Source organism: Amblyomma mixtum, chromosome 4 (genome assembly GCF_055824585.1).
Source record: "Amblyomma mixtum isolate Tamu chromosome 4, ASM5582458v1, whole genome shotgun sequence".
Classification (NCBI taxonomy): Eukaryota; Metazoa; Arthropoda; class Arachnida; order Ixodida; family Ixodidae; genus Amblyomma; species Amblyomma mixtum.
In genome coordinates this window covers 65,594,793-65,738,971 of record NC_143015.1, presented here as the reverse complement: position 1 = coordinate 65,738,971, position 144,179 = coordinate 65,594,793, and the positions used below count along the sequence as shown (strand labels likewise).

Genomic DNA, 144,179 nt, shown 5'->3' with positions numbered 1-144,179 from the left:
CACATATTCGGAACTGGTCACTCTCTTCGTTGCATTCATAGGTCTCTGGGAGCCCTTGGAAAAAACAGGGCAGCCATCCAAGTGTTCCAAGAGGGTGCCAAAAGGTGTCATAGTTTCACTAAGCACTGCTATACCTCTCATGCACAGCCTCTCGATGGTTTTTTAGGGTGCTCTTTTTAGCGAACCTTTTTTCGCACAAGTCACACATGAATGGCTTCGCCCTCGTGTGGGATAGCTTATGGTTTATAAGAGTTGAACTCTGTGCAAAGGCCATGGGGCACAGTTCACACTGGAATGGCCTCTCCCCTGTGTGGGTGCGGAGGTGTTGTTGCTGGGTGCTCTTGTAGGCAAAAGTACTGCCACAATACTCGCAACTGTAAGGACGCTCACCCGTGTGAGTCCGCACATGTTCTACAAGGTTGCCCATTGATGCAAAAGCACTGCCGCAGTACTCACAAAGAAATGGACGCTCACCCGTGTGGACGCGTAGGTGCTTGACTTGGTCACTTTTCCGTTTGAATGACTTGCCACAATGGCTACATCCGTGTAGCTTCTTGCCTGAGGCTTCACCAGCTGAATTTTGTCCAGGACGTGCACCGGGTTTGCTGCCTTCAGAGACCAACCCTGCATTCGAACGGTAAAGAAATTCTTAATATAATATAGGATTTAAATCGCCTGACACCGGGACTATGATATATTAGGTGTGACTGCAACGCTATACAAGAGCTGCACTTACTTGAGGAAAGTCAAATAAGAAAGCCGAACTTCTGCAAACTTTTCGTGCTTAAAATTAAGCATACAGGTCACAAAATTTCAGGCTGCAAAAAGCTAAACACTGCAAACAGAAATGAAGAAAGCTGAACCAACAAGAAAACGCTTTTACTAGTGCACGTGTATCATTTCGGGCTTCATGGTAAGGACCCTCTAGTTCACCCAGGAATAGAGCTCACAAAAAAGCGGCGAAATTCACTCATAGAATGTGACGGAGTTCACAGCTGTTCACTGCACTCGTCAAAGCCAGAGAGGTTCCATATCTATTCTACTCAGTATGCCAGAACAAATTTGCCAGAACTGCTGGTATGTAAAACTTTTTGGAAACATTTTCAGTCCAGATCACTGCAGTCCATAAAAGTCAACCGTATGCAGACTCCTGGGATTGCACTACGCTGCTACAAAGCTCTGTAATATTTGTTCGTTCACGCTCTAAGATGCCAGCGCACATATATCACTTTGTGATGCGAGGCAGCTAGAATTATCAGGAAAGAGCGTGGGCATTCAAAGCTGCATCTACGATGTTCAAGGTTATCATAGGTCCCTCCGCGTCTCATCTCAAAAGTATTCACTCCCTTTAAATTGAGGGCAGTTGAATGTGGCGATGATTTCGTTCTCCGTGGACCGCGCTGCCTGCCACTGTCGTCATCAAATCATTCACTTCTTTGTGGGAGCAAGTCAGCCGAACAATTGTCTGACTCATACAAATCTTTTGTATTTGGCCGTGCAATCAATGCAACGGTGTGGCAATACGGTCTCCAAGACTGAAACTAACCAAGTCAGTAGAATGGCATTTGGGTCCACACACAGCATGGTCTCGAGCTCAATTTGCTAGGGCTTTTATTAAGAAAGGGTTTAATTATAGTTCTAACAACGCACATTGAGCTACACCAACTCTAGAAGGACTCTAGAGAAGCTAAATTACTTAGTAAAAAAAAGACTCCATCTGAAAGACAATTCGAACTCTATTACACAACCTACGATCCCATTACATGACAGCTGAAAACATACAAAACTACTTTCAATGTTCTGAAACTGACAAACAGAATGTAAAGTTAACAACGAAATGTAACCTCCTGTCATCAGAAATTTTCACATGAAACACATCATCTCAGAGTTCAAGCATCTCAAGCATAAATGCATATATGTAGATAGTGTGAACAATGTTATGCAAAATATCAACAGAAATCAATAATTTACAACCGATCACAATGAACTAAAATTCAATGCACTTTGCATCGAGAACAAGAAAATGCACATAAAACAAGGCCTTCAGTCATTTACACTTCAAGCATTACAGCTTAGAATTTAGGAATATCTAACTGCATTGCAAGAGAAGCTACTGCTTTTGTAGAGCTGCTTACATTAGGAAGGTGTCAAAAAAACAAGGCTGACGAATGAACAAGAAATTCGGTGGCAAAGCAGCACAATAAGAATGTACAATAATTGCACATTTGCGAACACCTGAGCCAGTACATCACAAGGTTTATGGTTTGACGGGGGTTTTACATCGCAAAGCGACTCGGCCTATGAGGAACGACGTAGTGAAGGGCTGCGGAAATTTCGACCACCCGGGTTCTTTAATGTGCATGGACATAGCACAGTACACGGAGCTATAGAATTTCGCCTCCATCGACATTCGACTGCCGTGGCCGGTATCAAACCCACGTCTTTAAGGTCAGCAGCCAGGCGCCATAACCGCTGAGCCACTGCGGCGGCCTCCCTGTACAGGACAAGAAAGTTCAAGGATCATGAAACCAAATGGAATTACTATAATGCAAGCATTCTTTGCAACAAAGCTCTCCGCTTACAGTGAAAACCTTGAAAGGTTACAGGATAAAAGTTCCTCAGTTGCACTGTTGTGCCAAATTATCAGAAAATTTCTAGCAGACAAGCTGTTCTGCTCTCCAACAAGGCACACATGGAATCTTCCACAAAGTTTGTCGCTCATATCTTAGTGATCTGGCTTTGATCTCTGGGTAAGAGGACAAGGTCTGATGCACCCCACTTAACAAAGGAAGCTATCGTCTTTTGAATAAATTCTTTTTGCTTGAGTTGGACGCTTTTAAATAAAATATGTCCCTTCCTCAAGAATGTGAACAGGTAAGATTTCCATTTCTCTCAGTCACAAAGTAATGATAGAGACAATACACTTGTGGAAGGCTGCCTCTTGAAAGCTTGCCATTATATGGCGCGTCCAGTATGTACTGTAAGAATGGGAGATCAGTTTTTGGTATTAACTACTTCAGAGGCTATCTTCCATTAGTCTGTGCTCATGACCTGTGCTCCACGAGTCTCGAAACGAAAAGAAAAGGACCAGATGTTAAAGAGGTATCGGAGACAGTAGATGTCATCACTTGCCACTTCGCCACTCCCTCCTAACCCAGCTGCCTCGCCACCTCGTGAAAGCTGCTCAGGGAATTATTGCAGTCAGCTTCTAGTTTCAAAGCACATCCCCAGGCATTCATTGCTCCCCCTCTTCAAGTATTTAAAGCTGCACACCGGTCTGCTCATTGTATCCCCAAGGAAAGGAACTGAGTTGCTTCCAGAACGCTTGTTAGAAAAAAAAAATTTTTGGCTTGAGATGCTGGCATCCTTTGTTTATTAGCTAAATGCAAAAAATGCAAAAAATTCCGTTTAAATTTAGTTATCACCCCACTTCATGCACACAGAGCAGGCATTGAGATGTCTGGACACGTTATTTTACAGACTATGAACATCAAGCCACTGGGACTATGAAGGTTGGAAGTTGTTCTGAAGGACTCTTGATCTGGGAGAATGTGCTTCTTGGCTGGTTAACATTGGTCTGCAAAGTAAAAAGCAAATCAGCGTAATGAAAAATCTGCAGTGCGCAATGCAGCAGCGCTAATGTGCTTCCCACAAAGATTACAATTTGCAAGAAACGCATGACTACACACTGCAAAAGTGCAATTGGTACTGCGAACTATGATAATACTATACCACTGAAGATGATGTTTCCTGTACACTCAAACACAATGAGACTCGCAGTATCTTTTACTATATACTTAACAGCTTAATTCCGGTCATTCAGTTAGCCCTCCTGGCACAATCTAAAGGGCTCTCAGGCACTAAGCTTTGCAAGCATTTAGATCCAAGATATCCTGTTCTGAAACATACGAGCATAATGCTATTGATCTACGCAGGTGACCAGAAGTTGTTTTAGCAGACTCTTCTTCAGGCAACTTGCATTCTGTCAATACTGGCTGGGATACCTGTGAAAAAAAAAAAGAGAATAAAATAGAGTAAGAAGAAGGAAAAACCAAAAGCCACAAAATAATTGTCCACATTATGAGCATTTAATAGTTCAGTGTTTTGAGAGAACACGGACTGCTCATGTCTAACAATGTGAGCGGGGAAGGCAAAGGATCCAAGAGGAATGCAGACTTTGTGAGTCTGTCTGCTACTTTCCTTTATGCATAATCACGAGTCTTATCCTCAGCCAGAGAGCCACATCACTTTAAGAATCATTTTGTGATTACTCATCACAAAATAAATACAGACACACTTAGTAAATATACGAGGAGGTCCCAAAAGCTGCACAGGAAAACTGCTGCTAGAAGAGTGCACAAAAATGTCAAAGTACAAACCGCGGGAAAACTTAACTGTTACATAAAGTGTTAAAATACAAACAGCGGGAAGACATAACTGTTTCATGAAATGATTTTTAAAATATGAAAAATGCGAGCTAATGCAAACTATAAACGAAATACAATTTGGATATTTTTGTTAACAATTTCATGAAAGTGGTCTGTATGCTATCAATGAATAAAGCTATCAATCATGATCGAAGAAAAAGATGAAAATGATGTGCATGAATATTTGATGTTTGCTTCACACTAAGTGGTAATGATTTTCATAAAAATGTGGTTGAAAAAGAAACACTGAATTTACCATAATCACCTCTCACTAAAAAAAAGAAAAGACCAAACATGAAAAGAATACCAGTGTAGAGTGTTTTTCCATAAGAGTTATGCAGTAAAGTGAAGAGACTTGGATACCAATTCGCAAGTTCAAAAACCATGCAACATAAACAGCGAGATCATTCATCAGCCTAAACTGGTTGACAGAAGAAATTTGACAAATAAAAATATTGGAGAAAAGAAGCAAAAGTAACCAGACTTAGGCTAGCCAGCAATATCACACAGACAAGCTAGCCAGGAATCAGTGAATAGTTAGCAAGCAACCAATGCTGACCTAAGTATCACAGCACTTGTTTTCATTCAGTGCGGTTCTATGAAAAAGAAATGAGAACAAAAAATACTCAAAAATACTTTTTCTGTAAGAAATACACAATAATGTGCCTCAATTTTCAGCCGTAGAGGGTAAGAAAATTGAAATGCTCAGCTCCTTACAGATCCAGGTCAGTAATGGTAAAGCACGGCCTTTGAATTTCAACACACAACATAAGTCAAAGAAATGAGCACCACAAATGTATTATGATGGCAAACACAACAAGTCACATAAATTGAGCAAATATACATCACACTCAAAATGGAAGCTTGGCATCCACTGTATGAGCTCTAACTTCATTAGAGCAAACGTTTCGGCAAACACATCAGCAACTCTTCTCCCTCAGGAAAATCAAAGCAATTACAGAAATTATAAAGAGTTTTAGCTGAGTGGGTTTGTGCGCTCGCTCCACTCAGCGAACTAGCGGGAGCGCTACTGCGCATGCGCGAAACGCTCAGGCGGGAGCGCGTGAGCAGAGCCCGGAGCGGTGCGGCGAGGACGAGCGGACCTCGTGCAAAGCCCTCTGGGCTCGCGCTAGCCGAACCAAATGAACATATTCAACATGGCAGCCGCCAGCACTATCTGGGGCAACAGGAGCGGGTCTTGCAGGACACTTTTCGGCATAGCAAACAGGCTGCAGACGGTGTGGGATAATTTGCGAACGCAACTCAATCATGATACACGCTTGCACGCATAGAGGATGATTACACACTCTAGATATGGCCACCATACTCTAGACAACGCTGGAAATGCGTACACGCGCACGCTACAAACGCTGCGAGGGATATGGCTTGCGTGGTCTTGACTCTTGACTTGGCTCTCCCAGTGTAAGACTTTTGAATTTTTCGTAATACGAAAACTTCACTCGAAAGCACCGCTGTTGCCTAAATGCATACAACAAACGTAAACAGCTATTATTTATTTATTCACACAGAAATCACAGAGGCTTAGTTATAACTATTTTCTGCCAAGTCCAGGTACCACCACTAGGAGGCACAATGAGGTGCCATACAGGAACGAAGTGACGGCGGTGACGGGGTAGAACGCAACGTTAAAGGGTAGAACGTGAGGAGACGGGTACTAAAAGTCTACGCTTCGCTCTGGCTCTGCTGGGAACTGCGAGCGGAGCGGACAGTAGACACCTTTAGCATACTGTGTACCGTGTTATCTTTAACGGAGTACCGCGAACACGCCCACCGGCGGGGAGCGCGCGCTGATTGGCTCCGATGCCGCAGGCGAGCGCGCTGCTCCAGAGGATCTGGCGCCATCAAGGAGATTTGCACATGCGCATTGGCTGCGCGCGGGCTCCCGGTAATTCGGTGCCGGTAACCGCATAACACGGTACACGGTATGCTAAATGTGCCTATTAAATCTGGTCTGCTAAAACTCTCTAATGATCTAAGTGGCCAAAATCCCTGCAGGTTTGTAATTGCAGAGAACACCTGACAAGATTGTGTGACTTTAATCAATTACATTTAAATGCAAAAAAAAACCTGATATAAAGTGACATCGCAAAACTTCTGTTTTCAACACAAAATCAATTAAAAAGAAAATGAGGACACAGTTTTCTGCAAAATGTGCCATTCACATGCTACACAGAAACACTCATATAGGAAACATGCAATTAATGGTGCAGTCATGATTTTTGCTACTTTTTGCTTAAAACATCACACAACTCGAGATTGCAAAATAAAGCTAGCCACATTTTGAGGCTGAATGTTTTTCTTGCGCCTCGTGTACTTCCCTTGAAGAATGCTAAAGTTGGAGGGGAGACTTGAGCTCCACCTCAAAGGTGTGGCGTGATAGCGTAAATTGGTTAATGCCCATGTATTCGGAACTGGTCATGCTCTTTTTTACATTCATAAGTCTCTTGGAGTCCTCGTACTACTCCTGGTGCAGTGGTGCAGCAGTTAAGCAATGCGTCACTGCCCTGCGATGGCAGGCGCTGCCACAGCCGGAGCTTGTGCGATCCAGGTTGCTTTTCCCGAGCAACCTCTCGCAACCAATCATTGATTGGACGGCAAGCTGCCAAGGAGGGCAGTTTGCTCACTATCTGGTGGGCAGGTTGTGAAGACGCCACAAGGTCATGTGCCCAAGGCGGCCCACCTAGGATGCTTCTCTGGGGATTTTTTTGTGAATTCTGTGCACTCAGTCAACGACAAAAACATCACCGCCAGTTTTTCTGTGACATAGACTCTTTCCTGCAGTCGCATTAAAACACCACTATTGAGAGGTCACATGAGCACTTCTTGTGTTCTCATGAAAACATATATCTGCAGTGATATTATTCTCCTGGTTCACAAAAGATGTCAAGCAAATAGCAAGAATGGTGGCTTTATTCCCCACAAATCTCTTTTGAGCAAAGGCTGAGAATTAGTATCAGTAAGAAATACTCGTCATGCATGGTGACAGAATCTTCCTAACAAGAAGTTCTGCCACCTGCAAAGGAAATAATTTTATTCCCATTCATGCGAATCTACGAGCTTAGCAGCCTCCTCCTTTCTGTGAAGAACGATGTTGCTCAGAGCCAGTGTAGTCAGAGGGCATGTAAATGACATTCGCAGGCAAGAAATTTCTCAATATGGAAGCTATGAACTATAACTACTGAGGCTGTCTAGTAAAACTGTTATTAGGCTTTGTAGTCAGAATCAACCAATCAACATATCTTATTTTCAGCAAGAAAGGATGCATGGTGAAGAAAGTGGACAGGAGAAGAAGTGGCACGGCGGCAGCTTGAATGTTGCGAGTTTGGGAAAAACAGGATAGCCACCAAAATTTTCCAAAGGGGAGCCAGAAGGTGTCACACTTTTACTAAACACTGCGATTCCTTTCATGTATAGCCACTCTATGGTTTTTTAAGGTTTTCTTTTTAGCGAACCTTTTTTTGGCACAGCTCTCACTGGAATGGCCTCTCCACTGAGTGTGTGTGGAGATGTTGTCTATGGGTGCTCTTGTCAGCAAAGGTGTTGCCACAATACTCGCAATTGTAAGGACGCTCACCTGTGTGAGTCCGCAGATGTTTTGCAAAGTTGCCCTTTTTTGAAAAGGTGCTACCACAGTAGTCAGGAAACTATGGACGCTCACCCGTTTGGGTGCGCACATGTTGTAACAGGGTGTCCTTTACTACAAAGGCACTGCCACAGTGGCCACAAACGTATGGGCAATCACTCGTGTGGGTGCGGACGTGAATCACCAGCTGGCTTCTCCTCGTGAAGTTCTTGCCACAATGGTTACATTCGTGCAGCATGTTGCCTGAGGGTTCACCGGTTGAATACAGCCCAGGGTGTGCACCATCTTTGCTGCCTTCCGAGACCAAGCCTGCATTTGTACGGCAAAGAAATTCTTAATATAATGCGGGACTCAAATCGCCTAACACCAGGACCATGACATGTTCAATGTGCTTGCAATGTTATACAACAGCTGCATTTACTTGTGCAAAGTCAAATTAAAAAAGTCAAACTTCTGCAAACTTTTCGTGCTTCCAATTAAGCATACAGATGACAAATTTCAGACTGCAAGTAGCTCAAAATCATTAACAGGAATGAAAACAGTCAAAACAACAAGGCGGTGCTTTTACTAGTGCACGTGTATCATTTCAAGCTTCATGGCAAAGAGCCTTTAGCTCACCCAGGAATAGAGGCCACAGGTAACAGGTGGAATTTAGTTATAGATTGTGATGCAGTACACAGCAGTTAACTGCACTCTTTAAATCCAGAGAGGTTCCATATCTATTCTACCCACTATGCCGGAAAAAAATTCACAAAATTGCTGGTGAGTAAAACTTTTTGGAAACATTTTAAATTCAGATCACTTCAGTCCATAAAAATCAACCGTATGCAGAATCCTGGGATTGCATTACACTGCTACACAGCTCTGTAATATTTGTTTTTTCATGGTCTAAGATGCCAGCTCACATATATCACTTTGTGATGCGAGGCAGCTAGATTTATCAGGGAATAAAGAAGCCATGCAAAGCTGCATCTACGATGTTCAAGGTAATCATAGGTGCCCTCCGCGTCTCATCTCAAAAGTCTTCACTCCCTTTAAATTGAGGGCAGTCGAATGTGGCGATGATTTTGTTCTCCACAGACCGCACTGCCTGCCAATGTTGTCATTAAATCATTCAATTCTTTGATTGATTAATTTGATTTGATTTGATTTATCTTCTATTTAAATAAAACGATAGAAACTGAGGCAAAAGCTGCATAAAGCACATAGAAAGGCCCTCAGTCCCAGTACAATGGCAGCAGCAGAGGAAACACATGCACAGTTTTTTATAACACTGTTAACGGATAAATGAATCAGCTTAATAAGTTAAACAACCTGATAGGATAAACAGAAACTTGATAAATGAAACAACAGTTGATCGCGCATTTATTGGAAAATATTGGTATAAGATTTTGTGGGTGTTCCACAAACATGTATAACAAACAATGCATACATACTGAAACCTTTTGCAGAAATTGCTCAAGAGAGAAAAAAAAAATTCAACGAAATTGTGTATGTTGAGTGCAAGAGTTTATAAGCTTCTTAAAGTCGGTTAGTGAGAGATTAGTGCAAGGTAGAAATTCAGTAGCCTCGGAAGTGTATTACACAGCATGTGATGTCCATAATTAGTTATAGAGAGAGGATTATTATAGACCTTATGCAAAATTGCTGCCATCTATCGGAGAAAAGAAGAACCAGTGGAAATCCGCCATGTTGGAGGATGACAGAAGCTCGTTCCGCCTCTGCTGTCTGGATTTAGGCGTGCCCTGAGTTAGCTTCCTTACTCCTGTGCTGGCAACCACCATGCAACCAATTAAACCGATGGTATAGTGATGCTTCAAGTAAGTGGGACTGAGGCTAGTTAATTGCTTAATTGACCAAGTAGCCTAATTAACCTTTCTAGTAAGACCAGATAAATAAGTAAAACCGAGTAGGAAATTGATCGAGTTGGGAATCGAACCAGGGCCTCTGCGAGACGAGCGCTACCACTCCGCCATGCCAGCTTGATGGTTTGGAATGAACAAAGGCACATCTAGTAAATACGGTGCCTTTGTTCACTCTCATCTTCCTCCCTACAGCGAGGTTCAGGTGTCCACCAAGATATGCGAGACATACATTTCCTTTCTTCAAAAACCAATTTACGGGCAAGCAAGGCATAGAGCGACGGCATTCTGTGGACTCCCTGGCAGCGTTGAGAGACGCTGTCGTGTTCCACTCTTAGAGGTGAAGCTTAACATCTTAACCACATATCAGGGACACAAGCAGCACCACCTCGCTTAAGGCTTCCGACTCACTGGACTTTAGGTCAGCAAAGCGCCCCCCCTGAATTTTTTTGGCCGTGCTGTCAATGCAGTGGTGTGGCAATAGAATCTTCAAGATTAAAACCAACCAAGTCATTAGAATGGCATTTGGGCCCACACACAGCATAGTCTCGAGCTCGATTTGCTAGGGCTTCTATTAAGACAGGCTTTAATTATGGTTCGAACAAAGCACATTGACCTACACCAACTCTGGAAGGACTCTGGAGACGCTAAATTTCTTAGTAAAAAAAAAGACTCCATCTGAAAGACAATTCGAACTCTATTACCCAACCTACGATGCCATTACATGACAGATAAAACATAAAAAACCACTTTCAGTGTTCTGAAACTGACAAATGGAATGTAAAGTTAACAACGGCATGCAACCTCCTGTCATCAGAAATTTGCACATGAAACACATCATCAAAGAGTTCAAGCATCGTAAGCAAAAATGCATATATGTCGATAGTGTGAGAAATAAAAAGTTTACAACCAATCACAATGAACTAAATTTCAGTGCACTTTGCATCGAGAACAAGAAAATGCATATAAAACAAGGCCTTCAGTCATTTACACTTCAAGCATTACAGCTTAGAATTTAGGAATATCTAACTGCATTGCAAGAGAAGCTACTGCTTTTGTAGAGCTGCATTTGTTAGAAAGGTGTCAAAAAAAACAAGGCTGATGAATTAACGAGAAATTCAGTGGCAAAGCAGCACAGTAAGAATGTACAATCAATGCACGAGATTTGAAAACACCTGAGCCAGTACAGCACAAGGTTTATGGTTTGGGGGGTTTCACGTCACAAAGTGACTCGGGCTATGAGGAACGACGTAGTGAAGGGCTGCGGAAATTTCGACCACCTGGGGTTCCTTAACGAGCACTGACATCAACTGGTACACGGCGCTCTAGAATTTCGCCTCCATTGACATTCCACTGCTGCGGCCGGGATTGAACCTGCGTCTTTAAGTTCAGCAGTCGGGCGCCATAACCGTTGAGCCACTGCGGCAGCCTTCCTGTACAGGAGAAGAAGAAAGTTCAAGGATCATGAAACCAAATGCAATTAGCATAATGCAAGCATTCCTTCTACCAAAGCTCTCCGCTTAGCGAAAATTTGAAAGGTTACAAGATAAAGTTCCTCATTTTGCACTGTTGTGCCAAATGATCAGGAAATATCCAGCAAACAAGCTGTTCTGCTTTCCCACAAGATCCACATGGAATCTTCCACAAAGGTTGTCACTCATATCTTGGTGATCTGGCTTTGATCTTTGGGTAACAGAACAAGGTCTGATGCACCCCACTTAGCAAAGGAAGCCATCATCTCCTGAATAAATTTTTTTAACTCTAGCTAGATGCTTTTAAATAAAATGTGTTCCTTACAAACGGATGAGAACAGGTAGCAACTTCATTTCTTTCTTTCACAAAGTAAAGATAGAGGCAATACACTTGTGGAAGGTTGCCTCTTGAAAGCTTGCCGATATTTGTCGAGTCCTGTATGTACCGTTACAAGGAGAGATCAGTGTTTGGTATGAACGTGCTCAGAGGCTACCTTCCATTAGTGTGTGCTCAGCACCTGTGCTCCACGACTCTCGAAACGTAAAGGACCAGGCGGCAACGAAGCATCCGTGACAAAAGATGTCACCACTTTCCCCTTCGCCAGGCCCTCCTAACTCAGATGCCTTGCCATCTCACAAAAGCTGCCCCGGGAATCGTTGCAGTTTGCTTCTTGTTTCAAAGCACATCACCAGGCCTTCACTGCTTCCTCTCTTCAACCATTTAAAGCTGCACACCAGTCTCCCCATTGTCTCCCTAAGGGAAGGAACTGAGTTGCTTCCAGAATACTTGTTTAAAAAAAATTAAAAAATTTGTGGCTTGAGACGATTGCGTCCTTTGTTTATTACTTAAAGGCAGGCAAACAAGCCAAGAAATCCTGTTTAAATTCAGTGATCACCCCACCTCATGCACGATCAGCAGGCACTGAGATATCTGGACACGTTATTTTACAGACAATGAACATCAAGCCATTATGACTACGAAGGCTGGAAGTCGTTCTGAAGGGCTCTTGATCTGGAAGAATCTGTCTCTTGGCTTGTCAACATTTAAGACCCTTGCTCAGGCAACTTGCATTCTTTCAATACTGGCTGGGATACTTGTGAAATGAAACACACCAAAGTAGAGTAAGAAGAAGGAAAAACCAAAAGCCACTAAATAATAGTCCACATTGTGAGCATTTAATAGTGAAGTATTCTGAGAGAACACAAACTGCTCATGTCTGACAATGTGAGCGGGGAATTCAAGTGGTCCAAGAGGAATACAGACTTTGTGAGGCTGTCTGTTATTTTCCTTTATGCATAATCACGAGTCATCGTAAGCCGGTCTGCCATATCACTTTCAGAATAAGTTTATTATTATTGATCATGAAATGAACACAAACACATTTAGTGAATACAGGAGGTCCCAAAGGCTGCACATAAAAAAGCTGTTAGAAGAGTGCACAAAAATGTTAAAATAAAAACTGCGGGAAAACATAACTTCACAAAAAGACAAAACAATGCAAACTATAAACAAAATACAATTTGGATATTTTTGTTAACAATTTGAGAATACAGAAAAAAATGTCATATAAGTGGTCTGTATGCTATTATCAATGAATAAAACTATCAATCATGAATGAATAAAAGGACGAAAATAACGTTTAAGAGCATGAATATTTGATGTCTGCTTCACATTAAGTGGTAATGAATTCCATAAAAATGTGGTTGAAAATTTAACTCTGAATTTACCATAATCACCTCTCACTAACACAGTGAAAAAAAAAAACATGAAAAGAACACGGGAGGAGTGTGTTTTTCCAGCAGTGCTACGCTGTACAGCGTTACACAGCACAGTTTTAAGCAGTAGAGTGTAAAGGCTTCCACTCATATCATTTCACAATTCACAAACCACACAACAAAAACAAACGTGTTCTGAATAAATGGCCAGACCATTCCTCAGCCTGAACTGGCTGACGGAACAAATTGGACAAATAAAAATTTCGGAAAAAACAAGCAAAAGTAACCAGACCTAGTCTATTCAGCAGCATCTGACACAGCTAAGCAAACTATCAATTAATGATCAGTTAGCAAACAACCAATGCTAACTTAAGTATCATGCTTTGAAAAAGAAATGAGCAATGAACATACTGGGGCCAGAAATCCTTTTCTGTAGGAAGGGTGCAATAATGTGCTTCGATTTTGAGAAATAACGAGGTCAGAAAATTGGACAGCTAAACTCTTTACAGATCCAGGTCAGTAAAGGCAAAGCACGACCTTTGAATTTCAACACACAACATAAGTAAAAGAAATGAGCACCACAAACAACCACAATGTGCACATCATTTTCATGATGGCAAACACAAAAAGTCACATAAACTGAGCAGATATACTGCAGACTCAAAATGGAAGCTTGGCATCCACTGCATGAGTTCTCACTTCATTGGAGCAAATGTTTCTGCAAACACAAAAGCAACTCTTCTCCACCTGGAAAATCAAAGCAATCACAGGGATCTAAGTGGCCACAATCCCTGCAGGTCTGTAACCACAGAGAACACCTGACAAGATTAAATAATTTTAACCGATAACATTTAAACGCAAAAAAGCTGATATAAAGTGAAATCGCAGAACTTCTATTTTGAGCACAAAAATTAATTAAAAACAATAAGGACACAGTTTTCTGCAAAGTATGGCATTCGCATGCAACACAGAAACACTCATATAGGAAACAGTAATGCAATTAACGGTGCAGTCACGATTTTCGCTACTTTTTGCTTAAAACATCTCACAACTCGAGACTGCAAAAATAAAGCTAGCCACATCTTGAGGCTGAACATTTTCTATGCACCTCACGTCCCTACCTTGAAGACTGCTGAAAAAATTGGTTGGGAGACTTGAGCTCCACCTCAAGGGTATGACGTGATAGCATAAATGGGTTAATGCCAAACATTCAGAACTGGTCACTCTCTTCGTTGCATTCATAGGTCTCTGGGAGCCCTTGGGAAAAACAGGGCAGCCATCCAAGTGTTCCAAGAGGGTGCCAAAAGGTGTCATAGTTTCAGTAAAGACTGCTATACCTCTCATGTACAGCCTCCCAATGGTTTGCTAGGGTGCTCTTTTTAGCGAACCCTTTTTTGCACAAGTCACACTGGAATGGCTTCGCCCTCGTGTGCGATCACTTATGGCTCATGAGAGTTGAACTCTGTGCAAAGGCCATGGGGCACAGCTCGCACTGGAATGGCCTCTCCCCTGTGTGGGTGCGGAGGTGTTCTTGCTGGGTGCTCTTGTAGGCAAAAGTACTGCCACAATGCTCGCAACTGTAAGGACGCTCACCCGTGTGAGTGCGCAAATGTCTTGCAAGGTTGCCCTTTCTTGCAAAAGCACTGCCACAGTGATCACAAATGTATGGACGATCACCCGTGTGAGTGTGCAGGTGCTTTAACAGGGTGTACTTTACTGCAAAAGCACTGCCACAGTAGTCACAACTGTATGGACGATCACCCGTGTGGACGCGTAGGTGCTTGACTTGGTTTTTTTTCTGTTTGAATGACTTGCCACAATGGCTACATTCGTGCAGCTTCTTGGCTGAGGCTTCACCAGCTGAATTTTGTCCAGGACGTGCACCGGGTTTGCTGCCTTCAGAGACCAAGCCTGCATTCGAACGGCACAGAAGTTCTTAATATAATGCCGGACTGAAATCACCTAACACCATGACCATGATATATTAGATTGGTTGCAATGCTATACAACAGCTGCATTTCCTGGTGCAAAGTCAAATTGAGAAAATCAAACTTTTGCAAACTTTTCGTGTGTCAAATTAAGCTACAGATGAGCAAATTTCAGACTGCAAATAGCTCAACATTATTAACAGAAATGAAGAGAGTCAAACCGACAAGAAGACGCTTTTACTACTGCACGAGTATCATTTCCGGCTTCATGACAACAACCCTTTAGTTCATTAAGGATTAGAGGTCACAGATAACGGGTGGATTCACTCATAGAATGTCATGCAGATCACAGGTGTTAACTACACTCGTCGAACCCAAAGAGGCTCCATATCTATTCTATCGAGTACGCCAGAACAAAACTCACAGAACTGCTGGTGAGGAAAAACTTTTGAAAACATTTTCAGGCCGAATCACAGCAGTCCATAAATAAGGACCATATGTAAAATCCTGAATTTGCACTATACTACTACAAAGCTCTAAAATATTTGTTAGTTCATGCTCTAAGATGCCGGTACACGTATATCACTTCGTGATGCAAGGCAGCTAGATTTATTAGGGAAGAGAGTAGCCATGCAAAGCTGCATCTATGATGGTCAAGTATCTCTCCTCGGTCCTTTTACACTGAGCGCAGCCAAATGTGGATATGATTTTTTTCTCCCCTGACTGCACTGCCTGCAACTGTCATCAAATCGCTCAATTCCTTGTTAGCACAAGTCAGCCCAATTCTGTGCGAGTTATAGAAATCTTTCGTCTTTGGCCGTGCTGTCAATGCAGCCGTGTGGCAATACTATCTCCAAGACTGAAACTAAGTCACTAGAGTGGCATTTGGGCCCACACACAGCATGGTCTTGAGTTCAATTCGCTAGGGCTTGCATTAAGACTTGCACATTGAGCTAGACAACCTCAACAAGAAATCTGCAGAAGCAAAACTTCTTATCAAAACAAAGCACTCCATCTGAAAGACAATTTGAGCTCTATTACACCAACTAGGCTGCCACTACATCACCGCTAAAAACATACACAACCACTTTCAATGTTCAGAAACTGAAAAACAGCATGTAAAGTTAACAATGAAATGTAACCTCCTGTCATCAAAAACTTGCACATGAAACATGGCGTACCAGAGTGCAAGCATAAATGCACATAACTATACAGTGTGAACATTGGTATGCAAAATATGACAAGAGATTAATTATTTACAACCAGTCACAATGAACTGGAATTCACCGGAGTTTGAACTGAGAACAAGAAAATGCACATAAAGCATGGATTCCAGAAGAGGGCAAATACGGGCTGGTTGGTACATGTTTTACGAATTGGAAAAACAGCGCAATCAAAGACGAGACACAAGAGAAGGACAAAACACCAGCGCTGACTAACAACCAAATGGTTTATTGCTACAGGCAAGGCAGCATATATATGAAATGGCACGAGTAAAAACACAAAATAAGCATGAGAGAAAGATACCGCACAACCACACAACGTGACTAAAAAAAGGCACGTCACTGATTAAGATACGCAAGTTCCTTTGAGAGTAGATTTATGGATGGGCTGCTGATACAGGTGTTACTGAGCTTTCTGATAGGGCAAGCCTCCGAAATGAGCCTTGTGGTCTCATCTTTATAACGGGCGATGATAGTGGTCCGATTGAGGTGCGCTTCGCAATCTTCACACTCAGCACAGTGCACAGCAAGGTGATTTCTGCGAGACTGGTTCTCTATATCTTTTGCATGTTCACGCAGTCTATCGTTAATGCATCGTCCCGTCTCACCGATGTAGGAACTGCCGCAAGAGGTCGGGATCTTGTAAACGACACCATATATATGCTGCCTTGCCTGTAGCAGTAAACCATTTCGTTGTTAGTCAGCGCTGGTGTTTTGTCCTTCTCTTGTGTCTCGTCTTTGATTGCACTGTTTTTCCAATTCATAAAGCATGGCCTTCAGTCAGCAGCACTTCAATCAGTACTGGATAGAATTTAGGAATATCTAACAGCACTGCAAGGCAAGCTATAGCTCTTGCAGAGCTGCTTTAATTAGAGAGGTGTCAAAAGAGCAAGACTGACGAGATAATGAGAAATTCAGTCGCAAAGCAGCACAATGAAAATGAACAATCAATGGAAGACATTGGCAAACACCTGAGCCAGTACAGCACAAGCAGCAAGTTCAAGGATTATGCAATCATATGGAATTACTGCACTGGAAGCATTTCTTACACCACAGCTGTCAGCTTACAATAAAAAACTTGAAAGGTTACAGGATAAAAGTTCCTCAGCTTGCACTGTTGTGCCAAAGGATCGGAAAATTTTCAGTACACAAGCTGTTCTGCTCTCCGAAGAGTCACACATGGAATCTTCCACAAAGGCTGTCATTCATATTTTAGTGATCTGGCTTCGATCTTTGCCTAAGAGAAAAAGGTCTCATGCACCCCACCTAGCAAAGGAAGCCGTCGTCTCTAGCATAAATTTTTTTTCTTGAGTTGGATGCTTTTCATTAAAATGTGTTCCGTCCTCATGAATGACAACAGGTAACATCTTCATTTCTTTCAATCACAATGTAACGATAGAGATGAAACCCTTGTGCAAAACTGCCTCTTGAAGGCTTCCCATTATATAAAAAAAAAATGTACAGTAAGAATGGGAGATCAGCGTTAGGTCTGAACTGCTTAGAGGCTACCTTCCATTAGTGTGTGCTCATGACCTGTGCTCGACAACTCACGAAGCAAAAAGAAAAGGACCAGGTGGCAACGAAGTATCAGAGACAGTAGATGTCACCACTTGCCACTCCATCCTAACCCAGCTGCCTCGCCATCTCACGAAAGCTGCCCTGGGAATCGTTGCAGTTTGCTTCTTGTTTCAAAGCACATCCCACGGCCTTCACTGCTTCCCCTCTTCAACCATTTAAAGCTGCACACCAGTCTGCCGATTGTCTCCCTAAGGGAAGGAACTGAGTTGCTTCCAGAACACTTGTTTCAGTAAAAAAAATTGTGGCTTGAGACGACGGCATCCTTTGTTTATTAGTTAAAGGCAAACAAGCCAAAAATCCTGTTTACATTTTGTTGCCACCCCACTTCATGCACGAAGAGCAGGCACTGAGATGTCTGGACACGTTATTTTACAGACTATGAACATCAAGCCATTAGGACTATGAAGGCTGGAAGTCGTTCTGAAGGACTCTTGATCTGAGAGAATGTGCTTCTTGTCCGGTCAACATTGGTCTGCAAAGAAAAAAGCAAATTGCCATCACGAAAAATCTGCAGTGCCAAAAGAAGCCATGCTAATGTGCTTCCCACAAAAATGACAAGGTACAAGAAACACATGACTACATACTGTGAAGTGCAATCGGTACTGCGAACTACGATGAGGTGATGTTTCCACAGGAGGTGATGTTTCCTGTATGCGGAAACAAAATGAGAGACACAGTATCTTTTGCTATATACTTAACAGCTTAATTCTGGTGATTTGGTTAGCCCTCTTGGCACAATCTAAAGGGCTCTCAGGCACTAAGCTTTGCAAGCATTTAGATCACCAGATATGCTGTTCTGAAATATACGAGCATAATCCTATGTGTCTACGCAGGTGACCAGTAGTTGTTTTAGAAGAAGAAACACAACAAAGTAGAGTAACAAGAAGGAAAAACCAAAATCCGCAAGGTAATTGTTCACGTTATGAGCATTTAATAGCTAAGTATTTTGAGAGAACGCAGACCTCTCATGTCTGGCAATGTGAGCGGGGAAGGCAAGTGATACAAGAGGAATAAAGACTTTGCAAGGCTGTCTGTTATTTTCCTTTATGCATAATCACGAGTCTCATCCTCAGCCAGTATGCCATATCACTTTCAGAATTAGTTTATTATTACTGATCATGAAATGAACACAGACACATTTATTGAATACAGGTGGTCCCAAAGGCTGCACAGAAAAAAAGCTGTTAGAAGAGTGCACAAAAATGTTAAAATAAAAACTGCGGGAAAACATAACTTCACAAAAAGACAAAACAATGCAAACTATAAACAAAATACAATATGGATATTTTTGTTAGCAATTTGTCAATAGAGAAAAAGATTTCATGTCAGTGGTCTGTATGCTGTTATCAATGAATAAAACTATCAATCATGAATGAAAAAAAGGACGAAAACAATGTTTAAGAGCATGAATATTTGATGTCTGCTTCACATTAAGTGGTAATGAATTCCATAAAAATGTGTTTGAAAAAGTAACTCTGAATTAACCATAATTACCTCTTACTAACACAGTGAAAAGACCAAACATGAAAAGAACAACAGAGGAGTGTGTTTTTTCAGCAGTGCTATGCAGTACAGTGTTAAACAGTAGAGTTTTAAGCAGTACAGTGTAAAGGCTTCCACTGATACCAATTCGCAAGTTCACAAACCGTGCAACAAAAACAAACGTATTCTGAATAAATGGCGAGATCATTCATCAGCCTAAACTGGCCAGTAGAAAACACGAGAAATAAAAAAATATTGGAGAAAACAAGCAAAACTAACCAGACTTAGGCTGTCCAGCAACATCTGAAACAGCTAAGCCAGCTAGCAATCAATGACCAGTTAGCAAGCAACCAATGCTAACTTAAGTATCATGCTTTGAAAAAGAATTAACCAATGAAAATACAGGAACCAGAAATCCTTGTCTGCAGGAAATACACAATAATGTGCCTTGATTTTGAGCCATAGATGGTAAGAAAATTGGAGAACTCAGGTCCTTACAGATCCAGGTCAGTAATGGTAAAGTAGGCCTTTGAATTTCAACACAACATAAGTCAAAGAAAAGAGCAGAACAAACAACCTCAATGTGCACAACATTTCATAATGGCAAACACAACAAGTCACATAAACTTAGCAAATATACAGCAGACTCATAATGAAAGCTTCGCATCCACTACATGTGTTCTCACTTCATTAGAGCAAATGTTTCTGCAAACACATCAGCAACTCTTCTCTTTCCGGAAAATCAAAGCAATTACAGTAATAATTATCTGAGTGGCCACAATCACTGTAGGTTCGTAATTGCAGAGAACACCTGACAAAATTATATTATTTAAACTGGTAAGATTTAAATCCACAAAAGCTGATATAAAGTGACATCGCAGAACTCGTTTTGAACACAAAATTGATTAAAAAGAAAATGAGGATACAGTTTTCTGCAAAATATGCCATTCACATACAACACAGAAAAACTCATATAGGAAACAGTAATGCAATTAATGGTGCAGTCATGATTTTTGCTGCTTTTTGCTAAAACATTACACAACTCAAGACTGCATAATAAAGCTAGCCACAACCTGAGGCTGAACATTTTTCTTGCACCCCGCATCCCTCCCTAGAAGACTGCTAAAAAAAATTTAAAGGGAGAATTGATCTTGACCTCAATGGTACAACGTGAAAGGTTTAATGGGTTAATGCCCACACATCCAGAACCGGTCACACTCTTCTTTGCATTCATAGATCCCTGGGAGTCCTCGTACCACTCCTGGTGTGGTGCAGTGGTTCAGCAGTGCGCCACTGCCTTGCGATGGCAGGCGCAGACAAAGCTGCGGCTTGTGTGATCCAGGTTGCTCTTCCCGTGCAACCTCTCGCAACCAATCGTTAAATGGACTGCAAGCTGCCAAGGAGGGCAGTTTGCTCACTATCTGGTGGGCAGGTTGTGAAGACGCCACAAAGTCATGTGCCCTAGGTGGCCCACCTAGGCTGCTTCTCTGGGGATTGTTTCTTTTTTGTTTATTGTTCACTCAAGGTGTGACGTAAGACATGATGTTGGGCTAGTCGGTTCACAGTGATTGGCAAAAAAACACTGCGTGAAGAGACGGGGCACGCTTTGTGTGCACCCCTGTGTGCCTCTTCTTGTCCCATCGTCGTCGCGCAGTTTTTTTTTGCTAATCATTTTCTGCGACACAGACTCCTTCCCGCAGTCTCGTTAAAGCACCACTGTGGGAAGGCCACATGAGCACTTTGCATGTTCTTCTGGAAATATATATCGGCAGTGATGTTAACCTGCCGGTTCGCAAAAGATGTCAAGTAAGTGGCAAGAATGGTGGTGCTCACTTTACTCCCACAGATGTCCTTCGAGCAAAGGCTGAGAATCAGCATCAGTCAGACATACTCTTGTGTTGCTGACAGGATGTTCCTAACGAGAAGTACTGCCATCTACAAAGGCCACAATTTTATTCCCATTCATGCGAGTTTAGGAGATTAGTACCTTCCTGTGAAGGACGAGTTGCTCAGAGCCAGTGTAGTGTGAGGGCATGTAAATAGCATTCGCACACAAGAAATTTGTCAACATGGAAGCTATGAAATACAATTACTAACACAGACTGTCTAGTAAAACTTTCCATAGGCTATCTAGTTAGAATCAGTCGATCAACACATCTTTATTTTAACCAAACAAGGATGCATGGCGAAAAAAGCGAACAGGAGAAGTTGCACTGCAGAGGCTCGAATGTTGCGAGGTGGTTGGGAAAAACAGGACAGCCATCAAAGTGTTCCAAGAGGGTGCCAAAAGGTGTCATAGTTAAACACTGCTATACCTCTCATGAACAGCCTCTCGATGCTTTGTTAGGGCGCTCTTCCTAGAGAACCTTTTTTTGCACAAGTCACAATGGAATGGCTTCGCCCTCGTGTGGGATAGCACATGGCCCATGAGGTTTGAACTCTGTGCAAAGGCCATGGGGCACAGTTCGCACTGGAATGGCCTCTCCCCTGTGTGGGTGCGGAGGTGTTGTTGCTGGCTGCTCTTGTTGGCAAAGGTGCTGCCACATTGCTCGCAACTGTAAGGACGCTCACCCGTGTGAATGCGCAAATGTCTTGCAAGGTTGCCTGTCGTTGCAAAGGTGCTGCCGCAGTGGTCACAGGCAAATGGACGCTCACCAGTGTGGGTGCGTAGGTGGTAGGTAAGGCTGCTCTTTTGTGCAAACCTGCCTTTGCAGTGATCACAACTGTATGGACGATCACCCGTGTGGATGCGTAGGTGTTCGACTTGCTCACTTTTCCATTTGAAGGCCTTCCCACAGTAGCTACATTTGTGTAGCTTCTTGCCTGAGGCTTCACCAGCTGTATTTTGTCCAGGACGCGAACCAGGTTTGCTGCCTTCAGAGACCAAGCCTGCATTTGAATGGCACAGGAATTCTTAATATAATACACGACTCAAATCACCTGACAACGGGACCATGACATATTAAAAATGCTTGCAACGTTATACAACAGCTGTGCTCACTTGTGCAAAGTCAAATAAGAAAGTCGAACTTCTGCAAACTTTTCATGCTTCAAATTAGGCATACAGGTGACAAAATTTCAGGCTGCAAAAAGCTAAACTCAGCTAACAGAAATGAAGAAAGTCAAACCAACAAGAAAATGCTTTTACTAGTGCACAAGTATCGGTTCGGGATTCATGGCAAGGACCCTTTAGTTCACCCAAGAATAGATGTCACAAAAAAGCGGCGGAATTCACTCACAAAATGTGACGCAGCTGACAGCTGTTCACTGTACTCCTCAAACCCAGAGAGGTTCTATATCTATTCTACCCAGTATGCCAGAAAAAATTTAGCAGAACTACTGGTATGTAAAAATTTTTGGAAACATTTTCAGTCTAGATCACCACAGTTCATAAAAGTCAACCGTATGGAGACTCCTGGGATTGCACTACGCTGCTACAAAGCTCTGTAATATTTGTTTGTTCACGCTCTAAGATGCCGGTGCACATATATCACTTTGTGATGCGAGGCAGCTAGAATTATCAGGGAAGAGCGTAGTCATGCAGAGCTGCATCTATGATGTTCAAGGTTATCATAGGTCCCTCCGCGCTGTATCTCAAAAGTCTTCACTGCCTTTATATTGAGGGCAGCTGAATGTGGCGATGATTTCGTTCTCCGTGAACCGCACTGCTTGTCACTGTCGTAATCAAATTGTTCACTTCTTTGTGGGAGCGAGACAGCCCAACAATTGTGTGACAAAAATCTTTCATATTTGGCCATGCAGTCAATGCAGCTGTGTGGCAATACGGTCTCTAAAACTGAAACTAACCAAGTCATTAGAATGGCATTTGGCCCCACACACAGCATGGTCTCGAGCTCAATTTGCTAGGGCTTGTATTAAGACAGGCTTTAATTATAGTTCTAACAAAGTACATCGGGCTACACCAACTCTAAAAGAACTCTGCGGAAGCAAAATTCTTAGTAAAGCAAAAGACCCCATCTGAGAGACAATTCGAACTCTATTACACCACCTATGATGCCATTACCTGACAGGTGAAAATGTACAAAACCACTTTCAATGTTCTGAAACTGACAAACAGAATGTAAAGTTAACAACGAAATGTAACCTCCTGTCATCAGAAATTTGCACATGAAACACATCATCTCAGAGTTCAAGCATCTCAAGCACAAATGCATATATGTAGATAGTGTGAACAATGTTATGCAAAATATCAACAGAAATCAATAATTTACAACCGATCACAATGAACTAAAATTCAATGCACTTTGCATCGAGAACAAGAAAATGCACATAAAACAAAGCCTTCAGTCATTTACACTTCAAGCATTACAGCTTAGAATTTAGGAATATCTAACTGCATTGCAAGAGAAGCTACTGCATTTGTAGAGCTGCTTACATTAGAAAGGTGTCAAAAAAACAAGGCTGACGAATGAACAAGAAATTCGGTGGCAAAGCAGCACAATAAGAATGTACAATAATTGCACAACATTTGCGAACACCTGAGCCAGTACATCACAAGGTTTATGGTTTGACGGGGGTTTTACGTCGCAAAGCGACTCGGCCTATGAGGAACGACGTAGTGAAGGGCTGCGGAAATTTCGACCACCCGGGGTTCTTTAATGTGCATGGACATAGCACAGTACACGGAGCTCTAGAATTTCGCCTCCATCGACATTCGACTGCCGTGGCCGGTATCAAACCCACATCTTTAAGGTCAGCAGCCAGGCGCCATAACCGCTGAGCCACTGCGGCGGCCTCCCTGTACAGGACAAGAAGAAAGTTCAAGGATCATGAAACCAAATGGAATTACTATAATGCAAGCATTCTTTGCAACAAAGCTCTCCGCTTACAGTGAAAACCTTGAAAGGTTACAGGATAAAAGTTCCTCAGGAGCACTGTTGTGCCAAATTATCAGAAAATTTCTAGCAGACAAGCTGTTCTGCTCTCCAACAAGGCACACATGGAATCTTCCACAAAGTTTGTTGCTCATATCTTAGTGATCTGGCTTTGATCTCTGGGTAAGAGGACAAGGTCTGATGCACCCCACTTAACAAAGGAAGCTATCGTCTTTTGAATAAATTCTTTTTGCTTGAGTTGGACGCTTTTAAATAAAATATGTCCCTTCCTCAAGAATGTGAACAGGTAAGATTTCCATTTCTCTCAGTCACAAAGTAATGATAGAGACAATACACTTGTGGAAGGCTGCCTCTTGAAAGCTTGCCATTATATGGCGCGTCCAGTATGTACTGTAAGAATGGGAGATCAGTTTTTGGTATTAACTACTTCAGAGGCTATCTTCCATTAGTCTGTGCTCATGACCTGTGCTCCACGAGTCTCGAAACGAAAAGAAAAGGACCAGATGTTAAAGAGGTATCGGAGACAGTAGATGTCGTCACTTGCCACTTCGCCACTCCCTCCTAACCCAGCTGCCTCGCCACCTCGTGAAAGCTGCTCAGGGAATTATTGCAGTCAGCTTCTAGTTTCAAAGCACATCCCCAGGCATTCATTGCTTCCCCTCTTCAAGTATTTAAAGCTGCACACCGGTCTGCTCATTGTATCCCCAAGGAAAGGAACTGAGTTGCTTCCAGAACGCTTGTTTGAAAAAAAAAATTTTTGGCTTGAGATGCTGGCATCCTTTGTTTATTAGCTAAATGCAAAAAATGCAAAAAATTCCATTTAAATTTAGTTATCACCCCACTTCATGCACACAGAGCAGGCATTGAGATGTCTGGACACATTATTTTACAGACTATGAACATCAAGCCATTGGGACTATGAAGGTTGGAAGTTGTTCTGAAGGACTCTTGATCTGGGAGAATGTGCTTCTTGGCTGGTTAACATTGGTCTGCAAAGTAAAAAGCAAATCAGCATAATGAAAAATCTGCAGTGCGCAAAGCAGCAGCGCTAATGTGCTTCCCACAAAGATTACAATTTGCAAGAAACGCATGACTACACACTGCAAAAGTGCAATTGGTACTGCGAACTATGATAAGACTATACCACTGAAGATGATGTTTCCTGTACACTCAAACACAATGAGACTCGCAGTATCTTTTACTATATACTTAACAGCTTAATTCCGGTCATTTGGTTAGCCCTCGTGGCACAATCTAAAGGGCTCTCAGGCACTAAGCTTTGCAAGCATTTAGATCCAAGATATCCTGTTCTGAAACATACGAGCATAATGCTATTGATCTACGCAGGTGACCAGAAGTTGTTTTAGCAGACTCTTCTTCAGGCAACTTGCATTCTGTCAATACTGGCTGGGATACCTGTGAAAAAAAAAAAGAGAATAAAATAGAGTAAGAAGAAGGAAAAACCAAAAGCCACAAAATAATTGTCCACATTATGAGCATTTAATAGTTCAGTGTTTTGAGAGAACACGGACTGCTCATGTCTAACAATGTGAGCGGGGAAGGCAAAGGATCCAAGAGGAATGCAGACTTTGTGAGTCTGTCTGCTACTTTCCTTTATGCATAATCACGAGTCTTATCCTCAGCCAGAGAGCCACATCACTTTAAGAATCATTTTGTGATTACTGATCACAAAATAAATACAGACACACTTAGTAAATATACGAGGAGGTCCCAAAAGCTGCACAGGAAAACTGCTGCTAGAAGAGTGCACAAAAATGTCAAAGTACAAACCGCGGGAAAACTTAACTGTTACATAAAGTGTTAAAATACAAACAGTGGGAAGACATAACTGTTTCATGAAATGATTTTTAAAATATGAAAAATGCGAGCTAATGCAAACTATAAACGAAATACAATTTGGATATTTTTGTAAACAATTTCAAGAAAGTGGTCTGTATGCTATCAATGAATAAAGCTATCAATCATGACCGAAGAAAAAGATGAAAATGATGTGCATGAATATTTGATGTTTGCTTCACACTAAGTGGTAATGATTTTCATAAAAATGTGGTTGAAAAAGAAACACTGAATTTACTATAATCACCTCTCACTAACAAATAGAAAAGACCAAACATGAAAAGAATACCAGTGTAGAGTGTTTTTCCATAAGAGTTATGCAGTAAAGTGAAGAGACTTGGATACCAATTCGCAAGTTCAAAAACCATGCAACATAAACAGCGAGATCATTCATCAGCCTAAACTGGTTGACAGAAGAAATTTGACAAATAAAAATATTGGAGAAAAGAAGCAAAAGTAACCAGACTTAGGCTAGCCAGCAATATCACACAGACAAGCTAGCCAGGAATCAGTGAATAGTTAGCAAGCAACCAATGCTGACCTAAGTATCACAGCACTTGTTTTCATTCAGTGCGGTTCTATGAAAAAGAAATGAGAACAAAAAATACTCAAAAATACTTTTTCTGTAAGAAATACTCAATAATGTGCCTCAATTTTCAGCCGTAGAGGGTAAGAAAATTGAAATGCTCAGCTCCTTACAGATCCAGGTCAGTAATGGTAAAGCACGGCCTTTGAATTTCAACACACAACATAAGTCAAAGAAATGAGCACCACAAATGTATTATGATGGCAAACACAACAAGTCACATAAATTGAGCAAATATACATCACACTCAAAATGGAAGCTTGGCATCCACTGCATGAGCTCTAACTTCATTAGAGCAAACGTTTCGGCAAACACATCAGCAACTCTTCTCCCTCAGGAAAATCAAAGCAATTACAGAAATTATAAAGAGTTTTAGCTGAGTGGGTTTGTGCGCTCGCTCCACTCAGCGAGCTAGCGGGAGCGCTACTGCGCATGCGCGAAACGCTCAGGCAGGAGCGCGTGAGCGGAGCCCGGAGCGGTGCGGCGAGGACGAGCGGACCTCGTGCAAAGCCCTCTGGGCTCGCGCTAGCCGAACCAAATGAACATATTCAACATGGCAGCCGCCAGCACTATCTGGGGCATCAGGAGCGGGTCTTGCAGGACACTTTTCGGCATAGCAAACAGGCTGCAGACGGTGTGGGATAATTTGCGAACGCAACTCAATCATGATACACGCTTGCACGCATAGAGGATGATTACACACTCTAGATATGGCCACCATACTCTAGACAACGCTGGAAATGCGTACACGCGCACGCTACAAACGCTGCGAGGGATATGGCTTGCGTGGTCTTGACTCTTGACTTGGCTCTCCCAGTGTAAGACTTTTGAATTTTTCGTAATACGAAAACTTCACTCGAAAGCACCGCTGTTGCCTAAATGCATACAACAAACGTAAACAGCTATTATTTATTTATTCACACAGAAATCACAGAGGCTTAGTTATAACTATTTTCTGCCAAGTCCAGGTACCACCACTAGGAGGCACAATGAGGTGCCATACAGTAGAGTCACTGGAAAAAATTCCAGTGACTCTACCATACAGTAGAGTCACTAGTGACTCTACCATACAGGAACGAAGTGACGGCGGTGACGGGGTAGAACGCAACGTTAAAGGGTAGAACGTGAGGAGACGGGTACTAAAAGTCTACGCTTGCGCGACGCTTCGCTGTGGCTCTGCTGGGAACTGCGAGCGGAGCGGACAGTAGACACCTTTAGCATACTGTGTACCGTGTTATCTTTAACGGAGTACCGCGAACACGCCCACCGGCGGGGAGCGCGCGCTGATTGGCTCCGATGCCGCAGGCGAGCGCGCTGCTCCAGAGGATCTGGCGCCATCAAGGAGATTTGCACATGCGCATTGGCTGCGCGCGGGCTCCCGGTAATTCGGTGCCGGTAACCGCATAACACGGTACACGGTATGCTAAATGTGCCTATTAAATCTGGTCTGCTAAAACTCTCTAATGATCTAAGTGGCCAAAATCCCTGCAGGTTTGTAATTGCAGAGAACACCTGACAAGATTGTGTGACTTTAATCAATTACATTTAAATGCAAAAAAAAACCTGATATAAAGTGACATCGCAAACTTCTGTTTTGAACACAAAATCAATTAAAAAGAAAATGAGGACACAGTTTTCTGCAAAATGTGCCATTCACATGCTACACAGAAACACTCATATAGGAAACAGTAATGCAATTAATGGTGCAGTCATGATTTTTGCTACTTTTTGCTTAAAACATCACACAACTCGAGATTGCAAAATAAAGCTAGCCACATTTTGAGGCTGAATGTTTTTCTTGCGCCTCGTGTACTTCCCTTGAAGAATGCTAAAGTTGGAGGGGAGACTTGAGCTCCACCTCAAAGGTGTGGCGTGATAGCGTAAATTGGTTAATGCCCATGTATTCGGAACTGGTCATGCTGTTTTTTACATTCATAACTCTCTTGGAGTCCTCGTACTACTCCTGGTGCAGTGGTGCAGCAGTTAAGCAATGCGCCACTGCCCTGCGATGGCAGGCGCTGCCACAGCCGGAGCTTGTGCGATCCAGGTTGCTCTTCCCGAGAACCTCTCGCAACCAATCATTAATTCACCATCCGAACTTCACCATCCGAACTTCTCACCCAGGCTGGTCTCAGCACTATTAGTAGTCGCGCCAAGCATACACGCATCAAATATATGTATCTTCTCTTGTCTGGAGCCTTTAAGATCAACAGTGAGAGTTACATCTCCCGCTCAGCTCACCGCAGCACTAGAACACAACACTCCAAGCATTTAATCGAATTCCGGGCACACAGCAACACTTTTAAGTATTCATTTTTCCCCCAAGCTGTCCGTGAATGGAATGCCTTACCTGATGACGTGGTGAAGTGCCCGTCCCTGGAAAGTTTTATTTCAAAGCTGTCAACTGTGCCCTGACTGCAGAATGTTGTCGATTCGTTAATTTTGCCCTCCTGCAATTTGTTTTTTTTTTGTGACTTATGATCTCTGACTGTAGTTTTTTTTTTCTTTGTTCCACTGTGCCAACTAGAACTGTATAACAATAATTTAAGTGTACTTTTCTTACTGTTGTTTTCTCCCTTTGTATCATATGCCCCAATCCTGCAACAGCCTCAGCATGAGGCTAGCAGTATGTACTAAATAAATAAAAAATAAATAAAATAATTGGACTGCAAGCTGCCAAGGGGGGTAGTTTGCGCACTATCTGGTGGGCAGGTTGTGAAGACGCCACAAGGTCATGTGCCCTAGGCGGCCCGCCTAGGATGCTTCTCTGGGGATTGTTTTGTGAATTCTTTGCACTCAGTCAACGACAAGGATGTCACTGCCAGTTTTTCTGTGACACAGACTCTTCCCCACAGTCACATTAAAACACCACTATTGAGAGGTCACATGAGCACTTCCTGTGTTCTCATGAAAACATATATCTGCAGTGATATTATTCTCCCGGTTCACAAAAGATGTCAAGCAAATAGCAAGAATGGTGGCTTTATTCCCCACAAATCTCTTTTGAGCAAAGGCTGAGAATTAGTATCAGTAAGAAATACTCGTCATGTTGGTGACAGAATCTTCCTAACAAGAAGTTCTGCCACCTGCAAAGGAAATAATTATATTCCCATTCATGCGAATCTACGAGCTTAGCAGCCTCCTCCTTTCTGTGAAGAACGATGTTGCTCAGAGCCAGTGTAGTCAGAGGGCATGTAAATGACATTCGCAGACAAGAAATTTCTCAATATGGAAGCTATGAACTATAACTACTGAGGCTGTCTAATAAAACTGTTATTAGGCTTTGTAGTCAGAATCAACCAATCAACATATCTTATTTTCAGCAAAAAAGGATGCATGGTGAAGAAAGTGGACAGGAGAAGAAGTGGCACGGCGGCAGCTTGAATGTTGCGAGTTTGGGAAAAACAGGATAGCCACCAAAATTTTCCAAAAGGGAGCCAGAAGGTGTCACACTTTTACTAAACACTGCGATTCCTTTCATGTATAGCCACTCTATGGTTTTTTAAGGTTTTCTTTTTAGCGAACCTTTTTTTGGCACAGCTCTCACTGGAATGGCCTCTCCACTGAGTGTGTGTGGAGATGTTGTCTATGGGTGCTCTTGTCAGCAAAGGTGTTGCCACAATACTCGCAATTGTAAGGACGCTCACCTGTGTGAGTCCGCAGATGTTTTGCAAAGTTGCCCTTTTTTGAAAAGGTGCTACCACAGTAGTCAGGAAACTATGGACGCTCACCCGTTTGGGTGCGCACATGTTGTAACAGGGTGTCCTTTACTACAAAGGCACTGCCACAGTGGCCACAAACGTATGGGCAATCACTCGTGTGGGTGCGGACGTGAATCACCAGCTGGCTTCTCCTCGTGAAGTTCTTGCCACAATGGTTACATTCGTGCAGCATGTTGCCTGAGGGTTCACCGGTTGAATACAGCCCAGGGTGTGCACCATCTTTGCTGCCTTCCGAGACCAAGCCTGCATTTGTACGGCAAAGAAATTCTTAATATAATGCGGGACTCAAATCGCCTAACACCAGGACCATGACATATTCAATGTGCTTGCAATGTTATACAACAGCTGCATTTACTTGTGCAAAGTCAAATTAAAAAAGTCAAACTTCTGCAAACTTTTCGTGCTTCCAATTAAGCATACAGATGAGCAAATTTCAGACTGCAAGTAGCTCAAAATCATTAACAGGAATGAAAACAGTCAAAACAACAAGGCGGTGCTTTTACTAGTGCACGTGTATCATTTCAAGCTTCATGGCAAAGAGCCTTTAGCTCACCCAGGAATGGAGGCCACAGGTAACAGGTGGAATTTAGTTATAGATTGTGATGCAGTACACAGCAGTTAACTGCACTCTTTAAATCCAGAGAGGTTCCTATCTATTCTACCCACTATGCCGGAAAAAAATTCACAAAATTGCTGGTGAGTAAAACTTTTTGGAAACATTTTAAATTCAGATCACTTCAGTCCATAAAAATCAACCGTATGCAGAATCCTGGGATTGCATTACACTGCTACACAGCTCTGTAATATTTGTTTTTTCATGGTCTAAGATGCCAGCTCACATATATCACTTTGTGATGCGAGGCAGCTAGATTTATCAGGGAATAAAGAAGCCATGCAAAGCTGCATCTACGATGTTCAAGGTAATCATAGGTGCCCTCCGCGTCTCATCTCAAATGTCTTCACTCCCTTTAAATTGAGGGCAGTCGAATGTGGCGATGATTTTGTTCTCCACAGACCGCACTGCCTGCCAATGTTGTCATTAAATCGTTCAATTCTTTGATTGATTAATTTGATTTGATTTGATTTATCTTCTATTTAAATAAAACGATAGAAACTGAGGCAAAAGCTGCATAAAGCACATAGAAAGGCCCTCAGTCCCAGTACAATGGCAGCAGCAGAGGAAACACATGCACTGTTTTTTATAACACTGTTAACGGATAAATGAATCAGCTTAATAAGTTAAACAACCTGATAGGATAAACAGAAACTTGATAAATGAAACAACAGTTGATCGCGCATTTATTGGAAAATATTGGTATAAGATTTTGTGGGTGTTCCACAAACATGTATAACAAACAATGCATACATACTGAAACCTTTTGCAGAAATTGCTCAAGAGAGAAAAAAAAAATTCAACGAAATTGTGTATGTTGAGTGCAAGAGTTTATAAGTTTCTTAAAGTCGGTTAGTGAGAGATTAGTGCGAGGTAGAAATTCAGTAGCCTCGGAAGTGTATTACACAGCATGTGATGTCCATAATTAGTTAGAGAGAGAGGAATATTATAGATTTCTGGCAAGCGAGTGATGTACGCTTTAACGTTTTCATGCAGATTTGCAATTTCTCTTAGAGTTGTGCTGTTTTGCCTAGAGGCAAAATAGAATTTTCTCAACAGCGTGAATTTGTATACGAAGTGTACTTGTATTACGTTATATTGTTTAAACAAGTGATTTAAGTACTCCTTATGGGAAACGTTAGCTATGATTCGCAGAATTTTTTTTCTGCATTTGGAAGGCTTTATTTAGGTTTGCATTAGTGGTGGTTGCCCAGACAAGATGACAGTAACAAACATGTGATAGAAACAAAGAATTATATACTAATAACTTCACTGGTGTGGATAAGTTATATCTATTACTATTTAACAGGCCAGTGATATTGCCAATCTTCTGCAGCAGAAAATTGACATGTTGATCCCACTGTAGTGTGCTTTGAAAAACAACTCCGAGCACTTTTATTTGTTAACAATCCCTATTTTCATTGAGTTTAATATTAAGCTGTCATTAGCAGGAATATATGAACCCTTTGTAAAAAATAATGACTGCTTTAGTTTTTGTCCAATTTACATGTAGGACATTTTCGTTTGACCAGACGCCAAGTATATGAAGTGCTTCATTTGAAGCATTGATTAAGTTAGAGTAAGAGCGGGAGGAAATAAATATACTACTGTCGTCAGCATATGTTACAAACTTAGCATTCGGATTTGTAGATGCAATATCATTAGTGTACAGTATAAAAAGCAGGGGCCCAAGTATACTGCCCTGAGGGACGCCAGACACAATATCTTTCTGTTGTGAGGTTTCATTATTTAAAAGCACAAACTGATGCCTTTTGTCTAGGTAGGACTTAATTAATTGCAAAGGTAGGCCTTTATTGCCACAGGTTTCAAGTTTATCGAGTAGAATCAGGGTGCAAGTCAGTGTATATGTAATTGTTTTACATATACAAATCCTTCGTATTAAGGCGGAAGCCTTTAATGCCTCATCGTTGTAAGCAGAAGTTGTCAACAGAAATGTCACACTTTTCAATTTGTCGAAATGGTCGGGACGTCACACTGCGCGAATTTTCAACGGACCAATTGTACTTTGGCTAGTAACCATGCAACCAATTAAACCGATGGTATAGTGATGCTTCAAGTAAGTGGGACTGAGGCTAGTTAATTGCTTAATTGACCAAGTAGCCTAATTAACCTTTCTAGTAAGACCAGATAAATAAGTAAAACAGAGTAGGAAATTGGTCGAGTTGGGAATCGAACCAGGGCCTCTGCGAGACGAGCGCTACCACTCCGCCATGCCAGCTTGATGGTTTCGAATGAACAAAGGCACATCTAGTAAATACGGTGCCTTTGTTCACTCTCATCTTCCTCCCTACAGCGAGGTTCAGGTGTCCACCAAGATATGCGAGACATATACATTTCCTTTCTTCAAAAACCAATTTACGGGCGAGCAAGGCATAGAGCGATGGCATTCTGTGGACTCCCTGGCAGCGTTGAGAGACGCTGTCGTGTTCCACTCTTAGAGGCGAAGCTTAACATCTTAACCACATATCAGGGACACAAGCAGCACCACCTCGCTTAAGGCTTCCGACTCACTGGACTTTAGGTCAGCAAAGCGCCCCCCCTGAATTTTTTTGGCCGTGCTGTCAATGCAGTGGTGTGGCAATAGAATCTTCAAGATTAAAACCAACCAAGTCATTAGAATGGCATTTGGGCCCACACACAGCATAGTCTCGAGCTCGATTTGCTAGGGCTTCTATTAAGACAGGCTTTAATTATGGTTCGAACAAAGCACATTGACCTATACCAACTCTGGAAGGACTCTGGAGACGCTAAATTTCTTAGTAAAAAAAAAGACTCCATCTGAAAGACAATTCGAACTCTATTACCCAACCTACGATGCCATTACATGACAGATAAAACATAAAAAACCACTTTCAGTGTTCTGAAACTGACAAATGGAATGTAAAGTTAACAACGGCATGCAACCTCCTGTCATCAGAAATTTGCACATGAAACACATCATCAAAGAGTTCAAGCATCGTAAGCAAAAATGCATATATGTCGATAGTGTGAGAAATAAAAAGTTTACAACCAATCACAATGAACTAAATTTCAGTGCACTTTGCATCGAGAACAAGAAAATGCATATAAAACAAGGCCTTCAGTCATTTACACTTCAAGCATTACAGCTTAGAATTTAGGAATATCTAACTGCATTGCAAGAGAAGCTACTGCTTTTGTAGAGCTGCATTTGTTAGAAAGGTGTCAAAAAAAACAAGGCTGACGAATTAACGAGAAATTCAGTGGCAAAGCAGCACAGTAAGAATGTACAATCAATGCACGAGATTTGAAAACACCTGAGCCAGTACAGCACAAGGTTTATGGTTTGGGGGGTTTCACGTCACAAAGTGACTCGGGCTATGAGGAACGACGTAGTGAAGGGCTGCGGAAATTTCGACCACCTGGGGTTCCTTAACGAGCACTGACATCAACTGGTACACGGCGGTACACGGCGCTCCACGGCGCAGCAGTGGAATCGACATTCCACTGCTGCGGCCGGGATTGAACCTGCGTCTTTAAGTTCAGCAGTCGGGCGCCATAACCGTTGAGCCACTGCGGCGGCCTTCCTGTACAGGAGAAGAAGAAAGTTCAAGGATCATGAAACCAAATGCAATTAGCATAATGCAAGCATTCCTTCTACCAAAGCTCTCCGCTTAGCGAAAATTTGAAAGGTTACAAGATAAAGTTCCTCATTTTGCACTGTTGTGCCAAATGATCAGGAAATATCCAGCAAACAAGCTGTTCTGCTTTCCCACAAGATCCACATGGAATCTTCCACAAAGGTTGTCACTCATATCTTGGTGATCTGGTTTTGATCTTTGGGTAACAGAACAAGGTCTGATGCACCCCACTTAGCAAAGGAAGCCATCATCTCCTGAATAAATTTTTTTAACTCTAGCTAGATGCTTTTAAATAAAATGTGTTCCTTACAAACGGATGAGAACAGGTAGCAACTTCATTTCTTTCTTTCACAAAGTAAAGATAGAGGCAATACACTTGTGGAAGGTTGCCTCTTGAAAGCTTGCCGATATTTGTCGAGTCCTGTATGTACCGTTACAAGGAGAGATCAGTGTTTGGTATGAACGTGCTCAGAGGCTACCTTCCATTAGTGTGTGCTCAGCACCTGTGCTCCACGACTCTCGAAACGTAAAGGACCAGGCGGCAACGAAGCATCCGTGACAAAAGATGTCACCACTTTCCCCTTCGCCAGGCCCTCCTAACTCAGATGCCTTGCCATCTCACAAAAGCTGCCCCGGGAATCGTTGCAGTTTGCTTCTTGTTTCAAAGCACATCACCAGGCCTTCACTGCTTCCCCTCTTCAACCATTTAAAGCTGCACACCAGTCTGCCCACTGTTGCCCCAAGGAAAGGAACTGAGTTGCTTCCAGAATACTTGTTTAAAAAAAAAAAAATTTGTGGCTTGAGACGATTGCGTCCTTTGTTCATTAGTTAAAGGCAGGCAAACAAGCCAAGAAATCCTGTTTAAATTCAGTGATCACCCCACCTCATGCACGATCAGCAGGCACTGAGATATCTGGACACGTTATTTTACAGACAATGAACATCAAGCCATTATGACTACGAAGGCTGGAAGTCGTTCTGAAGGGCTCTTGATCTGGAAGAATCTGTCTCTTGGCTTGTCAACATTTAAGACCCTTGCTCAGGCAACTTGCATTCTTTCAATACTGGCTGGGATACTTGTGAAATGAAACACACCAAAGTAGAGTAAGAAGAAGGAAAAACCAAAAGACACTAAATAATTGTCCACATTGTGAGCATTTAATAGTGAAGTATTCTGAGAGAACACAAACTGCTCATGTCTAACAATGTGAGCGGGGAATTCAAGTGGTCCAAGAGGAATACAGACTTTGTGAGGCTGTCTGTTATTTTCCTTTATGCATAATCACGAGTCATCCTAAGCCGGTCTGCCGTATCACTTTCAGAATAAGTTTATTATTATTGATCATGAAATGAACACAAACACATTTAGTGAATACAGGAGGCCCCAAAGGCTGCACAAAAAAAAAGCTGTTAGAAGAGTGCACAAAAATGTTAAAATAAAAACTGCGGGAAAACATAACTTAACAAAAAGACAAGACAATGCAAACTATAAACAAAATACAATTTGGATATTTTTGTTAACAATTTGAGAATACAGAAAAAAATGTCATGTAAGTGGTCTGTATGCTATTATCAATGAATAAAACTATCAATCATGAATGAAGAAAAGGACGAAAATAACGTTTAAAGGGTCAGTCTACTGAATTTTATCGACCATATTTTCTTTGCGGCAACCGATAGCTCTTTACTCAAATTACCGTTTAGCCAGCTGTGGTGCCAAGGAGTGCGGTAGAACATTTTAAAATAGAATTTATTAATGTGGGAACACATCTGTATGAGATGGTAGTCTCATCTGGCAACCATCTGGATTTCCGCCGCGCGGCGACAAACATGGCGGCGCCCGTCGAAGCCGGACCTCTCGCTTCGGACTGAATTCTCGTTGTTGCTGCCTTTTTCAGTGCGTTCACTGGCCATAAATGGGGCGCCTGTCTTTCGCTTCGTCTCATCTCGCCTATAAGAAAACATATAAGAGATAAATTTGCTTTATTTTAATAATTAGAGTGACGATTCTGCCGCTCCTAGGCTTAAGTGGAGAGTCGGTTTGTTTACAGCAATGGTTCGCGTCCTGACGACCAGATGGCGCCACTATAGGCTGAGTTTATTTTTGCGTCTCTACTAGCATACGCTGAACTAAAAGTGGGAATGTGCCTGCGTTTTGCGTACGTGTAACTATAAATGTTCATGTGATTCACAGAACAAGCGAGCGGTACGCCTTCTAGTTTACTAGAACAAAACGTGCATTTCTCTGACATTGGGGCATACAAATGGTACGTAGTATATTCACTTATGCTTCTACAAAAAAAGACTACCACTTTCTTGAACAAAATGAACGTTTGGGGTCGCCACCATGCTTTTTTACGCGACTTTTAACGCCGAAATAAAATATAAATTCCTGCCTAAACCAGGCGCAGACCCCTCGTTATTGATGTTATAGGGTGCCAACTACCAGAATATGCCATTATTTATACACTCATCTCGGTGAGTAGACTGACCCTTTAAGAGCATGAATATTTGATGTCTGCTTCACATTAAGTGGTAATGAATTCCATAAAAATGTGGTTGAAAATTTAACTCTGAATTTACCATAATCACCTCTCACTAACACAGTGAAAAAAAAAAAAAACATGAAAAGAACACGAGAGGAGTGTGTTTTTCCAGCAGTGCTACGCTGTACAGTGTTACACAGCACAGTTTTAAGCAGTAGAGTGTAAAGGCTTCCACTGATATCATTTCACAATTCACAAACCACACAACAAAAACAAACGTGTTCTGAATAAATGGCCAGACCATTCCTCAGCCTGAACTGGCTGACGGAACAAATTGGACAAATAAAGATATCGGAAAAAACAAGCAAAAGTAACCAGACCTAGTCTATTCAGCAGCATCTGACACAGCTAAGCAAACTATCAATCAATGATCAGTTAGCAAGCAACCAATGCTAAATTAAGTATCATGCTTTGAAAAAGAAATGAGCAATGAACATACTGGGGCCAGAAATCTTTTTCTGTAGGAAGGGCGCAATAATGTGCTTCGATTTTGAGAAATAACGAGGTCAGAAAATTGGACAGCTGAACTCTTTACAGATCCAGGTCAGTAATGGTAAAGCACGACCTTTGAATTTCAACACACATCATAAGTAAAAGAAATGAGCACCACAAACAACCACAATGTGCACAACATTTTCATGATGGCAAACACAAAAAGTCACATAAACTGAGCAGATATACTGCAGACTCAAAATGGAAGCTTGGCATCCACTGCATGAGTTCTCATTTCATTGGTGAAATGTTTCTGCAAACACAAAAGCAACTCTTCTCCATCTGGAAAATCAAAGCAATCAGAGGGATCTAAGTGGCCACAATCCCTGCAGGTCTGTAACCGCAGAGAACACCTGACAAGATTAAATAATTTTAACCGATAACATTTAAACGCAAAAAAGCTGATATAAAGTGAAATCGCAGAACTTCTATTTTGAACACAAAATCAATTAAAAAGACAATAAGGACATAGTTTTCTGGAAAGTATGGCATTCGCGTGCAACACAGAAACACTCATATAGGAAACAGTAATGCAATTAATGGTGCAGTCACGATTTTCGCTACTTTTTGCTTAAAACATCTCACAACTCGAGACTGCAAAAATAAAGCTAGCCACATCTTGAGGCTGAACATTTTCCATGCACCTCGCGTCCCTACCTTGAAGACTGCTGAAAAAATTGGTTGGGAGACTTGAGCTCCACCTCAAGGGTATGACGTGATAGCATAAATGGGTTAATGCCAAACATTCAGAACTGGTCACTCTCTTCGTTGCATTCATAGGTCTCTGGGAGCCCTTGGGAAAAACAGGGCAGCCATCCAAGTGTTCCAAGAGGGTGCCAAAAGGTGTCATAGTTTCAGTAAAGACTGCTATACCTCTCATGTACAGCCTCCCGATGGTTTGCTAGGGTGCTCTTTTTAGCGAACCCTTTTTTGCACAAGTCACACTGGAATGGCTTCGCCCTCTTGTGCGATCGCTTATGGCTCATGAGAGTTGAACTCTGTGAAAAGGCCATGGGGCACAGCTCGCACTGGAATGGCCTCTCCCCTGTGTGGGTGCGGAGGTGTTCTTGCTGGGTGCTCTTGTAGGCAAAAGTACTGCCACAATGCTCGCAACTGTAAGGACGCTCACCTGTGTGAATGCGCATGTGTGTTGCCAAGTTGCCCTTTCTTGCAAAAGCACTGCCACAGTGATCACAAATGTATGGACGATCACCCGTGTGAGTGTGCAGGTGCTTTAACAGGGTGTACTTTACTGCAAAAGCACTGCCACAGTAGTCACAACTGTATGGACGATCACCCGTGTGGACGCGTAGGTGCTTGACTTGGTTTTTTTTCTGTTTGAATGACTTGCCACAATGGCTACATTCGTGCAGCTTCTTGGCTGAGGCTTCACCAGCTGAATTTTGTCCAGGACGTGCACCGGGTTTGCTGCCTTCAGAGACCAAGCCTGCATTCGAACGGCACAGAAGTTCTTAATATAATGCCGGACTGAAATCACCTAACACCATGACCATGATATATTAGATGTGGTTGCAATGCTATACAACAGCTGCATTTCCTGGTGCAAAGTCAAATTGAGAAAATCAAACTTTTGCAAACTTTTCGTATGTCAAATTAAGCTACAGATGAGCAAATTTCAGACTGCAAATAGCTCAACATTATTAACAGAAATGAAGAGAGTCAAACCGACAAGAAGACGCTTTTACTACTGCACGAGTATCATTTCCGGCTTCATGACAACAACCCTTTAGCTCATTAAGGATTAGAGGTCACAGATAACGGGTGGATTCACTCATAGAATGTCATGCAGATCACAGGTGTTAACTACACTCGTCGAACCCAAAGAGGCTCCACATCTATTCTATAGAGTACGCCAGAACAAAACTCACAGAACTGCTGGTGAGGAAAAACTTTTGAAAACATTTTCAGGCCGAATCACAGCAGTCCATAAATAAGGAACATATGTAAAATCCCGAATTTGCACTATACTACTACAAAGCTCTAAAATATTTGTTAGTTCACGCTCTAAGATGCTGGTACACGTATATCACTTCGTGATGCAAGGCAGCTAGATTTATTAGGGAAGAGAGTAGCCATGCAAAGCTGCATCTATGATGGTCAAGTATCTCTCCTCGGTCCCTTTAAACTGAGCGCAGCCAAATGTGGATATGATTTTTTTCTCCCCTGACTGCACTGCCTGCAACTGTCATCAAATCGTTCAATTCCTTGTTAGCGCAAGTCAGCCCAATTCTGTGCGAGTTATAGAAATCTTTCGTCTTTGGCCGTGCTGTCAATGCAGCCGTGTGGCAATACTATCTCCAAGACTGAAACTAAGTCACTAGAGTGGCATTTGGGCCCACACACAGCATGGTCTTGAGTTCAATTCGCTAGGGCTTGCATTAAGACTTGCACATTGAGCTAGACAACCTCAACAAGAAATCTGCAGAAGCAAAACTTCTTATCAAAACAAAACACTCCATCTGAAAGACAATTTGAGCTCTATTACACCAACTAGGCTGCCACTACATCACCGCTAAAAACATACACAACCACTTTCAATGTTCAGAAACTGACAAACAGCATGTAAAGTTAACAATGAAATGTAACCTCCTGTCATCATAAACTTGCACATGAAACATGACATCCCAGAGTGCAAGCATAAATGCACATAACTATACAGTGTGAACATTGGTATGCAAAATATGACAAGAGATTAATTATTTACAACCAGTCACAATGAACTGGAATTCACCGGAGTTTGAACTGAGAACAAGAAAATGCACATAAAGTGTGGCCTTCCGTCAGTAGCACTTCAATCAGTACTGGATAGAATTTAGGAATATCTAACAGCACTGCTAGAGCAGCTATAGCTCTTGCAGAGCTGCTTTAATTAGAGAGGTGTCAAAAGGCAAGACTGACGAGAAAATGAGAAATTCAGTCGCAAAGCAGCACAATGAAAATGAACAATCAATGGAAGACATTGGCAAACACCTGAGCCAGTACAGCACAAGCAGCAAGTTCAAGGATTATGCAATCATATGGAATTACTGCACTGGAAGCATTTCTTACACCACAGCTCTCAGCTTACAATAAAAAACTTGAAAGGTTACAGGATAAAAGTTCCTCAGCTTGCACTGTTGTGCCAAAGGATCGGAAAATTTTCAGTACACAAGCTGTTCTGCTCTCTGAAGAGTCACACATGGAATCTTCCACAAAGGCTGTCATTCATATTTTAGTGATCTGGCTTCGATCTTTGCCTAAGAGAACAAGGTCTGATGCGCCCCACCTAGCAAAGGAAGCCGTCGTCTCTAGCATAAATTTTTTTTCTTGAGTTTGATGCTTTTCATTAAAATGTGTTCCGTCCTCATGAATGACAACAGGTAACATCTTCATTTCTTTCAATCACAATGTAACGATAGAGATGAAACCCTTGTGCAAAACTGCCTCTTGAAGGCTTCCCATTATATAAAAAAAAAATGTACAGTAAGAATGGGAGATCAGCGTTAGGTCTGAACTGCTTCAGAGGTGACCTTCAATTAGTGTGTGCTCACGACCTGTGCTCGACAACTCTCGAAGCAAAAAGAAAAGGACCAGGTGGCAACGAAGTATCGGAGACAGTAGATGTCACCACTTGCCACTCCCTCCTAACCCAGCTGCCTCGCCATCTCACGAAAGCTGCCCTGGTAATCGTTGCAGTTTGCTTCTTGTTTCAAAGCACATCCCACGGCCTTCACTGCTTCCCCTCAACCATTTAAAGCTGCACACCAGTCTGCCCACTGTCTCCCCAAGGGAAGGAACTGAGTTGCTTCCAAAACACTCGTTTGAATAAAGAAACATTGTGGCTTGAGATGACGGAATCTTTTGTTTCTTATTTAAAGGCAAACAAGCCAAAAATCCTGTTTACATTTTGTTGCCACCCCACTTCATGCACGAAGAGCAGGCACTGAGATGTCTGGACACGTTATTTTACAGACTATGAAACTCAAGCCATTAGGACTATGAAGGCTGGAAGTCGTACTGAAGGACTCTTGATCTGAGAGAATGTGCTTCTTGTCCGGTCAACATTGGTCTGCAAAGAAAAAAGCAAATTGCCATCACGAAAAATCTGCAGTGCCAAAAGAAGCCATGCTAATGTGCTTCCCACAAAAATGACAAGGTACAAGAAACACGACTACATACTGTGAAGTGCAATCGGTACTGCGAACTACGATAAGGCTATAATACTGGAGGTGATGTTTCCTGTATGCGGAAACAAAATGAGACACAGTATATTTTACTATATACTTAACAGCTTAATTCTGGTGATTTGGTTAGCCCTCTTGGCACAATCTAAAGGGCTCTCAGGCACTAAGCTTTGCAAGCATTTAGATCACCAGATATGCTGTTCTGAAATATACGAGCATAATCCTATGTGTCTACGCAGGTGACCAGTAGTTGTTTTAGAAGAAGAAACACAACAAAGTAGAGTAACAAGAAGGAAAAACCAAAATCCGCAAGGTAATTGTTCACGTTATGAGCATTTAATAGCTAAGTATTTTGAGAGAACGCAGACCTCTCATGTCTGGCAATGTGAGCGGGGAAGGCAAGTGATACAAGAGGATTAAAGACTTTGCAAGGCTGTCTGTTATTTTCCTTTATGCATAATCACGAGTCTCATCCTCAGCCAGTATGCCATATCACTTTCAGAATTAGTTTATTATTACTGATCATGAAATGAACACAGACACATTTAGTGAATACAGGAGGTCCCAAAGGCTGCACAGAAAAAAAGCTGTTAGAAGAGTGCACCAAAATGTTAAAATAGAAACTGCAAGAAAACATAACTTCACAAAAAGACAAAACAATGCAAACTATAAACAAAATACAATATGGATATTTTTGTTAGCAATTTGTGAATAGAGAAAAAGATTTCATGTCAGTGGTCTGTATGCTGTTATCAATGAATAAAACTATCAATCATGAATGAAGAAAAGGACGAAAACAACGTTTAAGAGCATGAATATTTGATGTCTGCTTCACATTAAGTGGTAATGAATTCCATAAAAATGTGTTTGAAAAAGTAACTCTGAATTAACCATAATTACCTCTTACTAACACAGTGAAAAGACCAAACATGAAAAGAACAGAGGAGTGTGTTTTTTCAGCAGTGTTATGCAGTACAGTGTTAAACAGTAGAGTTTTAAGCAGTACAGTGTAAAGGCTTCCACTGATACCAATTCGCAAGTTCACAAACCGTGCAACAAAAACAAACGTATTCTGAATAAATGGCGAGATCATTCATCAGCCTAAACTGGCCAGTAGAAAACACGAGAAATAAAAAATATTGGAGAAAACAAGCAAAACTAACCAGACTTAGGCTGCCCAGCAACATCTGAAGCAGCTAAGCCAGCTAGCAATCAATGATCAGTTAGCAAGCAACCAATGCTAACCTAAGTATCATGCTTTGAAAAAAGAATTAACCAATGAAAATACAGGAACCAGAAATCCTTGTCTGTAGGAAATACACAATAATGTGCCTTGATTTTGATCCATAGATAGTAAGAAAATTGGAGAACTCAGGTCCTTACAGATCCAGGTCAGTAATGGTAAAGCACGGCCTTTGAATTTCAACACACAACATAAGTCAAAGAAATGAGCAGAACAAACAACCACAATGTGCACAACATTTCATAATGGCAAACACAACAAAGTCACGTAAACTGAGGAAATATACAGCAGACTCATAATGAAAGCTTGGCATCCACTGCATGTGTTCTCACTTCATTGGAGCAAATGTTTCTGCAAACACATCAGCAACTCTTCTCTTTCCGGAAAATCAAAGCAATTACAGTAATAATTATCTGAGTGGCCACAATCGCTGTAGGTTCGTAATTGCAGAGAACACCTGACAAAATTATATTATTTAAACTGGTAAGATTTAAATCCAAAAAAGCTGATATAAAGTGACATCGCAGAACTCGTTTTGAACACAAAATCGATTAAAAAGAAAATGAGGACACAGTTTTCTGCAAAATATGCCATTCACATCCAACACAGAAACACTCATATAGGAAACAGTAATGCAATTAATGGTGCAGTCGTGATTTTTGCTGCTTTTTGCTAAAACATTACACAACTCAAGACTGCATAATAAAGCTAGCCACAACCTGAGGCTGAACATTTTTCTTGCACCTCGCATCCCTCCCTAGAAGACTGCTAAAAAAATTGAAGGGGAGAATTGATCTTCACCTCAATGGTACAACGTGAAAGGTTTAATGGGTTAATGCCCACACATCCAGAACAGGTCACACTCTTCTTTACATTCATAGGTCTCTGGGAGTCCTCGTACCACTCCTGGTGCAGTGGTGCAGTGGTTCAGCAGTGCGCCACTGCCCAGCGATGGCAGGCGCTGCAACAACTGCGGCTTGTGCGATCCAGGTTGCTCCTCCCGAGCAACCTCTCGCGACCAATCGTTAAATGGACTGCAAGCTGCCAAGGAGGGCAGTTTGCGCACTATCTGGTTGGCAGGTTGCAAAGACGCCACAAAGTCATGTGCCCTAGGTGGCCCACCTAGGCTGCTTCTCTGGGGATTGTTTTTTTTTGTTTATTGTTCTCTCAAGGTGAGACGTAAGACATGATGTTGGGCTCGTCGGTTCACAGTGATTGGCAAAAAAACACTGCGTGAAGAGACGGGACAAGATGTGGCACGCTTTGTGTGCGCCCCTGTGTGCCTCTTCTTGTCCCATCGTCTTCGCGCAGTTTTTTTGGCAATCATTTTCTGCGACACAGACTCCTTCCCGCAGTCTCGTTAAAACACCACTGTGGGATGGCCACATAAGCACTTTGCATGTTCTTCTGGAAATATATATCGGCAGTGATGTTAACCTGCCGGTTCGCAAAAGATGTCAAGTAAGTGGCAAGAATGGTGGTGCTCACTTTACTCCCACAGATCTCCTTCGAGCAAAGGCTGAGAATCAGCATCAGTCAGACATTCTCTTGTGTTGCTGACAAGATGTTCCCAACGAGAAGTACTGCCATCTACAAAGGCCACAATTTTATTCCCATTCATGCGAGTTTAGGAGCTCAGCACCTTCCTGTGAAGGACGAGTTGTTTAGAGCCAGTGTAGTGTGACGGCATGTAAATAGCATTCGCACACAAGAAATTTGTCAACATGGAAGCTATGAAATACAACTCCTAAAACAGACTGCCTAGTAAAACTTTTCATAGGCTATCTAGTTAGAATTAGCCGATCAACACATCTTTATTTTAACCAAACAAGGATGCATGGCTAAAAAAGTGAACAGGAGATGTTGCACGGCAGAGGCTTGAATGTTGCGAATTGGTTGAAAAAACAGAACAGCCATCAAAGTGTTCCAAGAGCGTGCCAAAAGGTGTCATAGTTTCAGTAAAGACTGCTATACCTCTCATGTACAGCCTCTCGATGGTTTGTTAGGCTGCTCTTTTTAGCGAACCTTTTTTCGCACAAGTCACACTGGAATGGCTTTGCCCTCGTGTGGGATAGCTTATGCCTCATGAGGTGTGAACTCCGTGCAAAGGCCAAGGGGCACAGCTCGCACTGGAATGGCCTCTCCCCCGTATGGGTGCGGAGGTGTGATATCAGGGCGCTCCTGTCTCCAAAGGCACTGCCACAATGCTCGCAACTGTAAGGACGCTCACCAGTGTGAATGCGCACATGTGTTGCCAAGTTGCCCTTTCTTGCAAAGGCGCTGCCACAGTAGTCACAAACATATGGACGCTCACCTGTGTGGGTGCGTAGATGGCTGATCAGGTTGCTCTTTTGTGCAAAGCTGCTTTCACAGTGGTCACAACTGTATGGACAGTCCCCCGTGTGGGTGCGCAGGTGGTTGACCAGGCTGCTCTTTTGTGCAAACCTGCTATCACACTGGTCACAAGTGTATGGACGATCACCCGTATGAGTGCGCAGGTGCTTTAACAGAGTGTCCTTTACTGCAAAAGCACTGCCACAGTAGTCACAACTGTACGGACGATCACCCGTGTGGACGCGTAGGTGTTTGACTTGGTCACTTTTCCATTTGAATGTCTTGCCACAGTGGCTACATTCGTGCAGCTGCTTGCCTGAGGGTTCACCAGTTGAATACAGTCCAGGGTGTGCACCATCTCTGCATCCTTCAGAAACCCAGCCTGCATTTGAACGGCACAGAAATTGTAATATAATGCGGGACTTGAATCACCAGGCGCCAAGACCATGATAATTCAGTGTGCTTGCAATGCTAATGAGCTGTACTTCCTTGTGCAAAATCAAATTGAGAAGATCAAACATTCCAAACTTTTCATGCTTCAAATTAAGCACACAGATGAGCAAATTTCAGATAAATAGCTTAAGATTACTAACAGAAGTGAAGACACTCAAACCAAGATGACACTTGTACTAGTGGATTGTATCGTTTCTGGCTTCATGACAAGGACTTTTTAGTTCACTCAGGAATAGAGGCCACAGATAATGGGTGGAATTCACTCACAGAATGTGACACAGTTCACAGTTGTTAATTACACTGTCATGCACAGAGAGGTTCCATATCTATTCTACCCAGTATGCCAGAACAAAACTAGCAGAACTGCTGAAATGCAAAAATTTTTGGAAACATTTTCAGGCCAAACCACAGCAGTCCATATATATGAACCATATGTAAAATCCAGAATTTGCACTATACTACTACAAAGCTGTAATATTTTTTTGTTCACGCTCTAGGATGCCGGCACACAGATATCACTTTGTGATGCGACGCAGCTAGATTTATAAGGGAAGAGTGTAGCCATGCAAAGCTGCATCTACGATGTTCACGGTTATCGCAGTTGTTCTCTGCGCTTTATCCCTTAATTCTTAGCTCCTTTCAGAGGGCAACTGAAGAGCTTTTACAATTTGATGAGTTTAAACAAGCCAAACGTATGAAACTTGCAGGTAAAGCATGTGAAATCTTTTTGCGCTAAGATCTGGAATGGTGTCGTAATCGCCGACCATAGGGGCATCGGAGTTCAGGCTTCTCTGCAGTGCACCGCGACATGCAGAGCCCCCAGTGATGACATCCCGTACGGCGGCGCTAAGTTTCCAGCGAAGAACCAGTAGTTTCAAGTAAGAAAATGAATGTCACTGAAGGCGAAGCTCAGGAAGCATTGCTTTGCAGCATCAGAAGACGCATGGCAGCATGTAGACGAAAGCAGTTCGCATCTGAAATTTTGGAAGCTATGAAGTCACCACGTGTATCCCCGCACTTCTCCAACGCAGTGAGCAGAAGCCTGGATATCGTCACGGTTTTAATCAGTGATTATGGTTTGGTTTGGTTTATTGGGGTTTAACCTCCCAAAGCGACTGAGACTATGAGGGACGCCGTAGTGAAGGGCTCCAGGAATTTTGACCACCTGGGGTTCTTTAACGTGCACTTACATTGCACAGTACACGGGCCTCTAGAATTTCGCTTCCATAGAAATTCAGCCGCCGCGGCCGGAATCGAACCCGCGTCTTTCAGGCCAGCAGCCGAGCGCCGTAACCACTGAGCCACCGTGGCGGGGCTTATCAGTGATTATGCCGCCATTCTAAATGCTACCGCAAAACTACATAGCACGCATTACCTTGAAGCTTCATAGATTCAAATTCTCGAATAATCCCGAATTCCCAAAAAAGCAATTCCACCTTCCCTTTAAATTGAGGAAGGCCAAATTGACGATTTTGTTACTCTACTGTCCGCACTGCTTGACAGTGCCGCCATCAAATCATTCAATTCTTTGTGGGAGCAAGTCAGCATATTTTGTCTGAATTATACGGTTTGGTTTAGTTTGGTTTATGGGGTTTAACCCTTTGAAGGTTTTTGCCGTATATGTACGGCGGCAGTTTTCTGTCCCGCAAGGTCTTTGCCGTACGGGTACGGTTTCGGTCTTCCGTTTGAAATTTTGCGCCAAAAGAGCAATGCGTGCTCACTGGGGGGTGCTGCCACCTCTTAGGACTTACAAGAAGTGTTTGAATTTTGTGCTGCCTTCTTACGGAGATAAGCAGAACTTATGTCTAGCTTTAGCGCGGCGGCACAGACTGCGGCAACACCCCTTTTGTAGTTTTGGTTTCGCCGCGTGATCGCAATGGAGTCGCGCAAAATTTGAGTTTTCTTTTTGTCAGCACTATCTTGCATGGGCTGCCGAAGTTGATTTCTATCTTTATTGGCGCTGCTCTTAGCTTGCTTATCACCGTTGCTCGCGAGGTATTCTCGCCCTCTGTGGCAACGCGCCTACGCGGTTTCGATTCCGCCGCGGGATCGCAACGGAGTCGCGCGAAACGTGTTTTCTCTTTGTGTTGTGGGCACTGTTTTGCAAAGGCGGCGAAAGTTGATTTCTATCTTTATTTGTGCTGCTCTTAGCTTGCTTATCACCGTTGCTATTCTATTCTGTTGAACATTTTCCAGTTGTGAGTGATGCTGTCACCAAAGTACTGTTCTAAATTTTTTTTTTTACTATTTATTCTCGATTATATACATTTTGTAGATTCAAGATCCGCAATAAAGTAATTTGACCACCTGAAAAAGTTTTCTTCAAAATAATTCGACCTTCAAAGGGTTAACGTCCCAAAGCGACTAAGGCTATGAGAGAAGCTGTAGTGAAGGGCTCCGGAAATTTCGACCACCTGGGGTTCTTTAACGTGCACTGATATCGCGCAGTACACGGGCCTCTAGAATTTCTCCTCTAAAGAAATTCAACCGCCGCGGCCGGGATCGAACCCGCGTCTTTCGGGTCAGCAGCCGAGCACCATAACCACTAAGCCACCGCGGCGGCCGTCCGAATTATACAAGTCATTACTTTTTGGCCATGCTGTCAATGCAGTGCTATGGCAATACTCTCTCCAACACTGAAACTAAGTCATTAGAGTGGCATCTGGGCCCACACACAGCATGGTCTCGAGTTGAATTTGCTAGGGCTTGCATTAAGACTTGCTTTCATTAAAGATAGTTCTAAGAAAGTACACTGAGCTATACCAACTCAACAAGTACTCTGCAGAAGCAAAATTTCTTGTTACAACAGAACACTCTATCTGAAAGACAATTAGAACTCTATTACACCAACTAGGCTGCCCCAACATAACGCCTGAAAACACACAACCACTTTCAATGTAAAGTTAACAATGAAATGTAACCTCCTGTCATCAAAAACTTGCATATGAAACATGGCGTACCAGAGTGCAAGCATAAATGTACATATCTAGAGAGTGTGAACATTGGTATGCAAAATATGACAAGAGAGCAATCATTTAAAACCAATCACAATGAATTCCACCGCACATTACATTGCGAACAAGAAAATGCACATAACGCACAGCCTTCAGTCAGCAGCACTTCAATCAGTACTGGATAGAATTTAGGAATATCAAACAGCCCTCCAAGAGCAGCTATAGCTTTTGCAGAGCTGCATTAATAAGAAAGGCGTCAAAAAAGCAAGGCTGACGAGATAACGAGAAATTCAGTGGCAAATCAGTACAATGAGAATGAACAATCAATGCAAGACATTTGCAAACACCTGAGCCAGTACAGCACAAGAAGCAAGTCCAAGGATCATGCCACCAAATGGAATTAGTATACTGCAAGCATTCCTTTCACCAGAGCTCGCAGCTTGCACCGAAAAGCTTGAAAGGTTACAGGATAAAAGTTCCTCGGTTTGTACTGTTGTGGAAAATCACTGAAAATTTAGAGTAGACAAGCTGTTCTGCTTTCCGACAAGTCACACATGGAATCTTCCACAAAGGCTGTCATTCAAAATTTAGTGATCTGGCTTTGATCTTTGGGTAAGAGAACAAGGTCTGATCTACCCCACTTAGCAAAGGAAGCCATCGTCTCTTGCATAAAGTTTTTTTACTCGAGTTGGATGCTTTTGAACGAAATGTGTTCCTTCCTAATGTATGACAACAGGTAGCTTTTTCGCTTCTTTCAGTTACAAAGTAATCATAGGGGCGATACACTTGCGGAAGGCTACCTCTTGAAAGCTTTCCGTTATTTTGTGTGCCCGGTATATGTACCGTAAGAATGGGAGATCAGTGTTTGGTATGAACTGCTTCAGAGGCTACCTTCCATTAGTGTGCGCTTACGACCTGTGCTCCACGACTCTCGAAACGAAAAGAAAAAGACCAGGTGGCAACAAAGTGTCAGTGACAGTAGATGTCACCACTTGCCACTCCCTCCTAACACAGCTGCCTAGCCATCTCACGAAAGCTGCCCTGGGAATCGTTGCAGTTTGCTTCTTGTTTCAAAGTGCATCCCCAGACCTTCACTGCTTCCCCTCTTCAACCATTTAAAGCTGCACACCAGTCTGCCCACTGTCTCCCCAAGGGAAGAAACTGAGTTGCTTCCAAAACACTCGTTTCAATAATAAAAAATTTGTGGCTTGAGACGATGGCGTCCTTTGTTTATTAGATAAAAGCAAACAAGCCAGGAACTTCTGTTTAAATTTAGTTACCACCCAACTTCATGCATGAACAGCAGGCACTGAGATGTCTGGAAATGTTATTTTACAGACTATGAACATCCAGCCATTAGGACTATGAAGGTTGGAAATTGTTCTGAAGGACTCTTGATCTGGGAGAATGTGCTTCTTGGCCGGTCAACATTGGTCTGCAAAGAGCAAAGCAAATCGCCATAATGAAAAATCTGCAGTGTCCGAAGCAGCAACACTGCTGTGCTTTCCACAAAAATGACAATGTGCAAGAAACGCATGACTACACACTGCAAAGTACACTCGGTACTGCGAACTAACTACAATAAGGCTACAGCACTGAAGGTGATATTTTCTGTGTGCTCAAAAAAAATGAGACTCAGAGTATATTTTGCTATATACTTAACAGCTTAATTCTGGTGATTTGGTTAGCCCTCTTGGCACAATCTAAAAGTCTCTCAAGCGCTAAGCTTTGCCAGCATTTAGATCACCAGATATGCTGTTCTGAAATATAAGAGCATAATGCTATGGGACCACGCAGGTGACCAGTAGTTGTTTTAGCAGACACTTCTTCAGCAACTTGCATTCTTTCAATACTGGCTGGGATGCCTGTGAAAAAAACAAAAAAAAAGTAGAATAAGAAGAAGGAAAAACCAAAAGCCACAAAATAATTGTCCACGTTACGAGCATTAATAGTTCAGTATCTTGAGAGAACACAAACTGCTCATGTCTAACAATGTGAGCGGAGAAGGCAAAGGGATCCAAGAGGAATGCAGACTTTGCAAGGCTGTCTGTTATTTTCCTTTACGCATAATCATGAGTCACATCCTCAGCCAGTCTGCCATATCGCTTTCAGAATCAGAATCAGTTTATTATTACTGATCATGAAATGAACACAGACACACTTAGTTAACACAGGAGGAGTTCCCAAAGCCAAAGGCTGCACAGGAAAACTCCTGTTAAACGAGTGCACAGAAATGTTAATATACAAACAGCGAGAAAACATAACTGTTTCATAAAATGACAAAACAATGCAACCTATAAACGAAATACAATTTGGATATGATTGTTAACAATTTGAGAATTGAGAAAAACATTTGGAGAAAGTGGTCCGCATGCTACAATCAATGAATAAAGCTATCAATCATGATTGAAGAAAGAGACGAAAATGACGTTTAAAACATGAATATTTGATGTTTGCTTCACATTAAGTGGTAATGAATTCCATAAAAATGTGGTTGAAAAATTAACTCTCAATTTACCATAATCACCTCTCACTAACACATTGAAAAAACCAAACATGAAAAGAACACTAGAGGAGTGTGTTTTCCAGCAGTGTTACGCAGTACAGTGTTACACAGTACAGTGTAAAGGCTAGCACTGATACCAATTCGCAAGTTCACAAACCGTGCAACGAAAACAAACGTGTTCTGAAAAAACGATGAGACCATTCATTGCCTAAACTGGTCGATAGAAGAAATTCGCCAAATAAAAAAATATTGGTGAAAAAAGCAAGAGTAACAAGACCTAGGCTGGTCAGCAACATTTGGCACAGCTAAGCCAGCTACCAATCAATGACCAGTTTGCAAGCAACCAATGCTAACCTAAGTATCATGCTTTGAAAAAGAAATCAGCAATGAAAACACTGGAGCCAGAAATTCTTTTCTGTAGGAAATACACAATAATGTGCCTCGATTTTGAGCCATAGAGGGTAAAAAAATTGGAGAACTCAGCTCCTTACAGATCCAGGTCAGTAATGGTAAAGCACGACCTTTGAATTTCAACACACAACATAAGTAAAAGAAATGAGCACCACAAACAGCCACAATGTGCACATTTCAAAATGGCAAACACAACAAGTCACATAAATTTAGCAAATATACAGCATACTCATAATGAAAGCTTGGCATCCACTGCATGAGTTCTCACTTCTTTGGAGCAAATGTTTCAGCAAACACATCAGCAACTTTTCTCCCTCTGGAAAATCAAAGCAATTACAGGAATTATAGAGAGTTTTAGCTCAGTGGGTTTGTGCACTCGCTCCACTCAGCGAGCTAACGGGAGCGCTACTGCGCATGCACGAAACGCTCAGGTGGCAGCGCGCGAGCGGAGCCCGGAGCGGTGCGGCGAGCCTGGACGAGCGGGCCTCGCGGAAAGCCTTCTGGGCTCGCGCTAGCCGAAGCAAATGAACACAACCACCAGCACTACTACTGGAACAACAGGAGCGGGTCTTGCAGGACACTTTCCGGCATGGCAAACAGGCTGCATACGGTGTGGGATAACTTGCGAACGCAACTCAATCATGATCCACGCTCGCACGCATAGAGGATAATTACACACTCTACACAACGCTGCAAATGCGTACACGCGCACGCATGCGCGCACGGACGCTGCGAGGGATGGCTTCCGTGGTCTTGACTTGGCTCTCGCAGTGTAAGACTTTTCAATTTTTCGTAATACGAAAAATTCACTCCAAAGCACCGCTGTTACCTAAAAGGATAAAACAAACGTAAACAGCTATTATTTATTTATTCACACATACATCACAGAGGCTTACTTATAACTATTTTCAACCAAGTCCAGTTAGCACCACTAGCACCAAAGGTAATACCGTATTTACACGGCTATTTTTCAAAATTTGAAAATCCAAAGTAGGGGGGTCGACCTAAAATCGAAACCAAAGCATCGCACTATAAATAAAGGCGAGACAAACGAGATATCAGTCTGGTTGCATTTTTGCTGCACGGCTCTGTCGCATCGCTCTTGGTGCTGGCCTTGAGCAGCTGCTATGTCACCGCGAAGAACCGGCATCCCCGCCCCGCGCGTGAGGCGGCCGGCCGATGGTGGCTGTCGATAAGCAGCAAACCAGCACCAACCCACTCCCCACACGTGACCCCAGATTGCGTGTGCTGATAAGCGGCAGCGGCCCGATAACGCATTCGCGTTCTACTCCTAATAGGGCTCGTCAAGTTTTTTTCTTCTTTACTTTAAACCACGCACTCGGCGCCCAAGGGAGCGTCGGTAGTTGATGGAAGGGCTGCTGTTCCAATCGTAATGTCGGTAGACGACGGAAGAGCCGAAGCCGCTCGCGCGTAGTTTCTCTTTAGCTCTGACGCATTCGACTACTGCCGGCCGCGTTTCACAAGTGTTTAATGTAGTGCTTCGTCATTCGTCAATCGGCCATAAGCGACCGGTGCTCGTTCACGGCAACGTTCAAAATGTCTGTCATTCTTTATGCTGAAGAAACGAACTGCGCGCCGAGCCGAAAGTTCGACTTTCGCACTGAGTGATACAGGAGTGGCAGCTACAACGAGGCAAAATTCTCAGCTGTTCCACGCGATGTTATGATATGTGGCTGTTTGCGAAGTGCAGGATTTCGCTGCATGACGATGTTAGAATGACCAGCTGTGGGACCGCACCAGCGATCACGACGGCAGTGCTAGCGAGGACGATGGCGCAAGCGTGGACGAGTAGTCCAGTGACTAATACATTTTTGTTTCGGAATCTGCCCACGGGCACTCCCGTGTGTGGCAGCCAATAGCGGCTGGTGATAAGCGGAGGCCACAGGATAGTGCTGTTGCGTTCCACTATTCAGGGCCAAGTTTAAATGACCTCCAAGTTTGTTTTTTTTTCAGAATTGTGATGTGGGGAGGTCGACTTACAATCGTGTAAATACAGTACCTTTGGTATCATATACAGTAACTCTACCTCGCGTTACCTCGCGTGAGGTGACGGGGTAGAATGTGAGGAGACGGGGCACTAAAACTCTACACTTGCGCGACGCTTTGCTGTGGCTCTGCTGGGAACTGCGAGCGGAGCGGACAGTAGACACCTTTAGCATACCGTGTACCGTGTTACCGTTGCCGTTACCGGAGTACTGCGAACCCGCCCTCCGCCGGTGAGCGCACGCTGATTGGCTCCGATGCTGCAGGTGAGCGCGCTGCTCCTGGGTACCTGGTGCCATCAAGGCGACTTGCGCATGCGCATTGGCTGCGCGCGGGCTCCGGATAATTCGGTGCCGGTAACCGTAACACGGTATGCTAAAAATGTCTATTAAACCGGCCTGCTAAAACTCTCTAATGATCTAAGTGGCCAAAATCCCTGCAGGTTTGTGATTGCAGAGAACACCTGACAAGATTATATGACTTTAATCAATAACATTTAAATCATTTGATGATGATGATGAACATTTGAATGCAAAAAAGCTGATATAAAGTGAAATCGCAGAACTTGTGTTTTGAACACAAAATCAATTAAAAAGACAATGAGGACACAGTTTTCTGCAAAATATGCCATTCATATGCAACACAGAAACACTCATATAGGAAACAGTAATGCAATTAATGGTGCGGTCATGATTCGTGCTTCTTTTTGCTTAAAACATCACACAACTCGAGATTGAAAAATAAGGCTAGCCACATTTTGAGTCTGATTGTTTTTCTTGCGCCTCGCGTCCTTCCCTTGAAGAATGCTAAAGTTGGAGGGGAGACATGAGCTCCACCTCAAGTGTATGATGTGATAGCGTAAATAGGTTAATGCCCATGTATTCGGAACGGGTCACGCTTTTCTTTACATTCATAGGTCTCTGGGAGTCCTCGTACTACTCCTGGCGCAGTGGTGCAGTGGTATTAAGCGATGCGCCACTGCCCTGCGATGGCAGGCGCTGCCACAGCTGGGGCTTGTGCGATCCAGGTTGCTCTTCCCGCGCAACCTCTCGCAACCAATCATTAATTGGACGGCAAGCTGCCGAGGAGGGCAGTTTGCTCACTATCTGGTGGGCAGGTTATGAAGACGCCACAAGGTCATGTGCCCAAGGCGGCCCACCTAGGCTGCTTCTCTGGGGATTTTTTTGTGAATTCTTTGCACTCAGTCAACGACAAGGACGTCACTGCCAGTTTTTCTGTGACACAGACTCTTCCCCACAGTCACATTAAAACACCGCTATGAGATGTCACATGAGAACTTCCCGTGTTCTCATGAAAATATACCTCTGCAGTGATATTAATCTCCCGGTTCACACAAAAGATGTCAAGCAAATAGCAAGAATGGTGGCTTTATTCCCCACAAATCTCTTTTGAGCAAAGGCTGAGAATTAGTATCAGTAAGAGATACTCTTCATGTTGGTGACAGAATCTTCCTAACAAGAAGTTCTGCCACCTATAAAGGAAATAATTTTATTACCATTCATGTGAGTCTACGAGCTTAGCAGCCTCCTCCTTTCTGTGAAGAATGAGTTGCTCAGAGCCAGTGTAGTCTGAGAGCATGTAAATGACATTCGCAGGCAAGAAATTTCTCAACATGGAAGGTATGAACTATAACTACTGAGGCTGTCTAGTAAAACTATTCCTGGGTTTTGTAATCAGAATCAAACAATCAACATATCTTATTTTCAGCAAAAGAAGGATGCATGGCGAAAAAAGTGGACAGGAGCAGAAGTTGCACAGCGGCAGCTTGAATGTTGTGAGTTGGTTGGGAAAAACAGGATAGCCACCAAAATTTTCCAAAAAGGAGCCAAGGTGTCACACTTTCACTAAACACTGCGATTCCTTTCATGTAGAGCCACTGTATGGTTTTTTAAGGTGTTTTTTTTAGCGAACACCTTAACACCTTTTAGTGCTGTGTATGGGTGCTCTTGTGAGCAAAGGTGCTGCCACAATACTCGCAATTGTAAGGACATTCACCTGCGTGAGTCCGCAGATGTTTTGCAAGCTTGCCCTTTTTTGAAAAGGTGCTACCACAGTAGTCACAAACGTATGGACGCTCACCCGTGTGGGTGTGCACATGTTGTAACAGGGAGTCCTTTACTACAAAGGCACTGGCACAGTGGTCACAAACGTATGGGCGGCAATCACCAGTGTGGGTGCGGACGTGAGTCACCAGCTGGCTTCTCCTTGTGAAGGCCTTGCCACAATGGCTTCATTCGTGCAGCTGCTTGCTTGTGGGTTCACCGGTTGAATACTGTTCAGGGTGTGCACCATCTTTGCTGCCTTCCGAGACCAAGCCTGCATTTGTACGGCAAAGAAATTCTTAATATAATGCGGGACTCAAATCGCCTGATGCCAGGACCATGACATATTCAATGTGCTTCCAATGTTACAAAACAGCTGCGTTTACTTGTGCTAAGTCAAATTAAGAAAGTCAAACTTCTGCAAACTTTTCGTGCTTCCAATTAAGCATACAGATGAGCAAATTTCAGACTGCAAATAGCTCAAAATCATTAACAGGAATGAAGACTGTCAAAACAACAAGGCGATGCTTTTATAGTGCACGTGTATCATTTCGGGCTTCATGGCAAAGACTCTTTAGCTCACCCAGGAATAGAGGCCACAGGTAACGGGTGGAATTTAGTTATAGATTGTGATGCAGTACACAGCACTTAACTACACTCGTTAAATCCAGAGAGGTTCCATATCTCTTCTAACCACTATGCTGGAAAAGAATTCACAAAATTGCTGGTGAGTAAAAATTTTTGAAAACATTTTAAGTCCAGATCACTGCAGTCCATAAAAATCATAAGAATCCATAAGAATCCTGGGATTGCACTACACTGCTACAAAGCTCTGTAATATTTGTTTTTTCATGCTCTAAGATGCCAGCTCACATATATCACTTTGTGATGCGAGGCAGCTAGATTTATCAGGGAAGAGAGTAGCCATGCAAAGCTGCATCTACGATGTTCAAGGTAATCATAGGTGCCCTCCGCATCTCATCTCAAGTCTTCACTCCCTTTAAATTGAGGGCAGTCGAATGTGGCGATGATTTTGTTCTCCGCAGACCGCACTGCCTGCCATTGTTGTCATCAAATCGTTCAATTATTTGATGTATTAATATGATTTGATTTGATTTATTTTCTATTTAAAGAAAACGGTGGAAACTGAGGCAAAAAGCTGCATAAAGCAGCTTGAAAGGCCCTCAGTCCCAGTACAATGGCAGCAGCAGAGGAAACACATGCACAGTTTCTTATAACACTGTTAACGGATAAATGACTCAGCTTAATAAGTTAAACAATCTGATAAGTTAAACAGAAACTTGATAAATTAAACAAAAACTTGATAAATGAAACAACAGTGGATCGCACATTTATTGGAAAATATTGGTATAAGATTTTGTGGGTGTTCCACAAACATGTATAACAAACAATGCATACATACTGAAACCTTTTGCAGGAATTGCTCAAGAGAGAAAAAAAAAATTCAACGAAATTGTGTATGTTGAGTGCAAGAGTTTATAAGTTTCTTAAAGTCGGGTAGTGAGAGATTACAGATGTTTATGCCTTGTGCGAGGTAGAAATTCAGTAGCCTCGGAAGTGTATTACACAGCATGTGATGTACATAGTTAGTTCGAGAAAGAGGAATATTATAGATTTCTGGCAAGCGAGTGATGTACGCTTTAACTCAATTTTCTCAACAGCGTGCATTTGTATACGAGGTGTACTTGTATTACACTACATTGTTTAAACAAGTGATTTAAGTGGTCCTTATAGGAAACGGTAGCTATGATTCGCAGAATTTTTTTTCTGCATTTGGAAGGCTTTATTTATTTAGGTTTGCAATAGTGGTGGTTGCCCAGACAAGAAGACAGTAATGAACATGTGATAGAAACAAGGAATTATATACTAATAACTTCACTGATGTGGATAAGTTATATCTGTTAACATTCAACATGCCAGTGATACTGCTAATCTTCTGCGACAGAAAATTGACATGTTGATCCCACTGTAGTGTGCTTTGACACACAACTCCGAGCACTTTTATTTCTTAACAATATCTATTTTCACTGAGTTTAATATTAAGCTGTCCTTAGCGGGAATATTTTGAACCCTTTGTATAAAAAATGACTGCTTTAGTTTTTGTCCAATTTACATGTAGGGCATTTTCGTTTGACCAGACGTCGAGTATATGAAGTGCTTCATTGAAGCATTGATTAAGTTAGAGTAAGAACGGGAGGAAATAAATATACTACTGTCGTCAGCATATGTTAAAAACTTAGCATTCGGATTCGTAGATTCAATATCATTAGTGTAACAGTATAAAAAGCAGGGGCCCAAGTATACTGCCCTGAGGGACGCCAGACACAATATCTTTCTGTTGTGAGGTTTCATTATTTAAAAGCACAAACTGATGCCTTTTGTCTAGGTAGGACTTAATTAATTGCAAAGGTAGGCCTTTATTTATTTATTTATTTATTTATTTATTAGTACCTCACAGGCCCCGAAGAGCATTGGGTGAGGGGGGCAAATTGAAAAAAAGGTATATACAGATGGAAAAAACCGTAATATCGGTACAAGAACGCGGTACAAGTCAAATACAAGAAGGGAACACGAAATTTATACAAAACGGAGAAAATAACATCAGACACGAAAATAGAGGGGGAAAAAAAAAAGCAAAACACGAACGAGAAAAAAAAAAGCAACCAGGGGTAACAGAAGTGGTAAATGGGAAAACAACGTTAAGAACAAATGAAACTGTTGTACATTTCGAACATCACTATGGCAATAAATGTATACATAGATGTTTTTTAAACTCACCAGGATCAATGAAAGAGATTATGTTGTCAGGAAGATCATTCCAGAGTTTTATTGCTCTAGGTAATGCAGAGGAATTAAACGACAAGGTCTTCCCATATATCCGGTTGAAGCTGAGTTGATTGTGTAAGCGTTGTGAAGAGCGGAAAGGTGATGCCAGAGGTAACAACGAAGGACGGGTGTGAACATATTTATGGAACAAACAGAAGTGAAATGGAGCGACGAATTAGCCACAGGTTTCAAGTTTATCGAGTAGAATCAGGGCGCAAGTCAGCCCAATCATTGTTTTACTTATACAAATCCTTCGTATTAAGGCGGAAGCCTTTAATGCCTCATCGTTGTAAGCAGAAGTTGTCAACAGAAATGTCGCACTTTTCAATTTGTCGAAATGGTCGTGACGTCACAGTGCGCGAATTTTAAACGGACCAATTGTACTTTGGCTAGTAACCATGCAACCAATTAAAGGGATGGTATAGTGATGTTTCAGGTAAGTGGGACTGAGGTTAGTTAATTGCTTAATTGACCAAGTAGCCTAATTAACCTTTCTAGTAAGACCAGATAAATAAGTAAAACCGATTAGGAAATTGGTCGAGTTGGGGAATCGAACCAGGGCCTCTGCGAGACTAGCGCTACCACTCCGCCATGCAAGCTTGATGGTTTGGAATGAACAAAGGCACATCTAGTAAATACGGTGTCTTTGTTCACTCTCATCTTCCTCCCTACAGCGAGGTTCAGGTGTCCACCAAGATATGCGAGACAGATACATTTCCTTTCTTCAAAAACCAATTTATGGACGAGCAAGGCATAGAGCGATGGCGTTCTGTGGACTCCCTGGCAGCGTTGAGAGACGCTGTCGCATTCCACTCTTAGAGGCGAAGCTTAACATCTTAACCACACATCAGTGACACAAGCAGCACCACCGCGCTTAAGGCTTCCGACTCACTGCACTTTAGGTCAGCAAAGCGCCCCCCCTGAATTTTTTTGGCCGTGCTGTCAATGCAGCGGTGTGGCAATAGAATCTTCAAGATTGAAACCAACCAAGTCATTAGAATGGCATTTGGGCCCACACACAGCACGGTCTCGAGCTCGCTTTGCTAGGGCTTGTATTAAGACAGGCTTTAATTATGGTTCTAACAAAGCACATTGAGCTACACCAACTCTGGAAGGACTCCGGAGAAGCTAAATTTCTTAGTAAAAAACAAGACTCCATCTGAAAGACAATTCGAACTCTATTACCCAACCTACGATGCCATTACATGACAGCTAAAAACATAAAAACCACTTTCAGTGTTCTGAAACTGACAAACGGAATGTAAAGTTAACAACGGCATGCAACCTCCTGTCATCAGAAATTTGCACATGAAACGCATCATCACAGAGTTCAAGCATCTTAACCAAAAATGCATATATGTCGATAGTGTGAAATATGTTATGCAAGATATCAACAGAAATCAATGATATATAACCAATCACAATGAACTAAATTTCGGTGCACTTTGCATCGAGAACAAGAAAATGCACACAAAACAAGGCCTTCAGTCATTTACACTTCAAGCATTACAGCTTAGAATTTAGGAATATCTAACTGCATTGCAAGAGAAGCTACTGCTTTTGTAGAGCTGCACTTGTTAGAAAGGTGTCAAAAGAACAAGGCAAACGAATTAACGAGAAATTCAGTGGCAAAGCAGCACAGTAAGAGTGTACAATCAATGCATGACATTTGCAAACACCTGAGCCAGTACAGCACAAGGTTTATGGTTTGTAGGAGTTTAACATCGCAATGTGACTCGCACTATGAGGAACGACGTAGTGAAGGGCTGCGGAAATTTCGACCACCCGGGGTTCTTTATTGTGCACTGACATAGCACAGTACACGGAGCTCTAGAATTTCGCCTCCATCGACATTCGACCACCGTGGCCGGGATTGAACCCGCGTCTTTAAGGTCAGTAGCCGAGTGCCATAACCGCTGAGCCACCACGGCGGCTTTCCTGTACAGGACAAGAAGAAAGTTCAGGGATCACGAAACCAAATGGAAATACCATGCTGCAAGCATTCGTCGCACCAAAGCTCTCAGATTAAAGTGAAAAACTTGAAAGGTTACAGGATAAAAGTTCCTCAGTTTGCACTGTTGTGCCAAATGATCAGAAAATTTCCAGCAGACAAGCTGTTCCACTCTCCAAGAACTCATGCACGGGATCTTCCACAAAGTTTGTCGCTCATATCTTGGTGATCTGGCTTTGATCTTTGGGTAACAGGACAAGGTCTGATGCACCCCACTTAGCAAAGGAAGCCATCATCTCCTGAATAAATTTTTTTAACTCTAGCTAGATGCTTTTAAATAAAATGTGTTCCTTACAAACGGATGAGAACAGGTAGCAACTTCATTTCTTTCTTTCACAAAGTACAGATAGAGGCAATACACTTGTGGAAGATTGCCTCTTGAAAGCTTGCCGATATTTGTAGAGTCCTGTATGTACCGTTACAAGGAGAGATCAGTGTTTGGTAGTAACTGCTTCAGAGGCTACCTTCCATTAGTGTGTGCTCAGCACCTGTGCTCCACGACTCTCGAAACATAAAGGACCAGGCGGCAACGAAGTATCCGTGACAAAAGATGTCACCACTTTCCCCTTCGCCAGGCCCTCCTAACTCAGATGCCTTGCCATCTCACAAAAGCTGCCCTGGGAATCGTTGCAGTTTGCTTCTTGTTTCAAAGCACATCCCCAGGCCTTCACTGCTTCCTCTCTTCAACCATTTAAAGCTGCACACCAGTCTGCCGATTGTCTCCCTAAGGGAAGGAACTGAGTTGCTTCCAGAATACTTGTTTAAAAAAAAAAAAAAATTGTGGCTTGAGACGATTGCGTCCTTTGTTTATTAGTTAAAGGCAGGCAAACAAGCCAAGAAATCCTGTTTAAATTCAGTGATCACCCCACCTCATGCACGATCAGCAGGCACTGAGATATCTGGACACGTTATTTTACAGACAATGAACATCAAGCCATTATGACTACGAAGGCTGGAAGTCGTTCTGAAGGGCTCTTGATCTGGAAGAATCTGTCTCTTGGCTTGTCAACATTTAAGACCCTTGCTTAGGCAACTTGCATTCTTTCAATACTGGCTGGGATACTTGTGAAATGAAACACAACAAAGTAGAGTAAGAAGAAGGAAAAACCAAAAGCCACTAAATAATTGTCCACATTGTGAGCATTTAATAGTGAAGTATTCTGAGAGAACACAAACTGCTCATGTCTGACAATGTGAGCGGGGAATTCAAGTGGTCCAAGAGGAATACAGACTTTGTGAGGCTGTCTGTTATTTTCCTTTATGCATAATCACGAGTCATCCTAAGCCGGTCTGCCATATCACTTTCAGAATAAGTTTATTATTACTGATCATGAAATGAACACAAACACATTTAGTGAATACAGGAGGTCCCAAAGGCTGCACATAAAAAAAGCTGTTAGAAGAGTGCACAGAAATGTTAAAATAAAAACTGCGGGAAAACATAACTTCACAAAAAGACAAAACAATGCAAACTATAAACAAAATACAATTTGGATATTTTTGTTAACAATTTGAGAATACAGAAAAAAATGTCATGTAAGTGGTCTGTATGCTATTATCAATGAATAAAACTATCAATCATGAATGAAGAAAAGGACGAAAATAACATTTAAGAGCATGAATATTTGATGTCTGCTTCACATTAAGTGGTAGTGAATTCCATAAAAATGTGGTTGAAAATTTAACTCTGAATTTACCATAATCACCTCTCACTAACACAGTGAAAAAAAAAACATGAAAGAACACGAGAGGAGTGTTTTTCCAGCAGTGCTACGCTGTACAGTGTTACACAGCACAGTTTTAAGCAGTAGAGTGTAAAGGCTTCCACTGATATCATTTCACAATTCACAAACCACACAACAAAAACAAACGTGTTCTGAATAAATGGCCAGACCATTCCTCAGCCTGAACTGGCTGACGGAACAAATTGGACAAATAAAAATATCGGAAAAAACAAGCAAAAGTAACCAGACCTAGTCTATTCAGCAGCATCTGACACAGCTAAGCAAACTATCAATCAATGATCAGTTAGCAAGCAACCAATGCTAACTTAAGTATCATGCTTTGAAAAAGAAATGAGCAATGAACATACTGGGGCCAGAAATCCTTTTCTGTAGGAAGGGCGCAATAATGTGCTTCGATTTTGAGAAATAACGAGGTCAGAAAATTGGACAGCTCAACTCTTTACAGATCTAGGTCAGTAATGGTAAAGCACGACCTTTGAATTTCAACACACAACATAAGTAAAAGAAATGAGCACCACAAACAACCTCAATGTGCACAACATTTTCATGATGGCAAACACAAAAAGTCACATAAACTGAGCAGATATACTGCAAACTCAAAATGGAAGCTTGGCATCCACTGCATGAGTTCTCATTTCATTGGTGAAATGTTTCTGCAAACACAAAAGCAACTCTTCTCCATCTGGAAAATCAAAGCAATCACAGGGATCTAAGTGGCCACAATCCCTGCAGGTCTGTAACCGCAGAGAACACCTGACAAGATTAAATAATTTTAACCGATAATATTTAAACGCAAAAAAGTTGATATAAAGTGAAATCGCAGAACTTCTATTTTGAACACAAAATCAATTAAAAAGACAATAAGGACACAGTTTTCTGCAAAGTATGGCATTCGCATGCAACACAGAAACACTCATATAGGAAACAGTAATGCAATTAATGGTGCAGTCACGATTTTCGCTACTTTTTGTTTAAAACATCTCACAACTCGACACTGCAATAATAAAGCTAGCCACATCTTGAGGCTGAACATTTTCCATGCACCTCGCATCCCTACCTTGAAGACTGCTGAAAAAATTGGTTGGGAGACTTGAGCTCCACCTCAAGGGTATGACGTGATAGCATAAATGGGTTAATGCCAAACATTCGGAACTGGTCACTCTCTTCGTTGCATTCATAGGTCTCTGGGAGCCCTTGGGAAAAACAGGGCAGCCATCCAAGTGTTCCAAGAGGGTGCCAAAAGGTGTCATAGTTTCAGTAAAGACTGCTATACCTCTCATGTACAGCCTCCCGATGGTTTGCTAGGGTGCTCTTTTTAGCGAACCCTTTTTTGCACAAGTCACACTGGAATGGCTTCGCCCTCGTGTGCGATCGCTTATGGCTCATGAGAGTTGAACTCTGTGCAAAGGCCATGGGGCACAGCTCGCACTGGAATGGCCTCTCCCCTGTGTGGGTGCGGAGGTGTTCTTGCTGGGTGCTCTTGTAGGCAAAAGTACTGCCACAATGCTCGCAACTGTAAGGACGCTCACCTGTGTGAATGCGCATGTGTGTTGCCAAGTTGCCCTTTCTTGCAAAAGCACTGCCACAGTGGTCACAACTGTATGGACGATCACCCGTGTGGACGCGTAGGTGCTTGACTTGGTTTTTTTTCTGTTTGAATGACTTGGCACAATGGCTACATTCGTGCAGCTTCTTGGCTGAGGCTTCACCAGCTGAATTTTGTCCAGGACGTGCACCGGGTTTGCTGCCTTCAGAGACCAAGCCTGCATTCGAACGGCACAGAAGTTCTTAATATAATGCCGGACTGAAATCACCTAACACCATGACCATGATATATTAGATGTGGTTGCAATGCTATACAACAGCTGCATTTCCTGGTGCAAAGTCAAATTGAGAAAATCAAACTTTTGCAAACTTTTCGTGTGTCAAATTAAGCTACAGATGAGCAAATTTCAGACTGCAAATAGCTCAACATTATTAACAGAAATGAAGAGAGTCAAACCGACAAGAAGACGCTTTTACTACTGCACGAGTATCATTTCCGGCTTCATGACAACAACCCTTTAGTTCATTAAGGATTAGAGGTCACAGATAACGGGTGGATTCACTCATAGAATGTCATGCAGATCACAGGTGTTAACTACACTCGTCGAACCCAAAGAGGCTCCATATCTATTCTATCGAGTACGCCAGAACAAAACTCACAGAACTGCTGGTGAGGAAAAACTTTTGAAAACATTTTCAGGCCGAATCACAGCAGTCCATAAATAAGGACCATATGTAAAATCCCGAATTTGCACTATACTACTACAAAGCTCTAAAATATTTGTTAGTTCACGCTCTAAGATGCTGGTACACGTATATCACTTCGTGATGCAAGGCAGCTAGATTTATTAGGGAAGAGAGTAGCCATGCAAAGCTGCATCTATGATGGTCAAGTATCTCTCCTCGGTCCCTTTAAACTGAGCGCAGCCAAATGTGGATATGATTTTTTTCTCCCCTGACTGCACTGCCTGCAACTGTCATCAAATCGTTCAATTCCTTGTTAGCGCAAGTCAGCCCAATTCTGTGCGAGTTATAGAAATCTTTCGTCTTTGGCCGTGCTGTCAATGCAGCCGTGTGGCAATACTATCTCCAAGACTGAAACTAAGTCACTAGAGTGGCATTTGGGCCCACACACAGCATGGTCTTGAGTTCAATTCGCTAGGGCTTGCATTAAGACTTGCACATTGAGCTAGACAACCTCAACAAGAAATGTGCAGAAGCAAAACTTCTTATCAAAACAAAACACTCCATCTGAAAGACAATTTGAGCTCTATTACACCAACTAGGCTGCCACTACATCACCGCTAAAAACATACACAACTACTTTCAATGTTCTGAAACTGACAATGTAAAGTTAACTACAAAATATAACTCCTGTCATCAGAAACTTGCACATGAAACACGACATACCAGAGTGCAAGCATAAATGCACATAACTATACAGTGTGAACATTGGTATGCAAAATATGACAAGAGATTAATTATTTACAACCAGTCACAATGAACTGGAATTCACCGGAGTTTGAACTGAGAACAAGAAAATGCACATAAAGTGTGGCCTTCCGTCAGTAGCACTTCAATCAGTACTGGATAGAATTTAGGAATATCTAACAGCACTGCAAGAGCAGCTATAGCTCTTGCAGAGCTGCTTTAATTAGAGAGGTGTCAAAAAAGCAAGACTGACGAGAAAATGAGAAATTCAGTCGCAAAGCAGCACAATGAAAATGAACAATCAATGGAAGACATTGGCAAACACCTGAGCCAGTACAGCACAAGCAGCAAGTTCAAGGATTATGCAATCATATGGAATTACTGTACTGCAAGCATTTCTTACACCACAGCTCTCAGCTTACAATAAAAAACTTGAAAGGTTACAGGATAAAAGTTCCTCAGCTTGCACTGTTGTGCCAAAGGATCGGAAAATTTTCAGCAGACAAGCTGTTCTGCTCTCCGAAGAGTCACACATGGAATCTTCCACAAAGGCTGTCATTCATATTTTAGTGATCTGGCTTCGATCTTTGGGTAAGAGAACAAGGTCTGATGCACCCCACCTAGCAAAGGAAGCCGTCGTCTCTGGCATAAATTTTTTTGCTTGAGTTGGATGCTTTTCATTAAAATGTGTTCCGTCCTCATGAATGACAACAGGTAACATCTTCATTTCTTTCAATCACAATGTAACAATAGAGATGAAACCCTTGTGCAAAACTGCCTTTTGAAGCCTTCCCATTATATAAAAAAAAATGTACAGTAAGAATGGGAGATCAGCGTTAGGTCTGAACTGCTTCAGAGGCTATCTTCCATTAGTGTGTGCGCACGACCTGTTCTCGACAATTCTCGAAACAAACAGAAAAGGACCAGGCGGCAACGAAGTATCGGAAACAGTAGATGTCACCACTTTCCCCTTCGCCACTCCCTCCTAACCCAGCTGCCTCACCACCTCGTGAAAGCTGCCCTGGGAATCATTGCAGTTAGCTTCTTGTTCCAAAGCACATCCCCAGGCCTTCATAGCTGCCCCTCTTCAACCATTTGAAGCTGCAGACCAGTCTGCCAATTGTCTCCCCAAGGGAAGGAGCCTAGTTGCTACCAGAACACTTGTTTCAGTAAAAAAAATTGTGGCTTGAGACGACGGCATCTTTTGTTTCTTATTTAAAGGCAAACAAGCCAAAAATCCTGTTTACATTTTGTTGCCACCCCACTTCATGCACGAAGAGCAGGCACTGAGATGTCTGGACACGTTATTTTACAGACTATTTTACAGACTATGAAGGCTGGAAGTCGTTCTGAAGGACTCTTGATCTGAGAGAATGTGCTTCTTGTCTGGTCAACATTGGTCTGCAAAGAAAAAAGCAAATTGCCATCACGAAAAATCTGCCAAAAGAAGCCATGCTAATGTGCTTCCCACAAAAATGACAAGGTACAAGAAACACATGACTACATACTGTGAAGTGCAATCGGTACTGTGAACTACGATAAGGCTATAATACTGGAGGTGATGTTTCCTGTATGCGGAAACAAAATGAGAGACACAGTATATTTTACTATATACTTAACAGCTTAATTCTGGTGATTTGGTTAGCCCTCTTGGCACAATCTAAAGGGCTCTCAGGCACTAAGCTTTGCAAGCATTTAGATCACCAGATATGCTGTTCTGAAATATACGAGCATAATCCTATGGGTCTACGCAGGTGACCAGTAGTTGTTTTAGAAGAAGAAACACAACAAAGTAGAGTAACAAGGAAAAACCAAGATCCGCAAGATAATTGTTCACGTTATGAGCATTTAATAGCTAAGTATTTTGAGAGAACGCAGACCTCTCATGTCTGGCAATGTGAGCGGGGAAGGCAAGTGATACAAGAGGAATAAAGACTTTGCAAGGCTGTCTGTTATTTTCCTTTATGCATAATCACGAGTCTCATCCTCAGCCAGTATGCCATATCACTTTCAGAATTAGTTTATTATTACTGATCATGAAATGAACACAGACACATTTATTGAATACAGGTGGTCCCAAAGGCTGCACAGAAAAAAAGCTGTTAGAAGAGTGCACAAAAATGTTAAAATAAAAACTGCGGGAAAACATAACTTCACAAAAAGACAAAACAATGCAAACTATAAACAAAATACAATATGGATATTTTTGTTAGCAATTTGTGAATACAGAAAAAGATTTCATGTCAGTGGTCTGTATGCTGTTATCAATGAATAAAACTATCAATCATGAATGAAGAAAAGGACGAAAACAACGTTTAAGAGCATGAATAGTTGATGTCTGCTTCACATTAAGTGGTAATGAATTCCATAAAAATGTGTTTGAAAAAGTAACTCTGAATTAACCATAATTACCTCTTACTAAAACAGTGAAAAGACCAAACATGAAAAGAACAACAGAGGAGTGTGTTTTTTCAGCAGTGTTATGCAGTACAGTGTTAAACAGTAGAGTTTTAAGCAGTACAGTGTAAAGGCTTCCACTGATACCAATTCGCAAGTTCACAAACCGTGCAACAAAAACAAACGTGTTCTGAAGAAATGGCGAGATCATTCATCAGCCTAAACTGGCCAATAGAAAACACGAGAAATAAAAAAATATTGGAGAAAACAAGTAAAACTAACCAGACTTAGGCTGCCCAGCAACATCTGAAACAGCTAAGCCAGCTAGCAATCAATGACCAGTTAGCAAGCAACCAATGCTAACATAAGTATCATGCTTTGAAAAAGAATTAAGCAATGAAAATACAGGAACCAGAAATCGTTGTCTGTAGGAAATACACATTAATGTGCCTCGATTTTGAGCCATAGATGGTAAGAAAATTGGAGAACTCAGGTCCTTACAGATCCAGGTCAGTAATGGTAAAGTAGGCCTTTGAATTTCAACACACAACATAAGTAAAAGAAATGAGCACCACAAACAACCTCAATGTGCACAACATTTCATAATGGCAAACACAACAAGTCACGTAAACTTAGCAAATATACAGCAGACTCAAAATGGAAGCTTAGCATCCACTGCATGTGTTCTCACTTCTTTGGAGAAAATGTTTCTGCAAACACATCAGCAACTCTTCTCTTTCCGGAAAATCAAAGCAATTACAGTAATAATTATCTGAGTGGCCACAATCATTGTAGGTTCGTAATTGCAGAGAACACCTGACAAAATTATATTATTTAAACCGGTAAGATTTAAATCCAAAAAAGCTGATATAAAGTGACATCGCAGAACTCGTTTTGAACACAAAATCGATTAAAAAGAAAATGAGGACACAGTTTTCTGCGAAATATGCCATTCACATCCAACACAGAAACACTCATATAGAAAACAGTAATGCAATTAATGGTGCAGTCGTGATTTTTGCTGCTTTTTGCTAAAACATTACACAACTCAAGACTGCATAATAAAGCTAGCCACAACCTGAGGCTGAACATTTTTCTTGCACCTCGCATCCCTCCCTAGAAGACTGCTAAAAAAATTGAAGGGGAGAATTGATCTTCACCTCAATGGTACAACGTGAAAGGTTTAATGGGTTAATGCCCACACATCCAGAACCGGTCACACTCTTCTTTACATTCATAGGTCTCTGGGAGTCCTCGTACCACTCCTGGTGCAGTGGTGCAGTGGTTCGGCAGTGCGCCACTGCCCAGCGATGGCAGGCGCTGCAACAACTGCGGCTTGTGCGATCCAGGTTGCTCCTCCCGAGCAACCTCTCGCGACCAATCGTTAAATGGACTGCAAGCTGCCAAGGAGGGCAGTTTGCGCACTATCTGGTTGGCAGGTTGCAAAGACGCCACAAAGTCATGTGCCCTAGGTGGCCCACCTAGGCTGCTTCTCTGGGGATTGTTTTTTTTTGTTTATTGTTCTCTCAAGGTGAGACGTAAGACATGATGTTGGGCTCGTCGGTTCACAGTGATTGGCAAAAAAACACTGCGTGAAGAGACGGGACAAGATGTGGCACGCTTTGTGTGCGCCCCTGTGTGCCTCTTCTTGTCCCATCGTCTTCGCGCAGTTTTTTTGGCAATCATTTTCTGCGACACAGACTCCTTCCCGCAGTCTCGTTAAAACACCACTGTGGGATGGCCACATGAGCACTTTCCGTGTTCTTCTGGAAATATATATCTGCAGTGATGTTAACCTGCCGGTTCGCAGAAGATGTCAAGTAAGTGGCAAGAATGGTGGTGCTCACTTTACTCCCACAGATGTCCTTCGAGCAAAGGCTGAGAATCAGCATCAGTCAGACATACTCTTGTGTTGCTGACAGGATGTTCCCAACAAGAAGTACTGCCATCTACAAAGGCCACAATTTTATTCCCATTCATGCGAGTTTAGGAGCTCAGCACCTTCCTGTGAAGGACGAGTTGTTTAGAGGCAGTGTAGTGTGACGGCATGTAAATAGCATTCGCACACAAGAAATTTGTCAACATGGAAGCTATGAAATACAACTCCTAAAACAGACTGCCTAGTAAAACTTTTGATAGGCTATCTAGTTAGAATCAGTCGATCAACACATCTTTATTTTAACCAAACAAGGATGCATGGCGAAAAAAGCGAACAGGAGAAGTTGCACTGCAGAGGCTCGAATGTTGCGAGGTGGTTGGGAAAAACAGGACAGCCATCAAAGTGTTCCAAGAGGGTGCCAAAAGGTGTCATAGTTTCACTAAACACTGATATATCTCTCATGTACAGCCTCTCGATGGTTTGTTAGGCTGCTCTTTTTAGCAAACCTTTTTTCGCACAAGTTACACTGGAATGGCTTCGCCCTCATGTGGGTTAGCTTATGCCTCCTGAGGTGTGAACTCCGTGCAAAGGCCAAGGGGCACAGCTCGCACTGGAATGGCCTCTCGCCTGTGTGGGTGCGGAGGTGTACCGTGAGGCCGCTCCTGCCAGCAAAGGTACTGCCACAATACTCGCAACTGTAAGGACGCTCACCCGTGTGAGTGCGCACATGTCTTGCAAGGTTGCCCGTCTTTGCAAAGGTGTGGCCGCAGTGGTCACAAGCAAATGGACGCTCACCAGTGTGGATGCGTACGTGCTTGACTTGGTCACTTTTCCGTATGAAGGCCTTGCCACAGTAGCTACATTCGTGTAGCTTCTTGCCCGAGGCTTCACCAGCTGTATTTTGTCCAGGACGTGCGCCAGCTTTGCTGCCTTCAGAGACCAAGCCTGCATTTGAATGGCACAGGAATTCTTAATATAATACACGACTCAAATCACCTGACAACGGGACCATGACATATTAAAAATGCTTGCAATCTTATACAACAGCTGTGCTCACTTGTGCAAAGTCAAATAAGAAAGTTGAACTTCTGCAAACTTTTCATGCTTCAAATTAGGCATACAGGCGAAAAATTTCAGGCTGCAAAAAGTTAGACACTGCAAACAGAAATGAAGAAAGTCGAACCAACAAGAAAACGCTTTTACTAGTACACATGTATCATTTCGGGCTTCATGGCAAGGACCCTTTAGTTCACCCAAGAATAATGTCACAAAAAAGCGGCGGAATTCACTCACAAAATGTGACGCAGCTGACAGCTCTTCACTGCACTCCTCAAACCCAGAGAGGTTCCATATCTATTCTACTCAGTATGCCAGAAAAAAATTTAGCAGAACTGCTCGTATGTAAAAATTTTTGGAAACATTATCAGTCTAGATCACCGCATTCCATAAAAGTCAACCGTATGCAGAATCCTGGGATTGCACTACGCTGCTACAAAGCTCTGTAATATTTGTTCGTTCACGCTCTAAGATGCCGGCGCACATACATCACTTTGTGATGCGAGGCAGCTAGAATTATCAGGGGAGAGCGTGGGCATTCAAAGCTGCATCTACGATGTTCAAGGTTATCATAGGTCCCTCCGCGCTGTATCTCAAAAGTCTTCACTGCCTTTATATTGAGGCCAGCCGAATGTTGCGATCATTTTGTTCTCCACGAACCGCACTCCTTGTCACTGTCGTCATCAAATCGTTCACTTTTTTGTGGGAGCAAGTCAGCCGAACAATTGTCTGACTCATACAAATCTTTCATATTTGGCTGTGCAGTCAATGCAACGGTGTGGCAATAAGGTCTCCAAGACTGAAACTAACCAAGTCATTAGAATGGCATTTGGGCCCTCACACAGCATGGTCTCAAGCTCAATTTGCTAGGGCTTGTATTAAGACAGGCTTTAGTTATAGTTCTAACAAAGCACATTGAGCTACACCCACTCTAAAAGAAATCTGCAGAAGCAAAATTCTCAGTAAACCAAAAGACCCCATCAGAAAGAGAATTCGAACTCTATTACACCACCTATGATGCCATTACCTGACAGCTGAAAATGTACAAAACCACTTTCAATGTTCTGAAACTGACAAACAGAATGTAAAGTTAACAACGAAATGTAACCTCCTGTCATCAGAAATTTTCACATGAAACACATCATCTCAGAGTTCAAGCATCTCAAGCATAAATGCATATATGTAGATAGTGTGAACAATGTTATGCAAAATATCAACAGAAATCAATAATTTACAACCAATCACAATGAACTAAAATTCAGTGCACTTTGCATCGAGAACAAGAAAATGCACATAAAACAAGGCCTTCAGTCATTTACACTTCCAGCATTACAGCTTAGAATTTAGGAATACCTAACTGCATTTCAAGAGAAGCTACTGCCTTTGTAGAGCTGCATTTGTTAGAAAGGTGTCAAAAAAACAAGGCTGACGAATTAACGAGAAATTCAGTGGCAAAGCAGCACAATAAGAATGTACAATAATTGCACGACATTTGCGAACACCTGAGCCAGTACAGCACAAGGTTTATGGTTTGTTGGTGTTTCACGTCGCAAAGCGACTCGGCCTATGAGGAACGACGTAGTGAAGGGCTGCGGAAATTTCGACCACCCAGGGTTCTTTAATGTGCCGTGACATAGCACAGTACACGGAGCTCTAGAATTTCGCCTCCATCGACATTCGACTGCCGCGGCCGGGATCGAACCCGTGTCTCTAAGGTCAGCAGCCTCGCGCCATAACCACTGAGTCACCGCGGCGGCCTCCCTGTACAGGACAAGAAGAAAGTTCAAGGATCATGAAACCAAATGGACTTACTATAATGCAAGCATTCTTCCCACCAAAGCTCTCCGCTTACAGTGAAAACCTTGAAAGGTTACAGGATAAAAGTTCCTCAGTTGCACTGTTATGCCAAATTATCAGAAAATTTCTAGCAGAAAAGCTGTTCTGCTCTCCAACAAGGCACACATGGAATCTTCCACAAAGTTTGTCGCTGATATCTTAGTGATCTGGCTTTGATCTCTGGGTAAGAGGACAAGGTCTGATGCACCCCACTTAACAAAGGAAGCCATCGTCTTTTGAATAATTTTTTTTTGCTTGAGCCGGACGCTTTTAAATAAAACATGTCCCTTCCTCAAGAATGCGAACAGGTAAGATTTCCATTTCTCTCAGTCACAAAGTAATGGTGGAGACAATACACTTGTGGAAGGCTGCCTCTTGAAAGCTTGCCATTATATGGCGCGTCCAGTATGTACTGTAAGAATGGGAGATCAGTTTTTGGTATTAACTGCTTCAGAGGCTACCTTCCATTAGTCTGTGCTCATGACCTGTGCTTCACGAGTCTCGAAACGAAAAGAAAAGGACCAGATGTTAAAGAGGTATCGGAGACAGTAGATGTCATCACTTGCCACTTCGCCACTCCCTCCTAACCCAGCTGCCTCGCCACCTCGTGAAAGCTGCTCAGGGAATTATTGCAGTCAGCTTCTAGTTTCAAAGCACATCCCCAGGCATTCATTGCTCCCCCTCTTCAAGTATTTAAAGCTGCACACCGGTCTGCTCATTGTCTCCCCAAGGAAAGGAACTGAGTTGCTTCCAGAACACTTGTTTCAAAAAAAAAAATTTGGCTTGAGATGATGGCGTCCTTTGTTTATTAGCTAAATGCAAAAAAGGCAAAAAATTCCGTTTAAATTTAGTTATCACTCCACTTCATGCACACAGAGCAGGCATTGAGATGTCTGGACATGTTATTTTACAGACTATGAACATCAAGCCATTGGGACTATGAAGGTTGGAAGTTGTTCTGAAGGACTCTTGCTCTGGGAAAATGTGCTTCTTGGCTGGTCAACGTTGGTCTGCAAAGTAAAAAGCAAATCAGCATAATGAAAAATCTGCAGTGCGCAATGCAGCAGCGCTAATGTGCTTCTCACAAAGATTACAATTTGCAAGAAACGCATGACTACACACTGCAAAAGTGCAATTGGTACTGCGAACTATGATAAGACTATACCACTGAAGATGATGTTTCCTGTACACTCAAACACAATGAGACTCGCAGTATCTTTTACTATATACTTAACAGCTTAATTCCGGTCATTTGGTTAGCCCTCGTGGCACAATCTAAAGGGCTCTCAGGCACGAAGCTTTGAAAGCATTTAGATCGCCAGATATGCTGTTCTGAAATATACGAACATAATGCTATGGCGCCACGCAGGTGACCAGAAGTTGTTTTAGCAGACACTTCTTCAGCAACTTGCATTCTTTCAATACTGGCTGGGATCCCTGTGAAAAAAAAAAAAAACTCAACAAAGTAGAGTAAGAAGAAGGAAAAACCAAAAGCCACCGAATAATTGTCCACGTTATGAGCATTTAGAAATTAAGTTCAGTATTTTGAGAGAACACAAACTGCTCATGTCTGACAATGTAAGCAGGGAAGGCAAAGGATCCAAAAGAAATGCAGACTTTGTGAGTCTGTCTGCTCTTTTCCTTTATGCATAATCACGAGTCTCATCCTCAGCCAGACAGCCACATCACTTTCCGAATCATTTTATGATCACTGATCACAAAATAAATACAGACACACTTAGTAAATATACGAGGAGGTCCCAAAAGGTGCACAGGAAAACTGCTGCTAGAAGAGTGCACAAAAATGTTAAAATACGAACAGCGGGAAAACATAACTGTTTCATAAAATGATTTTTAAAATACGAAAAATGCGAGATAATGCAAACTATAAACGAAATACAATTTGGATATTTTTGTTAACAATTTCAAGAAAGTGGTCTGTATGATATCAATGAATAAAGCTATCAATCATGATCAAATAAAAAGACGAAAATGATGTACATGAATATTTGATGTTCACTTCCCACTGAGTGGTAATGATTTTCATAAAAATGTGGTTGAAAAAGAAACACTGAATTTAACATAATCACCTCTCACTAACAAAGTGGAAAGACCAAACATGAAAAGAATACCAGTGTAGTGTGTTTTTCCATAAGAGTTATGCAGTAAAGTGTAAAGGCTTGAATACCAATCCGCAAGTTAACAAACCATGCAACAAAAACAGTAGTTTTCTGAATAAACGGCGAGATCATTCATCAGCCTAAACCGGCTGAAAGAAGAAATTTGACAAATAAAATATTAAAGAAAACAAGCAAGAGTAACTACTTAGGCTAGCCAGCAACATCTGACACAGACAAGCTAGCTAGGAATTAATGATTAGTTTGCAAGCAACCAGTGCTAACCTAAGTATCATGGCATTCGTTTTCATTCAGTGCGGCTCTTTGAAAAAGAAATGAGAATAAAAAACACTGGAGCCAGAAATTCTTTTCTGTAGGAAATACACAATAATGTGCCTTGATTTTGAGCCATAGAGGGTAAGAAAATTGAAATTCTCAGCTCCTTACAGATCCAGGTCAGTAATGGTAAAGCACGGCCTTTGAATTTGAACACAAAACATGTCAAAGAAATGAGCACCACAAACAACCACAATGTACACAAAGTATTACGATGGCAAACACAAGTCCCATAAACTGAGGAAATATACAGCAGACTCAAAATGGAAGCTTGGCATCCACTGCATGAGTTCTAATTTCATTAGAGCAAACGTTTCGACAAACACATCAGCAACTCTTCTCCCTCTGGTAAATTAAAGCAATTACAGGAATAATAAAGAGTTTTAGCTGAGTGGGTTTGTGCGCTCGCTTCACTCAGCGAGCTAGCGGGAGCGCTACTACGCATGCGCGAAACGCTCCGGCGGGAGCACCGTGGGCGGGAGCGTGCGAGCGGAGCCCGGAGCGGTGCGACGACAAGCCTGGACGAGCGGGCCTCGCGCAAAGCCTTCTGGGCTCGCACTTGCCGAGCCAAATGAACACATTCAACATGGCAGCCGCAAGCACTACTTCTGTGACAACAGGAGCGGGTCTTGCTGGACACTTTTCGGCATGGCAAACAGGCTGCAGACGGTGTGGGATAACTTGCGAACGCAACTCAATTATGACCCACGCGCGCGTGCATAGAGGATGATTACACACTCTAGACAACGCTGGAAATGCGTACACACGCACGCTCCGCACGCTGCGAGGCATAGTAAGAAACTCTATGTTGCGAGGGATGGCTTGCGTGGTCTTGGCTCGACTTGGCTCTCGCAGTGTACGACTTTTCAATTTTTCGTAATACGAAAACTTCACACCAAAGCACTGCTGTTGTCTAAAAGCATAAAACAAACGTAACCAGCTATTATTTATTTATTCACACATAAATCACAGAGGCTTAGTTATAACTATTTTCTGCCAAGTCCAGTTATTGCCACTAGGAGGCGCAATGAGGACCTCGCGTGTAAAGCGGAGGGCGTATTCAGGCGTAAGGCTAAATGGAGGAAGACGATTCTCATGTCACGTGACTTTTAATGACGTCATAACAAAATGGCGTTTGTTTAGGTACATTTCTGTATAGTGCCTAGAATATACTGGCTAGTGTGTCGACCGCGGCCTCTCGGGTGGCACCGGGAGCAATGAATGCCGGCGGCCGCCGCGAGGAGCGCTGCAGAGCGGGTGGGTGCGTGCGGGGAGCGCTCCTACCGCGCTCGCTCTGCAACTGCTGCAAGGGGCCTGCTCAATTTTTTGCTTTCATTAAGCATATGATGTGGGCGTGCGCTCAATCCACACCTTTAGTGAATTGCAAGGAGTCATGGGAGGTTTTGCTACGCAGCCAGGACCTCCAAGAACAAAAAGAGACCATCAGGTATGCCTTCGAAGCCGCCCGGTCCCAAGGGATCTCGGCCGTCTGACAAGGACGGGATGGCGAGGCCGCCGTCCTGATTATCTGATATAATAAAGTTTGTCTAAGCCTAAGGTGTAACAGACCAAAGCTTTCAGCCGTCACGGATGCATCTGACTACAAGTTTCAGGGTTTGTTTTGGGTATTTGACAAGAGGCAAAGTATTTGACGGTTGTATCTTGCGAAAGCTTGAACGAAGTTCGGCGCGCAACTGAGCTTCAAACATCCGTGCTCACAAAGGAAACACGGGATTTGTATTCTAGCTACGATTGCATAATGGTCTCTTTTTTGATATAAAAACAACTTGAAATGCTGCAGTTATATTGGCTTGCATTTATGCGTTCTCTCTGTGAACAACGCAGGCAAAAAAGTTGCGCAACACTCGTTTTTATTTACAAGGAACAACAAACGCAGGGAAATGGCAGAATTGCATGAATTTACTGGCAGCGGCGCTGTTGAAGCAACTTTTGCAGTTTAAGCAACTTTTGGTAAATGACGGTCTCTGTGCACCATCATTTTCCCAGACAACACCAAACATCCGTAGGAGGTCCCAAAAATGTACGCACGTCCCACATCCCTAACAGGACGTCCCTGGGACATCCGTATGAAGTCCGCACTGGGATTATCCCGGAAACAGTCGCGGCTCGAACGTTATACGGACATGACGTCCGTATAAAAGCCGCGGTGGGATCATGCCGAAAACAGTCGCAGATCGGATGTTATAAGGAAGTGTTTATATTCATAGGGTCTGAATCGTGCAGATGGCCACACACTTCTCATGAGCGCTCGAGTGGCACGCTCCACTGTCCTTTTCCGACGTCTTTGGCTAGCGGGCTTGATTCAGCTGTTTGGAACAAGTAAACAATAATCCATGCGATGTATAAGCGCAAGGTGTCACAAAGTAATACATAACCCAGTACTTATTTTTTGAAAGAGCCAAAAAAAACCGTTAAAAGCAGGACGAAAATAAGCAATTCCAAAAGGGCCATTAGCTGAATACAGAAACCCTAAACTTTAAAACTTCGAAATTAGGGCAGGGCGACATATCTGAACCTGGCTCAAATAGTCTAATTCCCGTTTTGTTATAGCTATTGAGGGTGTGCTTACACAATCTTCTCCTCCAAGCTCACAACATAACCACCTTGAAAGGTAAAAAAACGTAGCGCAAAGAGACGAGGACACAGAAAGACAGACAACACGGCGCTATAACCACCTTGACGCCAACTGTAATTCCCGCCTTCCGACCATAACAGCCACTGACGACGACAGTGACACCACAGCAAAAACAACCTGCCACCTGTTCGTGCTCTTAAAGCAGAATCATAAAAATTAATAACACACATCCTTTTTTGCAGTTACTTTTTGTTTTATTTAGGATCACAGTTTTATTTTTGTCTTAGGTGCATGTTGCATAAAAAGGCTCTTTGCTCATTAGTTCAATGGCACCACCATCGTCATCGCACTACTGAAACAATGCACCTGAAAAACAATGCAAGCATGGAATGCAAGCATGGAGGAAGGAAATGCAAGTTATATTTGCTTAGCTTGGTGGATTGAGGCGTGTATTAGCCCGTTTTCCGTTTTTTGGGCCAACATTTCAGGTAATTATTGACGTTCCTACTGTATGTTGGTTGCCTAACGAGTGTATTTTTTTCCAGCGGCGGGAAACACGGATGGCACATGCGGCAAGTGAAAGTAAGTGGCAGTCGGTAGTCCTTGCCTGGTGTGTGAGCCTAGTAGCGTGATTTCTAGCTTTTGAAGTAATTTTAGCGGCGGTATTAAAGTTCAGTGACACTGATGCTGGCTCAACATGAGCAGAAGCTTACTGGGGGCCAGTATATTAATCTGGTGACAGCATAATGGCTACGGTGCCGAGGAGTACTGCTTACAGGCGTGCACGCCGAGAGGCACGTCGTGATATTGAGCTAATAGCGTCGGCTGCTGGCGATGGTGTTGCATACGACCCTTATTAATCTGATCCGTGTGCTGCTGCAAAGCCGCAAGAGCAACTAGATCCTAGCTCGTCGCATGTTCCGTGCCTTCAACATTCGACTGAATGTGCACCTAAAGTTCCTGTTTTAATTTTGATTTGGTTTATTGGTTTGTTCGGGTTGAACGTCCCAAAGCAACTCAGGCTCTGAGGGACGCCGTAGTGAAGGGCTTCGGAAATTTCTACCACTGGGGTTCTTTAACGGGCACTGACATCGCACAGTACACGGGCCTCTAGAATTTCATCTCCAACGAAATTCGGCCGCCGCGGCGTGGATCAAACCCTCATCTTTCGGGACAGCAGCCGAGCGCAGTAACCACTGAGCCGGGGCGGGGTTGTTTTAATTTTGTATTCTGTTTATAACTGTTGCATGCGCACAGATTTTCTTTGATTGGTTTGTAACCTAGATATATATAGTATTGAAGAGAACTATTGCAATTTCATTTGAACTATATGTATTGTTCGGGCGTTTTGCATCCAAAAAATGAGGTCATGTATGTTTTTACATATGAATTTTTTGTTGGCAAGGGCCAAATCTGCCCCTGTGTCATATGGAGGACTTATAATGGAGGGCATATGCATGTTTAATTGTACCACCTAGAGATACTTCACAACAGCATGCCAGCTGCCTTCAGTATGGTAAAAACTGACTATAGCAATAGAGTTCCCCACTGTTAACTTGAGAAATCCTGATTTTATTTTCTTGGTCTGATTTCGAACCTAATTCTGTTTTGATCTAGAGAAATCACATGACTGTGCAAGATGGAGACACTGCAAGAGAAAAGACATCTCGCATTCTGCGAAGTATTCTAACATCTGAACTGGCTCCTAGCTACAGCTGGTATGGCCCCAAGGGAAGAACAAGCTCTGTGAGCTGAATATATGCAAAATCATGTGTAGTAAGTATTATTTGGAGGAAGCTATTTCAAATCTTAAAGGAGCACATATATAAAATTTTAAACTCAAATAAGGGATCCGATCTGTGTCCTGGGCACAAAGGGTTTTACTATTCCAAATTCTCTGATTTCACTGATTCCACATGCCAAAAATCATTGACAGAGGAGCTGTTAGCCAATGATGACATCAATCATCTATATATGGACTGGTTGGCAGAGTCACTAGCAAAACATGGGGTAAGTCCTAACCATGCCATCACATGATGCCATAATGGACTCCAGCACTGGCATTTACCTGACAGAGACCAAAAGTACTCATATAAAACAGTTTAACTGTTCACACTGTGGACTAGATATTTAAGCTCATTTCCATGATTAATGGGCTTTTACGTCTCATTAAAAGCAGAAAAATGAACACCCCAAAACACTGTGTCTATATCTCTTTAAGACTTCGAATATAAATCAGATCACAGAATCAATATCTACATGTTTATAATTGAATTTGTAGGTCTTGGTAGGATTGTGTCAAGACCAGTGATATTGCTTTGAAAAAAAAATGCCAAATTTTCTTTGTTTATTTTCAGTCTGCACATTCACGCACTTCACAACTAGCCACATGGATTTTTGTTGTCATCTGGTTCATTGGCTCATTGCTGCAGTGCCATGAATGTTACCACAGGTTAGAGCTAGCTAGAATTACAGCTTTCATAGTGTGCATTTGCGATTGTTTTCATACTGCCTGCACAAAAGGCATGGTCCAGCAATGGAATTGGTAATAAGATGTGTTGAAATATGCCATCCTTTGTTACTCAAGCCCATGCCCTTTGCCTGCTGGTTCAAAATTAAGGAAATGCAGTAAAGTTTGGGTACAAAAATTTTTAGAGGTGAGATATCTTTTTTTTATAAAAAATACATAACATATATACTCTCATTCGTATATAGGTTGCCTAACCGACCAGCAGACCTCAACTCGGGCACAGCAAACTACGCTGAAAGAAATCGAAAAGGCAGCCATGTCATTGTTTCAGCATGCAACTGAACGGGTAATGCGCAAGAAAACTGGCGAACAAAGCTGTGCTCCTGAGCAAAACTGAATGGTGAGTGTGTTGCTAGTGTGCTTCATTTTTTGTTGATATTAACATCTTGGGTCGAGGATTTTTCATTCGAAACTGTTGATATTTTTCCTGTGGCACTGTGCTGAGAGGTGATTGATTTTGAGAGAGCACAGAATTCAGTAGATTATTTCAATAGATACTGTGAAAACTTCTGCATATCAGCCTGTGTAGTTAGGTATAATCATGAAATGTATCTTTAAATTAACTTGGGTATTCGTAGCCTGCTAAGTCCTCACGCACCTCTCTTTACTTGGCCGTCTGTTTGTGGTGGTTTTACTCCTGGAAGTGTGTACATTTACTTGTGCAAGGATTAATTCCTTGCCGCAAGTACCATTTGGTGCCAACACCCTGTGAAGGTGCTGCAATTTGTATATTGTGCTGCAAGTTTTTCTTTTTTTTCAAATGCAGTCAGTGATTTAAAAAAAGGTGAACTGAAAGAAGTGTCTATATGTATTGGGTCTTTTTTGTCTTCCTTCCAGCAAGGCAGCCTATTTCAGCATTGGCCCAGGTGGCAGGATTTTGTCTTTATATGTATACATGACTCTTCTTTTCGATGACGCTATAGCAGAACCGAAAAGAAGACTGCCTAGAATGAGAAGCCAAGCAATATCTTGAAAACGTGTCACTTTATTGATACCTAGCAGTTGTAGTTTACTTAAGTGTCTAGAAATGCGATGCTTTGTGCATGAACAATTTTTTTTTCTCTGACCAAGCTGGGCATTTTGTTGCCCATCTGAAATTTGCTTGTATCGAGCTATACTTGCTGTTTTGGTCTCTAGTCCCACTATGCTTGTGTAAATTTGTTCCTGACTGCTACTACTAGAGTTATTTTTCACCCCCATAGTGCGTTTGCATTGCTGTTCCAGCAAAAAAAGGAGGATATGTGGATTTTAATGACTTTTATCGTCTATGTAAGAGACGACCATAGTTCCTGTGGAATGTAGTGGTCTTATAACTTGTTAATGTTAATATCATACTATATGCAGCGTGTTTTAGATTTTTTTCTTCTGGCCGGGCTAGTTGCCTTAAAGCCCATCTACTCCTTATGCACACTTATACGTGCTTTCTATTTCTAGTCCTGTGCTTGCTGAAATGTGAGTCTGAATGGTAGTGCTTGTGTCAATATTTTAACCTCTGATCTGTGTGCATGTATTGCTGTTACAGCAAAAAAAGGCTCATTTGTGATTTAATAATCTTTATTGTTTTGAGTGAGACAAGCATAGTTCCTGTACCTTGTAGCAGTCAGACAACATGTCTTATTTTAGTCATTCGACATGCAGCTTGACTGAAATGTTTACCTTGCCTTGTTGTTGTTGCTTATGTTGGCTAATTGCCTTGAAGGCCACCTAGTACTTATGCACAGCTACATATCTGCTTTTGTCTCTAGTTGCATGCTTGCTGAAATTTGATCCTGTCAGATAGTGCTTATGTTAATGTTTTAATCTCTAATCTGTGTAGTTGGGTTGTATTACTGTTATAGCAAGAAAGGGTCATTTGTGTTTTAAGAACATTGATTATTCTAAATAAGACAATAGTTCCTATACCTTATTGCAGTCACATAATTTGACTCATTTTAGCTATGCTACGTGCAGTGTGATAGAGATTTTTTCACCTCTGCTGCGTATGCTTGTATTGTTGTTTCAGTAAAAAAAAGGTTGCATTTGTGTTTTTAGTTTGGTTTTTTGGCGTTTTACATCCCAAAGCGACCCAGGCTATAAGGGATGCCATAGTGGAGGGCTCCAGATAATTTCGACTACCTGGGGTCCTCTAGCGTGGACTGACATCGTACCGTACACTGGCCTCTCAACTTCTCGCCTCCTTCGAAATGGGACTGCCATGGCTGGGATCGAACCTGCGTCTTTTGGGTCAGCTGCCAAGCACCATATGACCAGTGAGGCACTGAGTGGCATATTTGTGTTTTGTTGCGTTCATTATTTATAAGACAGTCATGTAATATTTATGCCTTACAGTATGCCGCTACTGTTTGTTTTAATGTGCTTTGCAGTGCAATTAATATTTTTTGTTCTGACCAAGATAATCATCCCGAAGCCTGTTTAGACCTTACATGACTTATATGTATATACCTGCTGTTTTAGCCGTATAGTTATTTTGCATCTCTCTATTTTGCAACTCTGCATCTGGGGTTGGCTTGGCTACTTATTGTATTGGAATCCTACTGCTTCAAGTTTGAAAACATGATAATTTTGGCTAATACTAACCAGACAAGGTAAACAAAATTAATGAAGCCTATTACACACACTGCGAAGGAAGGTCTACGTGCACACCATCCATGACCTTGCTCTCAATAACGAGAAATGCCTAAGAGGAGCTGTTAAAGCTGTGTTAGTGCTTCCTTTATGTGAGTTGTTCTGTTTCATGTGCTGTTATTAAAAATAAAATTCAGCTGTGAATCAGCATTCGGCCTGATCATCAGCATGCCCCATATATTTGAATAAAACTATTTTAGCCAAAGCTTTGTGTTTTAAATCACTGTGCAGCATAATCCAGGTCTGTGTTCTAATTTTGTGTCATTTTTACTATGGCATCGCTCTCGGCCATATGCAATTGGCCGAAATGCCAGAAGCTGAAGCTGGTTTTGTTGCGGCTATGAGGCACTGCTTCTGGTATTTTGGTCAGTCATGCGTGACACTTTTGAAAAGGACACGAGGTTATATTGGGTCCTGGCCAAGGAAAAAATAAAAATAGTAGCGTCCTATTGCAGTCCTGTGAAGGTCCCAAAAATGTACTCGTCAGACATCCGAAGGACTTCTTTCGGCGTTTCACTTCGGATGTTTTCAGGATTTTTTCGGGACATCCGCGGGATGTGCGTAAAGTCCTGCCGCGGACTTCCCAAGAACGTCCTTAGGATGTAGGTGTGCTGTCTGGGTTGCGATCCACCGGTGTTTGCTGGCTGCTTCACGACCAAAATGTGTGGAGCACTTTTCAATCACAGGAGCTCCGTTGTCGGCACCAGATCCTTCCGCGTCCACCGATTCGGCACTCTCAACAGCTAAACACAACTCGGAGGCTTCCGACGGGGCCCGCCTGTGGCGCTTAAATTTGCTGGAGGCTCTTGCTCGCACAAATTCCTATTTTTTCTCTTCGCTGGAAGGTGTTTCGGATAATCCGTAAAAATTGTAGGTACGGCGTCGGGTTTCAAACGCGGTTTATCGCGGTGGAGCTCACTCCGTTTACGGTGACACTGAACGTGCGCTCGTTACAGGTGCTCTCAAAATGTGTTTTGTTGTGTTGGGTTTAATGGCACATATGCAGCTAAGGCCATCATGCGCCAAACACAAGGTATAGGAACTGTTTTCTGTGAGATTTAATAAAAATGTGGAAGCTCTCAGTGGTGTAAAGGGCCAAAAATTAGCTACCTTGTAATATTGGGGAAAACGAGATTTAGGAATGACTAATGGTAAAAGCTTTAAAAAGGTCAGGTAGCCTCAGCGGCCATCCTTGGCTGGGCAAGGATGCCGAGGATCCCCACCAATCAAATAAAAGCCTCAGCCTTTTCCTCACGAATGAGGAAGTGACTGAGGGACATCATGTGAAGCTATAGGTCATGATTTATATTTAGTTGAGAAAACCTGCTTCAGTTAAAAACTTAAAAACACAAGATATGTGCTCTCAAAATGTTTGTCGCAAACCACAGCAGTTGGCGTTAATCTTCTGTCTTTCCTTCTGATGTTTTTCTCCCATTCTGCAAGCTGTAGATGGTGCAGTAAACATAGAAACGCGCTCTTTGTTCGAGCGGTAACCGCTTTTGCACAGCGGCACAAAGCAAGTCTTTTCCTTGCCCTGCTGCTTTGGCTTCGACATCTTTCTGTGGCGTTTATAGACAGGCAAAGGAAAACAACAATCCGGGACTCACTCCATGAATTGACGACAGTGTAAACGACACGGTGAACGACATGCTGAACGACACCGTGAACACACACGCACGGATACACAATCGCACACAACGCTCGCACAGAACACCGATGCAATCCGAACGAAACTGCTAGGAGTACGGAATGGCTCGCATGTGCGAGGGCCTACGCAGAACAACAAACGCTGTACCTCGCTGAACAGAAAAGACGTGCACAAGCGGGTTAAATCACGCACGTGTTGACCAACCGCTTGCCATGCTGCCTTCCGAAGCAAGAAAGGAGCGCTGGCCGCGTCGTCTGCTGCGGCAGCACCCTCCCGACAAGCAGCGCCCTCTGTCGCCGTCGGTGGGCATTCATTGCAAACGGCGCCACCCTCTCCCATAGCGCAGCGCGGGCGGTCGTCACACTAGCCAGTATATTCTCGGCACTATAATTTCTGGGTACTTTTTGTTGCAAAATTAGGTAAAAATGGCGCCGCAAAATTTTGAAACGTCCCTAGCCATAGTTTCTAGGTCGCTGGCGTCTCCAAGGTTGCCACGGCATAGAGTTTCTTACTACTACCTAGAGGGAAAGCTGGCGGCGCTGCACTTCAGCCAACATGGACGCTCAAAGCATCATGGGGCGGTGAGCTACTTGTTGCGGCACAGTCGTAGTTTTTCGGGAACACAGAGTGGCAGTACTAAGGCGTTTCATTCCGAAAACGTAGTTCGTGTGTGCGCAGACGACTTTCGCGCGAACGCAGTGTGCAAAAGCCATAGTAGTGAAGACGCGACGACACACGACGCCAATAAAAGGTTTTACTCTTCCGAAATGCCATTAAAAAACCTCTTAAAGTATCTAAACAACAACATTTTTTTTTGAAAACATATTTACTTTTAAAAGTGCGCCTGTTAATTACGAAATATTAGTTTTTTTAGTGTTCATCACTTGGCCAATAGGAAAGCTAGTCATGTCTTATTTTAGGCAAACTTTGCACTTAAATGCTTTTCTGCTCGTTTGTTGCAATCATTAGACAAGATATTGAATGTTAGGACGTTTGTAGCTATCAAACAGCTTTATTTTTTTATTATTTTTTGGCCAAAAGTTACAGTTCCGCAACAAGTAGCTCACCGCCCCATGATGCTTTGAGCGCCCATGGTGGCTGAGGTGGTCACGTGGGGTCTCCATGCAAACTCCCATAGACGGCTTGCCAGCTTTCCCTCTAGGTAATAGTAAGAAACTCTATGTGCCACGGTGACCATCGCTGTCATCGCCAACGTCACGGTGGTTTGTTGACATGGCTGCGATGGCTGTTCACCGCGCGGTGCATTGACGCGTGAAGTAAGTGCTGCCGTGAAAGTCATCAAAGGTTGGTGCAATGGCGAGTAATATTGACCGCGCTAACGTCCGGACTTGTACCCCAGTGCCCTAGTGTTGTCTTTATTATGCAAGTTTGCAGTGCGACCTGTTCCAGCCGTGGTATGATATCGGAAGCCCCTAGAGACGTTTTGCAAGGCGGTGCTTGACTGAATTTGAGGTCACTTCAGTTCTCTTCGGCACCTTTCGGTATTGTATCTCGTGTTTGAACATTAGACCTCTTGCATTGCCCAGGGGGCGCTGCGAAAATGGTGCTAAAGAGCGCCCTCTGCCCTCGGCTGGGTAGTACCGGGCTCTGGCGTCTGCTTCGGAAAGCGCGTTGGCAGTACGTACCCGCGACTTTCGCTTGTGCTTTGCCATGGCCTACAGCGAATATCGGGTGCCGAAGATTTTTTCAGGGCTGGCACGCTGTGTAAAGGGAAGAAATTATGCAACGCCAAGTACGTGTACTCTGTTCAAGAAATAAGCGGCGAAGTTTCAGCGCGGTGTCATTCGCAAGTGAAGAGAGTCGCGTACGAAGTTGAACTTCATGTAAGGTCTGCACGCTTCGAGATTCAAGCGCACCAACGCGATGAAATACTTGCAATATATGAATTCGCAGCAGCGCTAAACAGACATGTATACGGGACTGCTCGATCGCACGACAGTACACGCCGCGCCAGCACCGGTCTTTCAGCATGCCACGAAACTGTGGGCCTCCTGCAGTCTTTGCTGACTGCATCTCGCTAAACAAGTAGTCATGCCTGCTTTGTAGTAGCCGCCTTCTGTTCCTTCAGCAAATGCTAACATGATGCAATGCATATATGAGCTCACAGCCGAATAACGCTGCAGCGCGAGCTTGTGCGCTGCGCGCTTGATGTCGTTTTCTTGCTGTATTAACACGTTTTGGCGGGCTAGTTGGTTAAGTATCTTGAATAAACAGCGCGAACGAAGACGAGCAGAAAAGACAAGCGCTGTGTCGTCCGTTTTCTTGTCTTTTGTGCTCGTCTTCGTTCGCGCTGTTTATTCAAGATTCTTGATGTAGCTTTTCATCCTTAAAACGACCTCGCTCGAACACGTTCGCTGTTATCAGCGATTCCGCGCTGCCACATACGTGCTGGTTTGAGGTAGACAATGTGCACATTTCACTCTCGACGTTGGGCTGCTCGTAGTGCACAGCGAATTCGCACCTAATCAACCCCCCCCCCCCCCCCCCCATTTGTGGTCATTTGCACGCACCTGGCCACCTCACCACGTTGCACCGGTCGAATCGTCAATTGTCTCAGTGGCCGGGTCGCGTATTCGCCAACTGCAGCCTGTACAGCCACAAGGCATGAAACCACGGTGAATTGATCACGGTGACTGAAGATTGTCACTGCGCCTTACCTAAAAGGGATAATAAATCCTCTTAAACGGCGTTATATGCCACTAAGCATCACGATTTGCGACCTAAAAGGGAAATAATTGAAAAAAATGAAATTAAAAAAAAAACAATAAAACTACAGTACAGAGAGCGGAGTCGAACGGCCGACCTTCCATACGCAAAACGAGCCTCTAATCTACTGCGCCATAGCAGCGATGTCAAGCTGTCGTTCTGAATGAATATTTATAACCAGCTTTAATGTGGCTGCTACCTGCCGGTGGGCGGCGCTGTCATCGCTGGCTGTACCGGCTGCATTTGGCGAACACGCGGCCGGGTCTCTAGTCGTGAACCACCAGCATGCCTGCTGATATGCCGATTTGCCTTAATAGTGATTATCTGAAGTGAGATGTTGACATGATATAATTATACCATGCATTTTTTTGTGCTCTTTGCCGTGTTGTGCATTCCCTTGATATGATCTCTGAATTATGCTGTTCGTTTCTCACCTTTTGCTGCTTGCTCGGTTGCGCGTCCCTACTGTTTGGTGATTGTCATGGTACACTTTTTGCTGCTTTGCTGCTTGCTTGGTCCAACTGCCTATGTAGGGATGTACTAGACAAGTTGTGTTGTAGAATGCATAAATTCTCATTCTACGCCTGCATATGCGGCTGCTCGCTAAATATAAATTTTTTGAGAGAGGTAAGCGCCAAAAGAAGACGAACACAAGGAGGATGAGACCGGCTGTAGACCGCGGGGAAGATTGTAGGTACATGTGAGGGATGACTGGTATTGTTTTGCTCGTTACCCACAAAGTGGCTTGCATATGCTGGTGTTCGGCACTGCATCCCACGGTTTGCCGTCCGGACTGCATGTGCAAAAAGAATGAATTTCAGCAACACGGATAACCAAACAAACATCAAGGGAGGCGGAGCAGCAAGCACAACGCGAAGGTTCGCTTACTCAGTGCGTCGAACTGCAGCTATCCAGCGCGCCCGGCGCTCCGCTTCGTGAGACCTTGAAGGAAAACGGTGGAATTCGATATTGGGATTCAGACCTTCTTGCTCGTGCAGCAGTAACGACGGTGATGCTTTTTCGAGACTGAGCGAGGTCTCTCGGGCGGATCGGCGTCGCCGATTCCTTCTGCTGCCTGCATTTCGCCCTAAGGCACACGGAGCGTCGGTTTTCTAGAAACTAAGCCACGGCCGGGCAGCGGCGTGGTTGGTCACAAGTGACGAGCCTTGTCGCACTCACAACAGAGCAGAAAAACGTGCGAATCGAAGCAAAACGCACGCTAGAAAGGTACGCCGCCACAGCCAGCGCTCACTACTACCCAACCTGGTACTACCCAGCCAGCTTTTCCTTGCTGCCACCAGGCGCCGCCACGTTACCTCAAACTCCAGCGCAAGAGGCCTATGGTTTGAAGCATTGGATGAGTGTCGAAAATTATGTTTCCTTGTGTTGCGCGTAACTGATTCTGACCTGTACGTACTGATAGGATGAGCTCGTATGCATAAAAATGGTGGATACTGCGAGCCATTTGGCAGTTGCGGTACATATAAACTCTAGCCAAGCTGTAATGGATTACTTCGCGTTGACACCCATGTTGCGCAAAGCACACGGTAGGCCACAGCTGCTTTGTACGACGCCGTAACGTTGCCCACGGAGAGACTTAACGCGACGCATCGTGCCACATGAACTATGATCCGTACGCCTCTTTCTTCGCTGATAGGCGTTTAGCGAATGTCGTAGTATGGTCACACCACCGAACCTTTGAATATCTAGAAAGCTGCTTTTCTTTTATCTATTTGGTGAAGTGTTTATATTCATTAAGTAGAACGTGTGGTTCTTGGTGTATTTCTTGTAACGTTCAGCATTGGAATAAAGCCAGACAAGGCCGAAGCTTGTTTTGCTTGCTCTGTCATTTCTGTAATGGTGTGTGATGAAGTGGGAGGCTTGACTTAGGCTTTCAGCATCCGCGTAGCCAGTGTGGCCCTTGAGTTTGTTTGGGAACGATGTTGGGTTATTGCGGTGTAAGTAAAACACAACACAGAGAGAAACGTAAACACTCGGGATGATCAGTTTCTTGCACTTTCTGTGTGTTACATTTTCTGAGCTTCAATTTCTAGACGCCATGAATGCATTCCAAATTTCACAGCTAGCTGTTTTTTCTGCTGCACCAGTTAGTGAAAACACAGACTGATGGGCAAGTTGGTATGACATAATAAGGCAAAAACAGCACACCTGCATAAGGAAGATGCTGCGTTTTGTCTCATCTTCCTTCATCCTTGTGCAGGTGCACTGTTTTAGCCTTATTAGAGGGACGTTGGATGCCATGCATGCCGTAATGCGCTGCGTTAACTTTGTGCTAGCATTTGTAGCTAGAATGGTTTCTTTTTAACATTAGCATTGTATAAGTGAATATAATTTGTGCGCATACATGAATAGCATGCTGGCTTGGCCTTGTAGGCCACTGCATCATTACGAAGTGTATGAGGTGTCACATTAATTGCACGCCTGCTTTTACTGCACGTTGCCAGTTTTGAGGGGAAAGTTTGTTTTGTGTGGACTCAGCAGTGACTATAGGCAGGCGACCTTTAAATGCAAATAGGCTTGCTCCATAGATGGCAGCTCTGTGGGGCAATGGACACACACAAAAAAAAAAGAGTAGCCATGACCTTTCAATATAAAGTGAAGAAGCAGCATAAACCAAACATCAACACGCCATGCATGTGACATGCTTCTCTGCATACAGTGAAGAGCTTAAAAATGCATGAAATGTAAACATGGCTTGTCTACTTGGGTCTGCTGGTTCCTGAATTACTGTTTTTGTAATGTGCACAGTCAGAACATATGTATATCACGAGTATGAGGCAACATATTTAAAAGCACAATGTGAAAAGAGCTTGTGGATACATTTTTGAAGGTTGGCAGCTCAGTTCGCTGATATGTTTAGGTGCTTTTTATATTGTCAAGGCCCAGTAGGTATTAAAGGAGTAGAGACAACAAAATTTTAGTTGTTTCTTTCGGTTAGAATGATGCGCAGTACTTTAGAAAGACTAGACAGCTGCATGGATTGCGACAAGAGGCAATATATTTATAATTGCATTTTTTCTCTCGCACTGCTTTAGCTTAAACAACCGAACGACGACTGTGATGTCAGGGATGTGTTCAGGTCATGTGAGGCATACAAAGACAGCAGTATTGTTGCAGCTTTGTTCATTGTTATTTGCATCAACTCGTACACAAACCTTTCTAAGAGTTGGAGTCACATAAAGTGAACAGGCAGCGATTATATCTCTTTTTGCATGCCTCATGTGACCTGAACATGTATCTGACTTCAGAGCAGTCATTCGGCTGTTAAAAACCGAAACCAGATGACACGAGAAAAAAAATTCAATTGTAAATTATTTAGCTGACAAAGTTAAAATCCACATGGTGGCTTGTGTACAGCATTGCCTAGTGCATCAGTGTAAAGAGAAATGCGCATCCGAAAATTTGGTTTCTCTACTCCATTAAAGATGTGGCCCATGACATGCTTGTGGCAGACCTTTGAGTTCATCATTCTTTTATGAGAGTTGTGAAACTGGCTCACTAGAGTGTAGCATATCAGGAGTCAGAGTGTTACTGGAGTAACTGACCTCATGGTGATTAAAATAGAAGAAAACTAGTTGAGTCCACAAAGAATGAGGTGCTCCTTTCAGAAGCAGAGCTGCTGTGAAGAATGTTCTATGAAAAGACAACCATCAGCTCTTTGCTACATTTCAGTTTATTATTTTCTTGAAGACCTAGTAACGGGTATTACAGAAATGATAAGAGGTACGTTACAGAAATAATTGGTACCTGCATATTAGCATGGCAAGGGGTGACTAATAAAATTTTTGTAGGGGTCTATAGAATTTTGCCTCCATCGAAATGCGACCGCCACAGCCTGGATCGAACCCAGGTCTTTCGGGTCAACAGCCAAGCACCATAACCTCTGAGGCACCGCGGCGGCCAGTGATTTTCTATTACTGGCCCTCGGTACGGTGGGTTCACGGTTTTGCGGTAGAAATGTTATTGGTGTATGCCTGTTGTGCATATATTGGCTGAATATTTTTGTTCAAAGTAGTGCAAAATTTGTGAGTTCTTTTTTCTCTTAGAATCCACAATTCATACTGTGGCAGCTGTTACACTTGTATGACACCTTGATAAAACTAGCCGAAAATTATAAGCTTAAGTGTGTAGCAAACCAAGAAGGGCATGGGACAATTATAGTAATTTAGATGGAGTGGGGAAGTTGTCTATTGTTAATTTTTAGATTGCAGATTTAGTAAAAGTAGACGATACCTAGGCAACATGTAAGACATAAAGCAGAGACCTGGACTTTTGGTTGCTTATAATGTGGTCAGCCGTTGCCCCGCTGCAATGGCTGAGTGGTTAGGGTGCCCGCTGCTGTTCCAAAGGACGGGTTCGATCCCAGTTGTGCCAGCTGCCTATCAGTGGAGGCGAAATGCTAGGCGCCTGTGTACTGAGTGACATCAGTGCTCGATAAAGAGCCCCATGTGGTCAAAATTAATCCGTAGCGCTGCACTATGGCGTTCCTCATAACCCATGTTGCCTTCGGACGTTAAACCCCATATTCTATACCATACCATAACTTTGATGTGTTCTGTGTGCTTGACCATTTAAGCTGCAGTAATTGCTGAGCACTTGTTGAGTTTTCATGAGTATTTTTATGTGTAAATGCACAATGTGTGACGGGGTGCATATCGACAATTACGTATGCATGGCACTCATGCTAAGACTGGCGTGCATGTGAATATTCATGTCCATCGTGCAAATAAACGGAAGTTGCATAAATAGTGAACTAAATGTAGTGTCAAAATGTCTGTGAAAAAAAGATTGTCATGTTTGCATGTGCTGTTGAGTCATTTTGATTGTAATGGCAAGCGTGGTTACGTTCAAGATTGCAGCAATATCTCGGCACATTATGATTTTGAATGGTAAAATTTTGTCTGTCTTGCATCCGTTGCAGTTTCAAGTAAGGTGGACGCACACAGTTTCAACATTGCTGCCAACATGATTTGTGTGAATGGCTTTATTGTACACTGTTGGGAGTAAGGCTTCTAGTCCATCCGAAGTGCTCTGATGAAAAATACCATTTATAATGGTACTTGTGGTTCTTTCATGTCATTAAAACTAAACTCAAATAATAAATAATGTGAGTGCATAAGTGAAAGTTATGTGACCGCTTTGTTCATGACAGTACATTTGGTTCGGTTCAATCCGCTACAATGATAGAAGACCGTTCTGCTTTGAAACAGTAAATTGACATGCATTCAAGCTTGGGATGAGCAGCAAGAGAGAAAGCGTGCATATTGTTGACGATGCAATGTTGACCCTTAAGTGCCCGTTACGTTTTCAGTTTTCTTGCCTTAATTTTCTTATGGTCGCACTGGGCGACCCGATTTAGAAAACTGCCAAAAAATAGTCGCACGTCCTAGCTTTAGTCAAAACCAAGGAAAAGAAAACATGCATATTTATATTTTTGTTTTATTTGTATGAATCAGTTTTATTGGCGTTTCCTTTGAATGAGTGTGTTGATTTTCGTCAACTGCATAAATGACTTTCTTATTTATGTTGCAATCTTTAACGTTTAATGCTTTTTTTTTCTAGTTTATTGCTGGTGTCGGCTATTTGTATTTAATTTTCTTTGAGGGAGCGCGCGATGATGATGATGCTAGCGCTCTTACAGCGCCCCCTACAGTCAGCAAAGAAGAAAAAAAACAACATGGCGGTTGTTTACGTACGTTTGAATCGCGGTCGGCGGCTGTTGCGAGTGAAGTATTCGTCGGTGTCTCGTCTTTGTGGCGTGTGTAGTTCTTTAAATTTGCCCCTTTTTTGTTTGTGACCAGTAGACCGCCTATGGAATGCGTGTTTACCGCCCATGCGTCCCTAAAGGTGAGTGAGCAGGACGCAAGCCCGCGCCGTCCAGTACTGGCGTCCCTGATCTGGGTGTTTCCAGCTCATTCTGGAAAATATCTGTGCATATAACTCTTGTTATAATCATCACGATGCAGTGCGTGGGCTGTGATATGTCGTCGCATTGACTTTCTCATTATGCAAGGGTTGGAGAACATTGCAGCATGTCGTTTCCAGCCCGCCTTCGATCCTTCAAGACACTGATCTGGACACCAAATGGCGACAGTACCAGTTGACGACTGTTGTGGGTGCGAGGTGGCGTAGATCTGCTAGATCACAGAGAGAATCAATTGCCGGCAGAATAATCGCAAGACTAACCCACCTGTGGCTCGCAACCACCTCAGTGGACTGAAAAATGCTCGGGACAGAGCGAAGCAATAAAGCTGCAATAAAGCTGCACGGTGCGAACGCTAGATACGTTGCTTACGTCTCATGTTGTACCTATTTGAATTGAGTGTTCTGGAATGCACTGGCAGTGTGTACTTCTGCTCTTGGGACCGAGTCGTCCTTCATGGCGCAGAGAGTGCACTGAACGCATGTGCATACGCTGGGCGGCGCACCTTAAAAATAAAATTGTTTCCATGCTCACTGCATGTTTTCAAAGGCACATGAGTTCTAAGGTAATCCTCCGAGTTCTCGTTCTGCTGGTATAGTCATATTTGGTCTGTGCAATCAATGACTCTGTGCCCACATACTGTCAAAAAGCAAGATTTGTCAGATCTTTGTCAGCCAGAGATGATGTGCTGGCATGCATAAATTGATATATAGCATCGTAATAGTGTGACACTGAACACTTTATTAAGATGTAATAGCAAGTAATTTCGATGTTTGTGTAAGCCAGTGTATTTGCCTTCATTGAAAAAGATATTCAAGAAAGTGTTTTGGTGTTCGTATGAGGCGGGACAGAACTTGTGTACAAAGTATGTGATAGCCAAGTGCTCAGGGCGAAATGTCACCTATCACTGCCTCTCGCCGGGGCAGGTGGCTCTCTGGAATTCTTTACTTCAGCATACTGCAAAACTAAAACATGTGAAGAGCTGCGCTCAAATTTCGCTTTACCGACTGTAGTTATTGGCTGTCGTTTTTTTTTTTGCACGTGGTTTACTGCTGATACAATAACACACATGGCTCAGTCTGTGCATTGTACTGTGTGCTACTTACTGCATGCAATGTGCAATGCTTCAAAAGCAAGGGTTCGGGCAAGTTGTTTGTTCTAGTTAAGGTTGGTCGCCGAACAGAAAGGGACGACACGGGAACCAGACACACAGCACCGATTATCGAGATTTCTGTCAGTGCTGCGTGTCCGGTTCTCATGTTCATGCTGCTTTATTTCTTTGTAATGTGGCCAACCTTAGCTTCAAAAGCAGTCTTCGCACTATGTATAGGGAGAGTGCACAGAGAGGGCCTGGTAATAAGCGTGTTCATTTTGTGCTCGTGTCTGTGTACAGCACCTGGTGCTAACTGCTCGCTATACTGCACATTTAAATTTAGGTGCCAAATGTACTTCCTTGTGATGCAGTGTGTGCACACCAGGGAATGATCTCGCATTTTGCATGGTGCAGCGAGTACCCTTCTCCTTAACATGTAACAAACTGTAGCTGCCTTTCAAAAATATCATTTTAGTGCATCAGCATCAGAACCCCCTATGTTGGAATAATCCGTCGGTCTGAAGCCTCAGGTGACAGAGTGGAGGGAGTGAAATCCACCTTCACGAAATTGCAGGGAAGAGGGAAGAAGAGAGGGCGGGAGGAGGCGGTTGGCAAGCGGTTGAAAATCTGAGTCGAAGGGTGGAGAGAGTGGATGTGTCACTGATGGATGGGATTTCATCGGGTGAGTGGAGCGGGGGTGTCACGTAGTGATTGATGGTACCCATTCGTACAGTCTTACCCTGTCAGTGGCTGCTCGGTCGGGCAGGAACATAATGCTAACTTTGGCTTATGGGGTTTAACGTCCCAAAGCGACTCAGGCTATGAGGGGCGCCACAGTGGAGGGATCCAGTAATTTCAACCAACAGTGGCCCTTAACGTGCTCCGACATCGCACAGCATCTGGGCCTGTAGTGTGTCACCATCGGAATACAACTGCTGCAGCCGGGATCATACCAGCGTCTAATGGAATTTGTTTAATTTTGTTGTTACACTCACAGTAAGATTAGTCTTTCCCACGTACAAGTTGTATTTAATGTCAGAGTCCAAGGAAGGGCAGCTTTCCAAAGCCACAGCTGGGCTTGTACGGCGTAATTAAGCAGCATTAACATCCTTTAGAATCAATTAACGTGTTTGTACTATGATTACACAATGGACACGGTATTTATCAAGGCAAACAATGGCAGCGTATATATGCCTGCAAATGTTTAAATCAAGAATAGTATCTGCTAGCTTATTAAAAATATATCATTTATAAAAATGACCGTCCAACTTCTCAGAAGTACCAAATCTGTGGAGAAATACAAATTGCAGATTGCCAATATGCCTAGGAAAATACATTTTGGCTGTCAAAAAAGGATTAGGAGCACTTTATTATTAATTACGCGAGGATTGTGGAGAGATGGGTCGGGTCACACCCAATAGTGCAAAACATGAACCCTTAGAAAAGATGCGAAGTTGTGGCGCCTATGCACTCATATGCTGTGCATAATGGGCTGCCTTGCATTACCATAACCTGTCCAGGTAGACTGCCACAAGTCAATAAAAATCTCCGATATATACAACCGCAGTTTTCAGTTAGGTAGACATTTTATTTGCGACATTCTTAATCTAGCTGGCAGGCTATCACCAGCCCGAGATGAATGTGACGTGCAGGATGAAATGGGTGCCATATCTGGATACTGGAGTAAATGTGATGTGATGAGCCTTGGGAGCATTCCTCTTCACATGGCGCCAGGCAGTCTTGCGGCCACATAATACGGCTGACAGTGCTTCATTCTGTAACCTGTAATACCGCAGTTACTTGCATCATGGATGCAGTTTCTTGTGGGAAAAAATTAGAATGGTAAGTTTGGTGCATTTATTACATGGTGTAAACCGTGGTGTGGTCAGGTGAACTTTCCCCAGATTTTGATGATTGATGTAGGGAAAGCATTTATTATGCAAATGCATCCATTATTTAAGTAAATATGGTGTACAGAAACCTGGAATGGAAACAGAAATCAGCATTTGCAGGATTGAAACAAATTCCTAAGAACTTTGCCACAGCACCATACCCATGACTGCCAAGCCACATTTTAGCCCCTAGCCTTTCACTCTACACTGTCCTTAATCTGTTCATTCCCAATGGGCCAGACATGAGGCCGTATGGCACTCGGGTATCCGTATCTGCCTATATGGACATGCCACGTTGTCTACTACACAGCTTTTTAAACACTTGTAGCAACAGAGTCAGTTTTCTGAGAAGTATGAAACTTTGTTGCAATTAGTTTTATGACACACCCAGCACATTAACAGGCATTCTAGCCAAATTATAATTTCATTGCAGTTGGGTTTTGAAGCATTTTTCATTAATGAGTAAAAAGGAAATGACATTAACTGGGCACTATATGTTTCATCTAAGCTGCCTTCTCGACAAATAGGGGCATTTTAGAATTTCTAGGCAACAAAATTGGCACAGTGTTCCCATCACACAACAGAAGGCTCATTGCTTGGAAGGCTGGTGGAGAGACACTGTGTAAGAGCCAAGCAAGTTCATTTATGAAGTGCTTTATCATGTGAGGGAAGGCTATTCACGGCTGTTTCTACCATGGCAATATAAGTTCGTGTCACAAATTGCACCAGCAATGCTCTGAAAAATGAGTAATACTGTTTTTCTGTTGCAGCAGTATTCTCTTTGCAAAATATGATGAATAGTAGTTTGCGCTGCAGCTTTCAGTGTGCAAGATGACAGCTACGGCTTAGCCTTTTGTCAAGAATACTTTTTCTCATATGCATTGCAGAACTGTAGAACCACATATTGTCAACTGTCCTAAAAGGCAAGGTGTGTTGCTGGGCGAGTTGGTTGGGGTACATCTTGAGAAAAACAGCGCTTGCAGACAAAGGAAACAAGAAGGACACACAACTGCGCTGTTTTTTTTTGTGTGTCCTTCTTGTTCTGGTCCTTTGTCTGCAAGCGCTGTTTTTCTCAAGATGTCCTAAAAGGGCGGTGCACTGTGACAGCACAACGCAACAAAGAGGAATGCAGCATGGAGCGACACTTCATACTAATTTTATTGAAGAGCGCATGCCTCTCTGAGTGCATCACATGCAGACAAAATGAAATCAAGCAGGTGACGAAGAAATAAAATTATAGTGAATGCAAGGCAGGTATGAACAAGAAAATGAGTGCACTAATTTCCCAAAGATGAAAAATGTTTGCCAATTGTCAGAAGTTCTCTGTTGAGCAGTGCCAGAGAGGGCGTACTCACACAAGCAGATTCTGAGTAGGGAATGAGGGGCCTGAAATATCTCAATTTCTTAATTGTCGGGTTTAACATTCGGGAGCGACACATGGGCTATGAGGGACACCATAATGGAGGTCTCTGGATTAATTTACACCACCTGGGGCCCTTTAATGCATGCTGACTTTGCACAGCACATGGCCATCTTTGTATTTTGCCTCCACTGAAATGTGGCCGCCATGGCCGGATCAAACCCACAGCCTTCGGGTAAGCAGTCTAAGAATGCCAGAACCACTGAGGCGCCGTGGCGGGATGAGTTCTCCATTCCTAGGAGGAAAGTTTCGGGAAAAAGGAATGACTAGAAAAGAAATACCAGAGGCCTGTAGTGCACCCTCAATGGTGCTGCTTGATATGGGATATGATGGCGTACCTTTCTCATGACCATGTGGGCTTCAAGAAAATTAGCAAATGGCACTCCTCTTCCCTGCTGTGTCTTGAGCTTGCTATGCTAAAGCACTTTGTCAGAATAGCCTGCCAACTAGCTCATAACATAATCCTAATCCCTCACCTGAAATCTGCCATCTTCAGCTGGCAGGGCCTACAAACGCCAGCACAGTCAGATGCTACTTTCTGGCTGCTGTGCATCTGGCACGAGTGTAACTCCATTATAGCAACAGCATGCATGTGCTTGCACATGTGCACATGCGTTGCATGGTCAACACGTACATGTGTACATGTTGTGGCAAGCCTCGCACTGCTCACTATGAGGCTCGCAGCCACTGCACGATTTGCTAGTTCTTTCCACTGTGTGCTTGAAGTTCACCAAACTTTGTGACTTTACATGCCACTGGCCATCTCCCACTCTCTCAGTACTGGACTTAGAAAGCTCAATCCCCACTTTACGCTTCCTAAATAGGGCAGATTTGCGGTGGTCTGCTCCTCCTTTGACACCTGCTGTAAAGTTTTTTGGATGTGAAATTGAAGAGTACTTTGATTAATGTATTCAATCACCCATTTACCTAGCCACCAAAGTGAGAGTACTTCAGTGCCTTGTGCATTGACTCCAAGTGATTATTTTTTGTTAATCCAATGTACTGCCTATAGCAGTAAGCCCACTGACATGCCCTCATTACGTATGTTTTCTCAAAATTTCTGACGAAGCCAAAGGCAATTAAGCTGATGCTCTTTGGAGTGGATACCAAGAAGTGCAGGGAGCAACTGTTGAGAGTCAGTCTCATCTGTCCACTTCATCAGAGTGTGCAGCATGTCCCTTGTTGTACTCCTGCAGTCCTTGTTTGTGACTGTATTCAGGTGCGTGCTCCAGTTGTGTAGCACCTGCCAGCTGCAAAGCAGTCGACTCCTCAAGGGACCCATCACCTGCTCCCATGCACTGCCATAAACAGGGGCATCATCAGACATAAATGCCTGACATGGTATTGTGTTTTTTCTTTGATGGCCTCGAAAAACCTCACCACAGTGCCCGTGTTCACCCTTTTTGAAATCAAGTAGGCACACGGGATACCAAAGGCATCTTGAGAAATTGTAAGCAGGGTTGTCAGTTGGAATTAGTACTTATTTATGCCATGGGTGGAGTCAATGCACAGTTTCGCTGCCCCCAATTCATAAAGGAGCTCTCGTTGTGGGAACGTCATTAATGCTCGCTCAAAGTCACCATCATGACTGTTGGGGTCACCCTTCTTCCTGTAATACAACAGTGGCGACTCATTTTCTTCCCTCCTTTCTTCGACCCATAATTCAACACTCTTAAAATTGTCTGCATCTCTCTGCTCTGTTTTGCCAATCCTAAACTTATCTGCAATGTTACGGAGGTCCTTAGTGGTCACAAGTTGCATCCGTGGGCTTGATCCACTTGTACCTGCTCGGATGTTGTGCACAATGGTTTTTTCTGGCACTCCTTCTGCTAACCGGCCTGAAAATGGTACAGAAAAAAACTGTTAACATCTCTGGTGGTTCATCTGCCTACAGCCATGTAATAAAGTGACAAATACTTCTGGTCGGATTCCTTCGTCTTGCACTTTGTTCCTTTTCACAGGTGACACACAGTTCATCTTACTTTCATTTCACTTTTGTGGCACTGCAAAGCACACGACAAAATGGTTGTTTCAAAGGCAGATGGACTTTATTTTTATGAGCTTGAGTGTTTAAACTTGCATACTGCAATGCAAAACAGGGAAGTTATATACAGCGTGTTATAAATGCAGAATATAACAGCACTGAAAATGTGGACAAGAAAAGAATAAGGACGTGTGCTTCTCATCCTATCCCATTTCATTCTGCATATTCAAAAAATGCACCAATTCGCCTGACAGCAACCGTTAAAGGAGTAGGGACACCAAATTTTTGAACGCGATCTTTGTTTCTTTGGACTTTTGCACAAGACAATAGTGTACACGAGTCACAATGTAGAATTCACTTACGCCAGGTGAGTAATTTCTAAGTGAATATTTTTCTCATGCTGTTTCAGTTTCAACACCTAAATGACTGCTGCTAAGTCAGAGACAATTGGAGGGCATGCCAGTCATACATAAACTGAAATATAAATGCTGCTTGTTCGTTTTTTTTTTTTGTGATTTCAACTCTTGTGCAGGCTTGTGTTTTATATTAGTGGTTTTTCAGGAAAGGAAATGGTGCAGTAACTGCCTCAACCATGCCATGAAGGAAAGAAGGAGTGAAAGAAGCAAGAGAGAAAGAGGTGCTGTAGTGGAGGGCTCCGTAATAATTTCGACCACCTGGGGATCTTTGGGCACTGACACTGCGCAGCACGTGGGCACCTCTTGCCTCCATCGAAACTCAGCTGCCGCAGCCGGGTTCTAACCCGGGTACTCCAGCTTAGTAGCTGAACACTCAAACCACAGCCGTTCCTGTGAGCATTACTGATGAAGTGCCAAAACAGCCAAATAATTCTAATTAATGAAAGTTCACTGCAGACGATCTATCTTATGAGAAAAAACATGGCCCTTATACAACCATTAGACTGGTGGCGTTGCATTGATCAGCAACAAAATGCCTACGCTTTTGACAGGCAGCCAAAAAAAAGAGGCTAGCATCAAGTGCAACTGTCAGTCATTCAAGACACGTTTCATGGAGCTCAAGCCGACTTCTTACGGATGAAGTTTCAACGTCAGCCAATTGAGCGACAGACCTAGGATAGTCAATGAAACCAGCAGAAAAACAAAAGAACAGACATTGGAGTAGTTCAGTGCTAGATGACATTCCTAATTATGTTCAGTTCGAAAGACTGGACCCCTTCCACAAAGCATTTCTAAACTAAACGGCATGAAGTTCGTACAGACTGTGCTGTGCATGCGATGTGCCGTGGATCAATTGTTTTTCACCCTTCGATGCGACCAAGTAGGCTCAAGTGAATTGCACTACAGTCAGATACAACTCGAGAACGAAGTGGCAGATGGCCCTTAAAGAAGACCCCCCAGTCAATGGCGTCAGCTGATTTTCATCAGTTAATCCAGTTAAAGCCATAACTAATCCCCTTTCACCTGCCACCCTCCTGCAATGCTACCCCCTAGGATTAACCATGACATCATGAGAATCGGTCGACGCCATTGGATGGCAGGCTTCCTTTGAGGGGCATTGGCCGCTGGGTTCTTAAGCTGTGCCTTACTATAACTTCTTCCGCCCCCTCGTTTTGTGGGACATGCCTTCTCCCACTTTACAATAGGCATTTTCGTGTTGTCCCACCTCTTTTGTGCCATAGATGCATCGCAGAATAATAAAAATCATTGAAATGATCACTCGAGTTAATGAGCAATATCTTCCCCCTAAAATACATTTCTATTGCACTTTCGTCTCCCATTTATGAAAGGTTGGTGGAGTGTAGCTTCTAAACGTTTTCACATTCCGGTACAGTCAACACAGCATGCACAAATGCTTTGTACAAGAGGAGTGGCTAACCTGCAAGCACTCTGGCATCATCCTGGGACAGCCTTTGGTGGCAGGCCTCATTGCAGTGTCCGTAGTGTTTCTTTTGAAACACTACATATACCTTGCCCTCTTTCTCCATGACCTCTAGAGTAGCAAAGCAGTGTTTGCCGATTTTGCAGCTTCCTTGCCCCTTTTCCTGCCTTTGGCGCTGTTCTATAGGAAGCTCTTCGTACGAGCCGGAACGGTGGCAGTGCAGGTAGCGTTTAAAAACCCTTGGTGCACATTCCTTCTTTCCTGTAGAAGCTGTAAAATGGCAGCAAGTTTTGCTTTCTTCTCTGTCTTTCCAGGCGCAAAATCCTGAAATGGAAAGATTGTAAACATAACTAAGCACTCCACATAGTCTTAGTTAATTATTAGTGTGAAAGCACAATTCCGAACGGTAAACCCCGAGCAAGATCCTGCGATGTATGTGGGTTGCCAAGAGCATAGCAACGGCGACATAGCAACCACAGCCTCATAGCAGAATTGTAACATAGTTACGACACGATGCCAACATATGATGTTAAGTCCATGACCACTCATGACTAAAGCTTATGCGCCAATAAATCCAACACAACAACAACAACTCATGACTAATATGAAATTTTTAAAAATTGAGGCGTGAACAAAGGTGGGCTCCATTTTGATAAAAACGTGTACACAATGATAGCAGATGAATAACGGCATAAGGCATTCTTAGAAAGCCAACAGTAAAGTAACAAGACAAGGCAACGTTCATGAAATTCTGCTTTTGCACGTTTATAAAATTTCGGCAAAACTTCTCTGTCAATTTTTTGTGTATCACACTACTTTCATTTTTTGAAAAGCAAGGCCAAATTAAAGTTTGTACTTTTTACATACACTAATGAAAAATGCATGTGCTATGGAGTGGGCACATATGCAGTACTCTCGCACTACTACTGGCGCTCTGCCTCTGCCAAGTGCGCATGACAATCACAGATTTAGCTTCACATTTTTAGCCTTTTAACTGCAGTGCAGAACTGCATTTCCCAGCTTTTTTATTGTTAAAAATTTATCAGTCATTCGCTTACTGTTTTTTCCTGCTATAGCGCATGGGGAACAATTTTTGGAGAAAATTATTAAGTTCAGGTTAAGTTATTACACGGACTGTTACATAGAAGTATTTGAATTTTACTACATCCTGCAAAAACTCATTCCTGCACAGCAACCTTTTACATGGCCCTGTCCTTTGACCACAAATTCAGGTCAGCGCTGTTGACTTCTAAAGGCAGAACAATGCTGGGCATTCTTCCTACACACTTCTGCGTGTTGCGATTGCCATGGCTTCAGCGCTGCTAAGCTGGTGCATGCCGCGACAATGTTGTGTGTCCTGTCGAGACATTGCAGGTGCCTGCAACAAAGCATAAGCAAGGCCTGTAGCAGCGAGTCTGCTCCAAGGACCAGTTTTTTTCCTGCAGTTTTTTTCCACTTTAAATATGAAAGAGAGTGCACTGCTTGTCACTTTGCTTATGGAGGAGCTAGGACACCAAAAAAAAAATTCTGCAGACACACATAAGACTGCTTGCCAGTGAGAATGCCAAAGCATTAAAGTGCACAGTCATGCTATGTTGCAGAATGATGAGTCATGAGTGCAAGGCATGACTACGCAACTTTGTACAAACTCTGCACACCTTATGTTACTAGTAAAGTGCTGAGTCATGCTACACTTCAGAATTACTAGGAGTCAAAACTATGACTACCTAAACTTTGTACAAACTATACCTTACATTACAAATAAGTGCAAAATGACTATGACAAGTCATGGCTTTCAAAGGTTATAGTACCTTACGTTGCACATTTCACTCGAATGCCCGCAAAGGCTACCTCTGCAGATCTGTCGCACTAGACTAAGCCCATTGAACTCTTCATGGTTCCTTTAAAAACGTGCATGTCATCGCTAAGTTTTCGTGCACAAAACCACGTGCAAGTTTCCCCAGGTGAGTGTAAGCCCGTAAATAAAAAAAAGAACGCGCTTTGTGTTTACAAACTTAAAATGCGCGCACTCGAAAAGTCAATAAACTGCAACTTTTCAATCGGTAATCTAAGCGCGCGACTGCATCCCGCTTTGGCCCTTTATTGCTTTGATCACTGCGTGCGTGCATGCAACAGTTATAGACTTCGTTTCTTACCTTTATTATTAGAGTCGAAGACTAGATTTCCCGGCCGCGGCGGCTAGAATTTCTTTGGAGGAGAAATTCTAGAGGCCCGTGTGCTGTGCGATGTCAGTGCACGTTAAAGAACCCCAGGTGGTCGAAATTTCCGGAGCCCTCCACTACGGCGTCTCTCATAGCCCGCTTTGGGAGGTTAAACCCCATAAACCAAACCATAAACCTGGTTCGATTCCCACCCTCAGCGCAGTTTCTTTTTAAGCAGTGACGCCGAAAGGCGGACAAATCTGCCGACACGGCTGCCGACGCGTCTGTCGACCCGTCTGCTAACGACAGTATGAGGCATTAAAGGCTTTCGCCTTAAAATCTTTGTGTTCCGAAAACACCCGCTTAGCAAAAGTATGCTGAGGTAAAGCGACTGCTTCAAACCCATTACTGTCCGAAAAGCTCGGTGTTTGCCGAAAGCTGCAAGTTTCGCGTACTACTATAGCATGAAGGTGTGGAAGATTTTATTGTTGAACTGAAACACTTGGCTAGGAAGTACGACTTTTACACATTCGTGCAAGATGCGTTACGCGACAGGTTAGTTGCAGGCTTGCGGAACGAGGAAAGCCATTTTTCGCGAGATATAGTTACAGGTTCTATTTACAAATACTATTTACAAGGCAGGTCGAGAAGAGCCTGGTGCGCCGGCGGCAGGATACTGGACTTTCTCTAGATTCTCCACCTCTTCCTCGAAGTTGTGGTGCCGTCGCAGGTCACGAAGGGCGACAAAATGCTTCGGACGTAAGTCGCACAAGAACGGCCGTGCCTTACTACATGTTGTTGTGACTGGGAGAAGGATGAAAAGGAAATTGCATGGGCCTGCCTACTGGCTGGAGCCGAGCCACCACCGCTGCCGCGTGCAGATAGAGGAGAGATCAGAGGAAAGAGAAAAAGAAAAGACGCGTCGCAGCAACAACTGCGTCCTTCCCCATGAATATCCTTGATGGGTGTTTTTAAATTACTAGTATTGAAGAACGCCTTGTCGCAAACCGCTGAAGCAACGCCATCGCACATGTCCGTCTCCATGCTCAAGGCAAAAAAATAAACAAGCGAGCAAGAAATGCACCTTGGGATACCTCGGGATAGTGTGCAAGGATTTTCACGAAGAGTTGAGATTTTCCCTGTCGGTTGAAGCGCAGTGTTCCCCAAAAGTCCCCACAGAGTGACGTAGAGTAGAGCAGTGACGTCTGTTCTCGGTTGGCCAATCGCAACGAGGATCACCTTCCTCTGAATACGCCCTCCGCCTCTCCCGGCCGGCAGCGCGCCTCTAAATGTGCTGACGCATGAACACGTAGTGCGCGGGCCGCGGGCGAACGGTCCGTCGTGTGAATCGGCCTTAACAATAGCGCACAAGGAACATGAGGGACGGGAAAGAAAACACACAGACAAGCGCTATTGCGCTATTGTTACATCATGAACGTTTTCCAACTTGCCCAACTTTCGGTTTTGCTTATTGTTCCTTCGCCGCGACCTCCCGCTATTCATATCGACATCAGCATCGCCAGCTGCAGCCTTTGATGTGGAAAAATGTGGAAAGAAAGAATGCAGAAAAAATCGGTGCTAGGCATCATGCTAGGCTAGGCATATATAGGACACGTAGGACATCAAAAAAGAGCGATTATTCGATAATTGGCGGGGCAGTTCACTGCTTTTTGAGGCTGGGACAGGGACTCTGAAATATTATGTGCTCTGCTTGTAAAACGGAGACCATAGAGCACTTGGTTCTGTGGTGCGCAGAAATCCGCCCAGCCCTCCCAGAGGGGCAGCAACAGCCATAGAGATAGCGCTGGGATTTACTGGGGAGCATAGAGTTAATAATATGCTGGGGAGGACGGGCGAGTGGATGTGAAAAGCATGACATTGACGAAGGGGAGGTTGGAGGATTGGTGGCGGAAATCAAGGGAGCGGTGAATTTGGAGGGGAAAAGGATAGACATACTAGACATTGTAAGAGCGAAAGAGAAAGAAAGGAAAAATAAATTAACAATGGGGGAAGTATAGGCTAGGTGGCGAAAGCTACCGCCCGATACAAAGGGTAAAGCCATTATCATCCATCCATCTTTTTGTTGTTTTTGTCGGTTTGTGTGTCAATGGTGTGTCATGTCGTGTTCGCCGTTGTTGTCATAGAGTTTCTTACTATGGTTGTTGTGGTGGTTGTGGCTTTCGCGTGCTGCCGCCGAGCATAGCAGTTTTAGCACGATGGGCAAGCACCTTAATAGCTACACGGCTGGGAGTTAGCTCTCGAACACGGCAAGCGTGCGGCGGGCAGGAAATTCGACGCTGCCGAGGAGTACGTCCGATGATAGTGCATCCAGAAGGATGCATTGAGAAACACAAGCCGCAAAAAGCCCGCTTTCCGAAGCAAGCCGTGCGAGTTTCCCGATCTGTAAGAAGAGCTGCTCTCTTATGTGATGGAAGTGTGGAACAACGGCTACGCGTTGACTACGGACATGCTGCGCGGCTTCTTTTGCGATGAGCGTGCACCAGAGCACAGCACCAGCTCAGAGTCGAAATGCCCGGCGAGTGGTCATTGGTCGCAGAAAAAATGCCGCTCGTTCCCTGATTGGTGTGTTTTTACTTTAAAATTTTTTTTTCCAAATCACGTTTATGGGCCGCATCCCGAAAATTGGCCCTCGAATCTGGAAAAAAAGTGCGGCTCTTACACACGTTTATACGGTATTCCTAAATTCTAAGCAGTAATGCTTGAAGTGTAAATGACTGAAGGCCTTGTTTTGCGTGCATTTTCTTGTTCTCAATGCAAAGTGCACTGAATTTTAGTTCATTGTGATTGGTTGTAAATTATTGATTTCTGTTGATATTTTGCATAACATTGTTCACACTATCTACATATACGCATTTATGCTTGAACTCTGAGATGATGTGTTTCATGTGCAAATTTCTGATGACAGGAGGTTACATTTCGTTGTTAACTTTACATTCTGTTTGTCAGTTTCAGAACTTTGAAAATGGTTTCGTATGTTTTCAGCTGTCATGTAATGGCACCATAGGCTGTGTATTAGAGTTTGAATTGTCTTTCAGATGGGGTCTTTTGCTTTACTATAATTTAGCTTCTCCAGAGTTCTTCTAGAGTTGGTGTAGCTCAGTGTGCTTAGTTACAACTATAATTAAAGCCTATCTTAATACAAGCCCCAGCAAATTGAGCTCGAGACCATGCTGTGTGTGCACCTAAATGCCATTCTAATGACTTAGTTTCACTCTTGGAGACCTTAATGCCACATCGCTGCATTGACTGCATGGCCAAATACGAGAGATTTGTATAAGTCAGGCAATTGTGGGGCTGACTTGCTCCAGCAAAGAAGTGAACGATTTGATGACGACAGAGGCAGGAAGTGCAGTCCACGGAGAACAAAATCATCGCCGCATTCGGCTGCCTTCAATTTAAAGGGAGTGAGGACTTTTGAGATAATGCGCGGAATGTTCTATGATAACCTTGAACATCGTAGATGCAGCTTTGCATGGATACTCTCTTCCCTGATAAATCTAGCTGCCTCGCATCACAAAGTGATATATGTGCGCTGGCATCTTAGAGCGTGAACAAACAAATATTACTTGGCTTTGTAGCAGCATAGTGCAATCCCAGGATTCTGCATACGGTTGATTTTATGGACTGCGGTGATCTGGACAGAAAATGTTTCCAAAAATTTTTACACAACAGCAGTTCTGCGAAATTTGTTCTGGCATTCTGGGTAGAATAGGTGTGGAACCTCTCTGCGTTTGACAGTGCAGTTAACTGCTGTGAACTGCGTCACATTCTATCGGTGAATTCCGCCCGTTATCTGTGGCCTCTATTTCTGGGTGAACTAAACGTTCCTTGCCATGAAGCCCGAAATGATACATGTGCACTAGTAAAAGCGTCGCCTTGTTGTTTTTAGTGTCTTCATTTCTGCTAATAATTTTGAGGTATTTGCAGTCTGCAGTTTGCTCATCTGTATGCTTAATTTGACGCATGAAAATTTTGCAGAAGTTCGACTTTCTTAATTTGACTTTGCACAAGTAAACGCAGCTGTTGTATGACATTGCAAGCACATTGAATATGTCATGGTCCCAGTGTCAGGTGATTTGAGTCCTGTATTATACTGTTACGTGCTTAGCACACATGAGGGTTTATTTACAGAGGGGATCGACAGAAGCAGGATGGCGCCGAAGCCTACGAGAGACCTTCTGCTCTTTCTCTTCCTTTTCCTCTACCGGTCTGTCCTGCCGTCAATGTTCTGTGAAAGCATGTGACAATATTAAGAATTTCTCTGGCATTCAAATGCAGGCTGGATCTCTGAAGGTTGGAAACCTGGTGCACATCCTGGACAAAATTCAGCTGGTGAACCCACAGGCAAGCAGCTGCAAGAATGTAGCCAGTGTGGCTACATTCATGACCAAGTCACCAAGTCACAAGTGACCAAGTCAAACACCTACGCGTCCACACAGGTGATCGTCCATACAGTTCTGACCACTGCAAAAGCAGGTTTGCACAAAAGAGCAGCCTGACCTGCCACCTATGCACCCACATGAGCGTCCATGTGTTTGTGACCACTGTGGCAGTGCCTTTGCAAAGACGGGCAATCCTGCAAGACATGTGCGCATTCACACGGGTGAGCATCCTTACAGTTGCGAGCATTGTGGCAGTGCCTTTGGAGACAGGAGAGCCCTGATATCACACCTCTGTGCCCACACAGGGGAGAGGCCATTCCAGTGTGAGCTGTGCCCCATGGCCTTTGCACAGAGTTCAAACCTCATGAGCCATGTGCTATCCCACAAGGGTGAGAAGTCATTCCAGTGTGACTTGTGCCAGAAAATGTTCACCAACAAGCGCACCCTAAAAAACCATAGAATGTCTGTGCATGAAAGGAATAGCAGTGTTTAGGGAAAGTGTTCCACCTTTTGGAACATATTGATGGCTATCCTGTTTTTACCAATAAACTTACTACCAAGGGAGATGCTTGGGCATGTTGGTTAGACATTATCGGTGGAGCGCATACGACGAGGGCGAGATGAAACACAGACACAGCGCTGAACTTACAAACTGACGTCTATTGAGGCTCTTCCTCTGTTTGAATACAGTGGCGGACAATCTCAAAAGAGGGAAAAAACACACATAAAATGACATAAAAGGCATGACTGGAACTCTGCACGAGGCAACAGGGGCTCTTGTCAAGCTGTGAGCATTTCCTTATCAGTGGCTCAAAAACTGCATTTTCTTTTTCACACAGAGCAATTGATGCGATGCTTATGCATTGGTTCTGGTGTTCTGGTTTTCATGTTTTCCTATTTTCAACTAGTGCGAAGTCTTGACTGATAGCAGCGTTAAGATTACTTAAGAAATCGTAGAAGCCTATGAAATCGTTTATTCAGAACACTTTTGTTTTTGTTGCACGGTTTGTGAAGTTGTAAATTGGTATCAGTGCAAGCCTTTACACTGTACTGCATAACATTACTGCACAACACTGCTGGAAAAACACATTCCTCTGGTGTTCTTTTAATGTTAGGTCTTTTCACTGTTAGTAAAAGGTAATTATGGTAAATTCAGTCAATTTTTTAACCACATTTTTATGCAATTCGTTACCATTTAATGTGAAGCAAACATAAAATATTCATGCTTTTCGACATCATTTTCGTCTTTTTCTTCAATCATTATTGGTAGCTTCATTCATTGATAATAGCATATGGACCACTTTCTTGAATTGTTTTTTTCTATTCACAAATTCTTAACAAACATATCCAAATTGTATTTCATTTATAGTTCACATTGTCTTGTGTTTCTCGTATTTTAAAAATCATCAGGTGGTCGAAATTTCCGGAGCCCTCCACTACGGCGTCTCTCATAGCCTTAGTCGCTTTGGGACATTAAACCCCATAAAACCATACCAACCAAAAATCATTCCATGAAACAGTTATATTTTCCCGCTGTTTGTATTTTAACATTTTTGTGGACTCTTCTAGCCGGAGTTTTCCTTTGCAGCCTTTGCCTTTGGGACCTCCTCCTGTGCTTACAAAGTGTGTGTGTGTACATTTTCATGATCAGTAATAATAAACTGATTCGGATTCTTGGCTTAGGATGAGACTCGTGATTATGCATAAAGGAAAATAACAGACAGCCTCGCAAACTCTGCATTCCTCTTGGATCACTTGCCTTCCCCGCTCACATTATCAGACATGAGAAATTTGCGCTCTCTCAAAATACTTAACTATTAAATGCTCATAACGTGGACGATTATCTTGTGGCTTTTGGTTTTTCCTTCTTCTTACTCTATTTTCCCTTGTTTCATTTCATAAGCATCCCAGACAGTATTGAAAGAATGCAAGTTGCCTGAAGAAGAGTCTTCTAAAGCAACAACTGCTCACCTGTGTAGGCCGATATCATTATGCTCGTATGTTTCAGAACAGCATATCTGGTGATCTAAATGCTGGCAAAGCTTAGTGCCTGAGAGCCCTTTAGGTTGTGCCAAGAGGGCTAACCATGTCACCAGAATTAAGCTGTTAAGTATATAGTAAAATATACTGTGAGTATCATTTTGTTTGAGCATACAGGAAACATCATGTTCAGTGCTGTAGTCTTATTGCAGTTCGCAGTACTGATTGCAATTTTCAGGGAGTAGTCGCATGTTTCTTGTACATGGTCATTTTTGTGGGAAGCACATTAGAACGGCTTCTTTGGGCACTACAAATTTTTCATTATGCCGATTCAATTTTTATTTTGCAGGCCAATTTCTACCAGCCAAGATGCACATTCTGCCAGATCAAGAGTCCTTCATAATGACTTCCAGCCTTCATAGTCCTGATGGCTTGATGTTCATAGTCTGTAAAGTAACGTGTCCAGATACCTCAGTGCCTGTTCTTTGTGCATGAAGTGGGGTGATAACTAAATTTAAGCAGAATTTTTTGGCTTATTTCCCTTTAACTAAGAAACAAAAGATGCCATTGTCTCAAGCCACAATTTTTATTTAATGAAACAAGTGTTCTGGAAGCAACTCGGCTCCTTCCCTTGGGGAGACAGTGGGCAGACTGGTGTGCAGCTTCAAATGGTTGGAGAGGGGAAGCAATGAAGGCCTGGGGATGCGCTTTGAAACAAGAAGCAAACTGCAGCGATCCCCAGGGAAGGTTTCATGAGATGGCGAGGCAGCTGGGTTAGGAGAGGGAGTGGCAAGTGGTGACATCTACTGTTTCCGATACTTCGTTGCCGCCTGGTCCTTTTCTTTTTGTTTCGATAGTTGTCGAGCACAGGTCGTGAGCACACACTAATTGAAGGTCACCTCTGAAGCAGTTGATACCAAACACTGATCTCCCATTCTTACGGCATATACAGGACACGACAAATAACGGCAAGATTTCAAGAGGCAGCTTTCCACAAGTGTATTATCTCTATCATTACTTTATAACTGAAAGAAATGAAAATGTTACCTGTTCACATTCGTGAGGAAGGAACACATTTTGTTCAAAAGCATCCAACTCGAGTAAAGAAACTTTATGCAAGAGACGATGGCTTCCTTTGCTAAGTGGGGTAGATCAGACCTTGTTCTCTTACCCAAAGATCAAAGCCAGATCACTAAATTGTGAGTGACAGCCTTTGTGGAAGAGGACACGTGTGACTTATGTGACAGTGGAAATAGAGGAACTTTTATCTTGTAACCTTTTAAGTTTTTCACTTTATGCTGAGAGCTCTGGTGTAAGAAAAGCTTGCAGTATAGTAATTCGATTTGGTTGCATGATTGTTGGACTTGCTGTTGTGCTGTGCTCGCTTAGATATTTGCCAACGTCTCGCATTGCTTGTTCATTGTTATTGTGCTGCTTTGCCACTGAATTTCTTATTATTTTGTCAGCCTTGCTTTTTTTACACACTGTCTGGATATGTGCATTTATGCTTGCACTCTGAGATGTTGTGTTTCATGTGCAGGTTTCTGATGACTGGGGCTTCTATTTCATTGTTAACTTTAAATTTTTTGTTTCAGGTCATTGAAAGTGCTTGTGTATGTTTTCTGTTGTCATGTATTGGCATGTGAGAGTGTTTAATGTAGTTCATATTGTCTTTCAGATGGAGTCTTTTGTTTTACTATGCAGTTCTGCTTCTGCAGAGTACTTGTTAAGTTGGTACAGCTCAGTGTGCTTTCTTAGAAGTATCATTAATTAAAGCAAGTCTTAATGCAAGCCCTAGCAAATTGAACTCGAGACCATGCTGTGTGTAGGCCCAAATGTCACTCTAGTGACTTAGTTTCAGTCTTGCACACAGTATTGCCACAGCACTGCACTGAGAGCATGGCCAAAGACGAAATATTTGTATAGTTCAGACAAAATTCGGCTGACATGCACCCACAAAGAATTGAATGATTTGATGACGGCAGTGGCAAGCAGTGCAGTCAGCGGAGAAAAAAAATCATCGCCAGATTTGGCCGCCCTCAATTTAAAGGGAAGATGAAATTGTTTTTTGGGAATTCGAGGTTATTCGAGAATTCGAATCTATGAAGCTTCCTGGTAATGCGTGCAATGTAGTTTTACGCTAGCATTTAAAATGGCAGCATAATCGCTGATTAAAACGCGACTATATCCAGGCTTGTGCTCACTGTGTTGGAGAATTGCAGGCAAACTCGTGGTGACGTCATAGCTGCCAAAATTTCAGATGACCACTGCTTTCGTCTGCATGCTGCCGTGCGTCTTCCGATGCCGCCAAGCAATGCTTCCGGAGCTTTCCCTTGGACGGCATTCATTTTCTTCTTTGAAACAACCAGTTCTTCTTTACAAACTTTGCGCCACCGAACGTGCCGTCATTACTGGGGTCTCTGCCTGTTGCTGTGCACTGCAGAGAAGCCTGAATATTCATGCCCCTTTAGTCAGCGATTATGTCACCATTTCAAATCCTAGCACAAAAAGATTTCGCATGCTTTACCTGCAAGTTTCACACATTTGGCTTGTTTAAACTCATCGAATTCTAAAACCTCTTCTGTTGCCCTTTAAAAGGAGCGAAGACTTTCAAGATAAAGCGTGGAGAGCAACTACGATAACCTTGAACATCATAGCATGAACAAACAAATATTTCAGGGCTTTGTAGTAGTATAATGCAAATTCGAGATTTTACATATGGTCCATATTTTTGTACTGCTGTGATTCGGCCTGAAAATGTTTCCAAAAATTTTGCCTTGCCAGGAAATTTGTGAGTTTTGTTCTGGCATACTGGGTAGAATAGATATGGAACCTCTCTGGGTTTGACAAGTGTGGTTAACACCTGTGAACTGGATCACATTCTATAACCTAATTGTACCTGTTATTCCTTGGTGGACTAAAGGGTTGTTGTCATGAAGCTAAAAATAATACGCACGCACTAGTAAAAGCGTCTTCTTGTTGGTTTGACTGTCTTCATTTCTGTTAATAATGTTGAGCTATTTACAGTCTGAATTTTGCTCATCTGTATGCTTAATTTGAAGCACGAAAAATTTCCCAATGTTCGATTTTCTTAATTTGACTTTGCAAAAGAAAGTGCACCTGCTGTATAGCATTGCAAGCACATTGAATATGTCATGGCCCCGGTGTCAGGTGATATGAGTCCCGCATTATATTAAGAATTTCTGTGCTGTTCAAATGCAGGCTTGGTCTCGGAAGGCAGCAAACCTGGTGCACGTCCTGGACAAAAATCAGCTGGTGAATCATCAGGCAAGAGGCTACACGAGTGTAGCCTTTGTGGCAAGGCCTTCACGCGGAGAAGTGATCTGGTGATTCACGTCCGCACCCACACGGGTGATCGTCCGCATGTTTGTGACTACTGTGGCAGCGCCTTTTCGATAAAGGGCAACCTTGCAAAACATTTGCGCACTCACACGGGTGAGCGTCCTTACAGTTGCGAGTATTGTGGCAGCACCTTTGCTGACAAGAGCACCCAGCGACACCACCTCCACATCCACACGGGGGAGAGGCCATTCCAGTGCGAGCTGTGCCAAAAAAGCTTCGCTCTTAAGAGCACCCTAAAAAAGCATAGATTGGCTATGCATGAAAGGAGTAGCAGTGTTCAGTGAAAGTGCGACACCTTCTTGACTCTCTCTTTGAACGTTTTGGTGGCTATCCTGTTATCCTGTTTTTCCCAATAAACTCTCAACATTCAAGCTACCCCTGTGCAACTTCTCCTGTCCGCTGTTTTAGCCATGCATCCTTTGTTTTGAAACTAAGACATGTTGATTAAATAATCCTAACTAGATAGCCCATGAAAAGTTTTTGCTAGACAATCTGTGTCAGTAGTTATATTTCATAACTTGCACGTTTAGAAATTTCTTTTCTTGCGAATGCCATTTACATGCCCTCTGATTACACTGGCTCAGAGCAACTCGTCCTTCACAGGAAGCTGCTAAGCTCTTAAACTCACATGAATGGGAATAAAATTTCAATTTCAGCGCATAACAGGTGGCGCACAGCGGCGTGGTTGCCAGGCAGCGGGCAGTGAAGTGGCTATGTGAGAATTTTTGATGTTCTGCTGAAGTTCAGCACTAGCTCCAATCCAACGAGTTTCTCAGTACGTTGTATGTTGAGCCGCAAGACGTTCCTTTGCGGTGCATGGCAGCAGTGATCAATGTGGTAACATCGATGACTGCACCAGTGGTGTTTTCAGGTATAGAAAAGGCCTAACATGCGGCACCTTGCACGACATATTTGCATCTGCATTTTAGACGATTCATCTCTGCAGCTCGGTGGAATGGTTTCATGGTAGTAATGGCACTGTCAGCTAGCCAACTTTTCGGTGGTTGCCACGCTGATCAAGCTTGAAAGTCACGTTGCAGTGCCAACCTAACACCTTGTGAGCAAGTGCTCTGAGGGTGGAATACAGATGCGTTTTGGAGAAAAAGTATGGTGTGGAATGAATAAAGTGCATCGAATGTTGCTGTCGCTCACTGCCAGCTGATAGGCCTTCAGGGTTTTGCACCAATGACATGACTGCTCATAGAGTGCCTCGCTTATTTGGCTGGACAGTGCGTCCTCTGGCTGAGTTTCAGAGTTTGCTATTGATCTGCACGCTTTTGATCAGAGGATCAAAGTGACCAGCCATAGACACCATAAGCATGTCCTTCACAGGAAGCAGGAACCTGCTAAACTCCTAAACTCACACGAATGGGAATAAAGTCATTGCATTTGTGGATGGGATAACTTCTTGTCGAAAATATTCGGTCGGCAACGTCACGAGTATTTCTTACTGATGCTAATTCTCAGCCTCCGCCCAAGATAAATTTGTGGGAATAAAGGGAGCACCATCATTCTGGCTGTTTTCTTGACATCTTTTGTGATGCTCATTTCTTTGAGTTATCTTGTGTGTTGAAATTCAAAAGCCATGCTGTACCATTACTGGCCTGGATCAGTAAGCTGCTCTGCTTTTCAATTTTCTTTCCCCTCTATGTGTCGATCTTGAGGCACATAATTGTGCTTTTCCTACAGAAAAGAATCTCTGGCTCCAATATTTTCATTGATCATTTCTTTTTAAAAGAGACGCTCTGAATTAAAATGAGTTTCGTGATATTTAGGTTAGCATTGGTTGCTTGCTAAGTGATCATTGACTTCTGGCTAGCTTGGCTGTGTCAGATGTTGCTGTCTAGCCCAAGTCTGGTTACCTTTGCTTGCTTCCTCCAATTTTTTTTATTTGTCAGGTTTCTTTTATTGGGCCTATTTAGGCCAACGAATGGTCTCGCCGTTTATTCAGGACGCACTTGTTTTTGTTGCATGCTTTGTGAACTTTCAAATTAGCACCAGTGAAAGCCTTTATACTGCAGGAGAAACATGCTGGTCAGATGAGGTGGCATGTTTTCTCTAGAGCCTTTAAGAGTTGCTATTTCTTTCAAATGCCTTCCTATTTCTTCACTTTGGATGAGCTCTTCAATGTTTTAATTTTGATTGCAAAGGCAGTGCAGCTTAGCTGACCTAGATTCATATTACTGCTGGAACAGCAGTTGTTCATCTCGCTTTCCAACCTCTTTGTCAGTGTCATTTTTGAGGACAGAGTTTAAGACTGCTGTAAATGGAGCAGTTTATCCCAGCTTGAGCAAGTGCAGTTTGTTCAAAACCCAGTGCGGACCAGCATGTTTGCTGAGCTTCTGTTGTATATCTGCTACTTTTATGACATTGCCAACTTGACATTTTTAGCCCACTGCAGGCACTATGCATATTTGAGCTGTTTGTGAAGCTCACTGTTAGTGCTAATGACCTGCAATAGGATCTGAAAGCTGTGCTGTGCTTTGGCTTATCCGGTTCTTTAACCCTGTGTGGGACAAAAGGTGGTGACCAATGCACGCTGCCTATTAAGGGTGGTGGAGTCATGCCTATTAGTATTACGAAATTACAAAATGAGCTCTTTAGTGTCAACAGTTGTTGAGAAAAAAGTAGGACATATGTGTCCCACAGCCCCGTGAAAGCACCTGAAAAAGTGAGTTACATGTGTCCCACTGACCGCTGAGAGAGAGCTGCTTCAGAAAAAAAAAAGCTTTTTTGTTGTGATGTGAGCTTAATGTAGGCATACAATGAGAGAGCTTACAAAAGCATGCTTTCTATGAAAAAATAGTCAAGAAATGTTCATGCTGCATTCACTCGCTGTCGGCATTCGGACAACAGACATGGGCCTGCCTGCAGCAGGGTTTTTTTCTGTTTTGAATACACAAGAAGCTAATTGCACAGAGACATTCTACACACTTTGCATGTGGAGAGTGTTCTCAGTTATCTAACTTTCGTCAAGCACTGCCAGATTATGAAAACATTTAAAGATAGTATGAAAGACAGACAAAATATATTGCTAAAAAGTTGTGCATTACATGTTGCACAAATTTTTGACGAACCTGTATGGGCAGGACTGTAAAAACAATATAAATGAGACATTTCGGAACTTTTTAGCACTTGCTACTTACTCATTTCTCGACTGCAGAGCGTGCCAAAAATTCTTTGTAAAACAATTGCAGCACATGCAATTGAAACAGTTCGTTTTAGCATGTGCTGCCACTAGGTGAATAGTATTAAAACAAAAGCTTGAAAGCTTCTTTGAACATCCACGAGGTGAGGCAAGAAGTATATGAAACCAAAGGATGCAGTGGTTTTAGGCTCACAACTCAAAACATGGCGATGGAAAAAGCGAGACATATGTGTACCACTGTCCCACAAAGGGTTAGACACCACAGCTCCACTTCTTTCTTTCTAACCAATGCACATCTTGCATCGCATCCAAGCACATCTGTTTGCCACCCCCCCCCCCCCCCAAATTTTTGAATCTACTGGTTTCAGTGCTCTGTTCCACGTAAATAATCTGTGGTACTCCTTCCTTGCCAGTGGCACAACAGCCCACCAATGTTTTGTTGGCCACAAAGAAAATAGTTTTCAGGCTTTCATTTTGCATGTTCACTCTTGAAATTAGCCGGGGTTCCAAGTTACATGAGTAGCAAACAGAATTATCTTTTCTTAAACTGCTTTGACATCTACTTTGAGGTGCATTATACACACTCTGAAAAACCTGGGGCTGAGAGGTTTTTTGGTATACTATTCGAATTAATATCGCAAGAGACACCTTTAGCATATCTTGTACCGTGTTACCGCTACCATTATCGGAGCACAAGGAGCCCGCCCACCGGCGGTGAGTACGTGCTGATTGGTTCCGACGCTGCGGGCGCGAGCACAGCTGCCGGGTATGTGGCACCATCAAGACGATTTGCGCATGCGCATTGGCTGCGCTCAGGCTTCCGGTACTCTGGTACCAGCAACGGTAACATGGTACATGGTATGCTCAAGGTGTCTAGTGATTTATTGATGCTGCTGACCTGATGTTATCAGTTATCTTACTGACTTGTTGAGTTGCTCTTGCTCTCATCTGCTAATGCCTCCATGAAAGTGCCATTTTAAAGAAGTTTATCTGCTGCTGTTTGCACTTTGGGCATTGCATTCACAGAAACCTCTGCAATTGCCTTCGTGGTCAATTACAGGACAAACATCGATTGCTGTCCTAGTTGCCTGGATGGCATTGTTTTGAGATCTCGGTGGCCTCAAGAAATGATCCTCAAGTGCAAAAGCAGCAGTCGGTTTTCTGAACCTTGCTGTAATAGTAGTCCAGCTTCACTGCTCATGTCAGTTTGGTAAATGCTTTCCAAAGCACGCACCAGTGGCTGCAGTACTTTCAAGATCACAACCAATGATCGCTCATGAGCAAGCCACCAAGGTGTGTCAGGCTGGACAAGTTTCAGCTTCATCTCGAGAGCATCTCTAATTCTTTTTCAAGGACACTTAGATGGGTCGGACTCGTACTGAAGAAATGTGACGAGACTGATTAACAGTCCTTTTGATATCCTTCGACGCCAGAGTAAGTGACCTCTACTAAGCCTGTACCCTGCTGTTGTATTCGTAGTACTTTCTCCCATTGGAAGTCATGCTTCTTCTACCAAAATCAGCTATGAACATGCGTCCCTTCACACACGTGCCCTTTTTCCAGCGCTATTAATTGGAAAATTCCCGTTCCTGTGTAAAAAAAAAAATTGGAGGGGACACCTAAGCTCCGTCTTAAGGGTATGACGCAAAGGCTCATATTGGGTTAATTCCCATATCTGCAAAAGGGCATTCTCTCATTTCCGTTCAATTGTATGCTATTATAAATGAATAAAACTATCAATATTGATTGAAGAAAAAGACAAAAATGATGTTTCAAACATGAATATTTAATGTTTGCTTCACATTAAGTGGTAATGAATTCCATAAAAATGTGGTTGAAAAATAAACTCTGAATTTGCCATAATTACTTCTCACTGACACAGTGAAAAGACCAACATGAAAAGAACACCAGAGAAGAGTGCTTTTCCAGCAGTGTTAAGCAGTACAGAGTAAAGGCTTCCACATACCAATACCGCTCGCTCTCGCCCTCTCGCCAGTGTGTCACGTAACTAACACGTAATTCGCTCTTGCTGAATAAGGGGAATCGCTCGCTGCTTATGCGGTACCGACGCTGCGCTGCGCCAAAGCTAAACCGTGTCTAACCATGCTTAATCTACCTTTCGCTCAGTGTAACCTGGCTCAGCCGAGTTGAGCCACAGCTAATTTTTCGTATGTGAATTCACGTCGTCGCCACTGCAATGTGAATTAAATTATTATTATTAAATTTTTTGACCAATCGGCGTTTTCAGCCGAGCTGCCGCTACACGCTATCGCTTCCCCGCTAAGTTCGATATCGAAACCGAAAGCAACAACGATGTCAACAGTTTCGTTTTTTTTTGTTTTTTTTTTGTAGCGCTGGAAGTTTGCAACTGTCGAGCAGTTTACTGCTAAGGTTCTGCTGTTAAGTTAAGGTTCGTTCTGTTCTCTCGCAGCAGCAAACGCTGGTTGGAACGATACGTGATGCGCGGTAGCAACACTTGTCTTTCTGCAACGCTCGAACAATTTTCAAACCGGCGAAATTGATACGTGCGAATCTGCAGCGAGGCGGTTTCGCGATTTCCAAAGCATCAGCAATGCAGCTGGGCTGATGGTGCTGGGCGCGTCTCTACAGTGGCCACGTGTCAACAGCGACAGTAGAGAACGAAGTTCAAAGTGATCAAATGTTCGATCGCAAGGTGGAACGCCGGTGCTAGTGTGTCGTGGTTGTGTTGGCCGTTTTCAGCAAAATTGACTTGCACGTTCGTGGTGGCCCAGAACTTGATCCGTTTTTCTGCTTGTGTCATTTTTGTGCGTGAAAGTTGAAATCTCGGACGTCCGTCGGCGCGATGTCTGATCAAGAGATCGCCCCGCTAAAGACGCTGGAGGAACTTCTCGAATTCGAGAAACCGTTGCTGTGCACCGTCGAACCGCTCAGAGACGTGAAGAGGGGCAAACCGGATGACCCGAAGATCCTTTTTTGCCACGACATGATGGGAGGATACCTGGAGGACAGGTGAGTGGTCGAATAACGGAGTTGTGTATGCTCAGACCATGCAGTGATGCCGGACAGCGATATCAAAATTGAAAAGTTGATAATTATTTAACGAAGAAAGTCTGCGGTTTTGGGCGAAGAAGGGTACGTGCAGTAGTGGTCTGGTTAAACGCGAAAATATAACGATTAAATGCTCTAAGCTTTCTTACTAATAGGTTTTGTACTTTCAAAAGTACAGTAGATGTTGGTGTGATGTGGGATGAGAAAACAGATTTGGGTTTAAGTCCCTTCCTTGCCTGTAGCTGTGCATGAACGGATGGTTTGTCCACATAAGTATCTATACTAGTATTGATAAATCATTGTGTGCAGTACAAGAGGGTGTGTACGTGCCGTTTCCTGTTTCTTTCGGCTATACGTTTCTGCAAATGTCTTGCAGCATTGTGTTGCGACACGCACATGAGGGGTTACATTAACAGATTTCATGTTTGTGAACTTGTGTGTGTACACCCCGGAGCTGTCAGCGATGTGTTTTTATTCTTTTAGCACAGCAAATGTTGAAGGCCAACTCTTGTTTCCCACCAGGTTCATCCATGGCTGTGACAAGTCTGACAGCTACCGGTTCCATCACTGGCACTTGATTGACAGCTTCGTATACTTCTCGCACTACATGGTCACGATCCCACCTCCCGGCTGGATCTCGGCTGGCCACAAGCATGGCGTCAAGGTTTTAGGTGGGCAGAAGGGTGACGGATCGGGCTGGTTGATGCATATACGTCATTTTCAGAAGTGCTGAAATCAACACCGACACAGAGAGAGAGACAGACACAACATGTCCTTATCTGTCTCTCTCTGTGTCAGTGTTGATTGCGGCACTTCCGAAAAGGACGTTTGGTCGCTAGCATCAGACATTCTGTTTTTGCAGAAGGTGAACTCTAGGTGTACAGTGGTTCTACAGGTTCTTTTCTTACAATGGTGGCAGCTTGGTCAGGTTTCTTTTTTCTTTGCCTTAGTTATCCTGAAATATTAGTAGCTCTCATCATCAGTGTTATGGTTGTGCAGGTCATACGGCCTATTACAGTGATTCAGCATAGTTTAATAGGCCATTTTGCAAATTGTTACACAAAAGACAGTAAGTGTATTGCATGATTTTAACTGACGTCAGAAGTGTTGTGGTGCTCATCTGCTGACCTGAATGACTTCGGTTTGACCCCGGCTGCGGCGGTCATGTTTTGATGGAGTTGAAATGCTAGAGACGCATGTAATGTGCATTATCAGTGCATGTTAAAGAACTCCAGGTAGTCGAAATTTTCCAGAGCCCCCCACTACTGTGTCCCACATAGCCTGAGTTGCTTTGGGACGTTAAACCTTATAAATCAAACCATACCAGAAGTGTTGTGCATATCTCCTCATGTGATATGCAAAATTCCATCCAATACACACATGATTTAGATGTGCCCAACACAAGACCACTGATATCCAACACCCTACACTACCTTCACCAAAACTTGCATATGTTGCACTCTTGTACACGTTACAGAAAATAAATGACTGATTATAATTACAGTTACTCCTGAAACGTAACTAATTACTGTGAGGTGAAGTTCTTGCTCTTCTGCTATTTCACAGAAGTTTTAAGGAGGTAGACAATACTAATTCAAAGTAAAGCTGTTTTTGATAGGTTAGCTGTTTTACTTGCTAGAGCATGCCACTGAGTTGTGCCTATATCTCTCACGCTTTTGAAGCCAAATGTTATGGCTTTATGTTCTTCGGAGAGACCCAAAAGTTGGGGGTCACTGGTATGCTTTGACGCTTTCTGCAGATTTGTCACCACCTCTTCTGTAGACCCCATGAATCATATGCTGTAGCTGTCTACTTTCACGAGGGCAAGGGCTGCAACTATAAAAAGCAAAGGATGTCTGCATTGCACTACAAACCAAAGGTCATATGTGATGGGCGTTCTCAAAATGTAGGCTCCTGCGTAAACGAAAGTCCTCATCTTGCTGCATTTCTCTGTGGCTTTTCAGGGACCTTTATTGTGGAGTCGGATCCAGGCTCAAAGATCCTCAACGAGATAAGGGAAGGGAACCTGGTGTCCAAAGTGGCGTCTCAGCTGGCCCTTGTTGCTGCTGCATACAAGTTTGATGGATGGCTCATCAACATTGAGAGTGAAATGGTTAGTGTTGTGTGCAGTTGCTTTTCTTTTGCTGGCATATTGCAGTAGCTAAAGGAAGTTAAAGTGGCGTGAAATTGGGGTTACCCGAAAGACGCGGGTTCGATCCCGGCCACGGTGGTCGCATTGCGATGGAGGCGAAATGTTAGAGGCCTGTGTACTGTGCGATGTTAGTGCATGCGATAAAGAACCCCATGTGGTCAAAATTATCCCGAGCCCTCCACTACAGTGTCCCTCATAGCCTGAGTAGCTTTGGGACGTTAAACCCCATAAACCAAACCAGACCAAAAATTCAAGTGTAATGTGTTGATCAGTGGTTTGGCTGGTAAAGAGTTTTTAAAGCTGTGCACTGTGCCTTTAGTGTTCATTTTTATGAGCGACAAAACACTCCTATTACCGGCATTAACAACTCTCATTTACTTTTCAGGACATGTGAGTGTTCAGGGCATTTAAAGTTCACGCAAGGAAATTGCATTTATCGTATATTGGGGTGCATACATTGGCTTCAGTCGACTTTTTTTTTTCTTTTTTCCACAACATGACCGTCCAAAGTAGTGGAGAGCCGATCTACCTGTGAGTTTCAGGTAGTTTTGGATGAGGTGCTGGTAGTAAGTGCTCCATGCTAGCACCCAGACTTACTAGGATGCATGGAGTCCCCCATTTCCCCTGAATGCAAAAGTAAAAAAAGTAAAGCTCGATTCATTTACAAACTGATTTCATGGTCAAAATTCTAACTGCATGCCACATTTTACATAGAATTGTGTGTTAGCAGATTTATTTTTTTTGAGGATGTTGCAAACTTGAGTAGGAAAAACGAAACGAGGGGAATGTGGTTAATTTAAACTTGCGAGCTCTCTTGAAAGCTTTTTCGCATCCTTGGCTTCATCTGGCGACAGGATGGCAAAGGCATGGTGGGGATACCAGCAGTCCCTCGACAAAAGATAACTACCACTACATGCTCAAATGCATCACCTGTACCAGCCATGGACTTAGTGAGCACAAGCTCCACAAGGTTTTCAAAGCAGCCATGTTCTTATGAGTCTGAATGCGTACCCGTATCTCCAAGTAACAAAAACTCAACTCAACAAATTTAAAACGGCCGTCTGCAATTGCTTACGCATGGAGCTATACGTCCTCGTATGCGCAGCTACCTATCTCATTCAACAGGCCGTCTTGCACAACACTCTCAAGGAGGAGACTGTCGTGCATCATGAAGCTCAGCACCACTGCATGACCATCTCTCATGAAAACAGTTAAAACGGATGCTTAGGCGAGTTGCTATGACATTATGACAGAGACGGGCGCTGTCTTCTTCAGTCCTCGTCCAAGTTTGCGCTGTTCTTCAGGATCATGAAAACAGTGTCATACTAGAAACACTTGAACACAGCATGTCACACCTCCCACCTATCCCAGAGTTTTGGCCACCTTGGGACCATCTACCCCGCATCACCATCTTGCCTGTACCCTGTGACATGGACCTGAAGAGGGATTAGTTGCGCCGAGAAGCAAGAGCATGTCACCTGAAGACCCTATTCCATGACACCTACTACACACATGCAACCTTCGCAGACTCCACAACTTCGTCTGTAGGCTCCCGCCATCACGAAGTCTGTCATCTCACTGACATTCCTGACGAGGCCTCAGCTGAAACATAAGCAATCGCAGTCCTTCACCACCTTCACTAAACTAGAACAGTCACAGTGCGCGTGGAAATCTGGAATGCCCACAGTGACTTCGCTACCAACATGCTCCCAGGGCATATCCACGCCCAGCTAAACACCTACCTTCACCAGCACCCAAACCTACACTTCCTTCTGAAATGGGTCCCCGGTCACCAGGGAATAGAAGGGAGTGAATGGGCACATGCCCTCGTTTGCGACACACGCCTCCGAGCAACCCTTCCTCTTGGCCAGATGATTACAACCCCCAAGGATGGGCGGGCTTTGGACGAAAAACACCGAAGAGAAAGACAAAGAACTACAACACTCCCACTGCCTCCTTCCTCTCCGTTCTCCACATCTTACTCGCTGCGAACCTACTTTCATTAGACAAGCGTAAAAAAATCCTTTGCCGTGTGTTCTGGCCACCCCCGCTATCAGTTGTGTTTGCTTACGTACAACACACTTACGTATTGGACCTGCCCACAAGGCACAAAGTCAGCACACTACCCTCAGCGCAGATTCCTACGACCCGGGTACCCTGTTCTTGGAAGAGCTGGGCCACTCCTCCTGCTCCACTCCGCCCGTACTGTGGCCACTGCTCGTTGCCCATATCGCCTACGTGTTGGGTGATATGGGCTCCGACTCTCCGACTTGAGCTAGAATGTGGTCACAAATGAAGTTCCCCTGATGCCTTGACATGCTTGCGCCCTCAACCAATTGAGTGCTCCGATGCATCAGGTGTGGTGGCTCTGGTGACAATGCATTTGCGCCCTTCTTTGAGAAGAGCTGTGAGACTGACACCTTTCATCAAAAGGAATACCGATAGTAGGGGCAAAAACTTGAGGGGACACTTAAGCTCTGCCTTAAGGGTACGACGCAATGGCATTAATGGATTCTTTTAGTGGCCTGGGGTCCTCATTGGTATTGCATCACAGACACGGACACTGTTTTTTCTTTCACCGTCGCATAACGCTTAACCTTCCCTTAAGAGTACAATGCGATAACATTGGAGATCCCTCCCTTGCAAGTACTTCTCTGTAGCCTAGGTTCAGCCTACATGCTCATATATGCGCCATTGCTCATTATCTACTTAACATTCATAGATCATGGAAAGTCATGCCACCCCTGGCGCAGTGGTGCAGTGGCAAGCAATGCACTACTGACCCACAGGTGTCTGTTTCAAATACAGCCTCCGGTGGGGCTTGTGAGACTTGGGTCGCTTTTCCTGAGCTACCTCTCGCAACCAGTCATTAATTCAACTTCCACCTGCCACGGTGGGCAGGTTGTGATGATGTCATAGGGTCACGTGACCTAGGTGGCAGGTGGGCTGCTTGCTTTTCTACTCATAGCGCTGTGTCTACCTTTACGGTCTTTGCTATCTGTAAATCACCAACTAGGCCTAAGATCAACACCTTTAAATTTACTGCCAGGTTGTGATGTCATAACACGTGACCTAGGTGGCAGGCGGGCCACCTGCTTTTCCGGTCATAGCGCTGTGTCTACCTTTACGGTCTTTGCTATCTGTAAATCACCAACTAGGCCTAAGATCAACACCTTTAAATTTACTGCCAGGTTGTGATGTCATAGCACGTGACCTAGGTGGCAGGCGGGCCACCTGCTTTTCCGGTCATAGCGCTGTGTCTACCTTTACGGTCTTTGCTATCTGTAAATCACCAACTAGGCCTAAGATCAACACCTTTAAATTTACTGCCAGGTTGTGATGTCATAACACGTGACCTAGGTGGCAGGCGGGCCACCTGCTTTTCCGGTCATAGCGCTGTGTCTACCTTTACGGTCTTTGCTATCTGTAAATCACCAACTAGGCCTAAGATCAACACCTTTAAATTTACTGCCAGGTTGTGATGTCATAGCACGTGACCTAGGTGGCAGGCGGGCCACCTGCTTTTCCGGTCATAGCGCTGTGTCTACCTTTACTGTCTTTGCTATCTGTAAATCACCAACTAGGCCTAAGATCAACACCTTTAAATTTACTGCTGGCAGGAGTGTATCAAGGCTTTAGCAATCACCTGCTTGATCAGCGCGAAGTGAATTGAGGTAAATGGCATTTTTCGACTGTTTCCAGGATAAGAGCTGCGGCTCATTTCTCTTGGAGTTCCTCAAGGCCGTCACAACGGAAACTCACCGCTCTGTGCCCGGCTCGTTGGTCATCTGGTACGACAGCGTGCTGCTGGATGGCAAGTTGGACTGGCAGAACGAGCTCAATGAGAAGAATGCGTGCTTCTTCGACCTCTGCGATGGCATCTTCCTCAATTACAACTGGACCGAGGAGATGCTGCAGAAGTCTGCGGGCCGTGCTGGCAGCCGTAAGAGTGAAGTTTATGTTGGCATCGACGTGTTTGCACGCAAGACAAATTACACTGGCGGCTACGAGACAGTCAAGGTGAGTGATGCTGAGCCGGTGCTTTGGTGTCTCATTTGCTTGACGGGAGGGAAATAATTTGGCCAAGTGTCCGAATCAATTGAAGAAGCCAGTGGTCATTAAAACAGTGAAAACCACAAAGCAGGTGATGTGTTATACTTGCAGTGGAGGAGTGAATTGCAGAGAAAGAAATGAGGGGCAGGTGCAAATAGGACAGTCGGCATTTGTAGGGGCCGGGAAAAGTGCAGCACAGTCAGGGTGCTTTTACTGTTGCTAGGGGAGTAGTGGTTCTTTCTTCAGATCGTACAATGTGTGAGGCTTGTTTAGTTAATGCAACAAAGAAGCTCTGCTATTAAATCCAAGCAGAGGTGCGGGAAGATTTTCTTGTTTCACTTGGCGAACAGCAGTGGGTTTGTTTCAGCTGTCAAACAGCAGTGGGTTTTATTGTACTTTGGAGGAAGTGTGTACGGTTGCTGATGCCATTTTTGAGAACGCAGCAACGACAGATATTGGGTGCTGGCATGTGATTTGCATGAATGTTCCTGCAGCATGGAATGGTTTGGTTTGGTTAATGGGGGTCTAACGTCCCAAAGCGTCTCACGCTATGAGAGACGGTGTAGTGGAGGGCTCCGGACATTTCGACCACCTGGGGTTCTTTAACGTGCACTGACATATCGCACAGCACACGGACCTCTTCTGCGTGGCGAGGGCCAGCATGGAATTAGAACCATGGTTCTCAGTTAGTACATACTAATAGGAAGTGGCTTGAGCAGCAGTAGAGGTGCTTGAAGATCTCAGGGGATTGGGCTTAGAAGTATTAAAAGTATTGTGTAGCGGATGGGCTCTACAAGTGATTGTGACCTCGTTCTGGGCTGGTGTTATGGGTGGGCACAAAATAAGTGTTCCAAATATGTTGCACAGATTCACTGATGCACCCATGCACTGGGCTTCTGTGCTGCGACACTGGCGTTAAAAACAGTTTGTCTTGAAGCATGTACACAGGGCTTTGATCAGGTACTGAATTCAAGCCGTGTGTTGGACTTCAGTGAGTACATGCAACCGCAGGGTCTTCTTACCCTGCTGAGAAATACAGTTGAAAGATGTTAAGTTCACACAAAACTTTCTTAAGTCCTTCCCGGGAGTACACCGCTTTTCAATATACTAGACCCCACCACCGGTGATGCACCTACTATGGCCAGTGCACTATTCTCTCGATGACATCGCAGAAGAATGACGGAAAGCAGTGCACTGCATTGGTGATCTGCCTATGAAACGTAAAGCATATACCCTCTAGTTGTGCCGCCGCGGTGCTCGGCTGCTGACCCGAAAGACGTGGGTTCGATCCCGGCTGCGGCGGTTGCATTTCGATGGAGGCGAAATGCTCGTGTACTGTGCGATGTCAGTGCACGTTAGAGAACCCCAGGTGGTCGAAATTTCCGGAGCTCTCCACTACGGCGTCCCTCATTGCCTGAGTCGCTTTTGGGACGTTACACCCCATAAACCCAAACTAAACCAACCTTTCGATGTTTTGTCAAGTTGGGAAAATGGCGAGAAGTCTAATGGCACCATGTCTTGGCTGTGAGGTGAAGCAAAATACTTGCCCTCATTAATTTGTGACAACGTGCAGTGGGCAGTGTGCACAGGCTGCTGTAGTGTGTCGCTGCTCATGGCAACCACTTTGAAAAAATGATGGGCTTCTGGGAAAAAAGATGTTCCAGACTTTCTTTTCATTGCAGCATCTTTTAATCCAATCATTAGAAATGAAGGTTTAGTCCATAAGGCAACACTCATTGAACACCATTTGTTTGAGAGGCTTCTTCGGAGGGCAAGAAGAGTTCAGAGGCCATAGAAGTGTGTTCATGCACAGCAAAGGATCTATGGTTGTTGAGTTGAGAACTACTGCTGTGGCCAATTTCATCATATGCAAGGATTATCAATTTCTGCCTTTACATTTACATGTTCTCATTGGAAAACCATGTCCAGACTTAGTGTTCATGCAGATTCAAGGGTTCAGCAATGGTTCATGCAGATCCAGTGGTTTATGCAGATTCAACCAGAGAATTGCTGCTAGGTGCAGCAGTGTTTGCATAAGGCTCCTATCTTTCTGTGGACAGAATATTCTAAATTCCACAAATTGAGAACAAATAATCCGCAATATTTTATAGGAGACATTAGAGTGTAGACGTCTAATTTTGGTGGCATGTTTTCTTCTGTGCAACGGTGCAGAAGGCACTACTATGCATGAATCCCCATGTGGTAATCGCCTATGGTCGCTAGATAATTTAAAATCAAATTTTTCTGTCATGCTGTTTCGGTTTCGGTTTGAACAGCCAAACGATGGCTGCGACGTCAGTGTGATTATACGCCACGTGAAGCTTAGAAAAATGCTGCTATAATTGCTGCTTCATCATTTTAATCCACTACAGTGCTGAAGCTAGCCTTTCTCAAGAGCCAGAATGACAACGAGTGTAGGTGCACCGATTGTATTAGACTTTTTCATCCCTCAAGTGACCTATAACTCTCTTTGACGTCACAATCATCCTTCGGCTGTTGAAATCGAAACAGCACGAGAAAGAAATTTGATTATAAATTATTTAGCGATCGTAGGAGAATGCCGTGTGGTAATATATGTGTAACAGTGCCTTGCGTATGATTGCAAAGAAGAAAACACGCACCCAAAAGTTAGGTGTCTGTACTCTTTTAAGATGCTTCAGAGTGCACCTCATGCAATATTTGGAACCAAGGTATGAGTACAGTGCAATTTTTTTTTTTTTCACAAGCTTTTCATGGCAGCTAGAGTGACCTTGGCCGCCAGGCCTGAGAGCCGCTAGGAGAAGGCAGCTTTTTATTCCTTGGGGCAAAGTGCGTGACAGGCAAATGTGGAAGGGAGAAGGTAACCGTGTGTTTAAAAAGAATGCAGTGCAGGCTGTTTTGGTTGCGGAAGCTAGGTGTGAGTGATTTCTCAGAGCCCTGGAGAGCCCCAACTGCGTAATTTCTTTTCCTCAAATACAATTTTCATTTTCTTCATTACAGCCCCTCTTTCTTCTTTCTTCTTTCACTTGGAGACTTCCTTCCTCCCTTCCTGTACGGTGTGGTTCAGGTGTCCACCTAGACAGAGAATTACTGCACCATTTCCTTTCCTCAAATAGCATTGTGTTCAAAGGGCAAGGCATCCAGAACTGTGATGACGTTCAGTGGACTCCCTGGCAGTGCTATAACACGCTGTCACATTCCACTCCTAAAGGGGGAGCTTAAGCGTCTTTAATTAGCAGTCAATTATCATTTAGTCATTAATCAGTAATCCTTCATTGATTAGTAATTTGTCATTACTCAGTAATTAGTCATTAATTATGTGTGATGTCATGCAGTGGTGATGCCACAGTGGCAGTCAGAGTAGTGCAGGAAACGCTTTTGCCTCTACGCACAACCCCTGAGATGGCGCCACCGCTGTGACTGCTGCACTGTTGCTTCCGCAGTTCTACTCGGGATGGCCATTGGTCAAACCACAGCCAATTTTCATTGAAAGAATTGAATGGCCTAATGAAAGCAAAGAAGGACAAATGGGTGCAGTACCGAGCAGCTGAAACATGAGTGGCGGCTGCTTGGTGGTGATGGAGGCTGCTGCTGCTGTGTTGGGAGGCGGCGTGCATTGAACTATTGGAGACATGGCTTCGTTTGATTGTGGCATGCGCACCTGAAGTGTTGCCTCTTATATACGTTGACTCATCGTATACGTTGACTTATTGTAGCGCACCATCTGTGTTTTTTTGGGGTGCCCTCGGCTGTGGTTGGCCCGAACGTTTTGAGATTGCATTATAATCTTAATTGGTGTGTAAAGGTAATGGAGTGGATTCCAAGGGAAGGCAAGCTTAGCAGGGGGCGGCAGAAAGTTAGGTGGGCAGATGAGATTAAGAAGTTTATGGAGATAGGGTGGCCGCAGCTGGCAGAGGACAAGGTTAATAGGAGAGACATGGGAGAGTCCTTTGCCCTGCAGTGGGCGTAGTCAGGTTGAGGATGAGGGTGATGACGATGATGATGATGATAATCTTAATAGTTATGTTACTTTCTCCCAAGTTCTCAAACTCCCCTCTCACCCGCCGCGGTGGCTCAGTGGTTACGGCACTCGGCTGCTGACCCGAAAGACGCGGGTTCGATCCCGGCCGCGGCGGCCGAATTTCGATGGAGGCGAAATTCTAGAGTCCCGTGTGCTGTGCGATGTCAGTGCACGTTAAAAAACCCCAGGTGGTTGAAATTTCCGGAGCCCTTCACTACGGCGTCCCTCATAGACTGAGTCGCTTTGGGACGTTAAGCCCTAATAAACGAAATCAAACTCCCCTCTCGCTCTAGGCTCGTCCGAATAAGGTAAAATAGTAAATTTTTTGTCATACTTCGTAACGACAATAGCACCAAAAAGGAGAATGTGGCTGCTAACACACAGTTCCATGAAAAACGCTTAAATCGAAACTAGGGGCCTTGTGTATGCATTACGTTGCTGTGTTTGCACAATTTTTTCTCACTGCAGCTTGGAGTTGTCCATATCAAACTGTTGTTTTTGTTTCACAAGTGCTGGGTGATTTTTGTTTCTGCTTGTGCTGGATTGAGCAGGCCATTCTGCAGCAGAGCATTTTGTACACCCAGCATAGCGAGAAAGCCTAGGATGACTGATTTTCATCTGGATATGCAAGGTTTTAAACAGAACACATCGTGTGTAACTGTTGTTTTCTGTTAATATAATAATCCAGTTTTGCAGATAGTGTTTGGATTTAAGCAAAAGGGTCTGTTTTGTGCAGAGAATTTTAATTTGCATCAGGAGCAGGTGGTTTCAAAACATTTGGTTGCATTGTGATAGCTCGGTGTTCATGTTCAGGCTCAACTTTTTTCATTTTGTTTGATGAGAAGCCATAATGCTATGATTAGTCTAGAAGCACTGTGTATACACAAAATGAGTTCGTGATGAAAGTGCGTCTGCTTTTATTTTATGTTTGTTTTGTGATGTGCAAATATTTATTGATAAAAGAATGTTCATATTGAGCCAGGGACTTGTAATATCCTTCACTATGTGCAGATAGAGCCTTGTAACAGGGGGCTAAGCTGGTGCCTTGTAGTGAAACTGATAAGGCTGTTGAATGGAAAAAATAAAACAAAATGTTACGAAGTGCGTGACAGGGGTTTAAATGTAGTCAGGGGCCTTATTTGAGATCAAGAGGTTTGGTAATTTAAAGCTGCTATTAAAGATGCAAATAGCACATGATTGGACTTTACCCTAGGAAGTAATAACATAAACTGAAAAGTTTGAAAGCAGGGATAGATAACGGTAGTGTAAATTTTAATTCCAGTGCAGAAAAGAGCTCTGACTGATTTTCCTTATAATATGCTCAGTGCTTGGAATGGCTGTGGTGGAGCTGACAGTTCAGATTTTGTTTTCAGTCAGTTGAAGTGGCTCGCAAGCACGGCCTGTCGTCAGCCATCTTTGCTGCCGGCTGGGTGTACGAGACCCAAGACAAGAAAGAATTTGTAGCCAATCAGTGCCGGTGAGTTTCAGTGAAAGCTGTTTTCTGCGCGCTATTTTTAAGCATGCCCAGCTGAATGTGGTCTGTATGAAGGTGGTTGGGTGAGAGCTGCTGGGATTGTCACCCACCATCTCCTCTGAAAATGTTACAAGGAAGCATTTACACTGGCATGTATTCAGGGGAGTCTGAAGACAAGCAGTTCTACCAACTTAAGAGTTGAAATTTGAAGCAATGACCAGCATTTGAGGTACTAGTTTCGTTTACTGCCACTTTAGTTAGTGACACCACAGATTGAAATGTGCTGCACTCTCCGGTGGGATTAAGCCAGTGAAGATGAATTTAAGGATGAAACTTGGCACCACAGTGATATCTCGTTAATTCAAACCCAGTTAATTAGGAAAATCGGATGTTTAAAACCAGGAACACGGTCCCAGCCGATGCCCATGCAAGTCTATGGCATCGGACACTCGTTAATTTGGACATGGGCAGGCTCGCAACAGATAATTCGGATGGGGGGGGCCACGTCGAGGTATGACCCGTGCAGCCAGCGATTGTCGTGATAGACCTCCCCTAACCTGAATCGCATGAAGCCGTAATGCCTGCGTACCTTAGGCGTACACGGTATAGTAGGTGCGACGGCGATTGGAAGTCCCCCCATTGGAGACATTTAGCTCAACTGCATAATACAGTGCGCATCAGCCATTTGTGCCATTTCGGACACTGCTTGATGAATCGCTGGTCTTTTATATTTATTGTGGAATGGTGTTACACTGTTCTAATGCCTGCGCACATTTCCGTCACTTTGCATTCGTGTGCTTCTTCTATTCTTTGAGTACGCTGACACACGCTGTTCACTGTTTGTGCGGTGATGCATCTTCAAACCACGACAGGGGCCGTTTGGGAAAAGGCACCACTACTACTGTGCCGCACTGCGAAGAGGGTCGTGGAGGCCTTTACAATTTCGGGGCAATTGTTCTACATGCCCGACTCTGTGCACAAAGTAAAACATTTGTCGAAACTTTGAAAAATCGTCATCACTTGGTTGGTTTTCCCCTGAAATTTTGACAGCCATCATCCAGGCGTTCATTAGATAAAATTGCAGCGGCACTAACAGCTTTCTTCAGTTTTCTGAGGCTGCCGCGGTGGCTCAGTGGTTGTGGTGCTCGACTGCTGACCCGAAAGACGTGGGTTTGATCCCGGCCGCGGCGGTTGAATTCCTTTGGAGGAGAAATTCTAGAGGCCCGTGTACTGTGCGATGTCAGTGCATGTTAAAGAACCCCAGGTGGTCTAAATTTCCGGAGCCCTCCACTACGGCGTCTCTCATAGCCTTAGCCGCTTTGAGATGTTAAACCCCATAAACAAACCAACCAATCAGTTTTCTGAGCACCATTCGATAATTCAAACCTTTGGACAAATTGAATATTTTTCTGGTCCCGTGAAGGCCGGATTAATGAGATTTCACTGCAGTGGCCATCTGTTTCTAGAAATGTGAAGCTGGCTGTTGGGAATATCTGTGGTGGCTTCTGTCAGAGTCCTGAAGTGCGGACACTGTTTCGGAACTTGTGCAGGTTCTGGGACTTCCCGGAGCATTGCTGCCCTGAGTGGCGTGTCAAGACGCTGCCACTGTGCACAAGTTTCTGTCAGGGATTCGGCGAGAAACTCTTCAAAGCTGGGCAGGTCAGCCATCCTCATTACGCCTCTTTACCGCTTAAAGGGGTACAAGGCAATTTTTATTGTGGCTATGTGCTGCAGATGTGGCTTTGTCGGCATGGTATTTGACCTTTGACTCCTGCTTTAGAGCCTTTGTTTCATTAATGAATGCAAACGCCGAGTATAGTGTTATCAGTTCTCATGTGAACTAGTGTGCATTGTGTAATCATGACTAGCATAACATGTTAGTCATGCTGTCTTGAATATGCTGACTTAACTTAAGCTTTAGGCTTAAGGGTATGACATGAAAGGCCATATATGTGGAATTGGTCACTCTCTATGTTACATTCGTAGATCACTGGGAGTCCTAATATCACTCCTGGCGCAGTGTTGCATCAGTTAAGCGTTATGTCACTGCCCTGCTATGGCATGTACTGTCATTGGTGGGGCTTATGTGACCCAGGTTGCTCTTCCCGAGCAACCTCTCGAGAACAACCATTATTTTAATTGCCACTTGCCAGGGTGGGCAGTTTGCTCACAATCCGGTGGGAAGGTTGTGATGATGCCACGATGTCACGTGACCCAGGTGGCCCAGTGAGGTTGCTTCTCGGGGGCTTTTTCGGTGGGCTTATTGCTTACAGCTAACCATGCTGATGACGATGCCGACTTTTCTGTGACACGTGCTCCTTAACACTATCACGTTAATGCCGACTTTTCTGTGGCACGGGCTCCTTAACACTATCACGTTAATTTGCTGACTTTTCTGTGACACGGGCTCCTTAACACTATCACGTAATTTGCTGACTTGACAAGTTGCCTTTATCACTATCTGTGCCAGCAGAACAAAGTCAGCTCAAGCAGATGGTTTCTGCTGTGGCGACTGCCTCCTGAAACTTGCCCGCATAGGGTCCTACACTGATGTCTCAGATGCCACCTGTTGCACTGAAAACGCGAGTAATAAAAACAGCCTCACTGACGATTGCTTGTGTTTGAACAAACATACCCGGACCTGTGCTGAAAATGGAGGATGTGTTCTAAATATCAAACTAAATTGAACTGAACTGAAATAGCTTCCTCATACTTTCTCTGATGCTGCTGCTGTTCACTTGTTCGCTCGCTCACTTACTCACTCACTCGCTCACTCCACTCACTCATTCACCCACTCACTCACAATGTCTCGCTCACTCAGTCACTCCAATCACTCGCTCACTCACTCAGTCACTTCAATCACTCACTCACTCCAATCACTTGCTCACTCACACTGTCTCGCTCACTCACTCCAATCACTTGCTTAGTCACTCACTCACTCTAGTCACTCACTCACTCCAATCACCCACTCACACTCTCACTCAGTCACTCCAATCACTCACACTCACTCACACTGTCTCGCTCACTCACTCATTCACTCACACTGTCTCGCTCGCTCACTCATTCACTCACACTGTCTCGCTCGCTTACTCACTCACTCCAATCACCCGCTCACACTCTCTCACTCAGTCACTCCAATCACTCACACTGTCTCGCTCACTCACTCATTCACTCACACTGTCTCGCTCGCTCACTCACTCCAATCACTCTCACTCCATTCACTCACTCGCTCACTGTGATGCACACACACGCACACACAATCTCTCTCTCTCTGCCTCTCTCTTTGTGGAGAAAGGGCTAAAGCATACATCAAGAAACAAAATGCATAGAATGCAAGAAATGCTGCGAGTAAAAGTAAAAAAAAGGCTTTGCTGAGGAAAGGCTGCCAGAGGTGCATCACGTTAAAGCTTCTTTCTGACAGTGCACAGGATGTTAAGACACAGTAAGAAGCAGTGGTGAGTGGTGTCACAGCTTTCTTGATTGTGCGCACAAAAAAAAAAGGAAACATGACACTGCTTCACATGTGGGTGCAGGTGGTGAGGCCCACAGCCTGGTTCGACCTGTCCCGGCAGCAGCTGCAGCCTCGAGACCAGGGGCGCTCGCTGTGTGGCGGCTGCGGAGTGGCCGAGGTGTGCACGGAGTGGGCGTACAACGGAGGGGGCTGCCTCCTCCTGCGCTTCACCCCGGACACCACAAAGCCCGAGGCCAGCCCTTACTTCAGGTGAGGGGGCAGCAGTTCTGTGGGAACCAGGGAAAGCAGGGGCGAACTTTTGCTTTCTTTAGTGACAGCTCCAGGAGAGATCACGAGCAGGACTCAGGTAGGTGGTGCCCAGAGAGCAACCTGGGAGGCAGGTGGGCCATCTAGGTCACGTGACCTTGTGGCACGTGCCAGCGCACGGCAGTGGTGCATCGCTTAACCACTGCGCCAGGAGGGGTACGAGGACTCCCAGGGATGTATGAATGTAAAGTCAAGAATGAACTTCTGCGTATACGGGAATTAAGCTTAAGTGACTCCTCCAGTTTTCTTGAAATGCTTTTTCAGACTGTTCATTTTTCTTTAGTGCCGCCGCGGTGGCTCAGTGGTTATGGCACTCGGCTGCTGACCCAATTGACGCGGGTTCGATCCTGGCCGCGGCGGTCGCATTTCTATGGAGGCGAAATTCTAGAGGCCCGTGTACTGTGCGATTGTCAGTGCTCGTTAAAGAACCCCAGGTGGTCGAAATTTCCGGAGCCCTTCACTAGGGCGTCTCTCATAGCCTGAGTTGCTTTGGGACGTTAAACCCCACAAACCAAACCAAATCATTTTTCTTTGTGCATTCACAGGGCTGCAACCCTTCCTAAGCTCTTGATTTGATTGGGCTACGCATTTTCCTTGTGCTTGCAGCTTCCGAGGCTGTTTTTGACTTTTTTTAACGTATTCATAGTCTTAGTGTTGTAAGCTTTACTCTCTGTTTAATTGGTATCTTTAATTTGTTTATTTAAAAAAAAAAAACTGGAGCACTTCATCTGCATTTTGTTTGAGCCAGTCTACGTAGTGCCCTGTAACTTCCAAGATATTGTCACGTGACTGGTGTTACAGAGTGCGTCATGCGTTCTTTGGCAGGTTGTTTGCGTGTGACATCCCGCTGGGCTGCCTGAGTGTCAGCTACACCTTCCAGGTGTACCCGGGCTGCTCCGAGAAGCTTGACATTGCGCTCATCTTGAGCATTCGGACGGCGTCGGGCAAGAAGCAGCAGCTGTCGCTGGGCGTCATGGTCTCTGTGCCTGACGGCGACGGATATGAAGCGACGCGAGAACTTTCCACTGGCGGTGGCCCAGATGCCACCAAGAGCTCTTGGCAGACAAGGTGAGTAGGGAGCAAGGATTGTCGCAGTTCAAAAGCTGCGTTCAAGTCTGGGGTACAATGCATTGGGTTTTTGCTGGACATCATGGAGTTATGAACTAGCTTGAGAGAAGAAAAAAGAAAGAGAACTGTGGAATAAAGAGCGAACTCGCGTTGATAATATCGTTCCTTAAATTGAGAGGGAAAAAATTACAGGATTGCACTTAAGTCTGCCTACGAGCGGAAATGCAAACGCAATTCCCTGCCCTCTTTCTCTCCCTCCATTCTTTTTGGTCATTCTTTTTATTTCTATTTTTATTTTGTCCTAATTTTTCTCTGTATTTTTTATTTTCGCTTTTTCTTTTAATTTGTTTTTAGATCACTGCGGCGACCCACAATAGAGCAATGCGAAAGCAAAACGTCCGCATTCTGTATCGATGTCCGTGGCTGTTCTGACATCCATGTACTATATTGACGTCCGTGGCTATCTTGACGTCTAAGTGTGTTTTTTCTGCGTTTTTTCGCTCTTAATTCACTAATTGCACCTCATCAACCCCATTTTTTCAATGGCAACATTTCATCCCACACTGTCACAATCGCACTTTCACACATACGTCTCCAGAGAACGACGCAATCGTGCGGTCAAAATTGCGGGCACTTTTTGCTGATGCGACAAGAGCCATACAATGCTCCTGCATTAAAAAATGGACTGCAGTAAGACATGCGATGCGAAGAGCAGGTGAATGACTGCCGATTAGAGTGACTGAGCAGGTACCGAGAGATGGGAAATGTGGTCTGGAAGTGGCAAAGCGCCAGGTGGAAAGGCTAGGTGAAGAGTATTGTTGGGCTGGATAGCCACTGGTGCAGTCTTACAATCTTTCCCTTCACCGGGTGCTCGGCATCTCTGGGGTAAAATGCTTGTAATGTGGGTCTTGGACCCCCGCCTTGAGTAGTGTGAAATGCCTTGGGCCATGGTGCTTCTCTTTGGCCAAAACTGCCCTTGCGGCATAAAAGTTAATCATCATCATCATCATCAATGTTGTTGGTACGTGGTGGAAGTTGGTGGCTCGGGACAGAGATATTAATTGAAGATCAGGGGGAGAGGTCTTTGTCCTGCAGTGAATGTATTTTGACTGAGGCCAATGATGAGCAAGGTTTAAACAGAACAATTTTTTCAGCTTAGTGCAGTTTCAAGCAGGTGAAGTTTCAGTACACTTTTCGGGCCGACTTTCATCATTGCCTTAAGCTGCTTTAAATGATGCCTACCTATACCACAGGGTGATAAGTGTTGCTTGAGCGTGTTCGAGTTCTGGTTAAAAGAACGTAAATGCGAAACAAATAGATCCATGACATCTGGCACCTCCCCACATTGTGAAGACTGCTTTACTGCCTAGCATGCATTGTTTCTCTTACTAGCATTCACTCTCAAACTGCGTTTCTCACATGCATGTAGCAAAGTAAGTATTGTGATGACAAAACTTGCATGAGAAGGCAGTAGCTGTGAGTTGGAGGTCTTTTAGATTAGTATTATAAACAGGAAAGCATGCTCAGAACTAAAGTGTTTGTGCCTCTTAGATCATGGCAGCTGTCAGACCTGTGGCACTTGGCAATACTGAGAGCATTGGTTATTCTTTCATTAAATTTTGCTGTGTTTATTGGCCAAATAGGAATGACAGTTTTCACCCCTTTTTCTGACCAGGTGCCGTTCTTGGTGACAAGCAAAAAATCTGTGAAAAATTCTTGGTTGATGTAAAAGGTTGATTTATGGGGTGCTAGCACACTCATTGGTTTTTGGAGCACTACACTGGACACTTATACCACTGTCACTCGGGCACTTTCAGTTGTGATCGAGTTGGTCGGTATCGGACTCAGCGCAGATCTGCTGTTTCTAAACAGCCAAATCAGCCAGGATTAAGCCCAGTCCTGTTTGACCCCAAGCTGGCTTTCAGTATGATCAGCTTTTCAATCTTGGTGAGTGGCTTCTGCCCTCGTGCTCAGGAAACACTAAAATGCAAGCTGAAAATGCAATACAATGCAGTATTTTTGCACGAGGTGAAGCCGTCGCCTGAGCCTGCGGAAGTGTTGTGCACTCGTCAGCAGGGTGCATAGTGGTGCAGTTAGCACCATAGGTCATGGTGCAGAACTGCGAATGGCAGTGATGCGTTCTTCACAGGGAGAGAGTCAAACGAAATTCAGAAAGGCGCCATTAAGAACTAGGAGGTGCGCACTATACAAAACCATAAACATTCGTGAATGTGGTGTAGGCAGTGACAAGAAGAGAGAATACGGAGGCTGCAAAAAAGGAATGAAACATACATATGGGTGCATAATCTAAAGAGATATAAAACCCAAAAATTAGTCTTTATATTATTCAGTACGGCTTGGTTTCCAAAACCATGTCAACATTCTAACACCACATGCCTGCCTGGGCAACAGGGGACAAATGCAGCACCCATGTGCATGTGCTGACAGTGTGGTGTTTTTATGGGCTCTTGTGAAGGAACCTGTTACAACTTTGTCACAGCCTTGTAATTTGTTATTCAATATGTCATTGTTTACATTTACTTGATTACAAACCCATTTGCATGTCACCTCTTCTACAGCCATGTGTGCATATAGTGCCACCTGGCATTTTGGAGGCTAGCTTGTCAATCGAGATCAAGTGGGAGCGCATAGCAGCATCATGTGTCGAGCGCGCTCCGTACTTCAGTCGCGATTGGAAGCGCTCGCGTGACAGCAGTATTCGAAGAACTCCATGCAAGATACCAATGGCACATTCTCACCAAGGGATATAGCCAGATGGTGCATGTGTGCACTGTGGGTTCTTGAGCTTAGAAACTGTGCTGAGAAAATGTATATACTTAGTGCCCACTGGCCTCACATCTCACAGATCAGGCTTTGTTTAGATTCCTATGTGCCCCGGAAGCTGGCGTAACAGCTATGGCAGAGCCTGACTAGGTTGTCAGTTAGACATCATCCAGAAGTTTTGATAACAGATAAAAAGCAGTGAGACCGGAAATGCTGGGAAAAAGTGTGGCGTCTGTCTTGCGTTTCGAAAACACTTTCGAGGAAAACTGCTCAAATCTCTCATGCATGATTTTGGAGTCATGTTATGAACTGTTGCAACTAGTAGCTACCTAGCTGCTCGTCATATGTCAGTTCTGTGAACATATGCATGTACAGGTCATGTCACAAGCAGTCTAGTCGGGCTGGGAGGTCAGCCGATTTTGTTTCTTAGAGAGTTCAGGTTTAAGCATTATGTGAGCAGAAAGGAAAATTAACACTGTTCACCATTTCCTAGAGAATGAGGGTAACATGACTGAAGTAAACTGTCTAGAATCATTCCACACGAATTGAGTGTCTTGACTGTTGCTTTCAGAAAGTACCACGTGAAGGACGCAAACAGTGTGCCCAATGCCATTCTCGAAGAAATTGGCGTCTCGTTCCTGTCTTTCGAGTCGTCAGTGGCCGGCGCTTGCCTTCTGGGTGAACTCGTTGTGAAACGTCCGGAGGACAAGACTGCGAACAAGTCAGCGCCGAACAGCTCCAGCAAGAAAAGTGTCAACCAAGAACTTGCTTCCGAAACGGGTGCAGTGGCTGTCAACAATGAACCAGACAGGAAGCGTCAGCGAGTCGCAGACAACAGCTGAGCAAGGGAAACAAATTCATTTGCTGTTTTGTCCCACTTGTCACACAGTCAGCTCGGGGAGCCCGCAGTGAGTGCCATATGTGGGGATTTGCAATTTTTGCAGTGACTGGTGTGCGTCTGTTGTGCATTTAGTATTTTGTAATATTATTGGGTATGTGCTGATTCTGCATGATTTAGCAACATGCAGTGCTGATTGGGTAATAAAATGCTGGAAGCATGACAGAGAGGAGTGGCCCTGGAGTGTAAAAAAAGCAGCATGACAAACCTGCGTGAGAAATTTTGTATGCGCGTGTAGTAACTCCTGACATTGTGTTATGTAAAGTTAAGTGTTCTGGACAAAAAAAAAGTGCTAAATTCACGCAGGTGTTTGCTTTTAGCTACAGGGGTGTTGGGCAAGCACTAGCCTTGCACTAAGTCGGATCTCAAATCCTCTGTTCGACGCTATAAAGGGTGAGGATTCCAGAACCATTTGAGAGCATCGTGCTGTGGTGTCATTTCTAAATAATGTGCTACAATTGAATTGCTAGGGGCCAGAGCATTTATTCCACAAGGTCTCAAGGAAAGTATACATCACTATGTTGAACATGAAATTATATTGTATGTTTATCAGACTATTGTGTATTACATACAAGTTGGGCCAAAGTGATATAGCCCAAGGCATTTCCTACTAAACTGCATATTGGAGCTTAAAGGGACTCTACCAGCTATTCTCAATCTGTTCAATGTGTCGAATGAATACTTTCGAGCATTCACTTTAAATATGAGTTCTTGGAGTGAAGCCCGCAACTTATTATTAATTAAAAAAAAACAAGTTTTTAAATTCGCAGCCCAATGGAGCACCGTGTAGTGATGGTTTCTTGACCTATTTTCTAGAAAGTGCACATCGCAAGTGCTGATTATGTCATGGTGGGTGACAGGCCATCAGACACTTCCATTCACTGCAGCTGCGACAGCCATATGACATGGGCACACTTTCGGTAGCTGGGAAAACAGTCTGCTTGTGTAGCTATGTGGAACCCTAGGCCTACGGTGTGCCCGACGTCAATACCTTTGTGCACGTGGTTCTGATTTGCTACTGTCGCATCTTTCTGTTGGTTGTTCTGGATTCATTCACCGTGTCTGTCATTTTGCGCAAGATGGACAGGAATGGCACCAGGATATTCTTAGCAGGGTGGCAAGAACAGGGGGATGTGGGGTTAAAAATTCAAGTAGGGATACTGTTTCTGTCGCATTGCCTCATAATGACAAGACAAATAAAGTACCTAGAATGCAGCGGAGACAGCTTCACATGCAGCCAGGGTTCATGGGCTACATTGTCAGGTAGTGTCTTCTTCATAGCGTTCTGAAGGAAACAATTTTTTATGTGATACGGGAAGCTTTTGGGGTGGCACCTTGCCTCCCCTTGGCGCTATCACTGGCGATGAACGTGCCTTGCTGTGTCCCCGGCTGTAAAGCTGATGGTTGGAGAAGTGAAAACTTGGCCGTGTTGTTCCTAAAGACATGTGAATGTGAGCAAGCTGCCTGGAAGCACATCAGACTGCCAGCGTTGGATGCCTACTGGACGTACGCAGGCCCGGCATCACCGTGTGACATATTCATGGTTGGAGTACTGTCCCAACCAGTTTTGTTTTCCCGGTGCAGTGGCATGAGTGAGTTGAGGGGGAAGTGGAGGAGCCTTGTGTTTAGTCGCTAATATTTTTGGTGTTAATGAAGATGGCTCAAAAATTTTTCCGATGGGATGACAAGTGATGGGATACGTATTGCTCGTCCGCTTTTCTTAACCTCGGTAAATATTTTTTCGTACTTCCTTGAAGCAGCACACGTGCAAGTCCTAAGCTTCGGAAGTTTCACCTAACCTTTGAGAGGTCTGCAGTGCTATTGATGCAAAACGAGCCACATTATATATGGCACTGAAGCAAATCTAGTGGACTGCACATTTTTGACAAAGGCTGTACCACCTGTAACAAGAACTCCCAGGCCAACTTGCCCATGGCAAGAGTGCAGTCACAGGCGTTGTATTTTGGAGAAGAGGTTTAGTAATCCTTCCATGTGAGCAACAGCACTATTCCTCAACATTTGTAACAGCAAAGCAAGTGTGCGGCAAACACGGCCTTGGGAGTTTCGCTACCAATGGTGTGGCCTGCACTTCTAATGGCAAGGCACATAAATACTGTGCTCTTCTCTTCTTGCTTTGTGAGACAATTATACATTTTTATGTTGTTGCACCACTGTCTTGAGGGCCACTAGAACAAGGAAAAATGGCACATGTCAAAAAAGTTCTGAACATGTGCTATCACCTATCGGTCTCTCATAGACTTCTTTCAAAATAAATTTTGTTGTTTTTCACTTATTGTTCCATGTACTACTTGTTGGGAGTTGAGGTGCTTTTGCTAGCTTTTGTTTCAGTCAGCTGTGTGCCAATAGTGCAGCACAGGGAACCTTTACAACACTTTTGTTTTGGTCAGTGGTACTAGTAGTTTGTTGCTGATGGTGATGCAGAAGAGTTTTGACAGCCTTATTGAGACAGAAGTGGTTTGCTGCTGCTATGTGAAGTCATAGACAAACAGAGGAGGCATATTCGCCAGGGCACCTACTCCTAGGCACAAATATGTTTGGTACAGAATGGGCTTGGATAATGCTTGCCTTTGATACAAGTCAAGATACTAGTCAAGAAGGTAGTGGCTAATACCCCTCAAAGGAGGCGTTCTAAATAGGCTCTCAAATTAGATCTATGTATTGGAAAGCTGTGCATACCGACTACAAACATTGGTGTGACCGATGGTCTAGTAAAGAGGCCCGGTAACTAGGACGCTGCAGTACACGGGATACAATCGTGATTGCAAGCCGCGTCGTGTCAGGGTAAAGATGGGCAAAGGAGTTGCAACTTCTGGCAAGCGGAAGTACCAGAAGTATAGGGTTGCTAACACCAACATCAGTGAAAGCAACTTGGGTATATACATTGAGCGCTGCACGGCGACTGGTTTGATCAACACCATGTGAAAGGCTAGGATTCGTGTAGGGTGGTGTAGGGCAGTTTGACGTGCCGCTGCCCAGAGCATTGACCATTCACAAACCTCACGGCGCAACGTACGATTTGGTCGTTTACATGCATGATTTGACCCACCCGCAGAAACTAATGCGCGTTGTCCTTAGTCGCTGCACGCACCATGGATTGCGTGACGATATTGACGATGTTGACGAGGATTAACGCGGAAACTTGTGGTTGTTGGAATTAGCATCACAATTCATACTGGCTAGCGCTTTTCTTAAAACATGGACGAGTAACACAGGCGCACAGGAAAGACGCTAGGCCGGTTCTTCTGGGCGAAGGAAAGGGTTCTTGCTCGCATGTAGATATACTGCGATGCGACTCATGATTACAAGTTTGTTTTATGGTTTATGGGGTTTAACGTCCCAAAGCAACTAAGGCTATGAGAGACGCCGTAGTGGAGGGCTCCAGAAATTTCGACCACCTGGGGTTCTTTAGCGTGCACTGACATCGCACAGTACACAGGCCTCTAGAATTTCTCCTCCAAAGAAATTCAACCACCGCGGCTCATCATGATTACAGATGAGAAATTAGGATGTAGGACAGGATAAAAAAATTAGTTGTGGTTCAACCCGGCTAAACCTAGTAAGCATAATTATAGTTTCGCTTTGATTAGGATAGGATAGGATAACTATTTAGCTCTAGCGCAAGTGCTTTTATGCGGTTCGGATGAGTGTCCGTCTCTGCAATGGGCAGTTGCCCCTATTCTAAGGCTCCGCTGGATGCTGCCGTCAGCTGAGCTCGCTGTATCGGACCAATCTGGTCATTGCGGCAGTCGCTGGAGAGCATACCCTCCCTTTGCTCCGCATTTGGGTTTGGTATAATTTGCAACAATGTCGACTTTTTGACATTATTGCAAATCAGTGGTTTGGCTTGGACGGCGACAATACGTCGTGGAAGCACTAGTTCCGGCACGTTGCTCATCCATGGTTTTGTGTGAAGGTAGGCACAGGCCACATGCTTTTATTAGCGAACGGTGCGTCACACGATTTCCGGCAGTTGCGAGTGTGCTGTTGGCTCTGCGAACGTAGCTGTGGCAAGGCGCAGCGAGTCATGTGATTTGATAGTTGCGAGGCAAGCGAGTGCTGTCGTAGCTGTGGGAGCCATGTAGCATGATGTCAAAGCCAAGCCTCTGCTCATCCTGGTTTGAAGGTCAAATTTCATTGCCACCTATTGCACTACAAACGAATAATTAAAAGAAAAAAAAAGATACAAGCAGCTATAGCTGGTGAGTTTTGCTGGCTATAGAAGCACCCTTTGCAAATGCCCACAGCTAGTTAAGCTATTCTCTGACGCAACGGCGAATTGACTGACCACATAAAGGCACCTACGTGTATATATAGTCTCAATGAGCTTCTATTCTGTTTGAAAACACTCTTCAGATATTGTGCAAGATCACGTCTTTAATAAGGCGGATGTGTTGCGCTCGTCCGAGACGTGAATGGCCATGAGCAAACCTTTGAAATCCGTGCATGTCCAGCTTTCCTGGACATTTTGAATATTGGAATATAGTAAGGTACTGTTATGGAAATATCGAAGATAATGGTCGATTTTTCCGATGTGTAGCAACATCATCCTTTTAGTTTTTCCATCAATCGCATCGAGCAGTTGGAGACTTTCATAGGAAACCAATAGAGGATGT

General features: G+C 43.5%; 3 protein-coding genes and 3 long non-coding RNA genes across 26 annotated transcripts in view; 2 read left to right on the top strand and 4 right to left on the bottom strand.

Moving 5' to 3' along the window:
* LOC149346666 (uncharacterized) overlaps positions 1-2,488 on the bottom strand; it is a 3,100-nt gene extending 612 nt beyond the window's left edge. For both annotated transcript variants that reach the window (XR_016292445.1, XR_016292444.1), the window contains exon 1: positions 475-2,488. This is a non-coding gene — a long non-coding RNA (uncharacterized LOC149346666). The remainder of the gene's footprint in view (positions 1-474) is intronic.
* Positions 2,489-14,745: 12,257 nt separating this feature from the next.
* Positions 14,746-18,400, bottom strand: LOC149346665 (uncharacterized). The gene is made up of 2 exons (XR_016292450.1): positions 18,118-18,400; positions 14,746-14,992 (listed from the first exon to the last, which is right to left on the bottom strand). It is a non-coding gene; the product is annotated as an uncharacterized LOC149346665 (long non-coding RNA).
* Positions 18,401-35,851: 17,451 nt separating this feature from the next.
* Positions 35,852-75,743, bottom strand: LOC149346664 (uncharacterized). Of its 13 annotated transcripts, none has more exons than XM_089586579.1 (7): positions 73,831-75,743; positions 73,395-73,493; positions 70,303-70,536; positions 63,869-64,102; positions 45,326-56,010; positions 41,489-41,653; positions 35,852-39,031 (listed from the first exon to the last, which is right to left on the bottom strand). In XM_089586579.1, exons 2-5 carry the CDS (start codon positions 73,405-73,407, stop codon positions 55,925-55,927), a joined length of 567 nt encoding a protein of 188 aa, XP_089442705.1. In that variant the 5' UTR covers positions 73,408-73,493; positions 73,831-75,743; the 3' UTR covers positions 35,852-39,031; positions 41,489-41,653; positions 45,326-55,924. The 13 variants fall into 13 exon arrangements, 11 of the variants coding, with proteins under 11 accessions (XP_089442705.1, XP_089442706.1, XP_089442713.1 ...); XM_089586581.1 differs by lacking the exon at positions 35,852-39,031 and having other exon boundaries at positions 39,501-41,653; positions 45,326-45,727; positions 50,500-56,010; XM_089586580.1 differs by lacking the exon at positions 41,489-41,653.
* A 2,171-nt stretch (positions 75,744-77,914) lies between these two features.
* Positions 77,915-82,892, top strand: LOC149346663 (uncharacterized). Of its 2 annotated transcripts, XR_016292448.1 has the most exons (6): positions 77,915-78,020; positions 78,078-78,114; positions 79,150-79,308; positions 79,890-79,984; positions 80,248-80,402; positions 80,900-82,892. It is a non-coding gene; the product is annotated as an uncharacterized LOC149346663 (long non-coding RNA). The 2 variants fall into 2 exon arrangements; XR_016292447.1 differs by having other exon boundaries at positions 80,248-82,892.
* A 9,731-nt stretch (positions 82,893-92,623) lies between these two features.
* Positions 92,624-141,834, top strand: LOC149346661 (cytosolic endo-beta-N-acetylglucosaminidase-like). 7 transcript variants are annotated; one of them, XM_089586574.1, is made up of 13 exons: positions 92,624-92,930; positions 107,714-107,779; positions 107,875-108,038; positions 108,123-108,206; positions 119,106-119,299; positions 119,861-120,009; positions 121,303-121,451; positions 125,193-125,510; positions 130,917-131,020; positions 132,568-132,676; positions 134,551-134,738; positions 135,621-135,863; positions 139,219-141,834. In XM_089586574.1, the coding sequence occupies exons 4-13, from the start codon at positions 108,189-108,191 to the stop codon at positions 139,487-139,489; spliced, it is 1,743 nt and encodes a 580-aa protein (XP_089442700.1). In that variant the 5' UTR covers positions 92,624-92,930; positions 107,714-107,779; positions 107,875-108,038; positions 108,123-108,188; the 3' UTR covers positions 139,490-141,834. The 7 variants fall into 7 exon arrangements, with proteins under 7 accessions (XP_089442700.1, XP_089442699.1, XP_089442698.1 ...); XM_089586572.1 differs by lacking the exon at positions 92,624-92,930 and adding an exon at positions 105,510-105,817; XM_089586571.1 differs by lacking the exon at positions 92,624-92,930 and adding an exon at positions 105,510-105,997.
* LOC149346662 (uncharacterized) lies at positions 98,606-103,424 on the bottom strand. The gene is made up of 4 exons (XM_089586576.1): positions 103,409-103,424; positions 102,540-102,630; positions 101,250-101,576; positions 98,606-99,249 (listed from the first exon to the last, which is right to left on the bottom strand). Exons 2-4 carry the CDS (start codon positions 102,619-102,621, stop codon positions 98,885-98,887), a joined length of 774 nt encoding a protein of 257 aa, XP_089442702.1. The 5' UTR covers positions 102,622-102,630; positions 103,409-103,424; the 3' UTR covers positions 98,606-98,884.
* Positions 141,835-144,179: the final 2,345 nt, after the last annotated feature.

Bases quoted from the DNA above. Each gene is read 5' to 3' on its own strand.
- LOC149346661 (XM_089586574.1), top strand. The intron at 121,452-125,192 runs GTTAGTGTTGTG...GACTGTTTCCAG, and splicing joins TCAACATTGAGAGTGAAATG to GATAAGAGCTGCGGCTCATT. The intron at 135,864-139,218 runs GTGAGTAGGGAG...TGTTGCTTTCAG, and splicing joins AAGAGCTCTTGGCAGACAAG to AAAGTACCACGTGAAGGACG.
- LOC149346662 (XM_089586576.1), bottom strand. From the start codon at position 102,621: ATGTCTCGACAGGACACACAACATTGTCGCGGCATGCACCAGCTTAGC. The intron at 101,577-102,539 runs GTGTGTAGGAAG...TTTCCATTTCAG, and splicing joins GGCAATCGCAACACGCAGAA to GATTTTGCGCCTGGAAAGAC. The intron at 99,250-101,249 runs GTTAGCCACTCC...TACCATTTTCAG, and splicing joins TGATGCCAGAGTGCTTGCAG to GCCGGTTAGCAGAAGGAGTG.
- LOC149346664 (XM_089586577.1), bottom strand. The intron at 64,103-70,302 runs GTGAGCGTCCTT...GTTCGAATGCAG, and splicing joins ACATGTGCGCACTCACACGG to GCTTGGTCTCTGAAGGCAGC.